This window comes from Myotis myotis, unplaced genomic scaffold (assembly GCF_014108235.1).
Source record: "Myotis myotis isolate mMyoMyo1 unplaced genomic scaffold, mMyoMyo1.p scaffold_m19_p_45, whole genome shotgun sequence".
Classification (NCBI taxonomy): domain Eukaryota; kingdom Metazoa; phylum Chordata; class Mammalia; order Chiroptera; family Vespertilionidae; genus Myotis; species Myotis myotis.
Window position 1 is genome coordinate 1 of NW_023416352.1, and position 119,057 is coordinate 119,057.

General features: G+C 51.5%; 6 protein-coding genes across 17 annotated transcripts; 4 read left to right on the forward strand and 2 right to left on the reverse strand.

Annotated features, from left to right (window-relative positions):
* The first annotated feature begins 117 nt into the window (after positions 1-117).
* Positions 118-4,028, forward strand: LOC118655424 (sialic acid-binding Ig-like lectin 14). 2 transcript variants are annotated; one of them, XM_036307227.1, is made up of 7 exons: positions 118-221; positions 304-684; positions 893-1,171; positions 1,340-1,384; positions 2,771-3,028; positions 3,129-3,264; positions 3,401-4,028. In XM_036307227.1, exons 1-7 carry the CDS (start codon positions 185-187, stop codon positions 3,435-3,437), a joined length of 1,173 nt encoding a protein of 390 aa, XP_036163120.1. In that variant the 5' UTR covers positions 118-184; the 3' UTR covers positions 3,438-4,028. The 2 variants fall into 2 exon arrangements, with proteins under 2 accessions (XP_036163120.1, XP_036163119.1); XM_036307226.1 differs by having other exon boundaries at positions 3,458-4,028.
* Positions 4,029-7,716: 3,688 nt separating this feature from the next.
* Positions 7,717-13,271, forward strand: LOC118655423 (sialic acid-binding Ig-like lectin 5). 4 transcript variants are annotated; one of them, XM_036307221.1, is made up of 9 exons: positions 7,717-7,834; positions 7,916-8,296; positions 8,512-8,790; positions 9,069-9,116; positions 9,390-9,644; positions 9,730-10,014; positions 10,457-10,556; positions 11,578-11,659; positions 12,363-13,271. In XM_036307221.1, the coding sequence occupies exons 1-9, from the start codon at positions 7,798-7,800 to the stop codon at positions 12,555-12,557; spliced, it is 1,662 nt and encodes a 553-aa protein (XP_036163114.1). In that variant the 5' UTR covers positions 7,717-7,797; the 3' UTR covers positions 12,558-13,271. The 4 variants fall into 4 exon arrangements, with proteins under 4 accessions (XP_036163114.1, XP_036163115.1, XP_036163117.1 ...); XM_036307222.1 differs by having other exon boundaries at positions 10,457-10,529; XM_036307224.1 differs by lacking the exon at positions 9,730-10,014.
* A 4,254-nt stretch (positions 13,272-17,525) lies between these two features.
* On the forward strand, positions 17,526-22,690 carry SIGLEC11 (sialic acid binding Ig like lectin 11). Of its 2 annotated transcripts, none has more exons than XM_036307260.1 (9): positions 17,526-17,622; positions 17,707-18,093; positions 18,200-18,487; positions 18,631-18,678; positions 19,144-19,401; positions 19,492-19,818; positions 19,962-20,052; positions 20,304-20,469; positions 22,134-22,690. In XM_036307260.1, exons 1-9 carry the CDS (start codon positions 17,580-17,582, stop codon positions 22,335-22,337), a joined length of 1,812 nt encoding a protein of 603 aa, XP_036163153.1. In that variant the 5' UTR covers positions 17,526-17,579; the 3' UTR covers positions 22,338-22,690. The 2 variants fall into 2 exon arrangements, with proteins under 2 accessions (XP_036163153.1, XP_036163154.1); XM_036307261.1 differs by having other exon boundaries at positions 19,492-19,776.
* Positions 22,691-24,324: 1,634 nt separating this feature from the next.
* Positions 24,325-62,237, reverse strand: VRK3 (VRK serine/threonine kinase 3). 4 transcript variants are annotated; one of them, XM_036307146.1, is made up of 15 exons: positions 62,097-62,237; positions 60,730-60,792; positions 55,717-55,859; positions 51,459-51,614; positions 50,051-50,239; positions 45,798-45,856; positions 43,439-43,505; positions 42,435-42,519; positions 42,065-42,170; positions 40,469-40,561; positions 37,082-37,214; positions 35,810-35,930; positions 29,051-29,109; positions 26,518-26,666; positions 24,325-24,690 (listed from the first exon to the last, which is right to left on the reverse strand). In XM_036307146.1, exons 3-14 carry the CDS (start codon positions 55,856-55,858, stop codon positions 26,518-26,520), a joined length of 1,359 nt encoding a protein of 452 aa, XP_036163039.1. In that variant the 5' UTR covers position 55,859; positions 60,730-60,792; positions 62,097-62,237; the 3' UTR covers positions 24,325-24,690. The 4 variants fall into 4 exon arrangements, with proteins under 4 accessions (XP_036163039.1, XP_036163040.1, XP_036163041.1 ...); XM_036307147.1 differs by having other exon boundaries at positions 60,730-60,831; positions 62,097-62,224; XM_036307148.1 differs by lacking the exon at positions 60,730-60,792 and having other exon boundaries at positions 62,097-62,228.
* Positions 62,238-62,376: 139 nt separating this feature from the next.
* On the forward strand, positions 62,377-77,288 carry ZNF473 (zinc finger protein 473). Of its 4 annotated transcripts, none has more exons than XM_036307142.1 (5): positions 62,377-62,773; positions 65,882-66,085; positions 69,021-69,147; positions 71,627-71,716; positions 72,871-77,288. In XM_036307142.1, exons 3-5 carry the CDS (start codon positions 69,048-69,050, stop codon positions 75,264-75,266), a joined length of 2,586 nt encoding a protein of 861 aa, XP_036163035.1. In that variant the 5' UTR covers positions 62,377-62,773; positions 65,882-66,085; positions 69,021-69,047; the 3' UTR covers positions 75,267-77,288. The 4 variants fall into 4 exon arrangements, with proteins under 4 accessions (XP_036163035.1, XP_036163036.1, XP_036163038.1 ...); XM_036307143.1 differs by having other exon boundaries at positions 62,377-62,599; XM_036307144.1 differs by lacking the exon at positions 62,377-62,773 and adding an exon at positions 62,847-63,052.
* Positions 77,289-83,576: 6,288 nt separating this feature from the next.
* Positions 83,577-96,271, reverse strand: IZUMO2 (IZUMO family member 2). Its single transcript, XM_036307092.1, has 7 exons — positions 96,046-96,271; positions 95,778-95,852; positions 92,061-92,147; positions 91,804-91,824; positions 88,632-88,712; positions 86,717-86,843; positions 83,577-83,619 (listed from the first exon to the last, which is right to left on the reverse strand). Exons 1-7 carry the CDS (start codon positions 96,269-96,271, stop codon positions 83,577-83,579), a joined length of 660 nt encoding a protein of 219 aa, XP_036162985.1.
* Positions 96,272-119,057: the final 22,786 nt, after the last annotated feature.

Genomic DNA, 119,057 nt, shown 5'->3' on the forward strand with positions numbered 1-119,057 from the left:
GGGAGACAGAAAGATTTTTCAGGCACCACCCCCAACTCCTGTGGAGGCCAAGTTCCCCTTCCAGCCTGGCCACAGTCTCTCCCACAGGGCTTCCTGTTGGGGCATCCTAGGCCCCACCCCAGAGCTGGGCACTTCCCTCCCTGACACAGGGACCGGGACCCACTCTGCCCTGCCAGAGGCAGACATGGTGCCCCTGCTGCTGCTGCACCTGCTGTGGGGGGGTGAGTGGCTGAGGGAGGGGGGCTGGGCAGGTGGGGGAGGGACGAGGGCTGCATTTGAGCTTCTGTGTCCCCCCTCCCCCAGGGTCCCTGCAGCAGCTTCCAAGCTATGACATCGAAGTGCAGGAATCGGTGACGGTGCAGGAGGGTCTCTGTGTCTACGTGCCCTGCTCCTTCTCCTACCCGTGGAGTTCGTGGAATTCCTCTAGTGAACTCTACACCTACTGGTACCGGGTCGGGGACAACACAGTCTATGCTGCTCCTGTGGCCTCGACCAACCGGAATAAAACCGTGAAGACAGAGACCCGAGGCCGCTTCCTCCTCGCGGACCCCACAACCAGCAACTGTTCCCTGCAAATCAGAGACGCCAGGAAGAGCGACTCAGGACACTATGTCTTCCGAGTGGAGAGAGGAGATTCTGTGAAATATAATTACATAATGAAGAAGCTGGATTTGCAGGTGACAGGTACGGCAGGGCCCCGGAGAGGATCAGGGACAGGGGACCCATCTTAGAGCAGGAACAGGGCACTGGACACTCCCCGTCCAGGCCGTGGGCCCTGGGTGGTGGGAAGAGACACAGGGCCTGGGTGAGCTCAGCCCGAGGCAGGGCCTCTCTCAGGGTCCCGCTGAGTCCCCACCCCTGGAGCCCAGGCACCTGCCTTTCTCCCCCGCAGCCCTGACAGAGAAACCCCACATCTGGATAAGGGAGCCCCTGGAGTCTGGCCGCCCCACAGAGCTGGCCTGCAGCCTGCCAGGGGCCTGCGAAGGGGGACGACCTCTCACCTTCTCCTGGGCGGGAGCCGCTGTGGACTCGCTGAACCCCCAGACCCTCCGCTCCTCGGTGCTCACGTTCACCCCGAGTTCGCGGGACCATGGCACCAGCCTCACCTGTCAGGTGAAACTCCAAGGATCTTCGGTGGCCACACAGACAACCATCCGGCTCAATGTCTCCTGTGAGTGTTGGGGGGGGGGGGGCCGGGTCCATGGGGCAGAGGGAGGATCAGTCCTGGGTTCCCTATCCCAGAGGATTTTGCTGAAGTCAAACCCCAGCCCTCCCCCTTAGGGGCCCCTGGGAAAAAGGGCTAATGCCCCCTCGGTCTCAGCACATTTTCCCTCCCCAGACGCTCCTCTGCTGACCGTCAGGCTTTCCCAGGGAAACTGCTCAGGTAGGATCCATTCCCTCCTCTCTGGGGAAGGAGGGGGGTGGGGCCTCTGCCAGCTCCGGGCCTGGAGGTGCGACCCTCCTCCCTGGCCCTGCAGCCCCTCGGGGTGGGTCTGCCTGTCCTCCTTCATCTCTGATCCGGTCATTGTCTCCAGGAGGCTGCCATGTTCCCATTCCCCACTCTCCCAGGCATGCTCACCTCCCCGGGTCTCCCCCTGAGGTCCCCGGCCCATCCTGACCAGTCCTGATGCCGCCCACAAATTTAGCCCAGCCACAGATCTGCATAAGTAGGCACCTCTTTTTCTTTTTTTTAAAAAATTATCACCAGAGGATATTTTTTCCATTAATTTTTAGAGAAAGTGGAAGGGAGGGGGAGAGAGAGAGAGAAACATTGATGTGAGAGACACATCAATTGGTTGCCTCCTGTACACACCCCACCTGGGGATGGAACCTGCAACTCAGGTGCGTGCCTTGACTGGGAATTGAACCTGCAACCCTTTGGTGCTCAGGCCAACGCTCTAACCACTGAGTGACACCGTCCAGGACTCAGTAGGCACCTCTTGCTGGTGCCTCTTGACCTCATTTAACCCCGGTGTGGTTTGACTCACTCTAGATGCTTCCCTTTCTCACCAGTCTCACCCTGCCAGCAACTGTAGGAAACTTCACTCCTCATATCACTTCCCTCTTCTGCTTGCCCCGGGCCCCAGAGCCCAGCCAGCCTTGTCCTGGACCCGGGGCCCCATGGCCTCAGGCTGCTCCTCAGCCTCCCGCCTCCAGTCTCCTCTCTGTGGTCACAAACCCACGCGGCCCAGCAGGATCTTTCTAGTCTCGGCACTGACCCTCTGCCTCCCTCTGCACAGCTCCCCGCTGCTCTCTGGGGAGCCCAGGGCACAGCCCGATGCCCTCAGCGAGGCCCTAGAGCAGCCGTGGGCAAACTACGGCCCTGCTGGCCGGTTGAAATGAATAAAACAAACAAACAAAAAGACCGTACCCTTTTATGTAATGATGTTTACTATGAATTTATATTAGTTCACACCAACACTCCATTCATGCTTTTGTTCCGGCCCTCCGGTCCAGTTTAAGAACCCATTGTGGCCCTCGAGTCAAAAAGTTTGCCCACCCCCACCCTAGAGCCACCAGGCTCCCTGACTCCACCTCCTCTCCACCATCATCAAGCTCTTGGTGCTCCTGGGCCTTCTGCCACCAGAATTGCTAGTGTCCGTGCATCTCCTCTCACCTGCTGGGCTGCCTCTATTCTTCAAGCATCTCCACCTGGGGGGCCCGCCCACTCCTCCCCTGTCCACCCTCAGATCAGCCCCTTCTTCCTGGGAGCCGGGCCTGACCAGCAGGGTCCCTGGCTCTTGAGCCACCTTCTGTGTTCCTCTCCCAGCTATGAAGACCCTGAGCAACCACACATCCCTGCCTGTCCTGGAGGGCCAGTCCCTGCTCCTGCTCTGCGAGGCTGACAGCAACCCCCCTGCCACGCTGAGCTGGTCCCAGGAGGGGAGAGCCCTGAACCTGCCCCAGCCCTCAGCACCCGGAGTCCTGGAGCTGCCCCACGTGGGGGCGGGAGACGGAGGGGAGTTCACCTGCCGGGCTCAGCACCCGCTGGGCTCCCAGCACGTCTCCTTCAGCCTCTCTGTGCAGAGTGAGTTTCAGGACAGGTGTGGGGCGGCCGCCTGGTCAGGTGTTGGGCTGTGGGTGGACTGACAGCTAGACAAACTTCACCTTTCTCCCGACATCCCCAGGCAGCCCTCACTCCTGCCGATGTGTGACCGAGGAGCAGCAGGGCTCCTGGCCCCTGATCCTCACCCTGATCAGAGGGGCCCTCATGGGGGCTGGCTTCCTCCTCACCTACGTCCTCACCTGGCTCTACTACACCAGGTGAGCAGGTCTGTCCCTCCCGGGGAAGGTCAGGGATTGGCCCTGAGGTCCAGGTGGGGCCGAGCTGTCCGGCTCTGCCTGGAGTTAGAGCGAAAGTGGCCGCGTCTCTGAGCTGACACCTGTGTGGGCCCCGCAGGTGTGGAGGCCCCCGGAGCAGGAGGCAGAGCTCCTGATGGATCCTCCTTCCTCTCAGGATGGGACTGAGGTGCGGACACCAGGCGAGAGGGACCGTCCTGGGACGTCAATGTCACCTTCTTCCTGGAAGCTCTTGACTCACCTGCCTCCAATGTGCCCCTGGGGTCTCAGGGTGTGGAAGTGACTGAGTGACGCCAAGGGGAGTCAGTGCCATGGAGAGAAGGCTTTTCCTCCTCTCACCTCCTGAGAGGAGGGGCCGCTGTGCCCGGGAAGCCCCCGATTTCCTCAGGAAGCAGATGCAGGTGCAGGGCCGCCTAGCGAAGGCCTTGTTTGGGTTCCATGGGAAACGCAGGCAGGGCAGGGTGAGCCGTTCAGGACCAGCTGGTGTGTGTCAGTCTGGGGTTGGGCCTGTGGGCGTGGTCTGCATGTGTCTGGTCCCAGGTCCTGGGTGATTTGGGGCAGGTGGGGAGGCTGGGAATATGGGCTCAGGATGGGCTGGTTTGCATCTGAAATTCTTTGCCGTCTCTGAGAATGGGCCGCCCTGGGAGGCCCTGTGTCTCCTTGGCTTCCAACCTGTTTAATGGCTCAAAACATCCTAAGATACAGAAATAAACAATAATACACACCCACTGACGGCCCCTTGTTTCTGCCTGTGCTTCTCCCATTTGACTTGTCCCCTCCTCCCGCCTCTTACTTTCTCTCTGTTGGTTCTGCCCACATCCCCCCACCCCCTGCTCCCCTCTCTCCATTCTCAGGCCCAGAGACGGACTGAAGTTGGCACCTTATCCTCCCCTTGCCCAGGAGTTACCTGGTCACCACCTGAGCTTCGGGTCTCCCATCTGTAGGTGCTGATACGCAGTAGAGTTAGGAGCAGCTCTCTTCTCCCTGTGCATAGACGCCAACCTCAGAATTATTGTCATAACACATCCCAGCATTTAATCATAAGTGAGAACGTTTCTATGATATCACATGACCACTGATTTTACTATTTATGTCGGTTGGAGTTTCTTGAGTCCAGTTATGTCTGGATCTCCTCTTGTTGTTGTTGCTGTTGTTAGACCTGTTTCAAGTGAGGGATTTTGTTTATTCCTTGTACTTATTCTTCAATTGGTATTTATATCTCTTCTTATCTTTTAAAATATTTTTGTTGATTTCTGAGAGGAATTGGGAGGGATAGAGGGCGATAGAAATATCAATGAGGAGAGAGTCATTGATCGCCTGTTTCCTCCACGTCCACTACTGGGGATGAAGCCTGTCACCCAGGCATGTGCCCTGACCGGGAGTCGAACCCTGATCTCTTGGTTCATAGATTGATGCTCACCCCCTCAGCCACACCGGCGGGACTATATCTATTCTTGAATAATAAAATATTTCAACATTTAAGACACATCCACCTATACTCTCACCATTTTGTATTGGTATTGCCTATAGCTTACAGCTATAAATTTGATAAACTTTTGAGAACATTAATAATTATGTAAACAATTATTTTATTTCCAGATTAACTGAGATATTTTTGATATAGAATGCATGCAAGTTTAAGATATGCAATGTGCATATTTGATGCACCTATATAGTGAAGTGATTACCACAATAAGGTTCATCAACACTTCCATCCTCTCATATAGTTATAATTTTTATGGTTATAACAGGAGTGATATGTAACCATAACCACTTTCAGGGATACAATACATTCCTGTTAATTGTACTTGCCATGCTGTCCAGCACATCCCCCGGAATTGTTCCTCTTGTAGCTGAAAGTTACCCTTGACCAACATCTCCCCATTCCCCCACCCCCAGTCCCTGCATCAGCGTTCTCCTCTCTTTCTGTAAATTCAGCGTCTTTAGGTTCCACTGTGAGAACGCACTGCAGGAAAACAATGACTATTTTGAAAAATACCCCTCACAGTTGTTCCTCTCATGCAGTTCTGGGTTTCCATCACAGAATCACTTTCCTCTGTGCAAAAATGTATTAAAGACCTAAATATAATACCATCCACTATAAATTCTTAGAGCGAAACATAGGGGGGGAATCCCAGCACATTGGATTTTGCAACGATTTCCTGCATATTTACATTGAAAGCGCAGACAAGGAAAGCAAACATAGACAAGTGGGACTGTACCAACTTCAAACCCTGAGCACAAGAGGACTCTCTCACCAGACTCCAGACTCCAGGATGGGAGAGAAGCTGTATCTGTTAAGGAGTTAATATGCAGCATCTATTACAAACTCACACAAGACAACATAGGAAACCCAAGTAACAGAATTGAAGAATGACCTAAACCTTGACTAGACATTTCTCCAAAGATGATTACAAATGGCCGACAATGTCATGAAAACATACGCAACATCAGCAACCCTACAGAACCATGATAGAACTCCTTAGGCCTGTGTGAGTTCCGCTTGGTGCATCAGGGCATTCATATTCAAAACCCGACATCAGATTCCTACACGGACAGGGAGGTATGGGGAAGGCGCATAGTAGGCCCGCGGCACAGAAAGTGATGGGGGAAGTGTAGTGATAAGCAGCTCCGAAGGTCACACACCCAAAGCTAGCATTAGAAATTTTATGTCATGTGAGTCTCACCTCCACAAAAGTTTTGGCATTAGTTTATTTGTAAATCGTGCACACACACACACACACACACACACACACACACACACACACAGAGTTCTCTCTGGGATGAATTCTGTGGCCCCTCTTGAATGTGAAAATGGTTGCTTCCTTCCCCCAGTGCTTTCGTGTGGGCTGCTTTAGGATGGGCCTTGTGCTCTGAGGTGAGTCAGCCTGGCCCCTTCTCTGTCCCTGAGGCCCATCTTACCTGGCACAGCTTATGGGGAAATTTCTTCTTCTGTATTTCTGTCTATACCTTGTAACGAGAGAGAGAGAGAGAGACAGAGAGAGAGAGAGAGAGAGAGAGAGAGAGAGAGAGAGAGAGAGAGGAGAGAAACATAAATTTGTTGCCTCCCATACTTGCTCTGAGCTGGTATGGACACGAGGTATGTGCCCTGACCTGGAATAAACCTGCAACCAATGTGCTGTAGGCAGGATGCTTCCACCAACAGAGCCATCCGGCCAGGGCTATCTATTTCCACCTGTATATTCCTCCCAGACAGATGTATCATTTCCTCCAATGAGGAAGTGCATACCATATTTTTGTGATGTGCATCTCTGAATGTTCCAGGAACATCGTAAGTTTTGATGTGTCCATGACATCTTTTATACCGTCCTGTTTTTCGTTGGTCACTGTGCTATATGGATGCATTTGAGTTTTGCAGTTTGATTTTGTCTCTAGAAACCTTGCTGACTCTCTTCTCAAGCACATTTCCTTGATGGAGAAAGTCAGCTTTATTTTCTTTTGAATTTCCATAGCTTTTAGTTATTGCTCTTGCCTTGCTGGACTCGGACCCAGTGCTGCTTTGTTAGGCGTGGGGCTTGCTGATCTCACCCCCTATCCCGCCAGGGGAGCCTCCTGCATCCCTAGCTGACTGTGATGTTATCCTGAAGGCCTTTGACATCCTCCTGCGCTCACTAGTTCCTCGCATGAGATTCCATCAGTCAAGGGCCAGCGAGGCACAGAGAAGCCCCACTATGTGCTCCCACAGCGGGAATGTAATGTCCGGGTTTGTGATGCCCGGGTTGGGACACAGATGGAGCAGAAAGGGAACACTTCCCATCAGCCTTGGTGGGCTCTGACAGGGACCCAGCGATGAGGGGCCAGGAAGGTGGGTTTTCATGAGCTTTCAGGCGCAATGATGCTGCTGTGCTGAGGTCCCGCCAAATGGGGCGTCCGTTTCCGATGGGGCTTGTGCGCCCTCGCTGTCCCTCAGACCCTCAGACCCTCGAGCCAACACAGGTGCGTCCCACGTCCCCAAGAAGCCCTCAGAGTCCAGGCCTTTACCACTCAGCTTTGCCCCTGGTTTCCACCCTCCGCTGGACTTGGGTCTAAATTCCTCTCTCTCTTTTGCTCCCACTTGGTCTAAAAAAATATTAAAATGATCTTTTTCCAGAATGTTCCATAGTTTCAGCTGGAGGGCAGGTCCCCACCCCCTCACCCCCGGAGTCCCCAGGACCAGCTCTGAGTGTGATGGGCCCTGGGCGACCTCCCTCCCCACTGACACATCCTCTGTAAGGGGGTCACTTTCTGGACAAGCCACTCAGCCTCCCAGGGCCTCAGGACATTTGCCTGCAGGGTCATGGGGGGGATGGGAGAGGGGAGACAGAAAGATTTCTCAGGCACCGCCCCCAACTCCTGTGGAGGCCAAGTTCCCCTTCCAGCCTGACCCCAGTCTCTCCCCCAGGGCTTCCTGTTGGGGTGTCCTAGGCCCCACCCCAGAGCTGTGCACTTCCCTCCCTGACACAGGGTGCTGGACTCACTGCGCTGCCAGAGGCAGACATGGTGCCCCTGCTGCTGCTGCCCCTGCTGTGGGGGGGTGAGTGGCTGAGGGAGGGGGGCAGGACAGGTGGGGGAAGAGCGGGAGTTGCATCTGAGCTTCTGTGTCCCCCTCCCCCAGGGTCCCTGCAGCAGCAGCATCCAGGCTATGAGCTCCAAGTGCAGAAATTGGTGACGGTGCAGGAGGGTCTGTGTGTCCACGTGCCCTGCTCCTTCTCCTACCCGTGGAGTTCGTGGTCTTCCTCTAGTGAACTCTACACCTACTGGTACCGACAGAGGGACAACATAAAGTATGCTGCTCCTGTGGCCTCGAGCAACCGGAATAAAACAGTGAGGAGAGACACCCGAGGCCGATTCCTCCTCACGGACCCCACGACCAACAACTGTTCCCTGAACATCAGAGACGCCAGGAAGAGTGACTCAGGACGCTACTATTTACGAATGGAGAGAGATCTTGTGGGATATAGTTACCTAGAGAAGATGCTGGATTTGCAGGTGACAGGTCAGGCAGGGGCCCTAGGAGAGGATCAGGGACAGGGGACCCCCATCTTAGAGCAGGAATAGGACACTGGACACTCCCTGATCCAGGTCTTGGGCGCTGGGTGGTTTGAAGGGACACATGGCCTGGGTGAGCTCAGCCCGAGGCAGGGCCTCTCTCAGGGTCCCACTCTGAGTCCCCACCCCTGGAGCCCAGGCACCTGCCTTTCTCCCCTGCAGCCCTGACAGAGAAACCCCACATCTGGATAAGGGAGCCCCTGGAGTCCGGCCGCCCCACACAGCTGGCCTGCAGCCTGCCAGGGGCCTGCGAAGGGGGACGACCTCTTACCTTCTCCTCGGCGGGAGCCCCTGGAGACATGCTGGGCCCCCAGACTACCCGCTCCTCGGTGCTCACCTTCACCCCGAGGCCCTGGAACCATGGCACCAGCCTCACCTGTCAGGTGAAACTCCAAGGATCTTTGGTGGCCACACAGAGAACCATCCGGCTCAATGTCTCCTGTGAGTGTTGGAGGGGGGGCTGGGTCCGTGGGACACTGGAGTGGCGTGTGTGTGTGAGTGTGTGACTGTGTGTATGTGTGAGTGTGTGTGTGTGTGTGTGTGTGTGTGTGTGTGTGTGTGTGCAGGAGGCAGAGCTATCCTGAGAACACCCGGGTATGGATCTGCGTGTAGGTGGGGAGGGGGCCAGAAGAGAGCTCCCCCCATTCCCGGTTCCCAATGCCCCTCTGAGTTATTGGGGTGACTTCCATCTGAAGTGGGGCCCTGTCTTTCTATCCCAGATGCCCCAGGGAACCTCACCATAGGCGTCTCCTTCAGAAAGGACACAGGTAGGAAAGAACCCCTCCTCTCTGGGCTGGGACCTGCCCCCCGGCCCTGGTGGGGCAGAGGGGGGAGCAGGAGTTTGAATGGGATGAGACGTGGGAAGGGCAAAGATGAAAGTCAGCACCCCGAGTCCCTCACCTCTGGTGGGTGGGTGCCTGCATCTGTGTTCCACTCATCTCTCTCTCTCTCTCTCTCTCTCTCTCTCTCTCTCTCTCTCTCTCTCTCTCCCTCCCTCCCTCCCTCCCTCCCTCCCTCCCTCATAACCATTCTCCCCAAAGCCTTTAAGAATCTGCAAACCACTTCCCTTTCCATCCTGGAGGGAGAGGCCCTGAGGCTGCTCTGTGTGGCTGACAGCAACCCCCCTGCCGAGCTGAGCTGGTTCCGGGGGTCCCCAGGCCTGAACGCCACCCCCCTCTCCAGCACCGCGATCCTGGAGCTGCCTCGCGTGGGGCCTGCACAGGAAGGAGAGTTCACCTGCCAAGCTCGGCACCCGCTGGGCTCCCACAGCGTCTCTCTCAGCCTCACCGTGGTCTGTGAGTGGGGAGACCCCGGGGGGCAGGAAAGCTGGGTTCTGGGGAGATTAGAGGCACCGCTGACCCATCTCCTCGCTCCCCACAGACCCCCCGCAGCTGCTGGGACCCTCCTGCTCCTGGGAGGACCAGGGTCTGCACTGCAGCTGCTCCTCCAGGGCCCAGCCTGCCCCCTCCCTGCGCTGGCGGCTGGGGGCGGGGCTGCTGGAGGGGAACCATGGCAACGCGTCCCACGTGGTCAGCTCCAGCTCAGAGGGGCCCTGGACCAACAGCTCCCTGAGCCTCAAGGAGGGGCTCAGTCCTGACCTCAGACTCAGCTGCGAGGCCTGGAATGTGCACGGGGCCCAGAGCGCCTCTGTCCTGCTGCTGCCAGGTCAGGGCCTGCTGGGGGCAGAGGCCACAGAGAAAGGAGTGGATCAGAGAGAGGGTGGGGCTGAGGGTGGGGGCTGCGCGGGGACAGGGGGGATTGCTAAGACAGGACCCTCCATCTCTTGTCGTCCCCCCCAAAAAAATATTTTGATTGATTTCAGAAAAGGAGAGGGAGGGAGAGATAGAAACATCAATGAGGAGAGAGAGTCATTGATCGGCTGCCTCCCGCACGCCCCCTACAGGGAGGAGATGGACCCTGCAACCTGGGCGTGTGCCCTTGACCAGGGATGGAACCGAACCGGGATCTCCTGGTTCACAGGTGGAGGCTGATCCACTGATCTCAGTTGGGCTCTGGTTGAACTGAACCGACAGCGGGTGCTGGGAGGAGGGGGAAGAGGAGAGACCGAGGCCCGGGCGTGGGTGTCTCACCCCCCTCTCCTCTGCAGGGAAGGCCGTGCCCCAGGCGGGAGCGGTTCCTGCGGCTCTCGGAGGTGCTGGTGCCATGGCCCTGCTGTCCCTGTGCGTGTGTCTCATCTTCTTTTGCATGTGAGCCTCTGGGGCAGGGAGCCGGGTCCTAGGGGTTTGAAAGAGGTCACAGAATTTCACCCACACAAGCTTATCCAGAGGGGAGGCTGGGTGGGTGGCAGGCGTTGGGGTAATAGCTTTATTGAGGTAAAAGTCCGATGTCTTTGAAGTGTCCGATTCAATGGCTTTTACTTCAGTCACACAGCTGTGCACCCATCACCACGGTCAAGTTTAAAACCTTATTTGTCTGAAAAAAAGAAAAGAAAAGAGAGAGAGAGAAACTCCACATCCCTGTATTGTCCTCATGCCTCCATCCTCCCCCAGCCCCAGGCAACCAGTATGTCCTGTTTCTCTAGATTTGCCCATTCTGACATTTCATAGAAATGCCATGATAAAATACATGTTTACTGTGACCGACTTCTTTCATGTAGCCTGAGATTTTCAAGGTTCATGTGTCAGCACTGCATTGCTTTTTATTTACAAACTAGAGGCTTGGTGCACGACATTTGTGCACTGGGGGTGTCCCTCAGCCCAGCCTGCACCCTCTCGCAGTCTGGGATGCCTCAGGGTATGTCCAACTGCTGCAGAGGTGGGAAAGGCTCTAGCTGAGCCCTGTTGAGCACCAGAGGGCAGCTCCTGCGTTGAGTGTCTGCCCCCTGGTGGTCAGTGCGTGTCATAGTGATCAGAGTTCTGCTGTTGGTGGGTTTGCATTTTAGCCTTTTATTATATAGGATGTATTCCATGGTTTGGATGGGGCACATTTCATTTGCCCGTTCCTACATTGGGTTGCTTGGACGTTTTGGCTGCCATGAATCACACTGATGATGACTCGTGCACAGTCTCTGCGTGTGAGAGGGGCCTCGGTGATGCACATTCAGTCCTGGCCAAACCCCTGGGCATCCAGGGGGACGGGACCCTCACCTGCATGTCAGGAGGGTCTGAGTCTGGCCTCAGGGCCTGGATGCCTCCGTTGTCCATCAGGGAGTGGGGGCAGCTGCCTTCCTGGGCCTGAGCCATTCTGGCTGCTGACTTTTCCCCTTAGAGTGAAAGCCCGCAGGAGGCAAGCAGCCGGGAGGCCAAAGGTCACGAATGATGAAGACCCTGTGATGGGCACAGTCACCTGGGTGAGTGACGGGGTGTCTTCTCATGCCATGTAGGGGGGCTGGGCATGTCCATTAAGGAGCCCACACCCGCTCCTCTGTGGTCAGCTGGACAGGCAGCTGGGAGTTGACTTCCCCTTCATTTCCTGAAACCCATGGTCAGCCTCCTGCCCCAGCCACACTGACCACTGAGCCCACCTCACCTCTCTGATAGGCACAGGCTGCCAGAACCAGCTCCCCAAACTATTACTTCCTTCCCATTGTGGGCCTGTGCCTTCACCTCCCTTTCTCGCAGCTTCTCTATCTGTAAATGGGGATAATGAAAGCATCATGCTCACTGGGCTTCTGAGGGAATGAAATATGATCAGTAGGCCCTTGATATGTCTAGTCAACATCTGCAATAGACTCAAAAAATTAAAAAAAAATTAAAAAGGAAAGAACAGCAGGCTTGAGCAGGAAGGAGGATGGTCTTCGAGATGAAAGGCCACCATTCTCCTAGGCCCCGGAACCTGAACAAATCTCCTTCATTTTGCACCAAAATAACAAAACCCCAAAAAACAAACAAACAAAAATTTTTAAAATGCACAAGCGAATAGTGGAGTCTGTGAGAAGTGTCTGTGCAATAAGAAGATGAAGGAAAAAGCTGTCCCATCCCCTCAGCCCCACTTTTCTCTGGGACCATGTCTGCCTCATGCCTCTCGGACGCCCCTCTCTCCCCTTCACTCAGGGGTCCCAGAAAAACCTCCCGCCGGACGCGCCCCCAGACCAAGCGCCACCTGCGGAGAAGGGCCCTCTGTCGGGGGAGCCGCAGGAGCTCTACTACGCCAACCTCACCTTTGAGGGGCTGAAGCCACGGGAGCCTCGGGACCAGGCGGCCACCAGCTCCCACGAGTACTCAGTGGTCAAGCGCGCACGCCAATGAGGACTCCGTCAGAGCTGGGTGCTGGCCAGAGGATTCACAGCCCCTGTGGGTGGGAGGTGGGGGCAGGGAAGTCCGGGACTCATTGCTGAAGCGTGAGGAGACCTTGTGGCCCGATTAACATTAAGGCTGGATGAGCAGCCCCAGGCAGAGCAGGAAGAAGACAGGCGATGGGGTTGTGAGACGGGATGGGCCGGCTCTCACGTCCACCTGCACCTGTGCTGCAGGTGAGCTGCTCCGTGACGCTGTCTCTCGCCTTCCCTCTTGCTCCAGAACAGCACTTCCTGGCTCCTGGCACATGGTCTGAAGTCTGGGTTTTCTAATAAATCCTGTCTTCTCCTAGTTCTCTGGGTGGCTGTCTCCCGGATCCCACCCCGTCTGAAGCGCAATGACAAATTATTCAGACTACAGTGTAGACCCTGGGTGGGACTCTCCTCCTCCAGGCATCGTTACTGTGGTCTGTAGCGGGTGGGTCACTACCATCCCATCAAGGACTGAGGGATTTCACAACCCAGGTTCTGGCCTGATTGCGTCGCATCTATTTTCAGTCCTAACCACAAGATGGCGATGTTTACGGGGCCTCTCCTCCTTGGAAGATCTCGTTTCTGGCCCCATGAGATTCTTCCTCTTCTTCTTCCACATTTTTATTGATTTCAGAGAGGAAGGGAGAGGGAGAGAGAGAGATAGAAACATCAATCATGAGATAGAATCATTGATTGCCTGCCTCCTGCACTCCCCCTACCGGGGACCGAGACCACAACCCGGGCATGTGCCCTTGATGGGTATCAAACCCAGGACCCTTCAGTCTGCAGTCCGACGCTCTATCCGCTGAGCCAAACCAGCCAGGGCCCCATGAGATTCTTGAATGTTCTACTTAGCTTCTCCGTGACTGCTCAGAGTCAGCAGTCGATTTGAAGAAAAGAGTGGCTGCAAATACTTGTCTCATCGCTGTTGACTTCCTGCTTCTTCCCTCTTCACTGTGCAAATTTTCTTTTTGCTGACTCCAAACATTAAAACAAATTTTAATCCAGCTTTCCTAGTTTGCTTGTTTTTTTTTTTCTCCTTGGCCTGGCTTGCTCTGCTCTTAAGGACAACTGTCTCCATGCTGTGGTCCACTAAGGCCACAGGATCCTTTCCCCAATCTCAATAGTTAACCTTTATGTAGAATAAATTAAAACTTAGAATTTATTTGTGTGACTTACCAGCTCCAAATACAGTATCTCAACCCAACTTCTGATACTTCATTTCTTCATTTGAGCTGACGAAGTGGACTCGGCACAGTGCCAGGCACAGAAAAGGCTCACCTTTTGATTATGTTTTGAGTTGTCCTGAGCTTCTTGACAGCACAAGGAAGGGTTTAAAAGCAAACTAATGGGGAGGTAGTAAGGGCAGGGCAGGAGTCTGACAGGTTTTCTGGAGGGGGTGAGGGTAGAGTCAGCCTGAGGGGCAAGGGGCCCAGTGACCTCTCAGAAATGCACTGTGTCTCTGAGGCCGTCTCCTCTTCCCCAGGATGAGGGCGGTCCCAGGGGGACACTGAGGAGGAGTTTGGCTGCAGCTCTGTCCTGTAGGAGAGAATGTCACCAGCCTCACTCCCCAGCCTTACCTCCACATGAGACAGGGCAAGGCTCGGCCTCCAGGGGGCGATCCATAGACCTGGTAGCTCCTGGCAGAGGGTTGGCGCTGTCCGTGGTGCTGAGCACACCTGGGCTCAGCTCTGCCAAGGACCCCACTCACAAGCCCCAGGTCCCCAGCCTTAGGCCAGCAGGACACCTAACCCGGAGGAGCTTTGGAAAGGCTGGGTTCCCCTTGGGAAGGAAAAGTCAGGAGAAGCGGTGGGATTGGGCTGGGCTCATCTCTGTGATTTTCCTCTCACCCGTCTGGTTGCCTTATTCTTTTGAACTTGTGCCAGCAAAATGCTGAGATCCCACGTAGCATTTGCCGCTGAAATGTCCCCAAAAGAGGAAGTTCCCCAGTGAATTGCTACATGTCTTAGGGGATCTACCAAGCTTGTCAGGCCACCACTAGGAATTAAAATCTAAGGGTGACGTACAGAGAGGGTAGTTTTGGGGGACGGTTAGGCCAGTTAAGGAGAAGCGGGGGCCTGGGGAGGAAGCAGGGCATGAAGAGGAAGAATGGGCCCTGGCTGGTTTGGCTCAGTGGATAGAGTGTACTCCTGCAGAGTGAAGGGTCCCAGGTTCGATTCTGATCAAGGGCATGTACCTTGGTTGTGGGCACATCCCCAGTAGTGGGTGTGCAGGAGGCAGCTGGTCGATGTTTCTCTCTCATCAATGTTTCTAACTCTCTATCCCTCTCCCTTCCTCTGTGTAAAAAATCAATAAAATGTATTTTTTTTAAAAAAGTAATGTCATTAAGGGGAAAAGAACTATCCTGGGGTGAGGATTAACGACAACAAAGAAGTAATATCACCATAAGTTTGAGGGACTAGTGGTTGAGAAATGGGGAACTGGTTACAGATGGAAGGGAACCGATGCTTTTTTCTGTGCCGTTCTGGATTGCACCCTCCCCGTTTCCTTTAAGGAATTTTGATCAACTCGGCCATTTGCCTGGTCAGGAACTTTCCAAACTCAGACAAGCTCTGGGCCCTTGGGATCGGATTGCTGCATGAGTCCACCAGGGGGCGCCCCGAGGACGCCGAGCCCTGGTCTGCACAATCCAGACAGGCCCAGGCAGGTGGGCGCTGTTGCCCCCACGTAGGGAAATAGTGGTTTCCTGCACCAGAGCCTGAAGAGGGGGAACAGTCTGTTCTGGAAGCCCCTAAGACGTACAAACATGTTAAACTCAGGGCTAGAAGAACTCAGTGAATTAAGAGAAACTATTATACTCATGGTTTTCCACAGCAAAAGGATACAGATTAAATCTGCAAAGGGAAAAGGTGTACAGGCACAGCCCAGGACAGAGCAGGTACAAGCCTCCAGTTGTCGCTCCCGATGGAGTCACGTGGGCAGTGCTGAAATTCTCCCAATGTCTGAGTTGCTCCCCTACCTCAGATTCACATGTTCAACCCCTAACCCCCAATGTGGCTATGTTTGGAGACAGGGCCATTAGAGATCATTAAGGTTACAGGAGGTCATAAGGGGGGCCCCTGATACACAAGATTAGCGCCTTTCTTTCTTTCTTTCTTTCTTTCTTTCTTTCTTTCATCCTCACCCAAGGATATATTTTTTTTTCCATTGATTTTTAGAGAGAGTGGAAGGGAGGAAGGGAGAGGGAGAGGGAGAGATAGAAACATCAATGGGAGAGACACATGTGTCCTGATTGGGGCTGAGGATAGAATCTGCAACCCAGGTATGTGCCCTTGACATGAAATCAAACCAGTGACCCTTTGGTGCTGAGGTCGATGCTTCAACCACGAAGTGACACTGGCCAGGGCAAGATTAGTGTCCTTATAAGAAGAGCCACCAGCCCTAGCAGGTTTGGCTCAGTGGATAGAGCATTGGCCTGCGGGCTGAAGGGTCCTGGGTTCAATTCCAGTGAAAGGTGCATGCCCCGGTTGTGGGCTCAATCCCCAGTAGGGGGCGTGCAGGAGACATCCGATCAATGGTTCTCTCTCATCATTGATGTTTCTATCTCTCTCTTCCTCTTCCTTCCTCTCTGAAATCAATAAAAATATATTTTTTTAAAAAGAAGAAGAGACACCAGCCATGGCTAAGTAGCTCAATTGATTAGAGCATTGTCCCAATATATGGAAGTCAGAGGTTCTATCCCGGTCAGGACACCTACAAAAATCAACCAGTGAATGCATACATAAGTGGAACAACAAATCAATGTTTCTCTCTCTCTTCCTCAAATCAATAATTTACAAAAAAAAAAAAAAAAAAAGCCCTGGCCAATGTGACTCAGTTGGTTGAGCGTCACACCCAGTGTAAGGTTGCCGGTTCAATTGCTGGTCAGAGCACATGCATGGGTTGTGGGCTCCATCCCTAGTAGGGGTGTGTACGGGAGGCGACTGATCAATGTTTCTCTCTCACATTAATGTTTCCCTCTCTCTCTCTCTCTCTCTCTCTCTCTCTCTCTCTCTCTCTCTCTCTCACACACACACACACACTTCCTCTCTAAACTCAATAAAATATTTAAAGAGTAATTTTCTAAAAAGAGTGGGTTGAAGTATTTATAAATAAATAAGAGACACCAGCGTTCTCTCTGAGGAGCAAGAAGGTGGCTGTGTGCAAGCCAGGAAGTGGGCTCCCACCAGGTGGCCCCTTGATCCTTGACCTTGGACTTCGCAGCCTCCAGAACTGTGAGAAAATAAATTTCTGTTGTTTAACGCCCCCTTGCCCCAATCTGTGGTGTTTTAGGGCAGTGCAAAGCGTCTGTGTGAGACAACATGTACCAGGATTGCTGCCTCCTGCATGCCCCCTAGTGGGGATCCAGCCCGCAACCAGGGCTGTGCCTAGACTGGGAAGGGAACCGTGACCTCCTGGTTCATAGGTCGACAGTCAACCACTGAGTCACGCTGGCCACGCTGGCCCCGCTTCTCACTGTGGAGCTGGGAGCCCTGTGTGGACTAAAGATTTGGCTCTGAGATAGGCAGGAAGTTGCGTGTCCTTGGGGAGGCTGGGGGGCAATGGCTTTGGGGCCACGCTAGGGTGAGGCCCCTGAGGGCAGAGTTTGGGAGGTCATACTGTCCTCGTTGCCTCCAGCTCCTGCATCGAATAGATGTGTCCCTGACAAATGAATGAATGAATGAGTGAATGAATGAATGCCCGCTTCCAGCACCTCACCTGGAGCCTGACTCACCTGTTGCCCCCAAAAGCCCGCTCCTGGGACTGTCCTCCCTGAGAATGACCCAGGGTGGCCACGCGTTCTCTCTCTGCCTCATTACTTTCATCTGTGAAAGGAGAAGTCCGAAGAGGGGATCTTCAAGGCCATTTGCAGTTCCTGGGGTTCCTCTTCTGCGTGGCCACGGCCCCCTCCTCCAGAAGGTTCCTGTTGGCGCTTCCTTCCAGGACAGACAGGCAGCTCCAGAAGCCAGACAGCCCAAGGACAGCCCAGCCGGGTCTGGACATGCTGCTGCTGCTGCTGCCGCTGCTGCCCCTGCTGTGGGCAGGTGAGTGGGCCGGGGCGGGGCCAAGCCAGGCTGGGCCAGGGCCAGGGCGGGGCTGGTGCTGCAGCTGAGCCGCTGTCCCCCCAGGGTCCCCGCAGAAGGATCCAGAGTACCAGCTGCAGGTGCAGGACTCGGTGACGGTGCAGGCGGGTCTGTGCGTGCACGTGCCCTGCAAGGTGTCCTACCCTCGGGCGGGCTGGAACGACTCTACCCCAGCGTTCGGCTACTGGTACCAGAAAAGGGAGCCTGGCAAAAGAGATGTTCTCGTGGCCACAAACAACCAAGGCAAGAAAATAAAAAGTAATGTGAAATCTCCCTCTCCGTTCGACCTCTCCGGGGACCTGGGGGCCGGCAACTGCTCCCTGAGCATCTCAGCTGCGACGCCCAGAGATAGTGGAAAGTATTACTTTCGGCTGGAGAGGGGCCGTGTGAACTACAGCTATCAGAGCAACCTGCTCACCGTGACCGTGACAGGTATGGAGCGGTCCCAGGAGTGGACCACCGGGCTGGGCAGCAGTTCAGGGTTGGGGTGCACACACGGGGTCCCCTCTGGGCCTGGCCTCGCCCTCTCTCTCTCCAGCGCTGACACAGACCCCGGACATCCACGTCAAGAAGCCGCTGGAGGCCGGTCGCCTGGGTCACCTGGTGTGCTCCCTGCCCGGGGCCTGTGCTCCGCTGCGGCCTGGCACCGTCTCCTGGGTCGGGGCTGATGCCCTCAGTCTCCAGGCGCAGGGCTCTGCGGCCTTGAGGTACCCAGAGATCATGTTCAAGCCCCGCCCGCAGGACCATGGCACCAACCTCACCTGCCGGGTCACCTTCCCCGGGGCTGATGTGAGCAGCGAGAGGACCATCACGCTCAATGTGTCCTGTGAGTCCGGCCAGGACGCCCGGTGGGGGTGGGGGTGGGAGACGGGCTGCAGGAAGGACACAGACGCTGGTCTCTCCACTTCCCATTTCTGTGTGTCCTGGGGCTGGGGAAGGGACTCTTCCTCACTGTGTCCCTCTGTCCAGATGCACCACAGAACCTGGCCATCCGCGCCTCCCGAGGAAGCCACACAGGTAAGGGGGATGCTTCTCTCTCACATGGAAGTTTCTCTCACTCTCCCCGACCCTCTCCCCAAAAATCAGTGAAAACATATCCACGGGCTGGCAGTCTCGATTCAATGGTTGAACTGTGGACCTATGAACCAGGAAGTCAGGATTTGATTCCCATATCAGGGCACAGGCCTGGGTTGAGGGCTCCGTTTCCAGTAGGGGGCGTGCAGGAGGCGGCCCATCAATGATTCTTTCTCATCATTGATAAGTCTCTCTCTCTCCCTCCCGCCCTCCCTCCTCCCTCCCTCTCCCTTCCTCTCCGAAATCAATAAGAATGTATTTAAACACACACACACACACACACACACACACACACACACACACACACACTCGGGTGAGGATTAAAAAAAAAAAAAAAAAAGGAGAGGAGAGAGAAATAGGAAGAAGACTTCTGATCCGAGGCCTGCGCTGGGCTCCGTCTCTCTCCAGAGCTGGAACACGTGGGAAACGGCTCGGCTCTCTCGGTCCGGGAAGGGGACTCGCTCCGCCTGCTCTGTGTCGCCGACAGCAACCCTCCCGCCACGCTGAGCTGGGCCCAGGGCAACCGGTCCCTGAGCCCCTCACAGCCCCAGGAGCCCGGGGTCCTGGAGCTGCCCAGGGTGGAGGCGCGGCACCAAGGCAGATTCACCTGCCGAGCTCAGCACCCGCGGGGCTCCCTGCGCGCCTCCCTGCGTCTCCGCGTGCAGAGTGAGTGTGTGTGGAGGCAGGGGGGGGGAGGGGGTCACGGTGTCCTGGGAGGGCAGAGGCAACCCTAACCCTACTCCTCGCTCCCCACAGACCCCCCGCAGCTGCTGGGACCCTCCTGCTCCTGGGAGGACCAGGGTCTGCACTGCAGCTGCTCCTCCAGGGCCCAGCCGGCCCCCTCCCTGCGCTGGAGGCTGGGGGCCGGGCTGCTGGAGGGGAACCATGGCAACGCCTCCCACGCTGTCAGCTCCAGCTCAGAGGGGCCCTGGACCAACAGCTCCCTGAGCCTCCGCGGGGAACTCACCTCCGGCCTCAGACTCAGCTGCGAGGCCTGGAATGTGCACGGGGCCCAGAGCGCCTCTGTCCTGCTGCTGCCAGGTCAGGGCCTGCTGGGCGCAGAGGCCACGGAGGAAGGAGTGGGTAAGAGAGAGGGTGGGGCTGGGGAGGGGGGCTGAGTCAGGAAAGAAAGGGGTGAAAGGAAGAGGTGGTGGGGGCAGAGTCCAGTAAGGGCACAGGGTTCTGGGGCGCGTAGGGGAGTCACCCCAAACCCCATTTGTCCGCAGGGAAGCCCGCGCTCAGGGAAGCATTCGTCCTGGGCGCTGTCACGGGAGCTGGTGTGGTTGGGTTGCTCGGTCTCTGCCTCATCATCTTCATGTGAGTGTCGTCCCCGGAGAGCAGGAGGCTGGGCCTGGAACCCCACACGGCCCGCCTGGGCGATCTGGGTGGTGCAGGGGTTGTGAACAGGGCCATCCCATCCCCATCGAGAAGGGAGCCTGTTCTCATCGTAAAAGTCAGTGCAGGCACGTCCCCTGCGTCCGGCTGAGGTCAGCCCTTCTAGCCTCCTTGGCGCGCACGCTGAGCTCTGCGCCCTGCAGGCTGCTCAGGGGTCCCCGCCTCCCCTTCAGAGTGAAGACCCGCAGGAGGGCCTCACCCCGGGCTGCAGCTGGTGAGAAGGATGCCTCTTCCACGCGGGGTTCCGCCTCCTCCACGCGGGGTTCCGCCTCCTCCACGCGGAGTCCCGCCTCCTCCACGCGGAGTCCCGCCTCCTCCACGCGGAGTCCCGCCTCCTTGGTGAGTCATGCCCACCTTCCATCGGATGCCTCTGCCATCTCCCCAGGACACCGTGGCCACATCCACCCCGATGATTTAAGATGATCGAGCCCCAAGCAGGCCTTTCCTCCTGGGTCCCCATCAATCCAGGCACCAGGCAGGCGGCCAGGAGTCACCCTCCTCTCCGCTCCCGTCTCCCCTCAGAGCCAAGGACCTGCCCATCTTCCTGAGTGTGTTCAGGTCCAGGGGGGCCCTCCCTGTCTCCCCCTCCCACTTCCTCCTCCTTCCCCTCTCTCCTCCCCAATACAGGACGCCAGAAGGATCGCCCCCAAATAACTGTCAGCTACAAGTTTAGGGGTCTCCGAGGCACTCTCCTGTTCATGACTCCCCAGAGGGACTCAGACTCAGAGAAGTTGTCATAGTCATGGTCATGGTTCATTACAGCGGGCGGACGGGGACAGAATCGGCCCAGGAAGAGGCGCAGGGGGCGGGCCCAGGAGAGAGAGGCGTGGGCTTCCGCGGTGGCTCAGCGGAGTCACAAGGACAGTGCCTAGTCTCCCAGCAAAGACGTGAGACCACACGCACGGGCACCCCACCGGGGGAGCTCCCCGAGCCTGATGTCCAGTTCTAGTTGGGGGACGGTCACGTGGCTGGACTCAGCTTCCATCCCTGCAGAGGTCAAGCCAACGCCCCGTGGCCCAAGGCCGCCGCCCATCACACGAACTGCCTGGTGTGGCCCACGGTCCCCCGAGGCTTAGAGGTTCCCTCCCAGGTGCTGGGGGCACAGGGTCAAGCTTTTCTCGGGCAGCGTTCACCCTTTACTGTACAATATCCTTTGTAGGGTGCATGACGTAATTCACGAATGCACCTGCTTGCACCCCTGAAATGCCGAGTGGCCGCCGAGGGCAGGGCAGTCTGGGCCTGAGCAAATTCCTGTCCTTCTCGTGCCACCGCCCCATTCCTGTGCCTCCTATTGCCACGTGCAGTGAGAGCAACATAACCGCCTGCCGCCTGCACGTCTGCTCCCCCCACTGCAAGCTGGCGGGTCGGGGCGGGTCTGCTTTGCTCCCCAGTGAACATCCAGGGCCCGGCACAGGGGCCGCTGTCCCACAAGGCAGCAGGCACTGAAGCCAGAGGGACTCGGGCATGAGTCCTGGTCCTCCCAACAACTAAATGTGTGGATTTGGGGATATTTAGCCTCAGCTTCTCCACCTGACAAATAGAATAGAGTTAAGCGTTGCCCTAGTGCCGTGGTCGGCAAACCGGCTCGCGAGCCACATGCGGCTCTTTGGCCTCTTGAGTGTGGCTCTTCCTAAGCCTTAGGAGCACCCTAATTAGGTTAATAACAATGTACCTATATAGTTTAAGTTTAAAAAATTTGGCTCTCAAAAGAAATTTTGTACTGTTGATATTTGGCTCTGTGGACCAATGAGTTTGCCGACCACTGGCCTAGGGGACTCTTGTGAGGAATCTAGGCGGCTGGCAGTCTGTTACCAAGGGCCAGGCATCACTTCCCTAAAATACCTGCTGACTCAATGCATGCGGGGGAAGGGCCACCGCCAATGGCTGTGGAATGAACAGATGAAAGACTAATTTGCTCAGTTTCCGGGTTTGCTTGTGGCCCCTCCTTGCTGACTCCCAGCCCCCATCACCCTAATGTGACTGCCTCTCCCCCCTCCACTCAGGGTTGCCAGCGTGAGCGTCGGCCAGGCAGCCAGCTAGACCACCCGCCCCCAGCTGCGCCCCCCGCTGCCGCCGCCCCCGCTTCCGGGGAGGAGCTGGAGCTCCATTATGCCACCCTCAGCTTCCAGGGCCCGAGGCCGGGGGAACGGCCCGACCAGGAGGCCACCTCCAGCACCGAATATGCAGAGATCAAGATCCGCACCTAACGGGCCCCCAGCTCCAGCGACCCCTGGCTGGAGGGCCCAGGGCTTCTCTGGGAGGGGAGACATCAGGGACAATTCCCAAGAACGAGCTGACGACACGGGTGTCCCACTGGTGCCACGATGGGCAGAACTGGCCTCAAATTTCAGCCCGTCTCCAACTACGAGCATGAGTCTGAGCAAGTCACTCTGCTTCTCAGTCTCCCCTCTGTAACACAGACACAGTAACCTAGCTGGACCCTGGCCGATGTGGCTCACTAGCTGAGCGTGAATCAGGTGGTCACGGTTCGATTCCCAGTCAGGGCACATGCCGGGGTTGTGAGCTCCATCCCCAGTGTGGGGCGTGTAGGAGGCAGCCGATCAATGATTCTGTCTCATCATGGATGTTTCAACCCCCCCCCCCTTCCTTCCTCTCTGAAATCAATTAAAATATATTTTTTAAAAACACCTAACTTGAGTGGTTGTTGTGGGGCGTCGCGGCAATAGTTAGGTAAAGCTCCAGGCAGGCGCGCGTGCTCACACACACAGAGCACCACACGGATGCCACACCTCTTCCCAGGGAAGCCCACCGGAATAAGGGTCCGGCCTCCTGGCCCAGACGGGGCCCCCTCCGCAGGGCTGTTCCAGCTCCGGGACACCCTGAAGGCCTGCATGAGGCTGTCACTGGGCTGCACTGCAGCTCAGCTCTCCCTCTGCCTCCCTCCCCTCCCCTCCTCAGGGACCGCCCCTGGGGCACCACCTCGGCACATGGGCCTCTCGGAGTCTGCCTCCTGGAAGCCCAATCTGTGTATTTCACACAAACTCATTCACTGATTATCTGAACTGAATGGTAGTTTATCGCATCACATGCCTCTTTCTTTAATTACATGTCCCTCAGGCTTTGGTTCTCAACAGTTTCTTTTGGCGGAATTTGCTTATAAAGTGCCTTGCCGCCACAGTCTGTGTTCCATTTACTTGGTGATTATTTTTTAAGTGCTCACATTCAACTGATCTCTTTTCCGCTGAGCGTCCACTTCGTTCCCCCCATGGTTCCATTAATGAGGAAACACGCTCAACACGGGCACGATGCGCCAACACAGCGAACAGGCGTTGGCATAACGTTAACAACTTTGTGCGGAAAACTGCTCTTCAGATTCCATGTGTTGTGATTCCATCTTTCACGCACAGTCTGCTTTGCCTTGCTTCAGGACTACGGAACCTCTCTCTTTCTAATATGTTTTTATTGATCTCAGAGAGGAAGGGAGAGGGAGAGACACAGAAACATCAATGATGAGAGATAATCATTGATCGGCAGCCTCCTGCACGCCCCACACTTGGGATCAAGCCAGCAACCGAGGGATGTGCCCTGACTGGAAATAACCTTGACCTCTTGGTTCATGGATTGACGCTCAACCGCTGAGCCACGCAGGTTGGTTCTCTCTTTTTACCAAACCCAAAGCCAAATAGATTTTTCTTCTATCTTTTCTTCCAGAAGTTTTTTAGTTTTGCATTTGAGTTAATTTTTATGGAAGGTTTAGGTCTGTGTCTGAGTCCAGTAAGTACATTTTAAAATGTTTTTATTGATTGATTTTAGAGAGAGAGGAGGGAGAGAAAGAGAGAGGTCTGTTGTTCCACTTATTTATGCATTCACTGGTCGATTCCTGTATGTGCCCAGACCAGGGATTAAAACCGAAACCTTGGTATATCAGGAGACACTCTAACCACTGAACTACCCAGACAGGGCCATTAAGTGCATTTTCAACTTACAATATTTTCAGCTTATAATAGGTTTACTGGGATGTGGCTCCACTGTTAGTTGAGGAACATCTGTACATGGATGGATGGATGTGTGGATGGATGGACGGAAGGAAGGAAGGATGGAGGGGCGGCTCCATGAAGTCTGGACAGATGAATGAAAGGGTAGATGATGGACGAGAGGTTGACGGGATGGGTGAATGGGGAGAAAAAGGGAGCTAACCTTTCCCAAAAGGAACACCTTTTGTGGACACTCGACTCTCCAAGCTCCAATGAAACCATTTATTACAAAGCACAGTGGTTGCAGTGGCAGGAAGGGTCCCACTGAGGGGCTGGCTCAACCCCGTCCTGAGTGAAGGGTCTTCTCTGTTCTCCACCCCAGCGGCTGGGCTGCCGGAGATGGCGGCCGTGAGGAAGGGACATCAAAGGAGGGCGCTCACATTACCTGGAGCCTAACTGCCGACCGAGTTCCCGCCCATCGGGCCTGACAGCAGCGTCGCCTACAGAAGCGGCAGGAATGCACATCTGAGGGATCTTTCTAGAAGCTAATCTACAGCAGGCCTGGGTTTCACATTTCTTCTTCCCATTTTTTTTCCGATTCCAAACTGGGAGTTGAAAGAAAGTGCTGGAAGACAGTGGAAATGGCCGTGAGTGTCTCCTGCATTCAGGGCGCTCCCTGGGCCTGGGGCGGGGGGGGGGGGGGGGGGGGGGGGGGGGAACACCACGGACAGGGAAGGAGCACCCCCGCGGGGCTTACAGCTTAGAGGAGGGGGTGGGGACACTACAAATTACACACATTTCCCTCCAGGGGCCGCAGGGGCTGCCAGAAAACAGGCGAAGTGATCAGAGAGGAGGTGGGGAGGCACCGCACGGAGAGGATGTCGGCACGCAGGCCAAGGCAAGGCGTTGCCATAGCGGAGAGAAGCTGTTACACTCCTGGTTGTAGCCGGTGGGGAGAGGCGCACCCGCCACTCCCAGGCCACTGGCTCCCTAAGGAGCACCCGCACTACGTTTCTAAGGGACCAAACCGCTGTTGAGTAAGAGGCGCCGACAGTCCAGTCGGTGCATCTGAAACTGAGACCCTGAAAGGGCTGTAGGTTTTAAGTTTTAAAGTTTCCCTCGTTCTGGGCAGAAGGAGGCATGTACGACAGGCCGGCACCGGCGGGAAGACTGGAGTCGCCCACTCGATAAACACGCGTGGAGTCTCCGTGCGCCAGGCCAGCGACGTGCAGGAAAGACAGATGCCCGAGAAAGACATGGCCCCGCCCACACGGAGCTCACCGCCCATGGGTGACTGTGACCAGTGACCGCACAGTTCACCTCTGGGGGCGGAGAGGGGGGATCCCCTGGGCGAGGGCGAGGCAGAGACCTGGAGGAAATGGCCTAGACGGGACTTAGCAACTGCCCGTTGGGGCGCCTGAAGGAGGAAGGAGCTGGGGAAAGGCCAGAGCAGCTGGGGCAGAAGAGCCATTTGCCAAGCTGGGGAGACCGGGACGGGGGAGCTGGCGGGAAGCCACGCCTTCACTTTCGGAGCGCGCGTGTGGTGAAGGCCCAGAGCTGTAACCCTGCGGGAAAAACCAACGCACAGCCTGCATTCTCGGGGTGCTGTGACCAGGCCCCCGCGGAGAGCTGTAGGCTGTGGGATCTGGTGCGTGTGTTGTGAGGCCGGGATGTGAGTGACAGGGCAGGCGGGAAGCAGCAGTGGAACCAGAGTGCCAGCAGGACCACGGCTGCGGCGGAAGGAGCCAGGCCGCCCGGGAGGACGCACTTGGCCTGGCTCCCTGAGCCCGGACACAGCTGCCTGAGGGCGGGGATGTGTGGTGGGGCGGCCTGTGCGCTGCCGGATGCTGAGTGGCTCCCCAGCCTCCACCCACCAGATGCCAGGAGCACCCTCTCCCCAGTGCTGACAACCAAGAATGTCTGCAGAGCCTGGACAGCGTGGCTCAGTGGTTGAGCGCTGACCTATGAACCAGGAGGTCGCTGGATCGATTCCCGATCAGGACACAGGCCTGGGTTGCGGGCTCCATCCACAGCAGGGCGTGTGCAGGAGGCAGCCGATCAGTGATTCTCTCTCATCATTGATGTTTCTATCTCTCCCTCTCCCTTTCTCTGTAAAATCTACAAAAACATATTTTAAAAAGTTTAAAAAAAATGTCTGTAGACAGTGACAAACGGCCCCATTTGTTCTCGACTCCGTTGGAGAGCCCGAGGGGAGGCAGTCAGCCCTGAGGAGAGGGGACCCGGGAGGCCCTCCATAGAGCGTCCACGCGGCCTTGCCAGACGGTCCAGCGAGTCTGGTTTAGCTTTGGAAAGTTTAACAACCTCGTGGGAAATGCAGCATCTAACTGGGAAGTTGGCCCTGGATTAAACATCCAATGCCACCTGGGACTCAGGGCTGGGTGGGGGGTGGGGTGGGGGTGGAGGCTCACAGGCTCTGCCCACCGGAACCCACCTAGGGCGCCATCCGGAGGTTGATGGGGTCATAGGCCGACACCAGCAGATCCTGCAGCAGGGAGCGCAGGCCCCTCCTCAGCGAGTCGTAGGGGGGCTTCTCCTCGTACCTGAGGGCCATCACCACCTTCAGGTACTCCCGCAGCGTGTCTGTGGGCAAGACACCCACCAGGGAGGGGCTGAGAGGGGCGGACCCGGAGCGGGAGCTGCGCCCATAGGTCCGCCACGGTGCCCCTCGGCTCAGGGCTGCCTCTGTGCCAGGCACTTGGACACCCCCCGCCCCCATTTTTGGAAAACATCAGACGTGTGCAACAGACAAACAGTATCGTGAACACCGCGATCCCATCACCCGGTCTCAACGCTGTCAACTCACAGCCAACCCGCTTCGTCCGAGCCCCCCCCCCACTCCCCGCTGGATCGTTTCACGCAGATCTCAGCTACTCAGGTCATTTTCCTGCAAACATTTCGTGTGTCTCTAGCGGCGAACGTCTACTGTGAAGCCCGGAGAGCAGACGCTGTTGGCCTTGCGCACCCCTGGGTCTCTGTCTGCAAGGGCTCGGCTCAGCTGCTCTCGCACAAAAGCAGCCACAGGCGACAGGTCAACGAACGGGCGTGGCCGGGCCCAGACTTTTAGGGCTGCTGCAGCCTGGACTTCAGGGAAGGTTCACAGTTCTCTTCTGATCCCCTGCACCCGCCCCCCAACCATTTCAAAATGTAAAACAATTCCTAGTTCACCAGCTTTGCAGACACAGGCCCCAGGGACATGGCTTGAATGATAAAGGCTTTTCCCCCCTAAATAAGCACAATACTATTGTCGCTCTTTTAAAAAGTGCCAATTATGACACCAAAACAACAGTCACTAAAGTCCCCACTTGGGGGGGGAACGTCTACAGCAGCCTGAGGTCTGGGAGGAAAAGTTCAGGGAGTTAGGGCTGCAGCAGACGCAGAGGCAGCTCTGAGCCCAGGCCTGTGTTGCATTCTCTGGGCAACCGCGGAGGTGGGGCTGTCCCTGGCCCCTTTCTGCACTAGCTGCGGCTCAGAGAGGCACCGCACCCACAGAAGCCCCGGGCTGGTTCCAGCGGGCCTGCCTGACTGTGGAGCTAGAGCTGGGGGCCCCTTTAAGGAGCGAGAACAAAGGCTGGAGGGGAGAGGGACGTGAGCGGCAGAGCCATGATTTGAACCCAGGGGTGTCAGGCAATTAAACAGTGAGCCCTGCCCTAGCGGGTCTGGCTCAGTGGATAGAGCACTGGCCCAAGGACTGAAGGGTCTTGGGTTCGATTCTGGTCAAGGGCATGTACCTTGGTTGCAGGCTCGATCACTGGCCCTGGTTGGGGCGTGCAAGAGGCAACCAATAGAGGTGTCTCTCTCACATCGGCATTTCCCTTCTCTCTCTGTCTCTCCCACTGCCTCCCCCACTCTCTAAAAATCAATGGAGAAATATCCTCAGGTGAAGATTAACAACAAAAAAGGGAGCCCTGCCCTGGCCAGGCAGAGTGTGACTGCAATACACCAAGGCTGTGGGTTCGGTCTATGGTCAGGGCACATGCAAGAATCAACCAATGAATGCACAAATACATGGGACCATAAATCTCTCTCTCTCTCTCTCTCTCCAATAAAAAAAGTGAGCCCTTACCGACCTGGAGGATCCGTGTCTGTCTGATTCTGCCTCCTGTTTAGGGGGCTTTTAGAGGTTCTACAGTAATACTACTGGAAAAACAACAACCCCAAACACAACAGCACAGCCTAAATCACCAGTGGTTGGGATTGGCTTTAAAGGATGGTTTAATCCCGGCTGGTGGCTCCATGGTTAGAGGGCCGGCTGCACACCGCAGGGTTGTGCGTTCAATTCCTGGTCAAGGGCACATACCTTGGGCTGCAGGTTCCATCCCTGGCCTCAGTCAGGAGGCAACCATTGGATGTGTCTCTCTCACACCCATGTTTCTCTCTCTCTCCCCCTCCCTCTCTCTAAAAGCAATAAAAACATATTTTTAAAAAAATGCTGACTTGCCCTAGCCAAAGTGGATAGAGCATTGATCTGCGGACTGAAGGGTCCTGGGTTCGATTCCGATCAAGGGCACATACCCAGATTTCGGGCTCGATCTCCAGTAGGGGGTGTGCATGAGGCAGCTGATCAGTGATTCTCATTATTGATGTTTCTATCTCTCTTTCTTTCTCCCTTCCTCTCTAAAATCAATAAAAATATATTTTAAAAAACTCTACAAGCACCGATACAGAAAATCTCCAAGGTAGACTTCTTACATGAAAAAAAAAAAAATCAAGCTGGACACCATTACACAGAATATGATTTCATTTAAAAAAATCGTGTACACGTGGCTGTGTGTGTGTTGCTATTATTATTCAGACACACTTCCGAATTTTGGGGAAAGATTTTTGCTTTTCTACAATGAGAGTACAACACACGCAATTTGAAAGACTCAAAGACAGCAAAGGGGTGTTAAAGGGAGGCGACCCCGCTTGGATCCCAGCCCCGGGTCCTGCCACAGCCCCCGCCCGCCCTCCCCTTGGGGACGTACCTGAGGGCTGCACCCAGTGACTGCACTGTCCCACGAGGGCCTCCGGGGAATTAAGGAACCTGGCGGGACAGAGGTACATGCGAAGGTCTTTCGGGGAAGGGAGAGCAAACCTTTGAGACAAAACGTCCCATCGCCATACAGCAGACTCCTGTCATCCGCGGCAGCGATGGCCCACAGGGTGGCCGCGAACACAGAACGAGCACGTTCCGAATCTGCTTTGAGGGGAAACACAGCATTACGTTCCCAGGAGCCTCTGGTCACGACATTCTCATCGACCGATCGATGCTGCATCACCTTGTTTTACGGGTTAAACCCACCTCATTTATATCGCGTGGATTTGCTCACATCGAGCTCGCTGCGCCCGAAGGAAGCTCATCTAGCTCACACACGTGCTTCCTCTGTGAAGCACGTCCCCGCCTCCCTGCACTGAGGAGCACGAGACGGCACCTCAGCGCTACGCTTGGGGCCCCTCTGAACAGCGAAACCACCAACGGGACGCACATGAAGGTGGAAAATGTGGCGCTGAACAAGCCACGTGCAGGGCGCTGGTGCACGGAGTGGGAGCAGAGCGGCGCTGTGTCCGACCTCAGCTGGGATCACGGCTCAGGAAGGTGACTCCACACTGTCTCCGCTCTGAGCCCTGGCCGGTGTGGCTCGGGTTGGGCACTGCCCCGGAAACCAAAGGTTGCTGGTTGACTCCTCTCCAGGGCACATACCCAGGTTGTGGGTTTGATCCCTGGTTGGGGTGCATGCAGGAGGCAACCAATTGGTTTCTCTCTCACATTGATTTTTCTCTCTCTCCCTCTCCCTTCCTCTCTCTCTGAAAATCACTAAAAACACATAAAAAATGTTTTTCCTCCGCACTGCGTGTGTCTGAGAACAACCACGACAACACTGCAAGGTTTGATTTTGGAGTTACAAATACATTTTAGTGAACGTGCAAATTCACAAATACGGAATCTGTGAATAACGAAGATTGACTATTCACACACAAATATTTGTACACATATACATGTATAAACAACACCCCCCCCCCCTCGGACCACTCGGGAAAAATGGAAATTCACCCCCGTCCTGTGCTCCACGCTGAGCCCAGCGCACTGTACCTTCACTGGCCTGGACCACTGGCTGGCTCCCCAGTGTGCACCCGGCCACTGGGCGCTGCCCTCCCTTCCCCCACGGCCCAGAAGTCCCCAAGCCCCCCTCTGTGCATGGCTCTGGGCTCGGCTCAGGCCTCATCCTCTCCCCGGACCTCAGCCTCCTCCCCAGCCTCCTGTGCATGGCCCCAGAGTCTTTCTACACCCAGGGCTGCCCCTGCCCCTCCCAGCTCACAGCCCTCCTGGGCTCCCCAGGAAAAGCCCCTGGCACGTATGCCAGCTCCCCTGGCCTTGTCTCACTGACTGCCTCCCTCCATCTCATGCTCCAGCCATACCAAACTTTACATATATAGATTTATTGCTGACAGTATTACAGATGCCCCCCAAGCAGCTAGTCCCCCAAACGGCTCAAACATCCACCTGCATCTTCTGGTCTCTGCACAAAATGCTCCCTCTGCCCTGGACGGCCTTTCCCCGCCCTGACCCCACTCAGTGGCTGCTCCCCCTTCGGGACACAGCTCAAGGGCTGGTCTCAGGGAAGCTTCACACCCCCCGCTCCCCACCCAGGCAGAGGAAGCTGATTCCTCCTGAATGTCAGGGCACCCTCTGCACAGGTCCACGGATGCCCTAGAGCAGCTGGCAGGGTACGTGTACAGGAAGGGCTGGGTCTGACCCCTTTCTCCCGCAGCCGCAGGATGTGTGGTGAATGAAGGAAGGAGGCGGTGAGCGATGGCCCGAAAAGCACTCCTCCCCACAACAGGCTGTTGCTGTCAGTGTCCCTGGGGCTTTCCTGCCCGGTTGGCAGCCTCAAGAGCAGGGACCAAACCTGAGTCCTATCTGTGTTTTCCCAGCTGGAGCTTCACGCACCGAAAGCCTTGGGCGTCACACTGTCCCTTCTAGTCATTCATTCTGTCATGAACTGGGAGGCACAAGAAAATGAATCAATATTTGTTGAATGAATGGGAAAAGGCCACACACACCAGTAAGAAGTCCTCGAGAAGTGAGGGTTCCAGGAAACCTGCACGTGCCAACATCGCCCCCTCGTGGTTCTTTCGGTGACTGCGGGGTCCAGGATGACAGCTATGTTACCGCCCACCTCTCTCCAGGGAGCATCTTTTCATGCCTGGCCCTCCCTTTGTGGCTGTGGTTGAGACCTGGGGCTCTAGAATGAACTGTTGTTCATATTGAGATCATCAATATGAAAATGATTACTAGGACCACCCTGGCCAGGTGGCTCAGGTGGTTGGAGCATCATCCCATACACCGAAGAGTCTCAGGTTCGATTCCCGGTCAGGGCACATGCCTAGGTTGTGGGTTTGATCCTCAGTCAGGGTGTGTACAGAAGGCAACTATTGATGTTTCTCTCTCTCTCCCTTACCCTTTCTCTAAAATCAATACCCCCCCCCCAACATATGTCCTTGGGTGAGAATAAATAAAAGATAAGATCTAATTATTACTGAGACCTATTTCATTTACTCTGCATCAACGTGGCGACTGCAGAGCCTCTTAGCGAGGCACTGAGTCATCAATGATCTCTGGTGAAGGGGAAGGTGGGAGAGACATAAAATGGGAGATATGACTGTTCTGAGGAGTCAGGGGAAGCAGAGGGAGAGAGGATTCAGCTCAGGGCAGCCTCAGCAGGTGGTTTCGCTGAAGACAGGAGGTCCGCCCGGCTGATTCCCAGCATTCCCAGCCCCGGGGCTGGCACACAGATGCCCTGGGAAAACAGGGTCTTGAATGAATGGGTGAATGAAGAAGGCAGGTATGTGCCACCCTGTTTGCCTGGAGACCCCGTTCCCCCTGCCTGCCTGGGAAACAGCTCTGCTCTCTGCAGACGGAGTCAGGTACCTTTTGGGTACAGGCTCCTCCCGGCCCAAGGCCAGGTCACGTGCCTCCCTCTGCTCCCACAATGCCCTGGGGGCTGCCGCCACATCACATGCAGAGTCTGCTTCCTGCCCGAGCGTCCCCTCCAGCACGGGAACCCCTGCAGGGCGGGGGCACGTCTGCCTGACCTGTGTGTCTACACAGAAGCCCAGGCCTGGGGATGAAGGCTCACGTATGCATTCCACAACTCTTGCGTGAGCGCTCACACAGGCCAAGCACTGCGCTGTGAACAGCAGGGCGGTGAAGACAGCGGATGTGGCCCCTGCCCTCGCGGACATTTGACTCACGATGGCCCCGCGGAGGGCCTGCTCCCTGCCCCCATGTCATCTCCCCTCTTTGAAGGCAGAATCCCAAGGGTCAGCCGCCACAGGCAGAGACCCTTCCCCAGCCCATTGCAGCACAGGGTGGCCAAGAGTCACGTATCATTTCTGGTCCCGCCCTTTAAAGTAATGGGAGCCCTGGCCAGTGTGGCTCAGCGGATAGAGCGTCGGCCTGCAGACAGAGGGTCCCGGGATTGATGTCGGTCAAGGGCACATGCCCGGGCTGGATCCCCAGTGTGGGGCATGCATGGGCAGCCGATCAATGATTCTCTCTCATCACTGATGTTTCTCTCTCTCTCTCTCTCTCTCTCTCTCCCTCTACCTTCCTCTCTGAAATCAATAAAAAAAAATATATTTAAAAAATAAAAGTAATGGGAGACCATGGCCACAGAGCCAGTGCCCAGAGGATGTGGGCTGAGGGGCTGAGGCACCCACCGCCTTGTTCTCCCCTTAGGACTTTTAGCCAGAGGGAAGCCAACGTCCACCTCATCTCAGCCACCGTGTTTTGGGGTCTCCTTGTCCCTGAGTAACACCACAGAGAGGTAAAGGGGCAGGTCGCGAACTTCGGTCTCACTGAGCGCTTAGCCCCCAGGCAGGACGCCCGCTGCCTGTGTTACTCACTCTGACTCGTTTTCACCTGGCTTCCCTTCAACAAGGAGAAACTAGAAAACAAGTGTGACAATGAATCCCCAGGGAGCAGGCAGTGGCCCAGGCTCTGCAGAGGTTGCGAGTGGAAGCCTGGGAGTGAAGGCCTCTCCCCGCCGTCTCCCCCTCCTCCCTTCCGCAGAGACGTCAGGGCCTGTCAGCACCACAGTGAGAGCTCCTTGCCTCACCGCCCTTCTGGGAGGGACTGACCTGTCGCCTTTGCCATGAGACCCGCCGGGGCCGTCAAATCTAAAAGAGCGGCACATGCCCACTCCCTGACGGCCCCACTGGGGCCCCCAGGCTCTGACCTGACCACCCCCCAGTCGGACCTCTGTGTTTCACTCTTTATCTCTTCACCGTCTCTCCCGCCAACAGGTGTGAGTTCCCAGGGCCAGGGGTGTGTGCCTTATCATCCTGTGCCCGGGGCCTAGAATGGAGCCTGGAGCGTAGCAGGTGCTCATGTGCGCAGGGGAGGAAGGCCGTGTGCAAACACCACCAGTCCACCCAAGATGAGCCCGCACACTCGGGAGAGACACTGGCTTTGGGGGGAAAGGGTCTTCTCTGGGTGTGAGTCTAGCGCCTCTGCCTGGAGGCTGTGTGACCTGGCTGGTTGCCTAAGCTCCCTGTGTCTCAGCTGCACTTACTTCAGACCTGTCCTGATGACGACGCAGAGACGCACCGGGCACAGTGCCTGGTGCAGACAAGGGCATGGTACACGTTAGCCTTCAACAGGCCTTTACGAGCAGGCCAGTGTGACCGGGGCACGTCCCTCCCTCTGGGCGTGCACAAGCAGGAGACCTGAGGGGGGAAGGGAAGGGCTCCCTGGGGAGTGACGGTGAAGCTGGAACCTGAAGGAGGATGAGATTCAGGGCTCGGGACCATTGATGACAAACACACACCCAACAACACCGTGAATATATTTCAGGGACACAGATACATTTAAGCAGACAAACGTAGAAGTACTCAGAGGTGGTGAACTAGCAATGTCGCTGAAAGTTACAACCTACAGCAGCGAGGGGAAGAGAGCAAGAAACAATGACATTTAGAGCCGAGTACGGCTTCTGCAAACAAAATACTCTCATCAGACACTGTTCAAGGACGCAGACATGTCTATACAAACTTTCAGTGAACTCAACGCACATGTCATGATGAGACTAAAGTTGAAGGACACAGTACTGAGTGAAAAAAGCCAGAAACAGACGAGATTTAGAGAATACCATTTATGCGAGTCAAACACACACAGTACCACGATCACCGTGCAAGGTTAAGGGCACAAATACATTTAAGCAGGCGTTTCAGCAGAACGTGTGTTAAGCATGTTTGAGGGGTGTCCATGGCTGAGAGGAGGAAGATGGGGGACATAAAACGGCAAAGTGAAACGAGAGGCTCACGATGAACCGGCGGCACAGCACACCGAGAACTGAGAAGCACCACGGACCCAGTGCTGCTCACTGGGGAGTTTTCCCGCTTCCCGCTCAGCACCTGTCGCAGGGCTTCTGCTGACAATTCCCGAGATACCTGAGGTCTGGGCCTCCGTTCAGACTTCATTTCTGCACTGCAGACATCGACAGCCAACGTCTCCTGGATGACCCCTCCTGGATGATTCCTGGGCAACTCAGCCCCCAAGTCTATACCAGGTTTTGAGTCCCAGCCTCTGTACCTGCAGCACTTCCTGTGTCCAGCTGTCCGCTGACTGTCCTTGGTGCTGAGGACCACAGCCCCCTTTGCTCACTTCCCTGAGCCCAGATGGCCTGTCCGTGGTGCTGAACCCCACACGCAGCACGTTCCTACTTTCCTTTGCAAACAGGTGCCTCTGTCTTTGGTGCTGAACCTCATACCCCAGCACTTCCTTTTGCAGCCAAACAGGGCACTGTCCTTGGTACTGAATGTCTTTAAAAAAAACGGAACTAGCAGGATCTGGTGGTTTTGTATGCTGAGGGGAGGAGGGAAAGTGTGAAGACAAACAATAGATCCAGAGACATTGAAGCATGAAACAGATTGATGTACTTCAGAGGGAGGGAGGGGGCGCAGAGAGATTAACCAAAGAACTTATATGCATCCTATATAATAAAAGCCTAATATGCGAATTGTCCCCTCAACCAGGAGTTCGACTGGGAGTTTGACCAGGGGGTGGGGCCAGCTGGCCAACCGCCCATGGTCCCTCCCCCTGGCTGGCCCCATCCCCAATTGGCCGGACCCCCCATCGGGGCAGGCCGGTGGACCCTACCCCTGCACGGATTCGTGAACCGGGCCTCTAGTATATGTATAACCCATGGACAGACAATAGTGCGGTAAAGGCCTGGGGAGAGGGTGGGAGGGGGGTAGAAGAAGTCAGTGGAGGGGAGAAAGGGGACATCTGTAATACTTTCAACAATAAAGATTAATTTTAAAAAATGAACATGGGTGGCTGGTGTTATCTGATGCTGAGGCAGGGCCCAGACCTAACTGCTCAGGCAGCCCACATGGCTGGGAAGGAATGAATGAGTCATGGTGTCCGGGTGACGGTGACATTTTCCACAGGCCAGGCTCTGCTGAGTGCTGTGTGCCTGACTCCCCCGAATCCTTCCACAGCCCCCTGCAGTGGGTGCCAACAGGACCCCATCTCACTGAGGACACTGAGGCTCGCCATGGTGTGGCCGGAGTCTGACCCAGGCAGCGTGGCTCCAAAACCCACGCTCTGACTGCGGGGACAGACGGCAGGGCCTTGGCTCTGCTGGACGGTGCCTCCCCTAATCTGTTCATTGGGTTCGGAGCGTCTGCCCCAGCTGCAGGGGTGCTGGGCCCGTGCTGGACTCTGCTGACCCCAGACTCACCTCTGTTTCAGCTTCATGACATCCTCGATGTTGGGAAGGGATTTTGTCCACGGCAGGTTTCCGTAGAGCCACTTCAGCAAACAGTAGCCCAGGGCCTGGAGGTCGCTGCGGCGGGAGGGCCCTGGGGAGGGAGGGAAAGAGGAGGCAGCTCAGGCTGGATGCTCCACTCACTCCACGTCCACCCCTTTCCTTTCTCCCTCTCACTGACTCAACCATGTACTCACACACCCAACCACCCAAACATAGCGGCTCCGTCTGTTCATCCACTCTTCGTTCTCCTACTCACGTTATTGAGCCTGTTACTCTCATTCGCGCTCTCACCATCCCTTCATCCCGCACTCACTAGCTCCCTCCCCATCTACTCTCTTTGGTTCATGCACCCATGCATTCAATGAGCCCACAGAGCCCCGTGCGCCAGGCCCCATCCAATTTCTCAAATTCAAGACGAGAGTTTGGTTGGGTGCCAGTCCTTCAGTCTAGTGGGGGCGGTGGCTATATCGTGGGATGGCCTGAGCTACAGAAGACACACAACAGGGCATGAGGGAGCCCAGGAGGGTGGACACTGAACACCGCCTCAGTAGGGGAGTGAAGACCATTGGGTTTTATTTTTCTTACGCAGCCTAATGTCACGATTTAGACAATTCGTGTAAGCACTCCACAAACACAGAGCTGACTGTGCCAGGCCTTCCTGGGTGAGCTCAGAGCCCCGTCTGGGGGAGGACGCAGGCTGGCCCACCGATGGCCACGGTATCACGGGATCCGGGAAAGAGGGGCTGAGACCTCCTCACGGAATCTGCCCTGGGCTCTCTGCTCACTCTGTACACTTCCCGTGGGTAACCTCATTCCTCTCCCAGGGCTTCCGCTGACAACTCCTGAGATCCTGTCGACATCTGAGTCTCTGCCCACAGTTCAGTCCTGCGTTTCAGACACAGATAGCCAACTGCTTGCTCAGCAGCTCTCCTGGAGGACTCTGGGGCAACTCTCGTGTTCCAAGTCCACACCAGATCCTGAATGGGAACCTCGCGAACTGTCAGGCTTCCTCGTGCCCAGAAGCCCCCTGTCCTTGGTGCTGAACCACTACCCACAACTTCCTAATGCTTGGGGGACACCATTCTTTTTTAAATTTTTATTGTTGAAAGTATTACAGATGTCCCCTCCCGCCCACTGACCCCAGTGTCTGGTCATCTGCTGTCTGTGGCTGTGAAAACCCAGAGCTGCTCTCGTATGAAAAACATGTCTCCACAGCCCTAAACCCTTTCCCTGGCCGCTTACCGCATCCCTTGTGCAGGTCCATGCTAATGAACTCCAGGTCCCCCTCGTGTGGGCTCCGGCTGCCTTCCTTGTAGGCCACGTGCTCGCCGCCTGGGGAGTAGCGGAAGGCAAAGGCATAGCCTGCCAGGGTCACCTGTGTGGGCGAGGGGAGAAGCCATACAGTTTGGAGGTTGGGAGCGCGGACTCTGGAATTAGACATTTCAATCGTGGGTGTAATCTGAAACCGCCACATGCCCGACAAAGGAGTGTGAAGTGAAAAGAACCCCAACCAACTATCCCTGTTGCAACACAGCCCCCTAAACCCACTGCCCAGAAGTAACCACTAATCAGTTTTTTATTGTTTCAAATCATTTTTTTTGTTTTGTTTGCTTTTTGTTAATCCTCACCTGAGGATATTTTTTTCCATTGATTTTTAGAGAGAGAATGGAAGGGCAGGGCAGGGCAGGGAGAGAGAGAGAGAGAGAGAGAGAGAGAGAGAGAGAGAGAGAGAGAGAAACAGAAACATGTCAATTGGTTGCCTCCTGCAAGTGCCCTGACTGGGGCTGGGCATTGAACCTGCAAGCCAGGTATGTGGCCTTGACCGGGAATGGAACCTGTGAACCTTTGGTGTGTGGGCCAATGCTCCAAACACTGAGCAACACCGGCCAAGGCTCAGACAGTTTTCGTCATGTAACTGGTAAACACGTGGACGGGGCAGGGCCCTAGCTTTCCGCAGAGGGATCACGCTATGCCTCTAGTTGGATATCCAGCTTTTTGCACGTTCACGGTGGTTCAGGGCATGAACCCTGGGGCCAGACAGATAATTCAGATGCCAGCTTGGCCCTGAGTGGCTGCACAGCCTGGGAAAGTTATGTAATTTCCTGTGCTTTGATGTCTCCATTTGTAAAATGAAGACAATGACAGTCTCTGCCTTGCAGGGTTGTCATGAGGCTTCACTGAGTTGAAAACAAAAAGTAAAGTGCTGATCAGCCAGCCCACAGCCAGCCCGTCTGCGTTTAACGGCTCATTGTATTCTGCCCTTTGGACAGTGGACAACTGCTGGTTTAGCACGAGAGAGCGAGCAACGTCCTTTCCTTCTGGTCACAGTTGGTGATGTTTAATTTTAAGTGTCAACCTCCCTGGGCCACAGGGAGCTCAGATATTTGCCCAACATTATAATGGGTGTGTCTGTGAGGGTGTGCTGGATAAGATTAACGCTTAAATCACAGTCTGGGCAAAGCAGACTGCTCTCCCCAACGTGGGCGGGCCTCACCCCACTCAGCTGCAGGCCTGAACAGGACAGAAAGGCTGAGTGAGGGAACTCTTCCTGCGTCACTGCGAGAGCTGGAGCCCTGGTCTTCTCCGGCCTTGGACTTGAGGGAAACACGGACTCTTCTTGGGGCTGAGCCTGCCAGCTTTTCCGACAGGAACTCACAGTCGACTCTCCCGGCTTCCAGGCCCTTGGGCTGGGACGAGAACGACACCACCAGCGCCTCCTGGGCTTCAGCGCCAACTGCAGATGGTGAGACTCTCCGTCTCCGAGGCTGCGTGAGCCAACTCCTTGTAGCGAGTCTCCTTCTGTGCATTCTGTTGGTTCCGTTTCTCTGGAGAGCGCTAAGGCAGTTCTAGGATTTTTCTCTGGGATCACCTCTCTCCCACCCTTCGTAACTGGAGTGAGGCCCACCTCATCTACTTCCACTGGGTTGCCAAGCTGAGGGGATTTCAGCCTGATTTGCTGGTGGTGATTTTGCCATCATGAGGGAAGAATCTGCCTGACAATGACCAATGCACAAACAAGAAGAACCCAGAGATAGCAAAGCCAGTTTCCCTAGGACAGGGCTTGCGTGCCTAGATTCAGCCATGCCTGAAACCAGTGACGTCCTCAATTTTTCCTTTCCCTGGACCAATATATGGCACCTCTCCCTTTTTAAAAAAATATTTTTTAATTGATTTCAGAGAGGAAGGGAGAGGGAGAGAGAGATAGAAACATCAATGATGAGAGAGAATCATTGAACGGCTGCCTCCTGCACGCCCCCAACCAGGGGCCCCCAACCAGGGATGGAGCCTGCAACCCGGGCATGTGCCCTTGACCAGAATCGAACCTGGGATCCTTTAGTCCACAGGCCGACGCTCTATCCACTGAGCCAAACCAGCTAGGGTGCACCTCTCCCTTTCTTAAACTTCTTTTTTCTTTCTTCCTCTTTCTTTCTTTCTTTCTTTCTTTCTTTCTTTCTTTCTTTCTTTCTTTTGCTTAAGCTATGTTAAATTAAGTTTCCACCATTTAAAAAAATAATTAGAATTTACTTTAAAACACTATTTGACCAGTACCCAACTGGGAGTATATATTTTTCTATTATAAGCAGTGTTGTCAGGAGCATGCATATTTGTACACATATCTTTGACGAGTCCTAAGAATATATGGATAGGATATATTCCTAAAAGAGGAACTGGTGGGGCAAAAGTACATATGCTTTTTTTTTTCCTCTGTAGAAATTCAATTTATTTTTTGACTATTTTCATAAGAAGCAGTGGTGTGCTGCTTTTCTAAAAATATGCCTTTATAGGTTTATATGTAATATGTATATTATAAAATCCACACATGTATTTACATGATGGCTACATACAAAAGCACAGCACTGTGGTATGTACACATCTATAGGTACATTCTTTCCGCTCATCCCTGCTGTGCTTTTCCCCGGTGAGGCAGCTCGAGGCCGGCTCAGCCGGCTGCCTCTGCATGAGGGAATCAGCAGAGAAAAACATGCATTTAAAATGTTGACTGCTGTATCCAGATGACCTTCCAAAAAGGTTGCCCAATTCATACTTCCAACAAATATAAAGGATTATTTCTTTTTATCCTTTTATCACCGTAGATACTATCATTTTTTAAAAATTTTGTCTACGATAGGATAAAATGTAGTATATTCTAATTTCCATTTCTATGATTTTTAAGGAGATTGAACATTTAAAAAATACATTTAACTAAATTGTGGTTTTTTTTCTATAAACTGCTTTTCCTATCCATTATTCACTTTTCTACTAAGTTGCTCATCTCTTCTCCTTTTTATAAATATGTATTTTTTTATTTCAGAGGAAGGAGAGGGAGAGAGAGCAACATCAGTGATGAGAGAGAATCACTGATCAGCTGTCGCCTGCACGCCCCCTACTGGGGATGGGGCCCACATCCCGGGCATGTACCCTTGACCGGAATCGAACCTGGGATCCTTTAGTCCACAGGCCGACGCCCTATCCACTAAGCCAAACCAGCTAGGACTCATCTCTTCTTATTTATTCAGGTGAGCTCTTTATATATGATGGATAGCAATTCTTTGTCTGCCATAAGCATTGTAAATAAATGGAAGTTTTGAGCCCACAGAGTCCCCAGGGTGGGGAGGGCCTGGCTATTACCTGGCTCGGGTTCTGTGGATTCACAAAGATATTCTTAGCTGTCACATTTCCATGAACGTACTCATTCTCATGGAGGAACTCCAGGGCATCCAGCTGGGGGAAGAAGAGCACAGTGATCTCCCTGAGTAGCACTACGAACACAGAGGCTCTGATGCAAAGCCCGGGGCATGAATCTCCTCTGTGAGACCCGCGTGCTATGGCCTGCTTGTGCCTGGGGTTGTGGGCAGGTTTAAGCTGACTGATTCTGGGGGAAGCATTAGGAAGTCCACTCTGACAGCACACCTATAAAGGTCTTCTAATTAGGCTTTAAAAATTTCAGCATTAAAGCTAACGTTTGGTTTTCTATGTATCTCTTGTATCTGTTTCTTAGTTGATTGCAAACTCAGGAGAGAGAAGATGGTTACTTATTGTTTCCTGCAAACACACACACACACACACACACACACACACACACACCCCAAACCCAATTCCCGTGTATATCAAAGAGTTCTTCTCATTTCTCCTAGAAAGCAGAAATACATTTAGTTAAGCAATTGCTATTTTTATCTCTCACTCCAACGTCTCCACTGAGCTCCAGGCTCATGGTGTTTCTTACATCACGATGACATCCCAATCCCCCCTTGACTCCAAGGCTGTCCACCAAGTTCTGCTTGTCCTACAGACTCTCTATCCCCATAGCCTGGCCCCTCTCCTCAGGCCTCGTCCTGTCTCACCTGGCCTCCAGCACCCATCCAGTCCCTCCCCACAAGGCCCACAGGGTCCTTCTGCATCCAGAGCTGACCTGCCCCTCCCTTGCTCCCACTCCCCCCATGGCTCCCCAGTGCCCTCAGGACAGAGTCCCAGCTCCTCAGCTTGGTAATTCAAAGTCCTGCGTGATCCAGTCACTGCCAACCTCTCCACACCAATCTCTTATCTTTCCCCCTCCACACGTCACACTGCAGGCTGAGCACAAAGACCTCTGGAACTCACCTAGTATGTTCCTCCCGTGCTACTTTCATCCCTCCCCCAATTTAAATTGGGTCCTCTTATTCGCCATCATAGCAGGGGGACATTTCTATCCAGAGAACTTGTCACAATTTGTACTACTCTTTAATACAATCCTCTCTGACTAGACCTAAAAAAACATGTCTGTGCTACTCCCTGCTGTACTCCCAGCCCCTGGGACAGTGTCTCATACCCAGCAGAGACCTCATAAATATTTAAGGAAAGGGTGGATGAAGGAATGAATGAATGAACCAATGCCGTATGCTCTCTCTCCCACACAAGCCTTTGCTCAAGCTGTCCCCTTGGCCTGGAATATCTTCCCGCATCTCCACTCCCACTCTACGCAGGCCCCTTGCTATTTCCCACTCTTGGCTTAGAAAGGACCTCCATCCGGAAGCCCAAACGAACCCCTCACCTTGAGGCTGGGGCCCTTCCTCAACGGCCACAGCCCCCCAAACGCCCTGGTGCTGGTGCTTATCCCTCCGGTCCTAACGGCCTGGGCTTCACCTGTCAGTCAGTGTGCTCGTCCTCAGTGTCCAGCAGAGGGCGGCCGGGCTAACGTGTCAGTGAACAGCCTGACCACCAGCAGCAGCGGCCGCCCCGGGTACGTACCAGCCGGCAGGCCACCTGGAACACGCACTGCGTGGGCATCGTGTGCTTCGGGTTGTCATCCAGCGCCGACTGGAGGCTCCTCCCCAGCATGGGGAGCACCAGGAACCTGGAAGACACGACATCCCAGGTGGAGAGATGACGGGAGCGAGCAGAACAAAAGACACCGAGGAAGGGTGCGGGGTGGCCACGAGGTCCTGGTCCCAGGCACGATTAAGGGTTCTGATTGGTGGGGGATCCACCTGGCTCAAAGCAGGAGAAAGGAAGGAAGCAACTAACTGGCCAATGGCTCCAGGGCCCCAGCCACGTCCCAGCGCATGACAGGGAGAGAAAGGAAGGGGCCAGTGGGCGGGTGGCAAGTTAGGCGACTCACCTGTACCTGTCCTGGTGAATGCCAAAACCAACACAGGTGGGGATGGCCAGTAAGGGGGTTGAGGACCGCTTCTTCCACTTGTTCACTATGGGAGGCAGGGACCTGAGAGGTTAGAGCCATCTGGTCCCAGGCCCTTGGGGACAACAGTCCATTCTCAGACCAGAAGCAGAGTGTCCCTGTGCCCAGGCCAGACCCTGAGTCTCCTGGTGGGAGATGCCACCTCTGTGGGTGGGTGACAATGGGGGTGCTGACAGAGTGGGCCTGGTGACCCCTGAATGTCATCTATGTCTGCAGGTGACAAGGGGTAAACATGGGGGAAAGAATATACAAATCTGGAGTGAGTGGGAGGAGTAAGAACAGGAGAACTTCTGAATTCACACGTATAGCTAATAAGATCAGAAAATGTCTAAACTGGCTATGGTGCCACTAGATGTTAGCCCATCTTCCAGGACCTCCTTTGGACGGTACAGAGGCAGCAGAGTGCTGATAACAGTTTAATGGCCGGCTGTCCAGGGGAAAAGAGCCCTGGTTTGTACTGTTTGCCAATTTCTATGGTGTAAATACTCCCACCACGGTCACAGAACGTGGAGATGGGAAGGGATTCGTAGCAGCACACAGTTATGTACTGGTCTCACCATCCAGGTACAAGGATATAAACAACCTCAAGGGTGTAGATTACTGAAATGTAGACAAATAATTGTGAAGTGGTGAGTTTTGAGTATTTATTACCCTTCTTCTTAATCTAAGTTATTGTATTGTTAGTTGGTGTGATTAATTTAAATAAGGGCTATGTTTAACAACTGGCTTAAACTAATTTTGAAATTTTAACACTCGGCTCTCAAGATCTGGCATGAGCTGGCCTCCACCCATGTTGTCTGAGGACTGAGGGGTGACAGGGCCTTCTGTTTAAGCCCCACCCTCCCCACACCTTCAGGGAGAAGCCAGGTGTTCTGACCAAGCTGGTACCTCCAGGTTTGCCCGCTTGCCCACTCCCTGCAGCGTACCTTGCGAAAGCTTGGCGGCCCGCAGGAAGAAGTTCTGCTCATTGAACAAGCGCCCATCCTTGGCATCCTAGTGTGGGGTGGAGGGGAGGAGGCTGTCACCCTGGAATCTCTTAGACAAGGGGTCCCAGATCACCACTGCTGGCCAAGTATCACCCCAGGGTAATGGCAGCAACAACTCAGGTTCCCGGCAAGTCCTGCCGATCGGAACCAAATCCCCAGGGTGCCACACGCGGACCCGAATCAGAGACTTCAAGTGATCTCCCATCGCCCAGGTTCCTTTCCTTTCTTTTACGATGGGACCTCCAAGTTTTCCCCAGACACGGCCTTCCGCTAGAAACTAGATTCCCGAGCCTCCGCTGAAGTGAGGAAGGACCACAGGACAAGTTCTGGCCAAAGGGGAGGTGAGCAAAAGCGATGTGGGCAGCTCCCGGGCTATGCCCTCAATGGGCTGGGCAGGCGCTCCCCTTCCTCTCTGTCCCTGTGGCTGGAATGCATACGGACAGTGGGAGCGGGAGCAGCCATTTCAGCCCACAGATGAAGGTTATGGGCTGAGATGCTGGAGCAACAAGAGAGAAGGAAACTGGGCCCCTTGGTTATGGAACCGTCATATCAGCCCTGGACCACTGTCCCAGACTTCTAAGTGAAAGAGAATAAAATAGCTGAAACCGGTTTGGCTCAGTGGATAGAGCGTCGGCCTGCGGACTGAAGGGTCCCAGGTTCGATTCCGGTCAAGGGCATGTACCTGGGTTGCGGGCACATCCCCAGTAGGAGATGTGCAGGAGGCAGCGGATCGATGTTTCTACCTCATCGATGTTTCTAACTCTCTATCTCTCTCCCTTCCTCTCTGTAAAAAATCAATAAAATATATTTAAAAAAATAAATAAGTAAAAATAAAATAAAATAAAATAGTACGTTTGCTAAGACCACTGTTAATACCGGGTCATTTTCCCCCAGCAGTAAAACCAAATGTATTGTTTAAATACAACCAGTACAGCTGGTTTCATAAGAGCATAGGGTCAAAGAGAAGTCGTTTCAGAACCCACCCTCCCTCCCTCCCTCCCTTCCTTCCTTCCTTCCTTCCTTTCTATAAAGCACCTACTGTGTGCTGAGTATTGTTCTGGGCCCTGGAGATACAGCTGTGAACAAAGAATCTTGAGTGCTGTATTCCCTGGGGAAGAAGGTAACTACCCCACAGGCTTGCTTGGAAACGCTCAGCCCAGAGTCAGGCACAGAACAGGCGCTCAACAAGCAGGCGCTATTACTTATCTGTGAGCCTGTCTCCGGAACCCTCGCTCTAAACCACTCACATGGCCTCCATCCATCTAGGGCCAAGAGAGGAACCCAATCCAGCTGCCCCAGTTTTCCTGGGGGGTGAGAATGGGTAAGAAAATATGAAGAAATAAGAGTCACCCAGGATCCCAGCACTCGCGCCCTGGCCGGTGTGGCTCAGGGGAGACTTGGAGGCTCCTCTCGCCTCCCCAGGTACTGGTCCCTGGGCACTTCCTCATAAACACAGAGCGCCACAGGGTCTGGGGTTTGAGTCCCGGTCAAGGGCGCGCACGGGGTTACTACCTGGGTTACAGGTTGGTCCCCAGCCCTGGCTGGGGTGTGTGCGGGAGGCAACCAATCGATGTGTCTTTCTCACATCAATATTCCCCCCTCCCCCTGCCCCTGCCCCTCCCTTCCACTCTCTCTAAAAATCAATAGAAAAATACCCTCAGGTGAGGACTAACAAATAAGCAATCCCGGCATCAGGGATGGTGGTGGGGCCCGACACGCCCATGCCCTTTACTAGGCGCCTCCTCCAGGCTGAATGACGTGACTGGCCTGGCTGCTCTCACTTCCTCCGTTTATGTTTTTCTTTCTGGCCCCCTCGAGTGCGTGTTTCCTGTGTTCGAAAAGGTCAGGCATGACTTCCCTGACTCCTCAGCACAGGCACCCCATCTGATTGGTTCTCTGCTGAGCCCCAACACCCAGCATGGTTTTATATTATGATTGGTGCTCAGTAAATACAGCTGTGAGGCAGGCAGTAGCGGGCAGACGCCCACCCCCCCACCCCCGACCTGGCTAGACCTGGCTATTCCTGGCTCCACCTCCCAGGTGAGGAGAGTCATCTCGGAGAGGGAGGCGCATGCCCAGATCGCAGAGCTGGGAAGTGTGAGAGGCAGGGCCTCGGAGGGCCCTGGGAGATGAAGAACCTGAGGCCCGGCCCAGTCCCGCTGCCCCTGGCTCTCCTGCCTGCCCCAGCCCCAGCCCACAGAGAGGCTTGGAGAGCCAGGGTGCACTTGCCAAAGCCCCAGACCCTCCCTCAGCGCGTCCCTCCCCGGCCCAGGGACCGCCACCCCCCAGGCCCACTCACTAGTTTCAGCGTGAATCTTTGTTTCTGGGCACTCGAATCGGAGGCGGAGACAGACTCAGCTGTGGACGGACAAAATGAGCGAGGTTATGATCTACAGCCAGCATGTCAAACTCGCCGCCGGCATGCAGCCGGCCCGCTGCGCGTCCGACATGCTTGATCTGCAGGGAGGGTGAGCACAGCGTCCTCAAACTTCCCAGGAGCGAGCAGCAGCGCTGGTTCCCTGGTTCCCACGGGGCCCAGTGCATCCTTGGTTTCCAAGAGCTGCTGGCCCTTTTCTCTGCCTCCTTCTCTCTCTGGGACTACCCAGCTATGAACGGGTATGAACACAGCAGATCTCAGACTGCTCTCCGTGGAAAAGCCTGCTCCAGGGCGACCCTCGCTGGATTTCGGGAGGGTCCGGCATTCTGTAACCAGTCAGAGGGGCTCCCTGTGCCCACACCTGTGCTGAGCACCTGCTTTCCTGCCGTGTCTGGAATGGTGGTGTGTTCCAGCAGAGGGGCCTCCATGACAGCCCCAATATAAACCCTGGTGCAGTCTCTCTAACGAGTGTCCCGGGTAAACACCATGCCACACGTGCTGTCCGCCTCAGTGCGCGTCTGTGACGCCACGGGGAACGGGCCCTGAGGTTGCGCGGGCTGGCCTCCCGTTGCCGGCTGCCGGTCCTCTCCTGTGATGGGTCACGGCGTGAGAGGCCTGTGGGCCTCCTAGTGCAGCGGTTCTCAGCCTGTGGGTCGCAACCCCTTTGGCGGTCGAACGACCCTTTCACAGGGGTCGCCTAAGGCCATCCTGCATATCAGATATTTACATGACGACTCATAACAGTAGCAACATGACAGTTATGAAGTAGCCACGAAAATAATTTTATGGTTGGGTCACCACATGAGGAACTGTACTTAAAGGGCCAGAAGGTTGAGAACTGCTGTCCTAGTGCATCCCTGAACCTAAGTGGTCCTGGGGACCCTGACAAACTCTCTGCCGTTGTCTACATGTATGGGTAAGTGCCATGTGACGGAGGCAGCTCCCCTTCCAGGAGGACTTGTTGCCTTAGCCCAGCCCCACCCCACTCGTCACGGGCAGCCTTCAGCCCCTCAGGGATCCCTCAGCTGCAGATCCAGGGCGGCCCATAGGCTGGTCAGGGGGATCTAAAGGCCCAGCCCTGCTGGCCTGACATGGACCTGATGAAGGACCACCTCTGCCCGGAGCCCCCAGGGGCCAGCTCAGGCTGCGCAGAGGCCTCTGCAACAACCCCTCCTTCCTCTCCCCTCCCCCACCCCGGGTACTGGTCCCTGGCACTTCCTCATAAGCACCTTGCGTGCTGCCCCATTCTGCATCACTGTAAACCCTGCAATGTCTCCGGCCCTGTGCTAAGTGTGTGCTTTACACACACCCTTTCCTTTAACACTCAGGACAGCCCTAGGAAGCAGGTCTACTAATATATTATTACTGTTGCTGCCGTTGTTAGCACCACCTGACAGATGAGATGAGAAAGCTGAACCTTAGCAAGGCCGCGCCACAAGGGAAGCTTCATGCCAGGCCAGCCTGGGTTCAAGCTCAGTCCTGCCATCAACTCTGTGACTCTGTCTGAGGTGCTAAACCTCTCTGGGCCTTCCTTACCACGTCTGTAAAATAGGAAGCCCACCCGAGAGGGATGCAAGGATTCAGAGGGCCCAGGAGAAATGACAGTACCAGCTGGGCGCAGATCAGAGCTGGCTTCATCTCTCACGTGTGCCACTCAATGAACCCACTTAGCACAAGCCCAGCACCACACCGGGCACGCCAGGAGCACTCAATGTGTGGCTTTTAGAATGTAGCAGGCATGAGGGCCACAGCCAGTAAGGAGCTGAGCTGCCCCGGCCCGGGCCTAGCTCATCCTACAGCCCGTGAACTGAGCCATCGCCGGCTGTCCCAGCAGGCTCTCTGCGTCCTCCCTCTCTTTCTCCCTTCGTCATCCCGGTTGTCAGATTTCCGGAGCCAGACTCTGGCTAGTTACTCCCATCTCTGGGATTCATTTTCCTCATCTATAGAATGGGGATAAGGACAGTGCTGATGTCATAAGACTGTTGTAAGAATCAGGTGCGTTAAGAAGTACATTGGCCCTCTGCATTGGCGGGTTCTGCATCTGTGGATACAACCAACTGCTGACTGGAAATGTTTGCAGGGTGGGATGGGGGGGAGGAAGTTATATTATTGCTGAGTGTATTATGCAGTTAGGCGAGGATGGTTGCGTCTGTACCGAGCATGTACAGATGCTTTTTCCTTGTCGTTATTCCCTAAACAATGCAGTATAAATTTACTCAGCATTTACACTGTACTAGGCAGGAGCAGTAATTTAGAGATGGTTATGGGAGGATGTGCACAGGTTACATGTGGACACTACGCTATTTTATATAAGGCACTTGAGTATCCTCCGACTTTGGTACCCGCAGGGGATCTGGGAAGCAGCCTGCGGATCCCGAGGGTCGACTACATAAAACAAACCTGTTAGCGTATAGACCTGTACACAAATGTTGACACCACAGCCAGAAGTGGAAACAACCCAAACGCCCGCCCACTGATAAATGGATGAACCAAATGTGCTAATACACACACCCTGGAATGCTACGCAGCCACGGAGCGGAATGAAGCACTGGCCCACGCTACGACATGACGGACCGTGAAGACATCATGCTAAGGGGAAGGGGCCAGACACAAAAGGCTACACAGCGTATCCCTCCATTTGTCTGGCATGTCCAGAACGGGCAAATCCAGAGAAAAGAATAGATTAGTGGATCCCTGGGATGGAAAGGGGGAGATAAGAGTGACTGCTAAAAGGTATGGGCCTGGCCTGATTGGTTTGGCTCAGTGGGTAGAGAGTTGGCCTGAAGGGTCCCCGGTTCAATTCCCAGTCAGGGCACATGCCCGGGTTGCAGACGCGATCCCCAGTAAGGGGCGTGCAGGAGGCAGCCGATCAATGATTCTCTCATCATTGATGTTTCTCTCTCTCTCTCCCTCTCCCTTCCTCTCTGACATCAATAAAAATATATTAAAAAATAAAAGGTCTGGGGCTTCCTTTTGGGGTGATGGAAATGTTCAGGAATTAGATCGTGGTGATGGTGCATAACATTGTGATTATACTAAAACCCACTGAATTGTAGACTTTCAAATGGTGAATTTTATGTTGTATGAATTTTATCTCAACTAAAAGAAAGCATGACCCCCCACGCCAGAACTGCATAAAGTGCTAAGCACAGGGTCTGGCTTTGAGTAAGTATTCAGTAAATGTTAGGATGATAATTACTAACACTTCCAGCAGTTATTTTCTTCGTTGTAACAAGGTGTCCATTATTTTTTATACATAAATTTTTATTGATTTTGGAGAGGAAAGGAGAATATGAGCGAGATAGAAACATCAATGATGAGAGAAAACTATTGATTGGCTGCCTCCTGCATGCCCCCTACTGGGCACCGAGCCCACAACCCAGGCATGTGCCCTTGGCCAGAATCGAACCCGGGACCCTTCAAGTCCACAGGCCGATGCTCTACCCACTGAGCCAAACCAGCTAGGGCCAAGGTGTCCATTTTTTGATGTTTGACGACAGCTTTTGAGTCCGGCCCTGCCTCTTCCCCTCCCGCCCCGCATCTGCACGAGCTGAACCTTGGAAAGCCGAGGTTCCCTCCTTTGGTGCTGGTGGGAGAGGCAACCATGGGAGGCCATGGCCCGTGTGGGAACTCTCACCTCAGCTCCACCACTTAACCTCAATAAAAACCCAGGCCAGGTGCCTTTCCTTGCAATCGCAGGACATTTCAGACCTGCTCCTCCCAGACAACCATGCAAGCAATAAACCTTTCATATCCTCCTGGTGTGTGGCATCATCAGTCTTAACATTCAAACCAAATATGGGTGGTGCTGGGGGGACATTATATCTCTGCAGGGTAGAGATTAATCCCTGTTCTTATCCCTGTTCTTATCACGGGCCTGCATTCCCACAGGACTACAGCAGGTGGAGCCGAAGAACTCCGGTCTCCAGCTGCCCAGTCGCCACCACTCCCACTGCCTTACTCCCAGCCTCCTGCACTCATTTACTCCACCTGCGTGGCCCCTGTGAGTGGGCAGTCTGTGGTCCCACGTCTAAGAGAAATTTGCCTGGAGGCAGGTGTGCAGCTGGGCTACGGCTTCCATTTTCATTCTCAGAAAGGGGTTCCCCCTCCCTCTGCCCGGGTTCCAAGATGGCCGGGCCCAGCCCAGCACCTGCCCACTTGTAGGCAGAGTGTACCTTCATAGAAAATGCCCTGGTCGTCTCTGGTCTGCAGGGATCCCAGCTTCCAGTGCCGTCCATTCTTGTCCATCAGCACTGTCCCCGTGGGCAAAGCCTCAAGGGAGATGGTCACACGCCTCCGCTTCAGAGTCTGAGGGCTTTTCTTCTTCATCTGCGGGCTGCTTTTGGGGGTTAGAGGACTGCCCCCTACAGCAGGACGGCCAGAATAAAGGAAAATCCAGGAGAGAAAAGTTGAATGAATAATGAGACAATAATCATAGTTCTGTTCATTTACTCATTTGTTCAATGAAAAACAACAACAAAATGGTTCCTGAAACCTCTCATGGGTCAGGTCTTTGTGACAAAGCTGGGGACCCAGACATGAGTCAGACCTGGGCCCCTCCCACCAGGGCCCCTACTTGGGTGGGAGAGTCTAACCTGGACACAGCCCATCAGGCAAGGCAGTACAGAGAGATATGAAAAGGAGACTGACTGTGCCTGGAGAAGTCAGGGAAGGCTTCCAGGAGGAGGGGACATTGGAGTTCAGTCCTGTTGAATGAACAGAACTTGCCAGGGGGAAAAAGACATTCTAGACACGCAACCAAAAACATCCCGACAGAACCTGGCCTTGTGCTAGGTATAAAGACATTGATTGACTCCCAGGCTGGTAAGAGAATGGGGTGGCGTGGTGAGGAGGAAACGGTATCAGCTGGACATGGACACAGGAAAAAATACAAACATCCCCATCCCTCCCACCTACCATCTACCCAAAGCACAAGAGGTGGTGGGGCCTACAGGATAACAAGGGACAGAGAGGAGACGCCACGGGCTGCGACTTCAGATCTCAGGGCCTGGGAGGGAGGAGACCGGCTTGTGGTCCTCACGCCTCCTTTACCCACTGGCTGCCTTGAGAGCCTAGAGGGGACTTGCGCTCAAATGACTGGCACTGGCACTGTGGGGGCGCAGACGGAGAGCGCAGAGGCTCTGAGGGAGAGGAGATGGCCTTGACCCGGTGTGGTGCTCGCAAAAGGCTTCCTGGAGACCTGACCCCGTGCTGGGGAAGTGGCCGCGGGCCAGCAAAGCAGGGAGTGTGCCCTGCTGAGGGAACAGACAGGCAAAGACCAGAGGCTGAGGCCCTAGACAGCACCTCCAGAAAGTAAGTTTTCCACGCACAGGGCTGTGGTGAGAGCTAAGACAGGAAGCAGCCACACCGAGTCTCAGATGCCAGGCTGAAGAGGTGAGACTGTGGGGCAACGGGAACAGCAGGTGACTGTGAGCAGGGAGGGAGGGGGTCAACTCTGGAGGGGGAACCTGGAGGCTGGGATAAGGGTCCAGGCAGGTGTGAGTGATGCCTGGGCACCCAAACACTGTCCGATGACCCGCCTTTACCCATCCTGAGTCAGGCCAGATTGATCCTAACACTCACCTTTGGGCTTCGAGGTATTAATACCTTTGGGACTCAAGGTATCTTCAGACCCAGAACTGTTGCAGTTTAACAAGTAGGATGAGGAAGACGTGCCACAGCTGGACCACTTCACTCTCTTGGGAGAGGATTCATAGCTGGGGTTCTTTCTCCTTGAGCCTAGGGAAAGGAAGACCGAATGCAAACTGGAGTTACGAAGGCCCTTCCCGGGAACATGAAACCAGAAACCCAAGTTCAGAGTCAACCACTCTCTTCCCTTCGACCCTCACAGCCAGGTCTTGCTGCTTCTTCGGGGGGCTTGGTCTCTCTTGTATCACTCTGTCACTCTCTACTGTCTTTTAGGTAATTTCTCCAGATCTATCTCCTAGTTCACAATTCTCTCTTCCGCTTTGTCTGGTCTGCAGTGTAAACAAACCGATGAGTTTCTGATTGCCATGAGATTCGTTTTCATCATCACAGGTGTTGTTTGGCTCTTTCCCAGGTCTGCCAGGTCAAATCTCACTAGCTTTTGTTCCTTCATTGTATTTTTAACTTCTTCCTTTATTTCTCTAAACACATTAAAGGTGTTCTGCACGTGGCCTCATCTGTTAATTCCAAGGTGTCTGGTCAGCGCAGGTCTGATTCTGTGGCTTGTTTCCTGGTATCTTCTGATTGGTTGAGAGCTCACATACCCGGGGGAATTCTCTCAGGTCAATCTTTAAAGGGTGCTCCACAAAAAGATATGCCTCAGTTGGGGAGGGGCACCCACACCTCATCACTCACTTTACGCTAACTTTTCCCCGTGGGTTTTCTTGGGGCTGCACAGTTCCGTATGAATGCTGGCCCCAAACTGGTGAGGATGCAAGTTCTTGGCTAGAAGTTCTTAGATAGGACATTCCGCCTTTTTTTTCTCATCCACAACCAGGGTGAGACAGACAAATGTCACCACCAATTTCCTGTGTGAAAAATTTTTGTTCTAGTTTACCTACTGAGGAGTCCTAGATTTTAGAGGTCTCCAACCTTACCTCCCCATGCTTCTCAGGCTCTCAGCTTTGTCTCCTGTGGCCCATTACAACCCAGGCTGGAGGCCACCAAACAGCCCAGGACCAGCACCACCTGCAGCACTTGCTCAGCCTGTGGACCTGCTTTCTCACTGTTTCTCACTTCTGTGGAATTCTCTTTCAACTCAACCCTCTGTTTTCTTTAATCCTGACCTGAGGCTATGTTTATTAACTTTAGAGAGAGGGAAAGAGAGAGAAACATCGATTGGTTGTGTCTCGCACATACCCCAACTGGGGACCGAACTCACAAGCTAAGTATGTGCCCTGACCAGGATTTGAACTCGTGACCTTTGGGTGTATGGGATAAGGCTCCAACCAACTGAGCCACACTGGCCAGGGCAGCCCTTTGTTTTAAAAAGAGATATTCTTGCTGGGCCGGCATGGCTCAGTGGTTGAGCATCGACCTATGACCAGGAGGTCACGGTTCAATTGCCGGTCAGGGTACATGTCCGGGGTTGCAGGTTTGATACCCAGTGGGGGGCATGCAGGAGGCAGCCGATCAATGATTTTCTCTCATCATTGATGTTTCTATCTCTCTCTCCCTCTCCCTTCCTCTCTGGAATCAATAAGAATATATTTTAAAAATAAATATGATTTTAGCCCTAGCCAGTTTGGCTTAATGCATAGAGTATCGGCCTGTAGACTGAAGGGTCCTGGGTTAGATTTCTGTCAAGGGCATGTACCTTGAGTGCAGGCTCGAACCCTGGCCCTGGTTGGGGTGTGTGCAGAAGGCAACCAATTGATGTGTCTCTCTCACATCGATGTTTCTCTGTCTCTTTCCCCTTCCCTTCCACTCTCTCTAAAAAAAAAAAAAAAAATCAATGGAAAAATATCCTTGGGTGAGAATTTAACAACAAAATATATGTTTTTATTGATTTCAGAGAGAGAGAGGGAGAGAGACAGAAACCTCAATGATGAGAGGGAATCATCATCGATCAGCTGCCTCCTGTACATCCCCCACTAAGGAGTGAACTCAAAACCCGGGCATGTGCCAAAGCCGGTTTGGCTCAGCGGATAGAGCGTCGGCCTGCGGACTGAAAGGTCCCAGGTTCGATTCCGGTCAAGGGCATGTACCTGGGTTGCAGGCACTTCCCCAGTGGGGGATGTGCAGGAGGCAGCTGATCGATGTTTCTCTCTCATCGATGTTTCTAACTCTCTATCACTCTCCCTTCCTCTCTGTAAAAAATCAATAAAATATATTTAAAAAAAAACAAAAAAAAAAAAAAAAAACCCGGGCATGTGCTGGGAATCGAACCGAGATCTCCTGGTTCATGGGTCAGCGTTTAAGTACTGAGACATACTGGCCAGGCCAGACTTATTTTAATAAGAAAAATAAATCCATTCATTTGTTTCTACTCTTGAAGTAGCATTTTCTGATACTGGCAGCCAAACACAATCCCAAATGATATAATGAGTGCTGCTGAACTTTCTGCCACGTACGCCAACTCCCTTCGGTGGCTTTCAGGTAAGCACGTATACATCTCAATCGACCAGGATCTGTGCTTGGACTTTCCACTGGGCAGGACCCATAGCTGATGTGTCATCATAAGATTGTGCCAGGGATGGTCCTGAGTGCTGTGCAAACAAACCAGTCAACACAGCTTACAAACTACAATGAATTCCTGCCCTTATGGAGACAAAGATGAGAAGCAATAGAAATAAGTAAAATACTGCATTCAATAGGGTTGATACTTACAAGCACCAAAAGGCAATATAAAGCAGGGGTAGGGGATAGGGAGAATCATATGTAGGGAAGGTGTGATTTTATTTGACTTTTAAATATATTTTTATTTATTTCAGAGAGGAAGGAAGAGGGAGAGAGATAGAAACATCGATGATGAGAGTTAATCGCTGATCGGCTGTCTCCTGCAGGCCCCACACTGGGGATGGAGTTTGCAACCTGGGCATTAATAGAAACATTAATAGAAACAGAATCTGAATGCTGTTTGGATACTTTGCCACAGTCTGGACAGAAGGTGGTCATGCTAGAAAACAGAAGTGTGCCCTGACCAGGCATGTGCCACTGAGCCACACCAGCCAGACAGAGAAGGTGTGATTTTTTTTAAAACCAATTTTTTTGTGTGTTTTTTAAAAATATTTTTATTGATTTCAGAGAGGAAGGAAGAGGGAGAGAGAAATAGAAACATTAACGATGAGAGAGAATCATTGATTGGCTGCCTCCTGCACACCCCCCCATGGGGACTGAGCCCGCAACCCGGGCATCGGGGCATGTGCCCTTGACCAGAATCGAACCCGGGACCCTTCAGTCCGTAAGCCGACGCTCTATCCACTGAGCAACACTGGCTAGGGCGAGAAGGTGTGATTTTTAATTAGACAGGTCGGGAAAGGCCTTTCTGAGAAGGCAACTACTGACTAAAGACCTGAAGGAAGCGGGAGAATGGAAAGAACAGAAGGAACAGCAAGTGCAATGGCTCAGAGGCCCAGGCATGCCTGAGGTGTGGAGGAAGAGGGAGGAGGCCTAGGTGGCTGGAGATGCATAAGCAACAACAAGAGGGTTTGGAGAGGAGCTGGGAGAATATGGGGACCTGATCATGTCAGGCCTAACCTGGGAAGGTGCTGAGGAGAGGAAGGGCAGGGTCTGACTTTGTTTTAACGGGATCTGTCAGGCTGCCACGTAGAAAACCATAGAGGAGAGAGAAGGGGGACCAGGGGAAGGCTTCCTCAACAATGTTAGTGACAGGCGAGGGTGGGATGGACCAGGGTGGTGGCAGAGGAGGTGGCAGGAAGTGGTCTGATTCGGCACTGATTTTAAACAGACAAGATTTGCCAGAGGGTTAAAACTGTGGGTGGGAGAGAGAGGGGACTCAGGATGACTCCATGGTCGGCTCTGAGAAACTATATAAACAGAGTTGCCATTTACCATGACGGGGAAGTCTACGAGAGGGGCGGACGGGGGGCAGTCACAGCAGGAGCTCAGTTCTGGGCATGCAGAGATAGATGTGCATGAACATCTAATCGGTGTCGAGCAAACGGTCTGACATGCATGAATCTGGGTTCCAGTGGAGGAGTCCAGGCTGGAGACAGAGAGGCGGGAGTTGTCAACCATAAAGCCAAGAGACCGAGAAGATGCCAAGAAACTGAGTCAAGAGAGAGCCTGAGCTCTGGGCTTCTCCAGGGTCAAGGCCGGGCCAGACTGCAAAGACAGTGCTCCCTCCCAAATGCCGGCACACAGGCCCCTCCCCCACCCTCCAGGGCCTTACCTCGGAAGGATGACGAAAGCGGTCTGACAGAGGTCTGGGACCCCTCCGGCTCCTCCGTTGTCGACAAAGACTTTCCGCAGTAAGGGCAGAATCTGAACGCTGTTTGGATACTTTTGCCACAGTCCGGACAGAAGGTGTTCATGCTAGAAAACAGAAGTATGCGGGAGGGGACAGGAAGGTGAAAGAGAAACTTAATTCACGGCCAAGTTCCTTATGGCGACACGATTGCAAAAGTAAGAAAAGTAATCACTCAGGGAATATATTCTCTCAGGAAGTGGCCACTCCTAACATGAGCTCCCGCCCACTGTGTTCAGCCTCCAGCCATCTGTCTCTAATGGCCCAGGGCAAAGGGGCAAAGCAGAAACTGCAGATCTCATCAAAAACATGAGGCTGAAAAGGAGACATATGTAATACCCTTTGTAATACTTTAAGCAATAAAAAAAAAAAAAAAAAACCCACAGGAGACTGTCTTAAAGTCAATAAAGATTACCTAGGAGCACGGCTCTAATCACAGAAGCACTGAGGGAGAGAGCCAATGCTCACCAAATACCCACATGATCGCCTACACTTCCCAGGGTCCCTTGCAGTTAGATTGGGGCCACATGACTAGTTCTGGCCAATGGCGTATAAGTGGAAGTCATTTTCTGGCTGAGGCAGTTAAGAGCCAGAGTACCTCTTTGGGCTTCTCCTCCCCTGCAGGGATGGCCCTGGAGGACACACCCTCCAAATGGTACAGCTACGCGATGAAGGAGGGCTGCCTGGTCCACATGGGAAGCACGCGATCGGCAAATAAACTAATGTTGTATTGAGCCACCAAGATCTCAGGGTTTATTTGTTACTGCAGCCCAGCCTATCCTCCCCTGACTAACTTAGTGAGACAACAGGTACTGGCTGCATTTTCCTCTAAGCCTTATGTATCTCTGGATTATTTCCTAATACTTGAAAAATCAAAACCAAACTCACACAAACTCACACATAGAGCCTACCACCAATGAAGATATGACGGGTGTAATCATTTCCCAAGGCTGCCATAAAGAAATACCACAGACAGGGTGACTTCAACAACAGGAATTTATTTTCTACACAGTTTTGGAGGCTAGACGTCAGAGATCAAGGCACCAACCAGTCTGGTTTCCTCTGAGGTCTCCCTCCTTGGCTGGCAGATGGCTGCCTTCTCACTGTGTCCTCACATGGTTGTCCCTCGTCTGTGTCCTATTCTCATCTTCTTATAAGGACACCCGTCATATTGGGTTAGGGCCCTGCCTCAGTCTGTTTGGGCTCCTATAATAATGTATCACAGCATCCTGACCGGTTTGGCTCAGAGGACAGAGCGTCAGCCTGCGGACTCAGGGGTCCCAGGTTCGATTCCGGTCAAGGGCATGTACCCTGGTTGCAGGTACATACCCAGTGCAGGAGGCAGCTGGTTGATGTTTCTCTCTCATGGATGTTTCTAACTCTCTATCCCTCTCCCTTCCTCTCTGTAAAAAATCAATAAAATATATATTTTTTTAAAAAAACGTATCACAGGCTGGGTGGCTTATAAACGACAGAAACTTATTTCTCACAGTTCTGGACCCTCTTCTGGGTTGCAGACTGACAACTCCTTGCTGTGTCCTCATGTAGTGGAAGGGGTAGGGAGCTCTCTGGGATCTCATTCACAGAATATTAATCTCATTCATGAGGGCTCCACCCTCATGGCTTAATCCCTCCCAAGGTCCTACCTACAAATACCATCACACTGGGCATTAGAATTTCAACCTGTAAATTTTGGAGGGACCCAAACATTCAGACCACAGCAGGCCCACCCTAACAACCCCGTTTTAACTGAACACACTGCGGGCGGATCACGAGAATTCTCGCTTCATTAAGTATCATACTTTAAAAAGATATTAGCTTGTAAGAACATGTAATAAGTAACTTCAACATGCAATGGGTATTTAATTTTAAAGCGTGCCTTTAACATTTATGTAAAATGGGTTTTTTTTGTACTCGTTCAATAGGAACTTACCTGGCCACTGGGTAAAGCTAGCAATAAAACTACTGGTCCGCAATGTGCTCATTATCTCTTTAAAGGCGCTATCTCCAAATATGGTCACATTCTGAGGTATCTGGGCTTAGGGCTTCCACACACAAATTTTTCAGGGACAGTTCAGTCCATAAAAGCAGGATTAAACTAGTTAATAAGTGAGGAGACAATCGGCAAGGATGACAGTGCAGTAGACGTTTCAAATGAATATATTTTAAATAGCAAAAGAAAAAATGATCTTATTTATTCTTTATCCTAAGACTCAGTGTACAGTACCAATGATAAGCTGGATTATCAAAATAGAAGTCAAAATAAACTCGGGCTTGTGGTTTCATTTCACCGTGTAAGAGAAAGTTCTTCCCTTTTTACCTATTTGTGGCAACTAAAAGTTGTGTATGTTTATGGTGTATGTGATATTTTGGTATATGTACATTGTGAAATGATTACCATAATCAAACTAATCAACGTATCCATCACTTCCCATAGTTATTTGTGTGTGTGTGTGTGTGTGTGTGTGTGGTGAGAACACTGGAGATACTCTTAGCCAATTTCAAGTACAAAATACATTATTATTTACTACAGTCACCATGCTATACATTAGGTCTCAGAACTTATTCACCTTATAACAAAGTGTATACCCTTTCATCAATATCGCCCCATTTATCCTACAGCCTCCGGTAACCACTGTTCTATTCTCTGTTGGTATGAATTGGAATTCCTTTTAGACTCCACATATAAGTGAGATCTTGCAATATTTCTGTGTCTGGCTTAGTCTAATCCAGGGGTGGGCAAACTTTTTGACTCGAGGGCCACAATGGGTTCTTAAACTGGACCGGAGGGCCGGAACAAAAGCATGGATGGAGTGTTTGTGTGAACTAATATAAATTTCAAAGTAAACATCATTACATAAAAGGGTACGGTCTTTTTTTTTTTTTTAGTTTTATTCATTTCAAACAGGCCGGATCCGGCCCGCGGGCCGTAGTTTGCCCACGGCTGGATCAAATGCTTTTCCTTTATTTACTGTAAAGGCTGGTCTCCGTTGCAATTGCAAAACAGAGTTCTTTAAAATCACAGGCTCTAGCCCTAGCCGGTTTGGCTCAGTGGATAGAATGTCGGCCTGTGGACTGAAAGGTCCCGGGTTCGATTCGGGTCAAGGGCACATGCCTGGGTTGCTGCGGGCTCGATTCCCAGTAGGGGGCGTGCAGGAGGCAGCCAGTCAATGATTCTCTCTCATCATTGCTGTTTCCCTCTCTCTCTCTTCCTCTCTGAAATCAATAAAAATATATTTAAAAATAAAATACTGTATATCTAAAAAATAAAAAAATAAAATCACAGGCTCTAGTCCCCGGCTACCTGGATTTGAATTCCAGATCTGCAGTGTGCTGGGCACCTAACTTAACCTCCCTGCGCCTCAGTTTGCCCAACAGTAAAATGGTGCTTCCACTCTACCTGACAGAGTGGTTGCTGAGGCCTAAGTGAACAGAGTTATTGCAAGTGCTGAGAACAGGACCTGGCCCACAGAGAGCCCTTTATGTTTGTGGTTGTTACTATCATGTCGTGCTATGCATTTCACTTATATTCCATTTGTTAATATTTCTATTTTTCCCTTTTTTCTTTCCACACCATTAGTTCTGAGCCTCTCAGGCCTCTGTTTCCTCTGGGTGCTGCCTCATGGGATCCCAGGACCCACCCTGAAAAAACAGAGGCTGTCCAAACAGCGAATGAAAGAAATCTCAGCTAGAAGACAGGGTTCCTTCTCCCCTAGGTCTGCAGAAACCACGCCGTGGCGTAAAACTGCCCTTCTGTTATTTTCCACAAAGGAGGTGGAGTCTAGCCATCTGACTGCAAAAACGGCGGGCCAGATAGATATCCCTTAGCTTCTAAGAAGTCTGTAATTCTGATTGGTTGTGTAACTTCGTAATTTATTGTCCCGGCAATAGCACTGAAATGGGTATTTCTATTGTCTCAAAAAAAAAAAAAAAAAAAGGCAGTTTTGTTAAGCAACAGGAATCACCACCACTTCTTCCTTCTCTCTCAGGCCATGACAAACCTGAAGCTGAAGCATAGTAACCTCCCTCTTGTATAAAACTGCTGTTTGAATTCTCTGCTATTGTTAGATAGTCCCTAGTCCTGTAAATTCTGTCATTTTTAGACAGTCTCTTATTCTATAACTGTTTTAGTTTGAATAATAGAAAAAGATAAAAACTTAGCTGCCTGACCTTGCAAGCCAGCCATCTAATGTAATCGACTAATAGTGATAATAATTCCCATATTCTTATGCCAAATGTTTGTTCTTTATGTATCCAAGATTACAAACTGTAACAATAACTCACACAGAGCTCTTTGTAAAACCTGCAAAGAAGCTCGAAAGATATAAATACGGGAAACTTCCTGTATGTGTGGCTCAGAGATTTGGAAGAGACACCTCCCTCTGGGCCACTCACAATAAGGCGTCTTGTATCTCACTCGCTGATTTACGACACAACAAATCCCTTGTGTTAATGGAGCCAAAACTGCCTAGATGGCTACCCTGAAGCGTTGTTCCAGGCTTTGTGTTAGTGAGAAACTTGTGCTTGGGGTAAGCCACTGAGATTTGGGGGCTGTTGTTACTGCAGCACAGTCTAGCCTAGTCTGACTAACACACTGACACTCTGCTAGATTACGAATGGAAACAAAAGTTAAAGGTTCTAATATAAAGGTTCTGAGACATGGCACAGCTAAAGGCTTAGCGGAGGAGGGACCCAAACAACTTAAAACCTGTGGTGGTTTTAAGTAGCTTTAAGCAGAATTCCCCCAGGTGCCAAGCACCCCTGGATAAAGGCGGCCTCCAGGATGGGCAAAGTGTCTAACCCAGTGACCCTGTCATGCCCACGACAATGGCCCTCCTGGGACTAATACATGAGAGCAGTCACACAAAAGAGATGGAGCAGTTGCAGGATGTTGGTGGGGAACAGAGCTTAAGGGGCATGTGCCCGAGGGGGTGGTACCTTTATGAGATCAGGGTCTGGCCCTCAGATGCGCTGGGCTGGAATCTCCATCGTAACAGTGTTCTGTAAGTGCATAAAGGTGGAGAGGCCGACTCAGGCTCACTTCAGTGTAAGGGGAAGATAATGGTTAATGTTTACTGAGCACCGGCTATGTGTGCTAATTTCATTCATTCACTCAGTAATTATTCACTGAACCCCTAATGTGTGCCAATCCCTGGGGATACAGCAGCAATGGAAACACAGCTCTGCACCTGACAAAGCTGACCTTCTGGGGTGGGGAGGGACCAGATAAACAAATGAGCAAGTAACTATTTAATACAGGTGGGGGACATCCGGCCAGCGGGCTGTATAAGGTCTGGCCCTTCCAAGGGATCCGGGGTGAGTTGATTAAATGTTGGACCAAATCTAGCAGGCTAATTTTTTTTAAAGTTTTTTAAAATATATTTTATTCATTTTTTTTACAGAGAGGAAGGGAGAGGGATAGAGAGTTAGAGACATTATCAGCTGCCTCCTGCACGCCCCCTACTGGGGATGTGCCCGGAACCAAGGTACATGCCCTTGACCGGAATCGAACCTGAGACCCTTCAGTCCGCAGGCCGACGCTCTATCCACTGAGCCAAACCGGTTAGGGACAGGCTAATTCTTAAGTTGATAATTTTGCATGGCCCACGAATGATGTTACAAATATTCAAGTGGCCCTTAGCAGAATGAAGGTCCCCCACCCCTAATTTAATAGGTCAGATGGAGACAGGGCCATGGTAAACGCTCAATAACTGTGGATGGGAGAAAGAAGGGACTCTGAGAGTGCTGACGTCACCTGCCCAAGGCCCCAACCCTCAGGCTAGTCGTTATCACTCATTCCTTTATTTATTCGACAAATATTTACGCAACATCTGCTATGTGTTAAATATGATGTGTGTCCCTCCTGAAAGGATCTGAGACATGGCACAGCTAAAGGCTAGACTCCACCTTAGCTGAGGAGGGACAGTTGTTTGGGGACCCTGACTCGCCTCAGCCCCGCCCTAAGCAGAAACCAGGGGTGACGTAGTGCCAAAGGGCGGGGGGGGGAGGGGCGTCTGTCAACCTCTCATTAGCTCCACCCTTCTCCGCTGTAGCCACGCCCACCACGCAGAGCCGACAGTAGGTTGTGACCAAATCAACTTCTCTCTTCCCCAGACCCGCTCCCGGGCCCTTTCCCCTCCCCCTCTCACAAAGGGTCTTGCTGACGTCACAGGCACCACGACCGAACTGTGCGCAGCGCGTCAGGGGACTTTCTCCCCTGCTAAGCCTCGCCTTCCTCTCACTTCTGGACGTGGTGAGCCGAGTGGAAACCCAATACCTGACTCACTTCGGGCACCGGGACTCACCTTTTCAGTGGCCCCCCGAAAACTTCCGCCGGGGAGGAAGGCGCTGCGCGCGCATTCTCCGCCCTGAGGCAGGCCTGCGCCCGCGCAGGCGCTGCTTGCCCCGCGACTGCCCGCGGCCTGTGCGCCTACCACCGAACTACATTTCCCACAGGCCTTCGCGGCAGGCCAGCCCTCTGACTCGAGGCAGGGGGTGGAACTATTCGCTGATGGCCCACCTCTTTGGAACGCTGCCTGGTTCTACTGCGCATGTGCCGCACTACAAGGCGCGCTTCCGCCAATCAGCAGACGTCACTTTATTTCTCCCGCCTCAAGCTCGCCTCTGGCGCGAGACTTCTCAACGTGTTTCTATGGCAACCGTCGGGATGTCTCCTTGAAAAAAATCAAAAGATTCCCCTTCTTCTAGAAAAGCAGAAGGCTGATTAGATTGTTCTTCAACAGAATAAAAGCTAGGTATTAAATCGAGTCACCGCCGGATTTCGATAGCGGGAACCTCTTAGTGAGGGGTAAGTGGACGGAGACGGGCCGACGAGCACGGCCCTCTGGGAAACGCGGTCTCGCGCTGGCGCGGAGGGTCCCGCGTGGAGAAATTCCGAGATTCGCGCGGCACCGGAAGTGGCTGTGAGGAGGCGGGTGTGAGGGGAGTCGCGTCTGTTAACTCGGCGGACCGCCACCTCGAGGTGAGGAGATGCCGGGCTGGGGTCCTGAGGACTCGGGGGTTGGGGTGGGGGGCCGTCTTCCCTGAGGGAGATGGGATGCCCCTGTGGCGTCTACGGCAAACGGCGCGTCGCCTCGGGCGGTGGGTGAAGGTAGAGGCTTACGGGCCCGGCTCTCATTCCGGTGGTTTCCAGCCCTCGTCGGCAGCCGCGAGGGGAGCGATGCCATTTCATTTTCTTTTGGGGAGTGAGGACACTGAACCAGGAGGGGGTGTCGTTGGCAGAATTGCGCAGGATCTTGAGGTGACTGAGTGGGCGTTTTTCAGGGGTGGGGGCGAAAGGGTTGAACGCTGGCGGGAGCGCGGCCTGTGTGCCACGCGCCCTGCCGTCCTCGCCTTTCCTCCGGTAACCTCCGCGGTCTTATCGGATAACCTGAGCATCATCTCGGAAATCAGACTTTACAAAGCAAACAGGGTGCATATTTCATAATTAGACAGCCCCCCGCCCTCAGCGGGATCTAGGGCAATTCGTGGAAATCAAATATTCCTGTCAGGAAAGGCGTGAATAATCAACACTGAAAGGAAGGAAGACGGTACATGGCCCGTGGCAATTTGGGTTTAAGTTTTGCTGCGAATTTATAAAGTTCTGGTTTTTAGAATTACAGAGAAGGGACCGTGGATCCGTTGTGTCTGTCTCATTTTGTACATGTGGGAACTGAGGTGCAGAGAGGGTGGGTGATCTGGCCCTCGTCCCACACTAAGGCGAAGCGAGGCTCTAGGGCAAGTGTGTCAAACTCGAAGGCTAACACGGGCCAAATAAACACGGTGGAAGTGTCTGTGGGGCCGAAAAAAAACAAAAGCTTCAATTTTCATAGAAACGTAGGTTTATTTCGATAGAGACATGCTGAATGCAAAGGGCTGAACTAAATGAGTCATCATTAACATAAAATAATAGAACATTTTAATAAAAATTAATTTTTCTTGAACATTAACTTATCAGACACTGAATAACTGCACAGATTAATACGTGTCATGCAAATAAACCTATTTTTCTTGTTCTCCGAAAGCGAAACATTTTCTTTTTTTTTTCTTTAAATATTTTATTGATTTTGTACAGAGAGGAAGGGAGAGAGAGAGAGAGAGAGTTAGAAACATCGATGAGAGAGAAACATCGATCAGCTGCCTCCTGCACACTCCCTACTGGGGATGTGCCCGCAACCAAGGTACATGCCCTTGACCGGAATCGAACCTGGGACCCTTCAGTCCACAGGCCGACACTTTATCCACTGAGCCAAACCGGTTAGGGCGCGAAACATTTTCTGTTGCACATACTAAATATGTCAGTACAAGACTAATGACGTGGCAGTTGGCTGTTAGAATATTTGCTGCTGGTATTAGTGGAGAGAAATGGTGCGCCTGCGCATAAGGCGTAAGGGAAATGAATGCAACACGATTATAGTCATTAGTCATTAGCAAACGTTGTAGTTCGTTGTTAATAATTACGTGTAACAGGATATTGTAAAAATTAAGTTACGAAATTTTTATTAAAACGTTTATTACATACCGTTATATTGGCTGGGCCGCAAAAATATTCGTTTCAGGCCGTGAGTTTGACATGCTTGCTCTAGGGCCCAAGGTTTGGTTCAAGTCACTCCCACAGGCTGGGTGACCTTGAGTGGTTCCCCTTCCTTCCTAGGGCTGAGGGTGTAGGAGATGTGGACAGATCATGAGTTGGAAACTAGACAGAGGTCTCAAGCCTCAGGTAAAGGAGAGAACCTGCCTGGTCAGGACTAAGGGACATCAGGGAGTCTTTGCCCCATATAAGGGGGAGTAGATTTAAATGAGCTCCAACTAGCTAGCTTGGTGGAATGCCGACTCAGCATAGCCAATTCCTAGGATTTTTTTCAGAAGCTGGAGATCTAGAAATATTGAAGTGTTCAATAACAAAATGCTGCTGGTCCTACACCGCACCGGGATTTTCATGAAATATATTGTGTAAATATACATCACCTTTTTAAAATCTGAACATTTCTGAATTTCAAAGCACATGTGGCCCTAGAGGCTCTAGAATTGTGGGCCTGGGTCATTGAGTCATCCTGCTTTGCGATATGGAGTGTTTTCAATGCTCCATAGTTACGCACTCCTCAGGAAATTCAATGTCTACAAACGTGTAAAAAGCCCTCAGGTACAGTGTTTCACATATTGTGGGTCATAAAAATAACTCACTGGGCAATGATCATATTTTTTAATGAAGTAAAAAGCAACTATGTAAGATTAAGTATTATCTCATGAAACTTTTGTTATGTGTGAATGAGCAGTCATGATATCCTATATAATAAAGAGGTAATGTGCAAATTGACCATCACTCCAACACACATGTGGACACAAGATGGCCTGCAGGGAAGGGCAGTTGGGAGGGACCAGGCCGGCAGGGGATGGCAGTTGGGGCTGACCGGGCTGGCAGGGGAGGACAGTTGGGGGGGACCCTGGCCTGTCGGGGAGGGCAGTTAGTGGCAATTGGGCTGGCAGGGGAGCAGTTAGGTGTCAATTAGGCTGGCAGGCAGAAGCGGTTAGGGGCAATCAGGCAGGCAGGCAGGCGAGTGGTGGGAGCCGGCAGTCCTCGATTGTGAGAGGGATGTCCTACTGCCCATTTTCGGACATCCCTCGAGGGGTCCCAGATTGGAGAGGGTGCAGGCTGGGCTGAGGGATACACACACCATCACCCCCACACACACACACACGAATTTCGTTCCCCGGGCCTCTAATATATTATATATATTGTCTTTGTGGGTCATGGTTAAAAAAGGAAGTCGAAGAACTCTTGCCACTATAGAAATAGCAACAGTTTGGAGACCAACACAGTTGGACTCAAATCCTAGGGATGACATAGTATAACCCGAAATCTCAGAAGCATTGTCCCAAGGGTTCTATTAGAGACATGTGTACTCTGTGAACAGACGTCCTGTGCTGGGCTAGGACACAGCAGTGCCCAAGACAGCAGGTCCGAAATGTGTATTCATTAATTGTGATTAGTGCGAAGAATGGCTGTGAAGTTGCTTTGTAGATTTTGAAGCGTAGTGAAGCTTGGGGCTGGGGTAGTTTCAATAAATAACAATTGTTGTGATTCCTGCAGGGAGACTCATGTTCTGACTCATCCTACTCCTGGACATTTTGGGGGCTCATCCAACATGGCCATGAAGTCAGTCCTAGAAGGAAGGAAGACTGTCTCCCCGTTTCCTTATCCTTCCTGCGGCCCTGCCAGCTGGGAACATGGAGGGGAAGAAGGGGGAGCTTAAACTAGGACTCGGGCTGCTGGGCCTGGTCGGCTATTACTGAGGTGAGTGGAGAGTCCCGCCATCCCAACAGATCATCCCCAAAGGCTGCACAGGGGGCCTGTCTTTGTCCAGGCTCACTGTCCTATGGTGGCCCCAAGCGATCTTAAAGGAAAGCTCTCATGTTCTTTCTCTCCTGCTTAGTACCCTTCCAGGAATCCTTATTGCTAATGGGATAAAATCCAGTTTTCTCAGCGCATTCCTGCATGGTCTGGGTCCTGCCTCCATCTATGGTCTCTTCTCTTCCCTTTACTCACACATGGGACACTCCCTTCTTGAATCTGTTACACTATGCTTCCCAGCTCCCAGTCTAGTTTCCAACTCACGATCTGTCCACATCTCATACACCCTCACTCCTGGGAAGGAAGGGGAACCACTCAAGGTCACCCAGCCTGTGGGAGTGACTTGAGTCAAACAAGTGACTTGAACCAAACCTTGGGCCCTAGAGCAAGCATGTCAAACTTGTGGCCCGCAATGAATATCTTTGCAGCCCAGCCAATACAACGGTATATAAGAAACATTTTAATAAATATTTTGTAACTTAATTTTTACAATATTCTGTTACACATAATTATTTTTTTAATATATGTTTTATTGATTTTTTACAGCGAGGAAGGGAGAGGGATAGAGAGTTAGAAACATCAATGAGAGAGAAGCATCGATCAGCTGCCGCCTGCACATCTCCTACTGGGGATGTGCCTGCAGCCAAGGTACATGCCCTTGACTGGAATTGAACCTGGGACCCTTCAGTCCCCAGGCCGACGCTCTATCCAGTGAACCAAACTGGCTAGGGCATACACATAATTATTAATAACGAACTACAATGTTTGCTAATGACTGATTAGTATAACTGTGTTGCATTCATTTCCCTTACGCGCCTTACGCACAGGGTAGAATACCCTGCCTCCCATCTCTAGCTGGTAAGTCACACCACCTTTAAGACAGCTCAATTCCCCCACCTTCCCAGAGTTCTTCCTTGCTCTGGTCTCCCATAGCACTGCCTGCTACCTCCACTGTATAATAAACGCACCTGGATGTAGTTGTCCCTGCCCATGTCTGTCAGCCCTGCCAGACTGTCACTGCCCTTTGTCGATTCCTTCCTGTGCTCTAGGAACTGTGCATGAGCTCCCTAGCAGCATCTCAAGTCACTTCCCAGAGCGGCCCTATAAGATGGGGCAGGAATCGGGGCTCTAAAAAGGGCATGGGTCTTAACTGCCCAGAGTTACCCACAGAGGAAGATAGTAGGGCCAAGCCTCAGACCCAAACTAAAGACTCAGGTTTCATTCTTACCTGAAATGTATCCGTGTGTGTATTGATGGGGGTCTGGAAAGAACACACCAGACAGCCACGGGTTCACCTGGAGGTAGGGTGCCGGGGAAGGCTGTCATTTTTTATCATCAGTACTTCTCCAGGACACCTATTTTTTTTTAATATATTTTATTGATTTTTTACAGAGAGGAAGGGAGAGGGATAGAGAGCTAGAAACATCAATGAGAGAGAAACATCGATCAGCTGCCTCCTGCGCACCCACTACTGGGGATGTGCCCGCATCCAAAGTACATGCCCTTGGCCAGAATCGAACCTGGGACCATTCAGTCCACAGGCCGATGCTCTATCCACTGAGCCAAACCGGTCAGGGCAAGGACGTGTATTTTTATTCCAAGTACCTATTCACTGGGAACTTTTAAAATTAAGAAAGATGACATCACTAAAAGTGGCACACAGGCACTTCGGGCTGTCATGCACCACCTGTGAGGGCTCTTCCTCCACAAAGTTGTACCTAATCTAATCAGCTGCTGCTCTACTGACTAGTTTCCAGGAAATGTATCAGGCAGAGGTGCAGTTAAATGACACCAAGAGGAAGCACCATATCCAGATGTTGCACCCTAAATCGGGAGCATAGAATAAAAAGGGCAGAGCTGTACAGGTATAGATTAAAGACCTTCTGAAGCATGTCACTCTAATACAGGGCATAGGCCTCCTTGGTTTTTGCTTCAAACAAGCCAACTACAAAAACATACCATTGAACCCTGGTGTGGCTCAGTTGGATGAGCATCGTCCCATACACCTAAAGGTCGCTGGTTTGATTCCAGATCAGGGCACATGCACGGGTTGTAGACTCTATCTCTAGTGAGGGGGAGGGGACATGCAGAAGGCAGCCAATCAGTGATTCTCTCTTATCATTGATGCTTCGATCTCCCTCTCTCTTCCTCTCTGGAATATATATATATTTTTAAAATTGAATCAATAACAAAAAGATAAGCTGCTATTTTAATTATAAGCAAATCTTGGTTAAAAGCATCTTAAAATCGACAGGGTGTTAATTTTCATGACATATGACATACTGACCAGAAATGTTGTCCATTAAATCCATAGTCCATTAATTAAATCGAGAGTTGACTGTACAGACTTTGAATATGATATATGTATGCAGTGAGTAAGGGGTTCTATTATTAATACTGAAGTATTCACAGGAGAAATCAGGTATCACCTGGGATTCACTTTGAAATATTTTAGCCCCCACAAAAATAAAGAAAGAAAAGTGGGGAAAGAGGTTTAGTGAACAAAACAGACATGTTAATAAGTTGGGGATTGAAGCTGGGTGATGGATATGTGGTGGTATGTTGCATGCATGTCTCTACGTGGGTGTATGTTTGAAAGTTTCCATAATAAAACTTAAAATCTTTAACAAAAAATAATTGAAAGTCAGAAATAAATGGATTTTAGGATTAGGCAGACCTGATTGGGTTTAAGTCCTGCCTGTGTCCCTTCTCCAAGACTCCCTACAAAATATGGGGATGTCTAGTCGCCGGTCTGAAGGTTCTCACAAGACGATTCTTGTCAAAGACCTGGCACATTGAGGGTGGGATGCATTGAGTGAGCCCTTGGGCTCCTCCCCGACCCCAGCCCCAGAGTCACTGACAGTGTGTTGTGTTTCAGTAACTTGCAACCCTCAAGGACGTGGCCATGGACTTCACTTTGGAGGGCTGGGAGCAGCTGGGGCTGGACCAGGGGGACCTGTTCTGGGACACGGCACTGGACAACTACCAGAATCTCTTCTTGCTGAGTAAGTATGCACCCTGGCCCTGCTTGGTGATCACCCGTGGCTCCCCGTCACCCACAGGATGAACTCCCAGCTCTTAAACACCTCAGAACCAGGGTGCTGCAGCTCAGCAGTGCTCAGCTGGCTGATTCTCTCCCTCCCCCCCCCCGCCCGCCCCAGGGGACATTGGCAATGCCTGGCCACCTCTTTGATCGTCACCACTTAGTGGGGGTGGGAGTGCTTCTTGCATCTAGTGGGTAGAGCCCAGAGAAGCTGCCAGACATCCTAGGATGCAAGGACAACCCCCACAACCAAGGATTACCTGACCCCAAATGTCAGTAGTGGCAAGGTTGACAAGCCCTGATCCAACCCCTGCCTACTGCTGCAGCAGCATTTTCCTCTTTGTCATCCTGGAGTGATTCCTCGTGCTGACTCTGTAGGGTCTTCACATCTGCTCTCCCCTCTGCCTGGCAGACTCTTGTCCCTTCCTTGACTTGGGGCTTCCCTAAGGCTGAAATTGTGACTCCACTAGCCTCCCTCTCTCCTGCTTAGCTAGTCACTGCTCCTTCATGTTCTGACTGCTCCCATTATGATCTGTCTCCTGCCAGATGGGAGCTTCCTGAGGGCACCTGTGCTGTTCACTGGTGTACCCCAACATTTGTAACAAACAATACCTGCTGTGGGGACTCAGTAAACAATTCCTAAATTAAAAAATGAATGGTGGGAAATGCTGTCAGGAGCCAGGTTCTGTGCTGGGTGAGCTCTTAGAACTTTCTCTTTCTACCCTCCTGTCACCCCATGAGAAGTGTGTCCATATTTTGTTGAGCATCTTAAACAGCTTCAAAGAGGGGAAGTCATTTTGCAGTTCTGTTCAGGTTCCCAGGATCACCACCTGCTTTGGTGGTTTACTAAGAAGACGTGTAGGACTTGGCCTATAGCTGTGCTCATCCCATGATCCATCACAGTGAAAGGACACACAGTACAGTTAGCAAAGGGGAAAGGTGCGTGGTGTGCATCTAGGGGAGACTAGCGCCAACATCCAGAGCCCTGTCCCCGTGGAGTTGCACGGGACATGCTTAATTCCCCCAGGAACGAGGTGTAATAGCACCTGTGAAATGTTGTCGACCAGAGACGCTCTAACTAGCAACTCCGCACCAAGGGTTTTTATTCAGGGCTTGTTATGTAGACACACTCTGCTTGCAATGTACCAACAGCCCAGACACTCCGCAGGAAAGCAGGTGTTCAGCAGAGCAGTTTGTGCACAGGGAGGCCCCCCTGCCTGGTTAGAGAATGCCGGACCCTCCCGAAATCCAGTTTCCCAGACACCAGCCAAGGGCAGCCTTGTGAGCAGGCCATTCCAGCGGGCTGGCTCTGTGAGCCCTTTTCACCTGGGCTCTGACCACCAGCAGTGCACAGAAAGCAAATGGCACGGCTGGTTGGGACCTGTGCAGCTCCAGGGCCAGGGCACCCCGGCTCCCTATCATCCGGATCAACTCATTTCCCCTTTCCTAGTTTCTCAGTTCTTTCTTTTCCAAAAACAGAAGAATTTATCCCAAAAGACGAAGAAAAGAAAAAACTATATACCAGAACTACCATATATTTGATGTAGTTTTATCACATTGAGACAGGTTTCCTCCAAACTGTACTCAATGTGTGCCATAGAAGCAGCTTAGAAAGGTCTGATCTCAGTGTCTTCAGTTTTTAAACTCCAGCCCGCAGTAGAAATGTATGTCCTTTGTTTCCCCTGCACATCTGTGTGTGTATATGAGGAGGGTATTGGTTTCCTATGGCTGCTTCTACAAATTCCACAAATGTAGTGGCTTAAAACAGTACATTTATTCTTATAGGTCTGCAGATCTGAAGTTCAAAATAAGTCTGAGTGAGCTAAAATCGAGGTGTTGGCAAGGCTGGCTTCAGGGGAGAATCTGTTTCCTTGCCTCTTTTCAGCTTCTAGCAGCCTCCTGCATTGCTTGGCTCATGGCCCCTTTCTTCACCTTCAAAGCCACCAGTGGCCTTTCCTCCACTGTAGCACATATGCCTGGATTGTAACTGCTCCCTTCCTTGCAGAAGTTTGGGGAGGGTGGTGTGCAGGGCTGCTGGAGCTCTAGAACCTGAACATTATCTTATCACAGGGCTTACCCCACAGAGGCCTGGGGCAATGTGTGGTCCACAGGTGAATGAGTGAATTATAAATCGTTGAATAAGTATGGGCCTGTCCACCTGGCAAGCTCAACTCATCCCTTGAGCTGTTCCACGTCCTGTGTCTGTAGCCCCAGCTGTCATAGCTCTGATCATCCCGGATTGTGACTGTGTGGGTCCTCTCCCACTGGAGCAGGAACCCTGCAGGGCAGGTACCTCAGAGTCGCCCAGTGCAGCATCTGGCCCCCAGGGCTGTGTGCTAGATAAAGCATGGAACCGTCGGGAGAGCCAGAAGGTTGCCGCTGAGCGGCTGGGTGGCCCTCCACATCTTGGTTGACGGCAATGCTGTTCTCTCTCCTTGCAGACCCCCTGAGACCCAATCAGACCGCCTGTCCAGATGGTGGGGAAGAGCTGGAGATCCTGGAGAGAGGAAGTCCAGAAGTGACAGGCCCTGGTGAGTGGGTGGGGAGGGGCCACTGGCACCTGGTGTGAGGATGGTGGGGTCCTGTGGCATGGCCCTCTGTCCTCAGATGGAGTATGTCTACCTAACCATCGGGACCCCCAGCTTCTGGGCTTCAATTTTCCACATGCTGGCTTATGTCTCCCTGTCCCACCCAGGATCAGGACACTCTGCATGCCCTCCTTCTCTCTGTTTACCTCAGCATTCAGCACTTGGCTGTCCTGGTGCCTTTTCTCTGTTCCCTCCTTGATCCTTCCAGACTCAGCAGAGGTCGGTCTTCTGTTCCCCAAGTTGGTCTCCATTTTCCTGCCTCATGCCCCCTAAGTACTGTGGACACCCTGGTCTACCTGTTTCAACCTCTTTGTATAGGCCCAGCCCTCTTTCCTGGCCTACAGAGAACAGCAGATGGCCACAAGCCTGGGCATTTACTCTGCCCTCTCCCGAGCCACAATTCTCCCAGGAGGATCAGGTTAAGCAGTGAAGATTCCCCAGTGTGATGCTGGTCAAGATGTCCCCAGTGGGAGAAAGAAGAGGCAGGGGCCTTGCCTGGGCATGAGAGGCTTTTCTCGTGGTTCGCCCTGATCCAGAAACCATGGAGAGGTGTCTGCACAGCTTGTCAGCGTGCAGCTCCATTCTTGGCTCACCTCGAAGCTTGTGAGTGTCTTCACATAGGTGACCCAGGCACAGATTCCTGCTCTCTCGGATTTCTGTTTCTGCCACCTCAACACAAGGCTGTTTCCAAGCATGTGGAGCCACACCTTTATTAACGTGTAAATACCTCTGTGGAAACAGTCATATGGCATTGTTACCCTGTAGATCTTGTCCCTTGATCAGTGTACTTCTCTAGGAAGTAGGCCCCAGCTGATGAGGGTGATGGTGGAGAGGATCTGCTGAGAGGCCTCTCTCCTTCCCTGTGGAGGCCCTGCAGCCCAGCTCCCTTCTTAATTGTCTTGTATATGGGTTTCCTTTTCCTGTGGTGCAGGTTACAGCTGGATCACTCTGCTAGCCTTTTCTCCTTCATCCCGTGATGGACACAGGCTTGACTCAGGATCCATCCCCTGTTCTCTCTCTCGTCTGTATCCTCACCCTGCAGCACCTGTCTTTTCACCCTAGGGAACAGGAGACATTTTACACTCTCTCTCTTTCAGACACAGCTGAGGCCAAGATTTCCCCTTTGCCACAGGAATCCTCGGAAGGACTCTCTCAGGAGATATTGGAGACGTTTTCCAAGGATGGCCTCTGGAACTCTAACTTCGGAGAAGCTTACATGGGCGAGAGCTGGTTAGATAGTTTGCTAGGAGATCCGGAAAGTCTTATGAGCTCTGACATTGTCACCAACAAGGAAAGCTTCACAGAGGGCAAGAGTCATGAACTCAAGAGTGGCCTCGATCCTGAGTCCTTCCTTTTCACAGGAGAAGATTCCCTGACCCATGATCTTTCCGAGAAGAGCCTGACGCCAGCTAAGTCTCAGGAATGTAGGGATGACATTGGCTCCCACTCAGACCAGAGTCAGCAGGATACTGTCCAGGAAGGGATGAAACCATATAAATGTAGCGAATGTGAGAAGAGCTTCAGCCGGAGTTGCCATCTTATCCAGCACTGGATTACTCATATAGCAGAGAAACCAACTGGGAATCAAGAGTATGAGGATAGTTTCAACCAGATTTCTTGCCTTCCTGTCTATCCAACAACTCACACAGGTTCCAGATCCTATGTGTGTAACAAATGTGGGGAAACTTTTAGTCACAACACACACCTTCTGTGGCATCAAAAAATTCACACTGGAGAAAAAACACATAAGAGTCAAGACAGTGACCATTCATCAGGTCTTGTCTCGAAGCCTGTTGAAAAGCAGAAAACCCACAGAATTCGTAAATCCTACAAGTGTAATGAGTGTGGCAAGGGTTTCAGCCGAAACTTTCATCTTATTCAGCATCAGAAGACCCACACTCGGAAACGCTATGAATGTGTCAAATGCAAGGCCACCTTCAACTTTAACAAATACCTCCTCCAACATCAGAAAATTCATGCTTCAAAAACTACCTCTAAGTGTCAGGAATGTGGGAAGACCTTCAGGCATAGCTCATCCCTCATTAAACACCAGTCTATTCACTCGGGAGAAAAGCCTTATAAGTGTGATGAGTGTGGGAAATGCTTCAGCCATATCTTCACCCTAAAGAGCCACCAGAGGGTTCACAGTGGAGAGAAGCCTTACAAATGTAGTCAATGTGAGAAAGCCTTCTACCGGAACACTCATCTGAATGAACATCAGAGGATTCACACGGGCTACAGGCCCCACAAATGTAACAAATGTGTCAAAAGTTTCAGCCGGCCTTCCCACCTGATTCGACACCAGTCTGTTCATGCCACAGAAAAGCCCTACAGCTGTGCTGAATGCAGTGCGACCTTCAGCCATAATGAACGTCTTATCCAACACCAAAAAATGCATGCTGTGGAAACCCGCTATGAATGTCAGGAGTGTGGTGAGCGCTTCATTTGTAGTTCGACCCTAACTTGCCACCAGAGCATTCACACCCAAGAAAAACAAGGACTTGATGGGAGCGGAAAGATCTTGAATCAGAACCTAAAACAGAAAGATCATCCAAGGAGTGGTGAGAAGCACTTTAAATGTAACACATGCGAGAAAACGTTCAGCTGCAGCAAATACCTGACTCAGCATGAGAAACTTCACACCAGGGAAAAGCCCTTTGAGTGTAAACAGTGTGGGAAAGCCTTTGTCCAAAGTGCACAGCTCATTCGCCACGAGATCATACACTCTGGAGTGAGGCCATATAAATGTGAGGAGTGTGGGAAGGCCTTCATCCGAATCACCTCCCTTACCAAACATCAGTACATCCACAAGAGTGAGCACCCCTTTAAGTGTAATGAATGTGGAAAGACCTTCAGCCAAAGTGTACATCTCTCAGAACATCAGTTAACTCACACTGCAGAGAAACCCTTTAAATGTAATCAGTGTGACAGAGTCTTTGTGCACAGTAAGTACCTTACTCAGCACCAGAAAAGTCATGCCAAGAAGAGATCGTTTGAATGTAATGAATGTGGAAAAACATTTAGACACAACTGGCGCCTTTCTAAGCATCAGAGAGTTCACACGGGTGAGAATCCATATAAATGTGGTGAATGTGGGAAAACCTTCAGCCTGAACGCTGTACTTGTTCGACACCAGAGAGTTCACACCAGAGAAAAGCCTTATGTTTGTCAGGTATGTGGGAAAGCCTTCAGCCAGAACTCGTGCCTTTCTATTCACCAGAGAGTTCACACTGGAGAGAAGCCCTATATGTGTGCTGAATGTGGGAAAGCCTTTTCCCAGAAAGCAAATCTGAGGCAGCACGAGAAAATTCACACTGGGGAGAAGCCTTACATCTGTGATGTATGTGGGAAAACCTTTAGCCTCAGTTCCCATCTCAGTCAGCACCAGGTAATTCACACTCAAGAAAAACAATATCAGTGTCAACACTGTCAAAAAGCCTTTGGCTGCTACTTAGGTCTCCGCCGACACCAGCGAGTTCACACTCAAAAGTAACAAGTAGCAATACTACCTGTAGTCACCAGGTGACAGCAAGACCTGACATCTGAGCCCTAAAATTGAAACCATCACATTGTAAGTCTATCCTTTCCCTAACCCTACCCCCAAAATATATATAGATCTCTATATTAATATTGATTAGAAAGTTTGCACACAAGTTTCATTAAAACAATGAAAACACAAAAGAAGCTGTGTAGTATCCAAATTCAGAGGTAGACTCTAGCCAGTCTCCTGAGTTAAATTTCACCTCTGCCATCTGCTGCCTAACTGACCTAGAGAGAGTCATGAAACTTCTCAGGGCCTCAGTATCCTCATCTGTAAAACAACTAAAATAATAGTTACCTACCTCAGAGAGATGTTGTGAGGATAAATTGATGTAAAGCCCTGAGAACTGAGTGCCCAGCACATAATAAGTACTCACCAAGCATGAGCTATACATATATACAACATAAACGTACTCTTATATTACGAGGAAGAGAAGAATTAGAAGCTCTATTTACTGCAGTTAATGTTCTTACTAATATTATGGGTGGCTTTAATTTTTAAAGTTTTTCTCCAAAATGCCCCTGGCTTAATTTGGTTCTCCAATCCCAACACATTAATCTTTAAAAAAAAAAATTTAACCTTTTCCTTCCCTCCATCTTTTTTTCTGTCCCAGTATTTTCTTAATGAGCCCACAGAAAGTCAAGAAGAGCACTTAAACTAATATCAGATACCTAAAACTTTTCACTCATAACCTCCTGTACCTCTCATTCAAAAGGACCCTTTCCACATACACATGCCATCTTATTTTTTCTAATCCTCACCCAGGGACATGTTTTTATAGATTTTTAGAGAGAGGGGGGCATCAATTGGCTGCCTCCTGCACGTGCCCTGGCCAGGGATCAAACCTACAACCTAGGTATGTGCCCTGACTGGGAATTGAACCCACAACCTTTTGGTGTACAGGATGACACTCCAACCAATTGAGTCACTCAGCCAGGACCGCATGCCACCTTTTCCCATAATCTTCCCGTGTTTAAAGTTATTGGTTATACAATGAACCCATTTTTTGTTATTGGAGTTAATGATCCTGGAACAGCTGGATTCAGTTAGGAAAGCTGCACTGGATATTGTCACAGTTAACACTATACAGAAGATGTGCTTGGTGGTGAAAATTGTGATGGACTGCTAGAATGTTCTTCATGCACCATTTGTCCAAGCTGGTACTCACCAGGCACTTTCCCAGGCGCCAGGACAGGGAATGTCAGTATGCTAAGCCCTGCCTTTGCCTCGAAGCTTCTGGAATCCAAGGGAAATTGGTGGTCCCATTTTCACAGAGGAGTGCTGTTCGTTGACAAGTGACATCTTAAAATGCCACATTCCCTCATGTCACAGCAAGTCCTGGGCCGCTGAGGATTGTTAGAGAGCCCAGTAAGGAAAAGAGCTTTCCTGTTGGAGCCATCACGTCAGCAGCTCACCTTGGCCAGGCCTGTGCTACAACAGAGACTCACCTCATGGAACCACACAACCTGCTCCCTATAGATGGCATCTCCGCTCTGGGCTTCTGAGCCCTGCCCACTAAGTGAACAAGTCACATGTTTGCTGCAGCACAATCTTAGGAAGACATTGGACACTTAATATTTTTCATATTCTTGGTGCTAAAAAAGTGTAAGAGTATGTTCCCTGTGGCTCTTGGACTTTTTAAACCTTGCACCTTTGATTTCTGCTGGTTGGTTTTGTTCTTGAAACTGGGAACTTACTGGTTTAATAATGGCCAAAATGTCCCACTCCCTATGCATGGTCCCTGCCCTTGAAACTGTCTAGTCTGGGTGACAGGCTGGTGGGGTACACAAAGTGTTGTGGGATGGGGCAGAGGCGGGAACTCAAAATGAGTTGTGAAGTGTATTCAATGAAGAGTTTTAATACTAAACACGCAGGTCAGAGACCCTGTGGAAAATCACCAGCTTGGGGGGGTGGGAAGGGTAGTTTTTATAACTAATGACCTGAGTTGCTTTGAGCCAGGGTAGAAATGCCCTCCTTGTGTGTATGTTGGTTCTCTGATTAAAGTTTTGAGTCTGAAAGTGTTGGTTCCTTCTCTCAGCCTGGTGCCACACGCCTGGCTAGATTCTGGGCATACAATGTCCTTACCTACCAGTTTTCATGTTCTACTGGGGGAGGGCTTGCAGCGGTGAAAACCACCCCTTAAGAGGGCAGTTAAGTCTGTTTTTCCTAAAGTTGGAGGGAAGCACACAATTTCAGCCAGCCCAGATACATCAACAAACAACACTTCCATTCTAGTGCAATCCTAACTAATCAAGGAGAAAGCATGGTATTTTCTCTACAAAGACATAGCAGGCCTCAGGCTCAGGCAATAATTTTAACTAGAATTTAATATTTTGTTGGTATTTAATTCTTGCCACTTTTTCTCCTTTACTGACGAGATACTAACTAGCTTCCTGCTCATGGTAGTGACAAAGTCGTCTTTATTTTTATTTTTTTAAAATACATTTTTTTGATTTCAGAGAGGAAGAGATAGGGAGAAGAAGATAGAAACATCAATGGTGAGAGAGCATCGTTGATTGGCTGCCTCCTGCACACACCACACTGGGGATCGAGCCCCCATATGCCCTGACCAGGAATCGACCTGACCTGGTTCATAGCTCAACACTCAACCACTGAGCCATGCCAGCCAGGCGAAAGTCCTCTTTAAAAATAAGTTGGTTTGGGGTGGGGTGGGAAGTAAACTGAATTAAAGGGAAAATATGTGGTACACATGTACAGCAAAAATTGAGAGTGAAATATAATTGCATGAGGCTTGGGGAACGCCGAGTTAACTAAGCCTAGCGCTGCTAAGCCAATAGACTTATTAGCTGAGTTAGATTATGCTGTGGCAATGCAGTTAAGTGTCAGATCTCAGTAGTTGAACAGAACAGAGGTTTATTTTGCTCACATGTCCACTGTGGATTGCCAGGAGCTGGGGACGGGGACAGGGTGGCTGGCTGGCTTTGTCCTATACACTTGAGAGACCAGGCTACATCCCCTTTAGTTGGAATGTGTGGCCTTGGTTACCACAGCAGGAAAAGGAGAGGGCTGGAAGCTCCAAGAGTTTATCACTGCCTTGGCCTGAAAGTGCTACAGGTCATTTCCATTCATGTCCCCTTGGTCACGGCCCAACTGCAGAAGGGCCGGGAAATGCCATCAGAGAACCTGGTGTTGGTCTCTGTAATGTCTAGCACCTTAAGCACTTTCTTGAAGACTTTCTGATGATATTGGGAAGGGCTCATGATACAGGAAGTGATAAAAGCAAATCAGCCTTTAGATTTCCTAATAAAAATAATTCTGTGATTACAGGGGGAAAAGGTGAAGGAAATTCACCAAAATCTGAAAATGAGAAACAGATAGTTTCTGAGTTAAATAAGTTTCTTCCTCATACTTTGCAGTATTTCCCAGACTTTCCATATTGTCAGGTACCATTAAAAATTTTTCTTCTAATCCTCATTCGATATTTTTCCATTGATTTTTTTTTTTTTAGAGAGAGTGGAAGCAAGAGTGAAAGACAGAAATATCAATGTGAGAGAAACACATCGATTGGTTGCCTCCTGCACACTCCCTGACCAGGGCCCGGGCCGGGGAGGATCCTGCAACCGAGGTACGTGCCTTAGACTGAAATCAAATCTGGGACCCTTTGGTCCTCAGGCTGACGCTCTATCCACTGAGCCAAACTGGCTAGGGCTCACCAGGTACCATTTTTTAAAAATATATATTTTATTGATTTTTTTACAGAGAGGAAGGGAGAGGGATAGAGAGTTAGAAACATTGATGAGAGAGAAACATCGACCAACTGCCTCCTGCACACCCCCTACTGGGGATGTGCCCACCACCAAGGTACATGCCCTTGACCGGAATGGAACCTGGGACCCTTGAGTCCGCAGGCTGACGCTCTATCCACTGAGCCGAACCGGTTAGCGCACCGGGTACCGTTTTTAATTACAGAAGTAATTCATGGTTACATTCTTTTAAACAGATTCCAGCAATATAAAAATATTCAGAGCAACACAAAAGTCCCTCTTACTATCTGCAGCAGCACCTGAAGGTAACCCCTTGCACCTAGTAGTTTAAGTAATGGGTTGCTATAGAAGAATGGTATCTAATGCATTTCTAAAGCCTTTGGAAAACGCCAGTCCCAGCCTGGGTTTTTCTGGATTACTGTGCCCTAGAATCATGGTTTTCAAGTTTTCTGCTCACAGCTCTTTTATTAGTGTTTCCTAAACTGTGGGAAACACCAATATTTTGGGAGATGAACACTATATTAAATATCAATTCACACACTAAGAGGGTCACTTCCTTTTCAAGTCTGTTGATGCTTCTGGTAACCTAATGTTGAGAAGATGCTGTTTTAAGAAATCATACCTAAGCACTCACTGCATAAAACAGATAAAAGTGGACACACTCTGGCCAAAGAGTTAAGGAAACTTGCCCCTGTGGACCTGTTGTTCAGGGTGAAAGGCTAGAGCCAGGATTTGAACCTAGGCAGTCAGGCTCCAGCCTTGGGACCCCTAACCACTATGCTAAAGGCAAAGACTCTGATATGTTCTTTACCAGCTGGTGACTCTGGGCGGCACCATCACCCCTGTGAGCCGGTTTCTTCATGTATATATAAGCAGTAACAATACAGTAGTAGGTACTCCACTGGGAGGTTGTGAGGATTTGACACGCGGGAAATGTTTAGAACTGTGCCTGGCACCCAAGATGCATAAATATGAGCTGTTTCAACATCATGAATACTTTTTAGTAATTATTAGCACTAAAACTAACGCCGTATTTTTTTCAACACTACCTTTGGCTCATAATAAACACCCGACACATTACTATAAATGTTAATCATTTATTTTGTAAGATTAGCATTTATAAACTTGGAACCCTAGCGCTTAACCTCGACCTTAGCACGATACCTAGCAAGAAGTAATTGCAAGTGTATTACTAATAAAAACAACAACAATAATAAATTTATACTAAACATGTTCTTCCTTAGAAAGTGAGCTCAGAAAACACAACCTGAGAGACTAAGCTGGCTCCACACCATTCAATTCAGCCAGTGAGTCCCAAAACTAAGAGCAAGAGAATATCAGTGACCAACCTAGACGAAACGCCCCAATCCTGTGGTCCAACCTAATGCGGACATCACGCCGGGGGCCTTATTCGTTTATCAAACTCACACCACCACCCTACAACGGGGTGTCAGGCAGCCCTGAGAAGCCTTTGCGTCTCCATGGCTTGGAGACCCAGCCACAGCCGGCCGGTTCTTTCACTGCCCCTCTTTCCACTGCCAGGCTCCCGGGTCTGCTGTCCTCTCCTGCCCGTGACTCTGGCCCTGGCTCACTCTGGAAGCTTATTCCAAGGCGCATTCCAAACCTCGTGGCCTCCAGTGTCTCCTCGCCAGTCTGACCCCCACACAGCCCCAGAGTACACCCCGCCCTTCCCCTGGCTCAGCGTCCCCCTCAGGAAAGTGTGGGGGCACTTGAAGCCCGAGAGCCCTGGTCTGCCTCGCTTTACTGCCTCCCTGGTGTGAGCTCTCTCCCCCGTCTGTACACAGCCACATCCCGCTGTGTCCTCACATACTTTTTCCTCGGTGCATGAGCACGTGGAGAGAGAGAGAGAGAGTGAGTGAGTTCTGGTGTCTCTTCTTGTCCTTATAAGGACACTTTATTTTTTTTTTAATATTTTTTATTGATGTCAGAGGGGAAGAGAGAGGGATAGAGAGAGAGAAACATCAATGATGAGAGAGAACCACTGATCGGCTGCCTCCTGCATGCCCCACACTGGGGACCAAGCCCGCAGCCCAAGCATGTGCCCTTGACCAGAATCGAACCTGGGACCCTTCAGTCCGCAGGCCAACGCTCTACCCATGGAGCCAAACCAGCCAGGGCATAAGGACGCTTTAAATGTTACTTTCAATTAGTTGATATTCAATCTTTTGTATTCATTTCAGGTGTACAGCATCGTGGTTAGACACTCATATACTTTGCCAATAGCCAAATGGTCCCCCCAACAGAGCAAGAGCAAGCCATTCCTATAGGACAGTCTCTCCGGGTCCCACCCGGCCCAGCGGGAGTTGGCAACGCCCTCCCTGGGTTCCCACAGGAACGTCCCAGAAGCCTAGCGCTGCTATTATCATAATTGCTGAGTTGTAATTATTTGGTGACCGTCTGTCTCTCCCGCTGCGTACTCTGCGGTCTCTGGGAGCTCTCATCGCCCTATAATTGATGCAGAGTGTAATTATACCTCTACTGCATCGTGCATTGCTCCAGGAGATTCCCAAGGAGGTAAGGGAGTGGCCGGACCAGTAGCGTGAAGACATTTTAAAACCCAAAGCAACACTGCCACCCAGGCAAAAAGCACTTCGGGAACACCGGTTTGCAACCCCCCAGCCAGCACCTTTCCTGGAGTGAGCTTCGGTGTGGCCACCAACTCAAGTGAGTGTGAACTAGAGCATCATGGACGCGTCTACAGTTGCCCTGCCCCAGCCAGTCGCAGGTAACGGTGACCTCATGTTGGCCCTTTACTGGAATCAAACCCGGGACCCTTTGGTCCGCAGGCCGATGCTCTGTCCACTGAGCCAAACCGGCTAAGGCTCTTTTAAAAATATATATATTCTTATTGATTTCAGAGAGGGAGAGAGAGATAGAAGCATTAATGATGAGAGAGAATCATTGATGGGCTGCCTCCTGCACGCCCCCTACTGGGGATTGAGTCTGCAACCTGGGCATGTGCCCTTGACTGGAATTGAACCTGGGACCCTTCAATCCACAGACCGGCACTCGATCCACTGAGCCAAACCAGCCGGGGCTGAGGTTTCAATTCAGACCCTGGGAAAATCAGCAGCCTCCTTTCCCTGGCATTTATGGGGTATGGGTCAATGCCGTCTTTGTAGCAACACCCCACCCCCCCCCCCCCCACACACACACACACAATACTCTCCTCATTTACTCAACAAATATTTGCTGAGTGCCTGCTTTGGGCCAAACACTGCTGGGCACGGAATCTTCAGCTAAATTCTACCCCCTCCCCTTCTTTTTTTGGTGAATATTCGCCCAAGGGTATTTTTTAAAATATGTTTTTATTGAGTTTAGAGAGAGGGAAAGAGTGATAGAAACATCGCGATGAGAGAGAATCATTGATTGGCTGCCTCCTGCACGCCCCCTACTGGGGATCGAGGCCAAAACCCAGACATGTGTCCTGATCAGGAATCACCAGGTGACCTCTTGGTTTATGGGTCAATGCTCAACCACTGAGCCACACCGGCTGGGCCTGAGGATTTTTTCCATTGATTTTTAGAGAGAGTGGGAGAGAGGGAGGGAGAGGGAGAGAGAAAAAGTAGGAAAGAGAGAGAGAGAGAGAGAGAAATCAATGAGAGACACATACATTGATTGGTTGCCTCCTGAACGTGCTCCGACCAGAGCTGGGGATCGAACCTGCAACCCAGGTACATGCCCTTGAACAGGAATCAAACCCAAGACCCTTAGATGTGCAGGCCGATGCTCTAACCACTGAGATACACCAGCCATGGCTTGCTTTTTTTTAAAAAAAAAAAATCCATTTGTCCCTCCCATCAAGCATCTTCATGATCCTGAATGACAGAGCAACAGTTCTGCCGGCAGGTTCGGAGGCAGGAGGGTACCATGTGACCCAAATCCATTTGCTTTCTGCTTTGGGTCAGTGAGTTGCAGGAGTTGAGACAGCAAAAGATATCCATGAAAATGCCCCTGAGTCTATTCAGGAACAACAGAGGGTGAACAGTGAAGGGTTCAGATCGGGAGGGAAAGGGGGGTTCTCCACGCTGACATCGGCCCGACTGGCCTTTCCGGTCCCACCATGGTGTCACCTCACTTTTGCACGCATTCTGTCCACCTCCCCCCCCAAATAGGAATGGTTGTCTCTTCAAACTCTCCCTGTAGGTCCATCCCTCTTGAAGGTTGGTGTCCAGCCCTAGCTGGTTTGGTTCAGTGGGTAGAGCATCCGCCTGTGGACTGAAGGGTCCTGAGTTCGATTCCAGTCAAAGGCACATGCCTAGGTTGCGGTTCCATCCCCAGTAGGGGGCATGCAGGAGGCAGCCCATCAATGATTCTCTCTCAGCATTGATGTTCCTCTCCCTCTCCTTCCCTCTCTGAAATCAATTTTTAAAAATGTAAATAAATAAAAAAGAAAGTTGGTGTCTAGAGCTGGACCGTTAAGGGCAGGGTCCTCCAGTAATGGATGGAGCCATTGAGAAATCTGTCACAGACTTTATTAAATTTCTTTTCCCCGTACAAACCCCAAGCCACCCCCCTACTGCAGCAGGAGTTTCCGGTTATGCCTGTAAGTAACGGCCCTGGTCGGAGAGAAAAGGTGTGGGGGTTAGAAAGAGGACTGCAGGCCCCTCATTGTCAACTGATGCCGCCCCCCCCTCCAACCTTCCTGGCAATCATCGGCCTTATTTGACTTAGCCAATGACGTCTGGGTCTCTGGGCAGATTTGCAAGGTGCTCGGCCAATCAGTGTTGGCTCATGAGGAGCGAAAGGTTGGGGCTGGGAGTGAGGGTAAAATGTGGACACAGAGTAGAAGAAGAAGGGGAGACAGAGAGAGACACACGGACACAGGGAGAGAGACTCACAGAGAAGGGGAAGACAGAGAAATGAGGAAGAGAGAGAAGCAGCTGTCGTAGGTGGAACTGTGTTCCCCCCAAAGATACGCCCAAGCCCTAACCCCTCCCACCCCCTCACCCCCATGTTCATGCATGTGACCTTTTCGGAAATAAGGGTCTTTGCAGATGTAATTACGTTAAGGTCACATGAGAGCATTCTGGGTGTAGGCTGGGCCCTCCATTCAAAGGCTGGTGTTCTTATGAGAGAGAGAAAGGAAAACACACAACACCAACACCACACCACACCAACAAGGAGATCTGAGACCCCGGCAGAGGGAACAGCCAAGTGAAGGCGGAGGCAGAGATGGGAGGAAAGCCGAGAGCCAAGATGCCAGCAGCCACCAAAGGTAGGAGGCAGGGGGAACCTCCACAAGGGACCCCCCCCCCCCCGCACCTGCCAACCCTTTGACTAGGGGCTTCTGACCGGAGTTCTAAGAGAGTACCTTTGTAGCCTTAAGCCACCCAGGATGTGGTCATTAGTTACAGCAGCGCCGGGAAAGGAATACACAAGGAGACAGTGGGGAGAGACTGAGAGGGAGACGGAAGCTGGGCAGGAGGCTGAGGGAGACAGAAACGGAACTCAAGACAGAGATGGGAGAGGGGAAGACAGGGAGAGGGGTTCACAGCTGGGGGGTGGGGGGGAGCTGGGTGAAGGGCGGTAGAAAAGGAGGGAAGGTGGGAGAGGAAAAGAGGTGGCAACTGCGAGGTAGATTTGAAGCAGCAGAGCGGGGCTGGCAGACCGGGAGGGATCTGCGGGCCATGTGGGGCGGGAGTCGGAAACACAGACCCGGAGCCAGGAGAGACCTGCAGAGACGGGCAGAGAGGAACAGAGACACAGCCCCAACTCGGGACCAAGGGAGAAAGGAGGGAGGGCAGGCCTGGGCCTGGGACAGAGGAGGGGCGGAGAAAGCCCAGGGCAAGAGGCAGAGACAGAGTCTCACAGAGGGAGAGAGAGAAGGGGACACACCAGAGCGAGCTCGCATTACAGCGGGCATTCATGTGCTCAGTGCCGATTCAACACTCACCCCCACTCCCCAGAGGGAGGCACTGGGAGTGTCTAAAATTGAGCATGGCCCTAGCCGGTTTGGCTCAGTGGATATAGCATGGGCCTGCGGACTGAAGGGTCCCGGGTTCGATTCTGGACAAGGGCACATGCCCAGGTTGTGGGCTCAATCCCCAGTGGGGGGTGTGCAGGAGGCAGCCGATCAATGATTCTCTCTCATCATTGATGTTTCTCTCTCTCCTTCTCCCTCTCTCTGAAATCAACAAAAATACATTTTAAAAAGTAAATAAAATAAAATCGAGCATGAAGAAACAGAGGTGCCAGAGAAAAGAGGGTGAGGGGCAGCGAGAGAGAGACTGGAGAGGGGGCGGAACGGGGGCCAAGCAGACGGGCAGGGAGGAAGGCTCAGAGGTGGAGGATGGCGAGGGCAGCGTCTCCCCTTGGCACTGTGGGGCCCGCGCTTGGGGCCCAGGGAAATGTTTCCATTTTAAAGACTTTTAAAAGCAGAAGAAAATAATGTGACAGTGAATAACAATAATAATAATAACTTAAAAATCCAGCTTGGAATATACCTGTCTTCAAATCAGCACATTCACAAAATACAGTTTTTGTTTTGTCTTTGGAGGAAGAGACCCACAAAAGCAAAAGTGCTGAGGACTCAGGAAAGACAGTGTCGTCCAGTGATGGGGGGGAGGGGGGAGAGAGAGAGAGAGAGAGAGAGAGAGAGAGAGAGACAGAGAGAGAGAGACAGAGAGAGAGAAAGAAGAAGAAGAAGAAGGAGGAGGAGGAGGAGGAGGAAGAGGAGGAGGAGGAGGAGGAGGAGGAGGAGGAGGAGGAGGAGGAGGAGAAAAAGGAGAAGGAGGAGGAGGAGGAAGAGGAGGAGGAGGAAGAGGAGGAGGAGGAGGAGGAGGAGGAGGAGGAGGAGAAAAAGGAGAAGGAGGAGGAGGAGGAAGAGAAGAGGAAGGAGGAGGAGGAGGAGGAGGAGGAGGAGGAGGAGGAGGAGGAGGAGAAAAAGGAGAAGGAGGAGGAGGAGGAAGAGGAGGAGGAGGAAGAGGAGGAGGAGGAGGAGGAGGAGGAGAAAAAGGAGAAGGAGGAGGAGGAGGAAGAGAAGGAGAAGGAGGAGGAGGAGGAGGAGGAGGAGGAGGAGGAGGAGGAGGAGGAGGAGAAAAAGGAGAAGGAGGAGGAGGAGGAAGAGAAGAGGAAGGAGGAGGAGGAGGAGGAGGAGGAGGAGGAGGAGAAAAAGGAGCAGGAGGAGGAGGAGGAAGAGAAGAGGAAGGAGGAGGAGGAGGAGGAGGAGGAGGAGGAGGAGAAAAAGGAGAAGGAGGAGGAGGAGGAAGAGAAGAGGAAGGAGGAGGAGGAGGAGGAGGAGGAGGAGGAGGAGAAAAAGGAGAAGGAGGAGGAGGAGGAAGAGGAGGAGGAGGAAGAGGAGGAGGAGGAGGAGGAGGAGGAGGAGAAAAAGGAGAAGGAGGAGGAGGAGGAAGAGAAGAGGAAGGAGGAGGAGGAGGAGGAGGAGGAGGAGGAGAAAAAGGAGAAGGAGGAGGAGGAGGAAGAGAAGAGGAAGGAGGAGGAGGAGGAGGAGGAGGAGGAGGAGGAGGAAGAGAAGGAGAGCAAGAGAGAAAGAGGAAAGCAGAGAGGAAAAAAGAGGGGGAGAGAGAGAGGGAAACAAATAGATAAAGCGACCGGGGAGATTCCCAAAGGACACCGGGACCCAGGAGGGCGTTGCCACTTTGAGGGGCTCAGTGGGGCCTTTGGGGGCTTCGGGCGCGGGCAGGGAGGACTCACGAAGCCACGATGACCCCAAAGACAAAGACGGCCAGACACACGGAAACGATGATGCCGAGCTGGGCCTGTGTCCGCGGGTGTCCACTCGCGCTGTCGTACCGCAGGGCCATGCGGGGCTGCCTGTCGACTGACAGCCCGAACCTCCGTTGCCACCCTGCCTTGACCTTGATCGCACCCACTGCTCACTCAGCAACCTGGGCCTCCTTCCCACCTCCTGGCCCTCGGCCTCTCCCGGGGTCTCACCCTCCATTCATCCATTCCCGGAACTCTGTGTCCCAGGCACCTTTCAAGGTGCTCGGGATCCCAGTGTGAACTCACCCCTGCCCCTTCCTGCCCCTCCCCCCCTCCCGCTCGGAGAAGAGCCAGCGAAGAGCCCAGTGCTAAATGCATCTCATCGGATGGGGGTCAGGGTGGGAGGGGGACTTGGGTCGCTCCTTTGCCAAGAACATGACAGGGGAATGCAAAATGCTGACCATCCCCTGAGAAGAAGGAAGCCTGCATCTTAGCGGGCGGCTCCGAGGGTGGCCTTGGGAGTGCCATTCTGCACCTCCCACTCGCACCCTCTCGTTCTGTCGGCAGACTCTTGGCTCCACCTTCAAAGTATATCCAGTATCTGAACCTCCTCCTGGGCGCCTGACCGGGTCTAGCCGCACCCTCCGCGTCACAGGATCCTGGCTTCTCCTCCCTGCAGTTCCCCGCGTGGCCGCCAGGGGCGCTTGCTAACCCCCAAGTCCACTCATGTCCCTCTTCTGCTCAGAGCCCTCCCATGGCTCATCTCTCATTCGGAATAAAAGCCCACACCTAGCGGGTTTGGCTCAGTGGATAGCGCCTCGGCTTGGGGACTGAAGGGTCCTAGGTTCAATTCCCAGTCAGGGCACATGCCTGGGTTGCGGGTTCCATCCCCAGTAGGGGGTGTGCAGGAGGCAGCTGATCAATGATTCCTTCTCCTCATTGATGTTTCTATCCCTCTCCCTTTCTCTCTGAAATCAATTTAAAAAAAAAAAAGAATTATCCAGTCCCAAATGTCAGTGAAAGCCTAGTCCAGTGATGGCGAACCTATGACACGCATGCCCACAACCAAGGTACATGCCCTTGACCGGAATCGAACTTGGGACCTTTCAGTCCACAGGCCGAGGCTCTATCCACTGAGCCAAACCAGTCAGGGCTAGATATGATGTTTTAATATAGAGAAGGAACAAAAAAGAAAACAAACAATGAACCATGCCCTGGCCAGGTAGCTCAGTTGGTTACAGCATCGTCCTGATACCCCACGGTTGCAAGGTACATGCCCTTGACCAGAATCGAACCTGGGACCCTTGAGTCCGCAGGCCCATGCTCTATCCACTGAGCCAAACCGGTTAGGGCTACGATATGTATTTTTTAAAAATCCCAGTGAGTGAATAAATTAAGCATAGACTTTCAGACTCCCCAGATGCGACACTGGCTAAGCATAAAATATCTGCCCTAGCTGGTTTGGCTCAGTGGATGGAGCGTCGGCCTGCAGACTCAAGGGTCCCAGGGTTCGATTCCGGTCAAGGACACATGCCCGGGTTGCAGGCTCGATCCCCACTGGGGGGCTTGCGGGAGGTAGCCGATCAATGATTCTCTCTCATCATTGATATTTCTATCTCTCTCTCCCTCTTCCTTTCTCTCTGAAATCAATAAAAATATATTTTAAAAAATAAAATATCTTTTTGCACCTGCCATCCTGCTATTAGATGCATGGTCAAATTACAGAGGAATCTTCCCATCTAACATCAGGGGAAAATGAACTTCAGAATGTGGAAGCACCTCTGGGCCTCACTGTAAGCAAGTTCAGGGCAGAATTCAAGGCTGCACGTGGGAGACCTCAAAACCCTTATCCACTGGCACCGGCTGACGTCTCTCATGTCCCCCACCACCCACAAGAGCTTACCGAAACAGTTATTCTTTTTAATGCATGTGGGTCTGGTCTTCAGACAATGAACACAGTCCAAGACCTCTTCTTTCAGCATGTCTGGACAAGGGGGGAGGGAGAAGTGGGATGAGGGCAGCTATGAGACAATTGGCACGGCGTGGGAAGACAGAAGGGGGAAGGGGATCTGGAGTCCCTTGGCTCTCGTGAATTTGGGGGTGCCATGTGCAAGCTGAGCAAAACGCACTGACGATTCACCTTCAGAATGATTGTATATATTTATAAAATATATCCAAGTTGATGGAAGAGTTCGATTAACTTGCAGCTGTTCCGTGAACCCAACGTTCTGTTTGCAGACATTTAATTAACTAACTTAAACACATGTTTAATTAAACATCTACAAAGGCATGCTTTCACATCTCTATTCCTATTTTGCAGCCACCTGTGGCATAGACTGGCTGGACGCTCACTCATCAGTCTCCTCAGCTTCCTGCCACGCTGGGAAGACTACATTTCCCAGGATTCTTTGCGGTAGTTTGAAAACATGTGACTGAGTTCTGGCCAATGGAAAGTGGGCTGAGGAATGCAGCGCCAATTCCCAGGTTTGGCTATCAAAGTTCCTGGGGAATTTCCTATTCTTTCTCCGTTGTTTTTTTTTGTTTGTTTGTTTGTTTTTAGTAAATCTTTATTGTTCAGATTATTACATTTGTTCCTCTTTTTTTCCCCCCATAGCTCCCCTCCACCCAGTTCCCACCCCACCCTCTGCCCTTACCCCCCCACTGTCCTCATCCCTAGGTGCACAATTTTTGTCCAGTCTCTTCCCACATCTCCCACACCCCTTTCCCCACCAAGAATAGTGAGTCCATTCCCTTTCTATGTCCCTGATTCTATTATAATCACCAGTTCATTCTGTTCATCAGATTATTTATTCACTTGATTCTTAGATTCACTTGTTGATAGATGCATATTTGTTGTTCATAATTTGTATCTTTACCTTTTTCTTCTTCTTCCTCTTCTTAAAGGATACCTTTCAGCATTTCATATAATACTGGTTTGGTGGTGATGAACTCCTTTAGCTTTTTCTTATCTGTGAAGCTCTTTATCTGACCTTCAATTCTGAACGATAGCTTTGCTGGATAAAGTAATCTTGGTTGTAGGTTCTTGGCATTCATTACTTTGAATATTTCTTGCCACTCCCTTCTGGCCTGCAGAGTTTCTGTTGAGAAATCAGCTGACAGTCGTATGGGTATTCCCTTGTAGGTAACTGGGTTTCTTTCTCTTGATGCTTTTAGGATTTCTCTTTGTCTTTTGCTCTTGGCATTTTAATTATGATGTGTCTTGGTGTGGTTCTCTTTGGATTCCTTTTGCTTGGGGTTCTCTGCGCTTCCTGGACCTACTTTCACCAGGTAGGGGAAGTTTTCTGTCATTATTTCTTCAAATAGGTTTTCAATATCTTGCTCTCTCTCATCTTCTGGCACCCCTATAATTCTGATGTTGGTATGCTTGAAGCTGTCCCAGAGGCTCCTTACACTATCTTCGTATTTTTGGATTCTTTTTTCATTTTGCTTTTCTGGTTGGGTGTTTTTTGCTTCTTCGTATTTCAAATCTTTGCCTTGATTCTTGCGCTCCTCTGGTCTGCTGTTGGGAGTCTGTATAATATTCATTATTTCAGTCAGTGTATGCTTAATTTCTAGTTGGTTCTTTATCATAACATCGAGGGTCTCATTAGATTTCTTGAGGATCTCAATAACTTTATCGGCGGCTTCTAGACAGTTCTTGAGAGACCTTAAAAGTGTGGTTCTGAACTCAATATCCTCCATTGACAGTTTTGTCCTGTTTCTTTGTCTCCGCATTTTTTATGCTTTCTTGGTGCACCCCCTAGTGGTCTTTGTGCGCAGTCTTGTTGTAGTTAAGCCTTGATTGTTGTAGTTAATACTAGGGGGATTTGACCTCCAGGCCAACTGGCTGTGAGAATCAGCTGTGTCTGCAGTGGGAAAACTTCTGTCCTCTAGGGAGGTGCTAATCTAGCCTTTGCCTGAGGCTATCCGGCAAATGGCTCTGGGCAGGGCTTGGGCTGGGTGGGTCGCACAGGATCAACAGAGCGGGTGGAGGGAGGAGTTATGGCGGCTCTCAGTCCCGTCCCCAGAGGCTCTGCCTCTCAGAGTCCCAGCAACTGCTGCAGACCTCGGAGAGAAAGCTGCCCTCGCATTCCGACCGATGCTAGACAGTCCCGCTTCTCCTGTTTGAGTCTGGGTCCCTAGAGACTCACCCAGAACTGGAGCTCAGAATCTGAGACTCCCTCCTGATTGAAAATGACAACCGCGCCCTCAGCTACCAGCCCACTCCGCGCGTACCTCCGCACCTTTGTATTTTCCGCACTGCGCCTCCTCTGAGTCGCGTATGCTGTTCTCTTTCCTTCTAGTTGAAGAATTTCCGCTCAGCCAGCTTTCCTGTGGTTCTGGGTGATGTCTGTTCCGTCTTTTAGTTGTATTTGTGAAGTGGTTGTTCGAGGCAGCTAACTCCAGTGTTTACCTATGCCGCCATCCTGGTTTTTCTCTCCCTTTTTCCGTTTTTTGAAGCTTGTTGAGAAGGCACAACCTGGATGCAGCCTGGATCCCTGAGTCAGCACTTGGAAGAACTGCTCAACTCTCGGTGGAATTTGAGTAAAAGAGAACTAAACCTTTCCTTCATTAAACCACTGACATTCAGGGTTTGTTGCTAGGATATAGGCTCTCCTATCCTGTTTAAGATTGCCCCAAAGTACTTTGGTTTTTTTGTGTGTGTGTGTTTTTTTTCAAGTTACAACTTTCATAAGCCCTCAAAAATCAGATATCCATAAGCACTAGAACTTTGGACCCACTAGATCAGCGGTTCTCAACCTGTGGGTCGCGACCCCTTTGGGGGGTCGAACGACCCTTTCACCAGGGGTCGCCTAAGACCATCGGAAAACACACATATATAATGACATATTGTTTTTGTGATTAATCACTATGCTTTAATGATGTCCAATTTGTAACAATGAAATTGGGGGTCACCACAACATGAGGAACTGTATTAAAGGGTCGCGGCATTAGGAAGGTTGAGAACCACTGCACTAGATGGAGTAGGTGTGATAGTGGGGCTTGATTTGTGGGTAAAGAGGCATAGAAGGGTAGAGAAGGGAGGGATAGACAATACATCTACCAGGACTCACGGCAAATTTTCCGATCACAGGCTGCAAGAGAAAAGAGCTGAGGTGAGATAAGCTGGGACAGCAATTTGAGAATCTGATCAAGGAAAGGAACCAGGAGAGGGAGGGAGACATGAGTCTGGGAAAGAAGAGGAAGGAATATTAGCGAGGGGCAGAGAAGGCTGAGTCGGAGGGGAGGGGAGGAAGGGGTGTGGGAGAAAAGGTGAGAGAAGGGGATGGGTGATAACGAGGAGGGGACTTGGTGGAGGGGGATGCTGCACCTTTTAGTTCATACGACCTCAACACTGTCTTGAGTTTCTTGGTCACCTTCCTCCTAAGAGTCACCAGCTCTTCCAGCAGAGGCCCATCTGAGGAGAGAGAGCTCCGTGGGAGGCACTCAGCATCCCATCGGAAGCTTCAAACAGGAGGGACGAGGAAACTCTCTTTCATTCACCAGGAGTACCAAGGTTAGGTCTTCCTCGGGGTCCACTGGGCAAACCCATGGCCTGGGAAGCCCTGCATCTAGCTTCCGTGAGCCCGGCTTCTGGCTTGGTGGCGCTCCCGCTGTGGGAGCGCACTGACCACCAGGGGGCAGCTCCTGCGTTGAGCATCTGCCCCCTGGTGGTCAGTGCGCATCATTGCAACTGGTCATTCCACCGTTTGGTCGATTTGCATATTAGCCTTTTATTATATAGGATTACCTAGACCTGCACTCTTCAATATATCAGCCACTAGCCACACATGGCTACTGAGCACTCAAAATGGATTAGTCTGAACTGAGGTGTGCAGTTCATCTAAAATAGATGTTAGGTTTCAAAGACATGGTATGAAAAAAGATAATTGTATCATATTAATAAATCATTTTTATATTGGTTGCATGTTCAAATGGCAGTATTTTAGGTATGGGGTTAAATAAAACACATTAAAATTAATTTCATCTGCTCGTCTACCTTTTAAAAAACGTGGCTACTAGAGCCTGGCTGGAGCGGCTTAGTGGTTGAGCATCAACCCATGAACCAGGAGGTCCCTGGTTCGATTTCCAGTCAGGGCACATACCTGGGTTGTGGGCTCAGTCCCCAGTAGGGGGCGGGCAGGAGGCAGCCGATTGATGTTTTTCTCTCATTGATGTTTCCATCTCTCTACCCCTATCCCTTTCTCTCTCAAAAACCAATAAAAACTTATATGGCTATTGGAGCCCTAGCCGGTTTGGCTCAGTGGATAGAGCATTGGCCTGTGGATTCAAGGGTCCCAGTCAAGAGCACATGCCTGGGTTGTGGGTTTGATTCCCAGTAGGGGGCATGCAGGAGGCAGCCGATCCATGATTCTCTCTCATCATGGATGTTTCTATCTCTCTCTCCCTTCCTCTCTGAAATCAATGAAAATATATTTTAAAAAACAAAATAAAACTGTGGCTACTAGAAAATAAAAAAATTACACATATGATACCTATTTGCGCCTGACATTGTATTTGCATTGGACACTGATGCCTCCTAAGTTTATGTCACTCTCCTACATCGCTCACTGAAGTCCAGATGTTTACAGAGTGGCCAGATTATTATGACCACCTGACGCTTGTAGGCAAATTAGCCGTACACTGCATCGTATGGGATATGGAAGCCGAAGGCCTGTTCGATCATCTTTGCTGTCTGCAGTTACCAAGATAAAACGTCTCCAATTCACACAGGAGCATAAGGATTGGACGGTCGAGCATTGGAAAAAAGTCATGTGGTCCGATGAATCACGTTTCCAGTTGCATCATGCAGATGGCAGAGTGAGAATTTGGCGGAAACAGCATGAAAGCATGCACCCCACATGCATGAGTACAACCCTTCAAGCTGGTGGGGGCAGTGTTATAGTTTGGAGCATGTTTTCCTGGCATGATTTGGGCCCTTTAATTTGTGTGGAACAACGTCTGAATAGCACAACATACCTAAGTATCATTGCTGATCAGGTTCATCCTATCATGTTGATGGCGTATCCCAATGGAGACGGCTTCTTCCAACAAGACCATGCGCCATGCCACGGTGCTCGTATCGTGCAGGAGTGGTTTCAAGAACATGAGGGAGACTTTACCTTGCTTAGGCGGCCCCCACAATCACCAGATCTCAACCCAATTGAGCATTTGTGGGACGAAGTTAAAAGAGCCATCAGGCAGCTGGTTCCACAACCATCAAATCTCACAGAACTGGACAGTGCTATTCATCAGGCATATGATGGTGTCAGATTCCTCGCATCACCTTTCAACATCTCGTGGAGTCAATGCCAAGAAGAATCGCCGCAGTATTGAAGGCAAAAGGTGGCCCAACGAAGTACTGATGGGGTGGTCATAACAATCTGGCCACTCAGTGTACATATATATCCCACATTCACAAGCTGTTAAATCGTGTTGTTTACCCATATCTTCAGAAAAAAATCACTTCTACTGTCGTGATAAACAACCTGCTTCCCTATTTATAATGGTCTGGCCCTCTAGCAACTTCAGCGTGAAATTATAGCTAATTTGCCTACAAACGTCAGGTGGTCATACTAATCTGGCCACTCAGTGTATATGCAACTACCCAATCAGGATCTCCACTTGGATGTGTAAATAGGCATCTTAAGCTCCATAAGTTCAAAAGTTAACCTCAATGTTCTCCTCCAGCCCTGGCCGGTGTGGCTCAGTTGGTTGGGCATCGTCCTGAGCACCAAGGGGTTGCTGGTTGGGATTCCTGGTTGGGGCACATGCCCGGGTTGTGGGCTTGATCCCTGGTAGGGGCTTGTGGGAGGCAGCCTATCTATGTTTTGCTCTAACATCAATGCTTCTCTCTCTCTCTCTCTCTCTCTCTCTCTCTCTCGCGCGCGCGTGCGCAAATATCAATAAAAATATATTTAAAAAATGCTCCTTCAAACCTGCTCCCAACCCCTGGTCTTCTTCTTAGTAGATTCAGGTGCCATGGTTCTACTTGCTCAGGCCAAAATCCTTTCTGTGACCCCTTTTTCTCACATCCCACATGCAATTTGCCAACATGTATGTCAGCAAATCTTTTTTGTTCAATAGTCAAGATAGAGCCAGAAATCCCATCACTTCTCACCCCCTCCACCACTACCCCCCTGCTGGTTCCAGCCAGCATCCTCTCTTGCCGGGGGCCATCACTGTACCTTCTCACTGGTCTCCAGACTGCCTTCCCCCTTGCCCTGCTAAAATCTGTTTCCACATCCAGAGGGATCCTATGCAACCTCAGTCACCTCGCTGGCATCAGCTTCAGCTCAGAGCCTTCCCATGGGGCCCAGAATAGAAGCCAAAAGTTCTGACCGCGGCCTAGAAGGTGCTGCTGCGCCTACCCTCCCCCTCCCCCTTACCTCTCCGACCCGTCTTCCACTCCTCTCCCTCCCCCTCTCTCCATTGCGGTCTCCCTGGCCTCCTCGAGGTTCTGTGAATCTGCCAAGCACAGACCCAGCTCACCCGAGGATATTTTTCCATTGATTTTTATTTATTTATTTATTTATTTTTAATTTTAATATGTTTTATTGATTTTTTACAGAGAAGAAGGGAGAGGGAAAAAGAGTTAGAAACATTGATCAGCTGCCTCCTGCACACTCCCTACTGGGGATGTGCCGGCAAACAAGGTACATGCCCTTGACCGGAATCGAACCTGGGACCTTTCAGTCCGCAGGCCGATGCTCCATCCACTGAGCCAAACCGGTTAGGTTAGGGCTTTCCATTGATTTTTAGGGAGCATGGAAGAGAGGGGGAAAGAGAGAGAAACATGGATGAGAGAAACACATCCATTGGTTGCCTCCCCGGGACAGGACCTGGGGCCCTGGGAGGAGCCTGCAACCAAGGCACCTGCCGTTGACCGGAATCGAACCCGGGACCCTTTAGTCCGCAGGCCAACGCTCTATCCACTGAGCCAAACCGGCTAGGGCTGCTTTGTATTTCCAAGTCAAGAGGAAGCTGGCGGACAGGCGGCAAGGGAGGGAGAAGGGGCTGGGTACGGGCTTTCCCTCTTCGTTCCTACCTCTCAGAGAATCAACCCTTAGCTTGTTTATTTGGTTCTTCGCAAAGATCGCCACAAGGTCCAGGTGATCTGTCTCTGGGGAAGGGAGGGGAGGGAAGTTCAGTGGGTCCCTCCAAGAGCCAAGCGACCCTCCCACCATCTACCTGCAGGATAGGCCCGCTCTCCCCGTCTAGGGGGCGTGGTCCCCAAGTCTCTCCCACCGCAGCCCCTGGCTCGGACCCCACTGTCCCTCTCTCCACGGTGCGGAGCACCCCACCCCCCCACGCACCTATTTCCCCCACAAACACGTTCGCGGCGTAGTCCCGGAAGAAAGGCCCCTCCATGCCCAGCAGCAGGGCCTGCGCGCGGGCCCGCAGGTGCTCCCGGCCGAAGCGGCTGGGAATGAGGCGGAGGCGCAGCTGGCGCAGCGTCTCCTGCACCGAGAGGTCACACTGCAGGCAGCCCCAGCCCCCACTCAGGCCCCCGAGCAGCAGGAGGGCCACGGCCAGAGGCATGGCAGGGCCTGTGTGACGTCATAGAGAGCACCCCCCAGCCGGCCCCGCCCCCTGGGTGAGGGCGGGGTCAGGGAGGCCCTGGGAGAGACACTCCTGCAGGCAGGTGTTTGCTGAGCCCCTACTCTGTGCCAGGCCCTGTGCCAGGCCCTGTGCCAGGCCCTGCAGTGGGTGGCCGAGGCCAACAGCCTCTGCTCGCATGGTTTACAGACATTTGTTCCAAGAAACGTCAGTGGAGCACCCACTGTGTGCCGGGCGGGCGCTGGAGAGAGCCCGGGTGTCGATGGACTAATGAGGGGTCAAAGGTGGCATGTCTATGCAATGGGATAGTATTCAGTCTTAAAAAGGAGGACACTCCGCCCTGGCCGGTTTGGCTCAGTGGATAGAGCGTCGGCCTGCGGACTGAAGGGTCCCAGGTTCCATTCCAGTCAAGGGCATGTACCTGGGTTGCAGGCACATACATCCCCAGTGGGAGGTGTGCAGGAGACAGCTGATCAATGTTTCTCTCTCATTGATGTTTCTGACTCTATCCCTCTCCCTTCCTCTCTGTAAAAAAAAATCAGTTAAATATATTTTTTTTTTTTAAAAAAAAGGACATTCTGACATATGCTACAAAATGGATGGACCTTGAGGGCATTGTGCTAAGTGAAAGAAGCCAGCCAAGAAAAGACAAATCGCCGAAACCGGTTTGGCTCAGTGGATAGAGCGTCGGCCTGCGGACTGAAGGGTCCCGGGTTCGATTCCGGTCAGGGGCATGTACCTGGGTTGCGGGCACATCCCCAGTGGGAGATGTGCAGGAGGCAGCTGATCGATGTTTCTCTCTCATCGATGTTTCTGGCTCTCTGTCTCTCTCCCTTCCTCTCTGTAAAAAATCAATAGAATATATTTAAAAAAAAAAAAAAGAAAAGAAAAGACAGATCTACATGATCCCGCTCACATGAGGTATTTAGGCTCCCTGAAACAGTCCAATTTACACTCAGGATATTTAAAATTGCTTTGGTCTATGGAACCATACTCAGATTTCCCCAAATACCTGCTAACTTTCTCGCTTCAATATCACCACCTCCAAGGAGGGGCAGGAGAGCAGCCACAGACAATACGGATATGAATGGATGTGGCTGTGTGCTGATAAAACTACTGAAGGGTGCTGAATTCTGAATCTCATATAATGTTTTTAAATATATTTTTATTGATTTCAGAGAGAAAGGGAGAGGGAGAGAGAGATAGAAACATCAATGATGAGAGAGAATCATGGATCAGCTGCCTCCTGCACAACCCCTCCTAGGGATCAAGCCCACAACTCCGGCATGTGCCCTGACCGGGAATCGAACCCAGGACCTTTCAGTCCGCAGGCTGATGCTCTATCCACTGAGCCAAACCAGCTAGGGCTGAGTCTCATATAATTTTAACATGTCACAAAATATTCTTTTTTTTTAAACCCTCATCTGAAGACATGTTCATTGATTTTTAGAGCGAGGGGAAGGGAGAGAGAGAGAGAGAGGGAAGGGCAGAGAAACATTGATGTGATATGAGAGAGAAACATCAATCAGTTGCTTCCCACATGCGTCAGGGCCGGGAATCGAACTTGAAACCTGGGCAGATGCTCTGACCAGGAATCGCACCCGTGACCCTTTGGCGTACAGGACGATGCTTCAACCAACTCAGCTATCCCAGCCAGGGTGCAAAATATTATTATTTAGACTTTTCTCAATCCTTTAGAAACATAAAGGCCATTCCTAGCTTGAGGGCTGTAGTTTGCCATTAACTCTAACTCATACAATTTATAATTCTTATTGTTTTGGTCTTTCATATCACCCAAAAACCCTTTCCTTTGAGGCCAGGAACTTTGAGTATCTTGTTCACCATTATGTCCTCAACCCCTAGGAAGGAGCCTGGCATGCGATGGGCGTTCAATAAATAATTGGTGAATTAAAAAAGGCAGTTTCGCCATAACCAATTTGGCTCAGTGGACAGAGCGTCGGCCTGTGGACACAAGGGTCCCAGGTTTGGTTCCGGTCAGGGGCATGTACCTTGGTTGCGGGCACATCCCCAATGGGAGGTGTGCGGGAGGCAGCTGATCGATGTTTCTCTCTCATCGATGTTTCTAACTCCCTCTCCCTCTCCCTTCCTCTCTGTAAAAATCAATAAAACATTTAAAAAAAGAAAAGAAAAAAGGCAGTTTCCCTTTCTGAGCCTGTTTCCTGCTGCGTAAAATGGGGGTAATAATATACCGACCTTATTCTCGGGTGAACTGGTGTAAACCCGTGTTAGCGCTGTCCAGTACGTGAGCCATGGTCACATTGAGCACTTAAAACGTGGTGTGAGAAATGGGATTTTAAAAATTCTGGAACTATAATTCACTTAAACTTAGATTTTAAAAAAAGAGAAATCCTTGATTCAGTTATTGGGAAACATTTAAACATGTTTGGAACAACTTGAGCGCGTGAATCTACTTCAACTGTAAATGTTATAAAATCTAAACAGATTTTTTTTTAATTAAATCTTTATTGTTCAGATTATTACATTTGTTCCTCTTTTTTTCCCCCCCATAACTCCCCTCCTCCCAGTTCCCGCCCCACCCTCTGCCCTCATTCCCCACCCACTGTCCTCATCCATAGGTGCACGATTTTTGTCCAGTCTCTTCCCGCATCTCCCACACCCCTTTCCCCCCCAGGAATAGTCAGTCCATTCCCTTTCTATGTCCCTGATTCTATTATAATCAACAGTTCATTCTGTTCATCAGATTATTCATTCACTTGATTCTTAGATTCACTTGTTGATAGATGCATATTTGTTGTTCATAATTTGTATCTTTACCTTTTTCTTCCTCTTCCTCTTCTTAAAGGATACCTTTCAGCATTTCATATAATCCTGGTTTGGTGGTGATGAACTCCTTTAGCTTTTCCTTATCTGTGAAGCTCTTTATCTGACCTTCCGTTCTGAATGATAGCTTTGCTGGATAAAGTAATCTTGGTTGTAGGTTCTTGGTATTCATCACTTTGAATATTTCTTGCCACTCCCTTCTGGCCTGCAAAGTTTCTGTTGAGAAATCAGCTGACAGTCGTATGGGCACTCCCCTGTAGGCAACTGAGTTTCCCTCTCCTGTCGCTTTCAAGACTCTCTCGCTATCTTCTGCTCTTGGCATTCCAATCATGATGTGTCTTGGTGTGGTCCTCCCTGGACTCCCTCTGTTTGGGGTTCTCCGCGCTTCCTGGACTTGCAAGTCCACCTCTTTCACCAGGTGGGGGCAGTTTTCTGTCACCATTTCTTCAAATAGGCTTTCAATATCTTGCTCTCTCTCATCTTCTGGCACCCCTACAATTCTGATGATGGTACGCCTGAAGCCGTCCCAGAGGCTCCCCACACTATGCTCGCATTTTTGGATTCTTTTTTCATTCTGCTTCTCCGGTTGGGTGTTTTTTGCTTCCTCGCATTTCAAATCATTAACTTGATTCTTGCGCTCCTCTGGTCTGCCGTTGGGAGTCTGTATAATATTCGTTATTTCAGTCCGTGTATGCTTAATTTCCAGTTGGTTCCCCAATATAAGATCGAGGGTCTCATTAGTTTTCCTGTAGATCTCATTAAGTTTATCGGCGGCTTCTAAACAGTTCTTGAGAGACCTCAAAAGTGTGGTTCTGAACTCTATATCTTCCATTGACAATTTTGTCCTGTTTCTTTGTCTCCGCATTTTGTTATGCTTCCTTGGTGCACCCCCTAGTGGTCTTTGTTCCTAAACAGATTTTTAATTTTAATAAAAATTTAGTCCAAATTGGCATGTGCTGTCCTGAGAATTTTTGAAAGCTTAGTACAAAGAAAGTAATATAGCTCAGTAATTTTTATATTGGTTGTATGTGAAATGATAATATTCTGGGTATATCAAGTTAGTAAAATATATTATTACTAGAGGACCTATGCACGAAATTCATGCAACAGTAGGCCTTCCTTCCCCTGGCTGCTGGCACTGGCTTCCCTCTCGCACCCGGGACCCGGGCTTCCCTCACAGCCCCGGCTTCGTCCCGAAGGTTGTCCAGAAGGACGTCCAGTCTAATTGGCATATTACATTTTTATTATTATAGATTAGAGGCCTGATGCATGAAATTTGTGCAAGGGCCTTGGCCCCAGCCCCTGCCCACCTCCCAAGCCAAGGGCCTCTGCTGCCTCTGCCTCGGCCCCAGCTCGCTGAGGCTTTTGTCCAGAAGGACGTCTGGTCTAATTAGCTTATTACCCTTTTATTATTATAGATAATTAGTGTCACCTGTTTCTTTTACTTTAAAAAATGTGTTGATTTTAGCCCTAACCGGTTTGGCTCAGTGGATAGAGCGTCAGCCTGTGGACTCAAGGGTCCCAGGTTCGATTCCGGTCAAGGGCATGTACCTTGGTTGTGGGCACAACCCCAGTGGGGAGTGTGCAGGAGGCAGCTGATCGATGTTTCTAATTCTCTATCCCTCTCCTTCCCTCTCCTTTTATTGATAAAAATATCAATAAAAATATATTTTTTTAAAAATGAAAATGTATTGATTTTAGAAAAGAGGAAGGGAGAGGGAAACACAGGTTCTGTTGTTGCACTCATGTGTGCATTCATTAGTTAATTCCTGTACATGCCCTGTCGGGGGATCACAGCCCTCTTCCCTTGGCGTATGGGGAAGGTGCTCTAACCAATGCTCTACCCGGCCAGGGCTCCTTTTACTTGTTCAACGTGGCTAGCAGGAAGTTTGAAATTACACTGGGGCCTCGCATGTATGTTTCAGCTGGACATCGCTGGGCTAGCACACAGATGGTGTTCAATAAATACCATTTAAATTTAGATGTGAATTCGCCAGCAGTTAATGGTTGTGGGAGAGAGGGGTGCGAGGCAAGAATCAGTCAAGTTGTCACGGGGTGATAAGACCCCAAGGGGGCGCGCGCACCCGAGTGAAATTCTCTCCAATTAGCCATGGATGACAGCAGCTCACGCGGTGCCCGAGGAAGGAGCTGCCGGGAGGGAGGGAAAACAAAGGTGGGGAAACCAAGGCTGCAAATTCCTCACCTTCCGAGCTCTCCGAAGGCCCAGGTCCGGGTGTGAGGCAGGAGGAATCAGGAATCGGGAAGCAGGACCGGTTTTATTTCTCTGATGAGCAGCCGCGCTAACGTGCAGTTTGGTGAAACCTAGTTAAATCGAGTAGCTGTGTATTTCCGAGCCTGGTAATTGCCCCTCTTTGGCGAAGAGCCTGGAGGAGTTGTCACACTCAAGCTGTCCCCAAGGGGCAAGGCTGATCATCACAGCGTTGTTGTTTATGATGGCGGTGGGGTGTCCATGGCAACCTGGTGCCCATCACTGGGGAGGAGGACGTGCCCTTGGTGTCCAGAGCGGGGATTCTGAGCCGAGGCAAGCAACAGTCTAGGCCAGTGGTCAGCAAACCGCGGCTCGCGAGCCACATGCGGCTCTTTGGCCCCTTGAGTGTAGCTCTTCCACAAAATACCACGTGCGGCCCGCACCTACAGTGCGAAATTGACGTAAAACTTTTAAAAATATATATATATTTCTTTATTGATTTCAGAGAGGAAGGGAGAGGGAGAAAGATAGAAATATCAATGATGAGAGAGAATTATTGATTGGCTGTCTCCTGCATGCCCCCCACTGGGGATCAAGCCTGCAACCCGGGCATGTGCCCTTGGCTGGAATCGAACCTGGGACCCTTCAATCCGCAGGCTGACGCTCTATCCACTGAGCCAAGCCGGCCAGGGCTGACTTAAAACTTTAAGTAAAGTTTATTAAGTTAATTTTAGGGAACGCTGTGGAGTGAAAGAAGATGTAGTGTCGAGGATTGAGAAAGGTCTGTTGAGATGGTTTGGGCATGCAGAGAGGATGAACGAAAGGAGATGGACGAAACAAGTATACAAGACGAGTGTGGATGGGAGAGTTGGAAGGGGTCGACCTCAGCGAAGGTACCTCAATCAGACTGAGGACGTTTTTAGCAAAGGCCAGCGTAGGAGCACCCTAATGAAGTTAATCACAATGTACCTACCCATATAGTTTAGGTTTAAAAAATTTGGCTCTCGAAAGGAATTTCAGTCGTCGTACTGTTGATATTTGGCTCTGTTGACTCATGAGTGTGCCGACCACTGGGCTAGGCTGTGCACACAGCGCAGGACTGGATCTGATGAGTGGATGAAGGAGGAGTGGACTTTACTCAGCCATAAAAGAGAATGAGGTCTTGTCATCCGCAGCAACAGGAATAGACCTGGAGGGTATTATGCTAAGTGAAACAAGTCAGTCAGAGAAAGACAAATACCATGTGATTTCATTTATATGTGGAATCTAAGAACAAACAAACAGTCCTAGCCAGTGTGGCTCAGCGGATAGAGTGTCAGCCTGCCGACGGAAAGGTCCCGGGTTCGATTCCGGTCAAGAGCATGTACCTCGGTTGCAGGCCATATACCTCAGTTGCAGGCTCCTCCCTGGCCTGGGCCCTGGTCAGCCTGGGCCCTGGTCGGGATGCGTGCAGGAGGCAACCAAACACATAGATATTTCTCTCTGTCTTTCCCTCTCTCTTCCACTGTCTCTAAAAATCAATGGAGAAATATCCTTGAGCCCCGGCCAGCGTGGCTCAGTGGTTGAGCGTCGACCTATGAACCAGGAGATCGGGGTTCGATTCCCAGTCTGGGCACATGCCTGGGTTGCCGGCTCGATCCCCAGTGTGAGGCATGCAGGAGGCAGCTGATCAATGATTATCTCTCATCGTTGATGTTTCTATCTCTCTCTCCCTTTCCCTTCCTCTCTGAAATCAATGAAAATATACTTAAAAACAAACAAACAACAAAACATTGTAAAAAAAAAACCAAAAAAAAAAAACACCAGCATATCCTTGGGTGAGAATTTAAAAGAAAAAACGTGATGCTTTATGCACATATCGCGACTGTAAAAAGTTGTGCCTGTTGCTGGAATATTTTCAAAGGGCTCATTGTGCTCCGTGAACTTGCAGTCACTGACATAAGCTAGGGCATTCCTGAATGAAGGCGCGCCTTCTTAGCACATTTACCTGGCACACAGCTTTTTTTAACTATGCCCATTTGACAGATGTAAAAAGTGAGGCTTGGCAGGGTCCAGCCACCTGCTCTAGCAGCCAGGATGGGCGACGCTAACGGTTTGTGGGTGTTAATTCAGGCGGGGGCGGGGGGATGGGGGTGGGTGCCAGGGTACCAGGGAACCGGGTGGAGAGATTTGGCTCTGAGCCCAGTGCAGGAGGCAGAGTTAGAGGCGGCAGCTCCAGGACTCCGTGGGTGCTGGTGGGAGTGTTTTCCCACAGTGCCCAGCCCCCTCCCCAGGCCTCACTGTGTGGTTGCAGGAACAGCCCCCCGGCCTCACGCTCTGCTGTGGGAGGCTGCCGCGGGCGGGACAACCCCTCGGGAAAACTTCTGGCAGAATCTACCAACGCTGGCCACGTGCACATCCCTCCTCGCGGGTACCCAGCAGAAGTGGGTGCAGGCGGCTGCCAGGGGAGGCGGCGCCGGCGCCCACAGCCGGGCGCTTGGCGATGAGCCCCCGCTGGAGGAGGCGGGCTGCGGGCTGGTCACACCCGGCGGGTGTCTTTTTTAAGTTAGTAAAAACGCTTCCCTGTTTTCATGTTTTTTCATTCAAAGCTCGTGAGTGCTTTCCCGTATGTTCCAGCAGCCGGGTGTAAAGATTAATGTCGCGCTGACCCGCCGGCTTCATGCCCCCAGGGGCCACCCGTCCTGGCTTTGCTCAGCCTGCCCCGTGCCTTCCTGCTAACTGAGCTCCGTGCCTCTTACCCGCCGGCGAGAACACGAGGCTGAACCTTTCCGCCACTGGAACAAAATTTAGAAAAAAAAATTGAAATTGATTTTAGAGAGAGTGCCCCCAGGACAGGGCCCAGCCTGGCAGGCCAGGCCCCCGGCCACACTCTCCCTCGAGTGCCATCACCTGTCACCTTTGCCGTGTATTCTCCGGCGCTCAGCACGGCCTGACTCACACCTGCACACCCTGTTCGGTGCAGCTTTTCTCACCGGGAAGGCCCTCCCGTCCTCCTCTTCCCCCGATGAACTCACCACCCCCAGGAACATGCCCTTTGACCCCGCCACCCCAAGTCTAGGAATTGAGCTTTCAGATAACACTGGTGCACGAACTCCAAGGACTGAGCAGGGGACATTGGTTGCAGGACTCGTCATAGCAGCGGGGAAATCAGCCTGCGTGTTCATCAGGAGGGGGCTGTCCCGGGAGCCCCTCTTCAAGACGCGTTACTAAGTGAAAGACACAAGGTGCAAAGCCCGGTGGACCCTGTGCCCTGCCCCTCCCTCCCTCCCTCACTCACTCCCTCGCTGCGTGGCCTTGGGAAATGGCCTCACCTCTCTTAACCTGCGTTTCCTCATCTACAACACAGGCTATTCATGATCTCAAAGGTCACGGTGAAGATTATAGGACAGAACACGTGGGGAAACCATCTATAGAGCATACAGTCAGCATTCAGAGAATGTTCGCTTTTTTTTTTTTAATATATATTTTATTGATTTTTTACAGAGAGGAAGGGAGAGAGATAGAGAGTTAGAAACATCGATGAGAGAGAAACATCGATCAGCTGCCTTCTGCACATCTCCTACTGGGGATGTGCCCGCAACCCAGGTACATGTCCCTGACCGGAATCGAACCTGGGACCCTTCAGTCCGCAGGCCGACGCTCTATCCACTGAGCCAAACCGGTTTCGGCATGTTCGCTTTTTTTAAAAGATGCTTTTATTGAGGGTTAGAGAGAGGGGAAGGGAGAGGGAGAGAAACAGGGATGTGAGATTGGAACATCGATCGGCTGCCTCCCGCACTCCCCCCGCCCCCCAGCCCAAACCGGCAACCTTTTGGTGCACGGGCCAATGTTCAAGCAACTGGGCCAGACCAGCCAGGGCCAGAAAATGTTCGCTTTTAATACGAGGGCGGAGGTTGTCAAACTTCTGTGAAGGGCCAGAATCCAGGGGTGGGCAAACTTTTTGACTCGAAGGCCGCAATGGGTTCTTAAAACTGGACCGGAGGGCTGGAACAAAAGCATGGATGGAGTGTTTGTGTGAACTAATATAAATTCAAAGTAAACATCATTACATAAAAGGGTACGGTCTTTTTTTTCAATAGTTTTATTCATTTCAAACGGGCCGGATCCGGCCCGCGGGCCGTCGTTTGCCCACGGCTGGGCCAGATGGTAAGTATTTTTGGCTTTGCAGACCATGGTTACATCTCTGTTGTAACCACTCACCTCTGTTGTAGCCAAAAGCAGCCACATTCAGTGCATCAATGAGGGACCCAGCTGTGTTTCAATAAAACCTTATTTGATAAGACACACGGCTTGGAAACAAATAAAACCAGCGGGCCGCCCATGGGCCCTGGGCAGCCAGCTCCCGTAATAGAACTGAAAAAGAGGCGACTGTTCCATAGGCTTACTGTGCACTCCTCCTCCGCAGTCCTTCTCACACTGCATTGTGCCTGGAAGGACACCGACATTCAGTCCATAACTGGAGAGTGTGGGGCAGCGGGCGGCGGGGGAGCGGGGGCGGCATCCAACTGAGGTGTGAACATGAACAAAGGTTCATGATCAGAGCAAGTGACAAGCTAGTTTCGGAGTTTGTAAGGCTGTCAGTAGAGAAGATTTTTTAATTTTATTTTAAAAAATGTGTTTTTGTCCATTTTTAGAGAGAAAGGAAGGGAGAGAGAGAAGCATTGATCGGTTGCCCGACTGGGGATCGCATGCACCACCTGGACGTCTGGCCTGACCGGGAGTCGCACTCAACCAGCTGAGCCACACCGGCCAGGGAGAGCCGAGGGGATCTTAGATGTAGGGTTCAACGTTTCTTTTGCTGGAATGAAAGCAAGCAGGGACGATCCTCTTTATCTGCAGTTTCAATGAATGAGTCGTGTCGTGTTCGGACACCGGTGATGTCGGAGAGAGTCTGTGTGGCTTATTCTGCGTCAGTGGCGCCGGAGAGACTGCCCTGAGCCATGGGAGTGGACAAGCTCCCAGGCCATTTCTCCAAGGGGCTCTTCTGGGCTTCAAAGTCAATCTTTTTATTTTATTGAATTCAGAGAGGAAGGGAGAGGGAGAGAGAGGTAGAAACATCAATGATGAGAGAGAATCACCGATTGGCTGCCTCCTGCACGCCCCCACACTGGGATGGAGCCCGCAACCCGGGCCTGTGCCCTGATTGGGAATCGAACCGTGACCTCCTGGTTCATAGGTCGACGTTCAACCACTGAGCCACGCCAGCCGGGCCGAAGTCAATCTTAATTCCTTAAAGCTTCCTGGCCACATCCAGAGTCTAGGCCTGTCTCTCTCAGGAGCCCCGCTTTTGTGGGCATGCTACTGTCAGTAATGCTGGCCGGGGTGTTGGCTGTGACGGTTGGAGAGCTGGCACGGCAGCTGGCACCCACCAGAGGCCCCCCATCTCTGGCTGGGAGCGGGTCTGCCGGCTTCTCAGCTTCACAGCTGTTGGGGCTTCTCAGAGCCGCTCGCCGACGGCGTGAAATCGACACTGACGGTGGGAAAAGTCTCAGATTCTTACGGGAACCACGGACCACACCTCAGGACTCGACTCCCTCCTAACCGCACGGGTTTCAAACCAGGAAATGAGCAGGGCGGGGAACAGATTAAGCACCTCCGAGATGCCAAGGGAAATGCCATGCATGCCAGGTGATGAAATTCACGTTTGTTTCTCAGAGAGAGCAGTGTCAACACCACTCCTTCGGGCTACGGCTCAAGTGTGCCCTCCACAGACACACCCTCCCAGGCGCCCGATCTGATCCGATCCCAGGGAGCAGCTGCCCGCCCCACCCCCTCCTGGCCCCTTCTCTGCCCTGGGCTTCTTTTTTAAAAATTTTTTTTTATTATTATTATTTTTAAAAAATATATTTTATTGATTTCAGAGTGGAAGGGAGAGGGGGAGAGGATAGAAACATCCAATGATGAGAGAGAACCATTGATGGGCTGCCTCCTGCACACCCCCTACTGGGGATCGAGCCTGCAACCCAGGCATGTGCCCTTGGCCGGAATCGAACCTGGGACCCTTCAGTCCGCAGGCTGACGCTCTATCCACTGAGCCACACCAGCTAGGGCTGCCCTGGGCTTCTTAGCGTGTGTGACCGTATGTTCAAGTCCTAGCCCCAGGAGCTCAGAACGTGACCTGACTTGGGAATAGGGTCATTGCCGATGGAATTAGTTAAGCTGAGCTCATACTAGCAGGATGGGCCCTTCATTCAACATGGCCTCACAAGAAGAACCCCATGTGAAGACACAGACATGCAGCCCTGGCTGGGTAGCTCCGTTGGTTAGTGCATCATCCCCATACACCAAGGTTGCAGGTTCGATCCCTGGTCAGGGCACATACAAGAAGCAACCAATGAATGCATAAATAAGTGGAATAGCAAATCAACGTCTCTCTCTCTCTCTCTCTCTCTCTCTCTCTCTCTCTCTCTCTCTCAAATCAATAAGTAAAATAAAAATTTAAAGGTACAGAGAAAGCCCTAGCCAGTTTGGTTCAGTGGCTAGACTAGAGTGTCGGCCTGTTGACGGATATTTCTCTCCCTCCCTTCCACTCTATCTTAAAAAAAAAAAAAATCAATAGAAAAATATCCTCGGGTGAGGATTAACAATATCAACAAAAAAAGATTGTTTTTTTTTAAAAAAAATGAAGATCTATAATAATAAAAGGGTAATATGCTAATTAGACCGGACTTCATTCCAGACGTCCTTCCTGATAAAGCCGGGGCCAGAGGGAAGCCAGTGCCTACAGCCGGGGGAAGGAAGGCCTACTCTTGCACGAATTTTCATGCATCGGGCCTCTAGTACAGAGATAAAAACAAATAAAGATACAGAGATGCAGAGGGACCACGCCATATACCTCAGAGGGTATGTACTGGTCTGTCTAAGGGAGTCAGAGAAGTCTTTCTGGAAGAGGGGATAATTGCAGTGGGTGTTGAAGGATAAGTAGGAGTTCGCCAGGCAGAGACAAGGGAGGGAATTCTGGGTAAAGGGAGTTGTGCTTATGCAGAGATGAAAGAGAGTACTTTTAGTGACCACAAAGGCAGGCTCGGGGTAATGTAGCTGTAAGCCACGATACGGCAGAGGCACCGTCAGAGGCGAGGAGGGTTCTCTCCTACAGGCCTGGGGGGAGCAGCGCCCTGCTGACGCCCGGGTCTCGGGCTCCGGCCTCCAGAACTGTTTCCACTTTGGCAACACAGAGGCGTGCTGGCGGCTTATTTTGTAGAATGGCCTTGGGTGTGGGTGGATTTGATGTTTTGATGGAGGTGAAGCGCTCTGGGCAGGAACACCATGGAAGTGACGCGTGTCCTGCTCCGTGAAGACATCAGGGAGCCCAAGATGCCAGGAACTCTTATTCCTGATCATATCAGCTTTGTCAGCTTGCTTCAGGCACTGTCTTCCTGGCGTCTCCTCTGTAAACATAACTATTTTCCACACAGGTTCCCTTAGAGCAGCGGTTCTCAACCTGTGGGTCACGACCCCTTTGGGGGCCGAACGACCCTTTCACAGGGGTCGCCTAAGACCATCCTGCATATCAGATATTGACATGACGATTCATAACAGTAGCAACATGACAGTTATGAAGTAGCAAGGAAAATAATTTTGTGGTTGGGTCACAACATGAGGAACTGTATTTAAGGGCCAGGAGGTTGAGAACCACTGGCTTAGAGGTTAACGATTACTTATCCTTCTTCCCGCATTTACTGAGCACATGCCCCGTGCCAGGCTCTGTCCCAGAGGTTGTGGCAGCTAAGACGAGGAACAGCCCTGGCCGGGTTGGCTCAGTGGATAGAGCGTCGGCCTGCGGACCAATGGGTCCCGGTTAGATTCCGGTCAAGGGTGTGTGCAGGAGGCAGCCAGTCGATGTGTTTCTCTCATCGATGTTTCTCTCTGTCTTTCCCTCTCTCTTCCACTCTCCCTAAAAAGCAATGGAAAAATATTCACAGGTGAGGATGAACAAAACAAACAAACAAAAATAGTTGCAATAAAATGACATGTTTATGTTTGTTTGTTTGTTTGTTTGTTTTAAAAAAAAATGAGTAATACTTTTCCCTCTGGGAGGTGAGGTCACACCCATAAGGAAGACTGATAGGTGGTCAGAAACGCAAAATTGAGAGAGACTGATAGGTGACCACAGTGTCACAGGGGACTGCAGGGCTCAGAGGGTGTGTACCTGTCTGTCTGAGGGTGTCAGAGAAGTCTTTCTGGAAGAGGGATATTTGCGGTGGGTGTTGAAGGATGAGTAGGAGTTCGCCAGGCAGAGACAAGGGAGGGAATTCTGGGTAAAGGGAGCTGTGCTTATGCAGAGATGAAAGAGAGTGCTTCCGCCAAAACCGGTTTGGCTCAGTGGATAGAGTGTCGGCCTGCGGACTGAAAGGTCCCAGGTTCGATTCTGGTCAAGGGCATGTACCTGGGTTGCGGGCACATCCCCAGTAGAGAGTGTGCAGGAGGCGGCTGATCGATGTTTCTCTCCCATCGATGTTTCTAACTCTCTATCCCTCTCCCTTCCTCTCTGTAAAAAATCAATAAAAAAATATATAAAAAAGAAAGAAAGAAAGAGAGTGCTTCCAATGCCAGACTGAAAGGCTGGAATATGTCCTGGAAGCGCTGGGAGGGCTGTGAGCAGGGGAGGGGAGGGTCACCTCTGAGTATTAGAAAGACCCTGTGGGGCCACATGGGGAACAGGCCAGAGGGGAGAACCTGGACGCTTGGGAGGAGGCTGGGATAAGGACCCAGCGGGGAGAGGACGAGGCCTGAATTGAAGCTGGGGCCATGGGATGGGGGAGCAGGGCTTGGGGCAGAGGCCAGGGTGGGGGCCAGGAACAGAGATGCCGTGACCACGGCGCCCCTGTTATCTGATTGAGGTACCTGGCTGTCCTAAGAAATCTCTCACCAAGAGGGAGGAGGATACAGGCGTGGGAGCAGGCTGGGCAGGGAAGGGCATGAGCCCTGCTTTGGCATAAGCGCTTGGCACTCCTGGGAGAGCTCTCCTTCCAGGCTGGCTGGCCCCACGACGGGCGTGGAGTTTAAAGAGTTAATCCCTCTGCTGTTTGGAGAAGAAAGGGCTTGGCTGGGGTGTTCTCTGTCGCTCCACAATTTCTCTGGGAATAAACACATGTCAGATATCATCGAAGCCCATTAGACGGCAGTTGTGCGAGGATTTGTTTAATGTTTAATGTAACGAGTACTTACTCGCCGCCAGATCGTTATTGCTGCGGTTCATGGTTTTTTCTCCTTCTCATCTTCCCTTGATTTCTCCCTTTCCTCGCCCCCAGTGGTCTGGCAGAGTAACACACCCGCGTAACCGCCGCCGAAAGGCTGTCCTACCACAGGAGACAGGCTGGTTTCCCTGTAGATAGTTCTAGAACAGCGGTTCTCAACCTGTGGGTCGGGACCCCTTTGGGGGGTCGAACGACCCTTTCACAGCGGTCGCCTAAGACCATCGGAAAGCACATATATCATTACATATTGTTTCTGTGATGAATCGCTATGCTTTCATTATGTTCAATTTGTAACAATGAAATCGGGGGTCACCACAACATGAGGAGCTGTATTAGAGGGTCGCGGCATCAGGAAGGTTGAGAACCACTGCTGTAGATAGTTCTAGAACGTCCTGCGATGTTGGAAACGTTGCCTCTCTGTGCTGCTGACCTGGGAGCCACCAACCTCATGTGGCTATTGAGCTCAATATGTGGCCAGCCGGACCGAGGAACTCAATTTTTAATCTCATTTCATTCTTAAAAAAAAAAAAAAGTTTTTATTGATTTTTAGAGAGAGAGGAAGAGAGAGGAATAGAAAGATAGAAACATCGATTGGCTGCCTCCCACACGCCCCCTCCTGGGGATCGAGCTGGCAACCCTGGGCATGTGCCCTGATCGGGAATCGAACCTTCGACCTCTGGTTCATGGGTCAATGCTCAATCACTGAGGCACACTGGCCGGACAATCTTCTCTCATTTTAATTTATTTAAACTTAAATGTACTTATGTGACTAGTGGCTCCCATATTGGGCAGTTTGGTCCTAAAACTAAGCCTACTTCCCAGGAAGTGTACAAATTTACTGTGTGTTTAAATATATATAGATTCATTTCAGAGAGGAAGGGAGAGGGAGATAGAAACATCAATGAGGAGAGAGAATCCATTGATCAGCTGCCTTCTGCACACCCCCTACTGGGGATGGAGCCCAAAAACCAGGGCATGTGCCCTTGACCAGAATGGAACCCCGGACCTTTTAGTCTGCAAAGCCTCCAGGACTGCTGAGGTGGCAGGGGAGGGGGGAGATGAGAGGGGAGAGAGAGAGAGAGAGAGAGAGAGAGAGAGAGAAGAATAACAAAAGAGGGCGTGTGGGGACCCTTCTACTCGGAGGATGGGAGGGTGAATTGAGTTAGACAAATAGAAAGGACACGCGTCCTTCCTGGAACTCAGTAATGAAAAGACAAACAACCCAATTCAAACACGGACCAAAGACCTGAGCAGACACTGAGCAGACACTTCTCAAAGGAGCGGATGCAAACGGCCAGGAAGCGCATAACAATGCCCTTAGTCACCAGGGAAGGGCCCACTGAACCCGACGTGAGAGGCCAGGCCCTGCCCAACGACGGCTGATGTGAAAGGGACTGACGGACGATGTTACAGGCTGGCAAGGATGGGGAGCCACAGGAGCGGCTGGCGGGGATGGGAAAGGCAGGCAGAACAGTATCCCCCAAGAGGACCACATCCCCCTCCCCAGGACCTGTGAGTGTGACCTCACATGGCTAAAGGGAATTGGCAGATGTGATTCAAGTGGGAATCTTTTTTAAAAAATTGATTTCAGCCCTGGCCAGTTTGCTCAATGGATAGAGTGTCGGCCTGCGGACTGAAGGGTCCCAGGTTCGATTCCAGCCAAGGGCATGTACCTTGGTTGCGGGCATATCCCCAGTGGGAGGTGTGCAGGAGGCAGCTGATCGATGTTTCTCTCTCGTCGATGTTTCTAACTCTCTATCCCTCTCCCTTCCTCTCTGTAAAAAATCAATAAAATATATTTAAAAAAAAAAAAAGAATCTTGAGTCGGGGAGATTATTCTGAACTATCTGGTGGATCCTAAATGTCACACAAAGGCCTGTATATGAGGAAGGCAGAAGGGTCCGTTTCAGCGGAGATGTGATGATGGAAGTAGAGGCTGGAGCGATGAGGCCACAAGCCAAGGAATGCAGGCAGCCTTGAGAAGCTGCAAAGGGACGGGAAATTCTGCACTCACCGTGGCTCTAGCCCTGAAACACCCACTTCAGGCACCTGACCTCCAGAACGACACGAAGATAAATCTGTGCTCTGTGAAGCCATTAAGACGGTGGCAAGTTGTTACAGTCGCCATGGAAACCTAAAGCAGCTACCTTGAGAAAAGTCTGTCTTTTTTTTTTTTTTTTTCTTTTTTAGTACATTAAACCTCCTATTCCATGACTAAGAAATTTCACTCCGGTATTTTCTCAAGAGAAATAAAAACATGTGCCCACAAAAGACGGGCGCAGGAATGCTGAGAGCAGCTCTATTCACAATAGCCCCAACCTGGAAACACGCCAGGCGTCCCTGCGCGGGAGGATGGGTGAACAAATGGGTCCGTCCACACAAGGGGATACCACGGACAATAGACGGCAACAAAGATCCTGGTTCCAATAACAACTGGGCTGGAAATCAAAAGCATGACGGGAACGAAGGGAATCAGGTACAAAGGATCACCTACTCAAGGATTCTGTGTGTGAAAAGGCCCAGAACAGACCAAACTAACCGACGATGATGAAAACCAGCACGGAAGCTGTCTGGGGCGGGGTCAGGGGGTGGGTGGAGGTTGGGATTGAGCCTCACAGGGAGAGAGCATATAACATCCTGGGATATGGAAATGCTCTATTTTTTTTTTAAATAGTTGGGTATATATTTGTTAAAACACATTGAATGGTATACTTAGGAGCTGTGCATTTCTTTTTTTTAAATATATTTTTCTTGATTTCAGAGAGGAAGGGAGAGGGAGAGAGAGAAACATCAATGGTGAGAGAGAATCATTGATTGGCTGCCTCCTGCATGCCCCCTGATGGGGATCCAGCCCACAACCTGGGCATGTGCCCTTGACCGGAATCGAACCCAGGACCCCTTCAGTCTGCAGGCCGACGCTCTATCCACTGAGCCAAACCGGCCAGGGCGGAACTGTGCATTTCACTGCTTATAAATTTTACCTCAAAAAGGGAACCATAAAAAAAAAAAAAAAGGGGAACCATAGCTCTAACCGGTTTGGCTCAGTGGATAGAGCGTCAGCCTGCGGACTGAAGGGTCCCGGGTTCAATTCCGGTCAAGGGCATGTACCTTGGTTGTGGGCACATCCCCAGTAGGGGGTGTGCAGGAGGCAGCTGGTCGATGTTTCTCATCGGTGTTTCTAACTATCTCTCTCCCTTCCTCTCTGTAAAAAATCAATAAAATATATATTTTTTTAAAAGGGAACCATAGCCGTGGCTGATGTGGCTCAGTTGGTTGTGCTTCGTCTTGTGTATTGAAAGGTTGCTGGTCAGGACACATGCCCGGGTTTCAGCTCTATCCCTGAAGGATGAGGAGCTGAGCTATTGAACTGTGACTTTTAGGGGGTATGCAGGAGGCAGCTGATTGATGATCTATTCTCACATAGATGTCTCTCTGTCTCTCTCTGTCTCTCTGTCTCTCTGTCTCTCTCTCTCTCTCTCTTTCCCCTCTCCTTTCCTTTCTCCCTAAAATCAATAAAAACATATTTAAAAAACTATTCTGAGGCCCTGCTGGCGTGGCTCAGTGGTTGAACATCGACCTATGAACCAGAAGGTCACGGTTTGATTCCCGGTCAGGGCACATGCCCAGGACGCGGCTGGATCCCCAGTGGGGGGCTTGCAGGAGAGAGTTGATCCATGATTCTCTCTCCTCATTGGTGTTTCTAGCTCTCCCTCCCTCTCCCAAATCAATAAACAAAATATATTTTTTTAAAAAAACGATTTTGAGGACTCTGCTGGTTTTATCAGACACTGAAGGGATCCGTCACAAGGTAAGAACCAGCAGGTGCAGGAGGCAGGCTCGGGGGCTGGGCGGGGGCACGGCCTGGGCACATCGGTCTCACCTGGCTAGATGCCAATGGGAGGGGAAGGAAGGACTGTCCAAGGAGAGGGCCCTGCCTGGGCCCAGGTGGAGGCTCGGGGGCAGGTCCGACCAGGGGACTGGAATGCAGGGAGCCAGCAGGGAGTGGCCGAGGGGAGAAGAGGCAGGAGGCAGGTTGAAACCAGATGGGGACTCTCGGTGTCCACAGTCTCTCCCCTGTCACCAGGCTGTTATCACCTGGGGCCTGCCATATATTCGTTAATTATACACCTGCCTTATCTGCCCTCCCAGCCCGTGCTCCGTTCAGGTGAGCAGACGGTTCTGGAAGCCCGAGGGACACCGGCCGCCATGCTGGGCTCTAAGGAACCGGAGGCGAACCGACCCTGGTCCCTACCCTCAAGGAGATCTCAGACCAGCAGGGGAGACCCACAGGTGAGCAGGCAGTGCCCCACCTGGGAGAGAGGCTATAGTGGAGGGGCCACAGGGCCCAGCAGAGCTCCCTACTAGAAATCACGGAAGGCTTCCTGTAGGAGGAGGCACTGGGGAAGGCCTTTCCCAATGTCCTGAGGCCAATCTCAAAAAAGAATACATGAGTCCTGGCAGATTTGGCTCAGTGGATAGAGCATCGGCCTGCAGACTGAAGGGTCCAGAGTTTGATTCCGGTCAAGGGCATATGCCTGGATTACGGGCTCAATTTCTAGTAGCGGGCATGCAGGAGGCAGCCAATCAATGATTCTTTCTCATCATTGATGTTTCTATCTCTCTCTCCCTCTCCCTTCCTCTCTGAAATCAATAAAAAAAAATAGATTAAAAAACGAACTCTATATGGTAGATACTTCAATCATCACCCCCTTGTACAGATTAGGAAAATTGAGGCACAGACTCGGTTTCCCACCCCCAAAGTGCTCCTGGTCTGGTTGGGAAGACAGTCGCGGACAGAGACTCCACCTAGTGATCATGTACTTTAATGGTGGCAGCTGAAGGCATGGGTGGGAACGGAGCCGAAGGAGTGACAGCTTCTGGCTGTGGAGGGAGTGGCGGGTGGGGAAGACCTCGGAGAAGAGAAGGACCTAAGATGCATCCTCTTGCAGGACATGAGTTAGGCCCCTAGAGTTGCTGCATATTTTCAGCTGTTGTCTCCCTGTCATTTGTCCACACCCTATTTTCCCTCCCCCTCCCCCTCTTTGCCCTTTAATTCTCTGGCTTATTCCTGTTTCCTCCCCGGCGCCCTTGGACAAAGGTTCCGCAGCCGTGCACAGTTGGGTAGGGACAAAGGCCTGCGGACCAGCCAGGGTTGCTGAGTAGAACTCTACCTTCTCAATCCATACGGAAGATATAAATTATATCTTTTTAAAAAATATATATATTTCTTTTTTGATTTCAGAGAGGAAGGGAGAGGGATAGAGAGATAGAAACACCAATGATGAGAGAGAATCATTGACCGGCTGCCTCCTGTACAACCCCCACTGGGGACCAAGCCAGCAACCCAGGCATGTGCCCTTGGCCACAATCGAACCCGGGACCCCTCAGTCCGCAGGCTGACGCTCTATCCACTGAGCCACGGCAGCCAGGGCATAAATTATATCTTTAGAGTGGTGCTATAGGCCTGGTTTTTTTCTTACTTTCCCCCTCAACATTAGGTTTTTAGGATCTCCCCATGTTCCCATGTGTAGCCCATCTCTTGCTGCCAGGACACCATGAGGAATCCACTCCCTCTGACTCACCGTCTCCCCAAGGAACAGACCCCAGCCCCACCTCCCTGTCCCCACCCCCACCCCATGCTGCCCCGGGCACCTTCAGACCTGTCCTTGTCTATCACCTGGGTCAACCTCCCCTGGGGGTTCCTAGTGGGAGATGGGGTTGCTGGGACACAGGGTAAGTGCGTAGTTAATGCCACAAAAATTCTGTCCCATCCTCTAAGGTGTTGGGTCCTTGCGGAGCAGGGCAGAGAAGGGTGGGGAAGGGAATGGCCAGCCCAGGGGGCGAGACAGTCCAGGGTGCGTCCCGGGGTCAGAAAGTGATGGGCGCACCTCCTCGAGGCGTGGAGCCTTCCACAGAACAGCCATGTCATAAATACTTGCTCTCTCTTTCTTTTTCCCTAAAAAGGAAACTAGTATTGTTGTGGGTGGCGTTTGGCGATATCTATTTAAAATCTTTACTGCGTTATACTCTTTGGCCCAGCCATCTCCCTGTGTGTACGTGGGGAAGCGGGAAGAAGGTCACTGGGCTGCCACTAAAGGTGACAAATGGAAAGCTCAGATACTAGGAGATGGGTCAGGTAACTGCAGACTGGGACTGCGGAGTACTACGCAGGAGTGAAAAAGGTTAGGGTGCATTTAAATCTAGGGCATGGAAAGTTCCCCAGGATACATTGCTTAGTAAGAAAAGTCACAGTTCAATAGCTCAGTATATCATATCGAGTATTAGCCTATTTACTCATCACATGAAATCATCAGGAATATTTTTTCAGTTATTTATTTCAGCAGGTCCTTGAATAGCATTGTTTTGTCCGATGTCGGTGCATGATAAGGCCGATGTGATGCCATAAACTTTTTTTAAAATATATTTTTATTGATTTCAGAGAGGAAGGGAGAGGGAGAGAGAGATAGAAACATCAATGATGAGAGAGAATCATTGATTGGCTGCCTCCTGCATGCTCCCTACTGGGGATCAAGCCCACAACCCGGGCATGTGCCCTTGACTGGAATCGAACCCAGGACCCTTCAGTCCCCAGGCCGACGGTCTATTCACTGAGCCAAACCGGCCAGGGCTGATGCCATAAACTTAACTCTTGCTTCTACCCATGAGCCTCTGGTAAAGTTGGTTTTCTCATACGTTGTTTCACTTACCGACTACATTAAGGGAGGACTTAGTGTATATAAATCCAGAGGCTGGTAAACTTTTCCTGTGAAGTCTTCAAATAGTAAATATCTTTAGCTTTGAACTGGAAATCATATGGTCGTTATCATAACTCTTCAACTTACCGTTGTAGTGTGAAAGCAGCCATAGATGATCATAGACAAATGAATGACCTTGGCTGTGCACCAATAAAACTTTATTTACAAACACAGGCCGAGGGCCAGGTATGACCCACAGGTTGTCATCGGCTGACCCCTGATGTAAATAACAGTACAAGTGTTTGGAAGAATTCACACCAGAATATTACCTGGAATACATCTGGAAGGAAGGGGGAGGCGAGAAGGAAGGTGCCGGTCGAGGTGACTGTTCCCACCTTGTGTAATTCCAATAGTGTTACTTCGAAAAGAAAATCATGTTTTAAAAGTAGCATGGGTGGCCCTCTCACCCTTCCTGATGACAAGGTAATGACTGTCGTGTTAGGAATGCCAGCAGCAAGTAAAAGTAATAAGGAAGTAAAGTTCCCCGTCATTCTACTGGCGGGAGCAGAATTTCCTCAGGGGTTTATTTCATCCGGGGGACAGGGGGACAGCACTCACTGTGCGGGGAACTGTCCCAGGTGCTGGGCACAGAGTCCGAATGAAGCCGAGTCCCCACCCTCTCTCTACGGCTCATAGCCTGTGGCCCAGGAGAGACAGATAACAAAGAGCAGACACGGTAAATAAGTAGATGACATAAGAGATTGGAAGGTTAGATGTGCTAGAGCAGCGGTTCTCAACCTGTGGGTCGCGACCCCTTTGGGGTTGAACGGCCCTTTCACAGGGGACGCCTAAGACCATCGGAAAACACATATATAATTGCATATTGTTTTTGTGATGAATCACTATGCTTTCATTATGTTCAATTTGTCACAATGAAAAGACACCCTGCAGATCAGATATTTACATGACGATTCATAACAGTAGCAACATTACAGTGATGAAGTAGCAACGAAAATAATGTTATGGCTGGGGGTCACCACCACATGAGGAACTGTATTAAAGGGTCGTGGCATCAGGAAGGTTGAGAATCACTGTGCTATATAAACGGAAACAGGAGAGTCGGCGAAGGGGGCCGGGGGGCTCCTGGGGGCTGGTTGTGATATTCAAGGGGATGGTCAGAGAGCACCTCATTGCCGAGACCAGGATGAATGGGGGGAGCGGGCCATGGGGGTGTCTGGGAGGAAGAGCTTTCCAGACAGCGGGAACAGCCTGTGCAAAGGCCCTGAGGTGGAAGCATGCAGGTGTGTTCAAGGGACAGAGAGGAGGGCGGTGAGGCTGGAGCAGAGGGAGGGAGGGGAGAGGGCGGGCAGTGTGGTCAGGAGGAGACACGGGGGCCATCTCCTCCTGGCTCTCACGATGAGAACTTGGCTTTTATTCGGAATGAGCTGGGAACCGGGGGAGGGCTCTGAGCCGAGGAGGGACGTGAGCGATCGTGGGGGTTAGATCGAGGAAGGGGAGGAGCAGAAGCAGGGAGACCAGAGGGGAGGTGACCAGCATGGTCAAGGCAGGAGACAGTGGAGGGCTGAGTAGACCAGAGTGGCAACAAGGGGTCAGGTTCTGGATCCTTTTTGAAGGTCAACTTGACCTTCCATCGGTTCATTCATGCATTAACTGATTCTTCCATCCATCTGCCCACTGACTTATTTATTCCTTGTGTGCGCCCTCCATTTATTCATCCACTCAGATGCCTCTGTTGGTCCTGAGGGTGCAGAAAAGGCTCAGGAACTCAGAAATGGAGGTAGATGGAATATCGGGATATGTGTTGGGGGGGGGGGGGGAATGGGAATGTGGGAGAATTCAGAGCT

Bases quoted from the DNA above. Each gene is read 5' to 3' on its own strand.
- LOC118655424 (XM_036307226.1), top strand. From the start codon at position 185: ATGGTGCCCCTGCTGCTGCTGCACCTGCTGTGGGGGG. The intron at 685-892 runs GTACGGCAGGGC...TCTCCCCCGCAG, and splicing joins GCTGGATTTGCAGGTGACAG to CCCTGACAGAGAAACCCCAC. The intron at 3,029-3,128 runs GTGAGTTTCAGG...CGACATCCCCAG, and splicing joins CTTCAGCCTCTCTGTGCAGA to GCAGCCCTCACTCCTGCCGA.
- IZUMO2 (XM_036307092.1), bottom strand. From the start codon at position 96,271: ATGCCTCTGGCCGTGGCCCTCCTGCTGCTCGGGGGCCTGAGTGGGGGC. The intron at 92,148-95,777 runs GTAGGAACGAAG...CTCTCTCCTCAG, and splicing joins AAGGGTTGATTCTCTGAGAG to ATGGGCCTCTGCTGGAAGAG. The intron at 91,825-92,060 runs GTGCAGCATCCC...TTTCTCTTGCAG, and splicing joins GAGGTCGTATGAACTAAAAG to CCTGTGATCGGAAAATTTGC.
- LOC118655423 (XM_036307221.1), top strand. From the start codon at position 7,798: ATGGTGCCCCTGCTGCTGCTGCCCCTGCTGTGGGGGG. The intron at 8,297-8,511 runs GTCAGGCAGGGG...TCTCCCCTGCAG, and splicing joins GCTGGATTTGCAGGTGACAG to CCCTGACAGAGAAACCCCAC. The intron at 10,015-10,456 runs GTCAGGGCCTGC...TCTCCTCTGCAG, and splicing joins CTCTGTCCTGCTGCTGCCAG to GGAAGGCCGTGCCCCAGGCG.
- ZNF473 (XM_036307142.1), top strand. From the start codon at position 69,048: ATGGACTTCACTTTGGAGGGCTGGGAGCAGCTGGGGCTGGACCAGGGG. The intron at 69,148-71,626 runs GTAAGTATGCAC...CTCTCCTTGCAG, and splicing joins CCAGAATCTCTTCTTGCTGA to ACCCCCTGAGACCCAATCAG. The intron at 71,717-72,870 runs GTGAGTGGGTGG...TCTCTCTTTCAG, and splicing joins TCCAGAAGTGACAGGCCCTG to ACACAGCTGAGGCCAAGATT.
- VRK3 (XM_036307146.1), bottom strand. From the start codon at position 55,858: ATGAACACCTTCTGTCCGGACTGTGGCAAAAGTATCCAAACAGCGTTC. The intron at 43,506-45,797 runs GTGAGTGGGCCT...ACCCCACACTAG, and splicing joins AAAGATTCACGCTGAAACTA to GATGCCAAGGATGGGCGCTT. The intron at 29,110-35,809 runs GTGAGTCTGGGG...CTGTCCCGCCAG, and splicing joins GTCATGAAGCTGAAACAGAG to GTTCCTTAATTCCCCGGAGG.
- SIGLEC11 (XM_036307260.1), top strand. From the start codon at position 17,580: ATGCTGCTGCTGCTGCTGCCGCTGCTGCCCCTGCTGTGGGCAG. The intron at 18,679-19,143 runs GTAAGGGGGATG...GTCTCTCTCCAG, and splicing joins CTCCCGAGGAAGCCACACAG to AGCTGGAACACGTGGGAAAC. The intron at 19,402-19,491 runs GTGAGTGTGTGT...CGCTCCCCACAG, and splicing joins CCTGCGTCTCCGCGTGCAGA to ACCCCCCGCAGCTGCTGGGA.